At 42.8% G+C, this 144,179-nt stretch overlaps 1 protein-coding gene and 2 long non-coding RNA genes across 7 annotated transcripts; all 3 read right to left on the bottom strand.

Moving 5' to 3' along the window:
* Positions 1 to 29,383: 29,383 nt before the first annotated feature.
* On the bottom strand, positions 29,384 to 130,104 carry LOC131401712 (uncharacterized). Of its 2 annotated transcripts, none has more exons than XR_009217876.1 (4): positions 129,877 to 130,104; positions 128,962 to 129,031; positions 127,382 to 127,450; positions 29,384 to 29,404 (listed from the first exon to the last, which is right to left on the bottom strand). It is a non-coding gene; the product is annotated as an uncharacterized LOC131401712 (long non-coding RNA). The 2 variants fall into 2 exon arrangements; XR_009217875.1 differs by lacking the exon at positions 29,384 to 29,404 and adding an exon at positions 126,940 to 126,959.
* On the bottom strand, positions 36,850 to 45,386 carry LOC131401710 (uncharacterized). Of its 4 annotated transcripts, none has more exons than XR_009217870.1 (5): positions 45,334 to 45,385; positions 41,189 to 41,337; positions 41,051 to 41,117; positions 40,629 to 40,768; positions 36,850 to 36,985 (listed from the first exon to the last, which is right to left on the bottom strand). It is a non-coding gene; the product is annotated as an uncharacterized LOC131401710 (long non-coding RNA). The 4 variants fall into 4 exon arrangements; XR_009217871.1 differs by having other exon boundaries at positions 40,629 to 40,759; XR_009217873.1 differs by lacking the exon at positions 36,850 to 36,985 and adding an exon at positions 40,209 to 40,279.
* Positions 130,105 to 130,419: 315 nt separating the features above from the next.
* On the bottom strand, positions 130,420 to 131,634 carry LOC131401652 (ral guanine nucleotide dissociation stimulator-like). Its single transcript, XM_058536900.1, has 3 exons — positions 131,378 to 131,634; positions 130,833 to 131,234; positions 130,420 to 130,457 (listed from the first exon to the last, which is right to left on the bottom strand). The coding sequence occupies exons 1-3, from the start codon at positions 131,625 to 131,627 to the stop codon at positions 130,420 to 130,422; spliced, it is 690 nt and encodes a 229-aa protein (XP_058392883.1). The 5' UTR covers positions 131,628 to 131,634.
* Between the last annotated feature and the right edge of the window lie 12,545 nt (positions 131,635 to 144,179).

Below are 144,179 nucleotides of genomic sequence, written 5' to 3'. Positions count from 1 at the left end.
TTTTTCCTTTCCCAGGCAAACATTTCGTTTCTTTCAATTGACTGAGAGGTGTTGCATCCAGCAAAACACAGGATCAGAAAGAGCTGCTATTGCAATCAGCAAAAACAGCCCAGCATGATTCCTGTGATACCCAAGGAGGAGGTCATTGACCATGTCTTGGGTTACCCTCAAGGGTACTTTACAGCCTATATCGCCAACCTCACCCTTAGGTATATTTGACCATTGTCTGAAGAACTGGTCTCATGCCCAGTTCAGGGAATAGATATCCATTTTCCAGTTCATATCAGTTTGGCATGAGATAAAATCTAAAATCACATATATTTAAACCTAACCTATTCCTTAGACCTACGTCCTATGCCAGGACTCCAGCACTTAGTTAATACATGTTCCAGTATCTTCCACTTAAAGTCAGTCTCTCCTAAACCCAAAGTCTCTCTCAACAGCTCTTTTGCCATTTCTCTGCTAATCTTCAAGGCAAACATTTGCAAGGATTATTAGTATTCAAATATTCCTCTTCCTCAATTCCCATTCTTTTCAACCCACTTCTATCAGGTATGTCCAAGTTTGTCACTCAATCTGCTCTTGTCAAGGACATCAGCAGCTTCTATGAGGCCCAAAGCAGTGGTCATTTTTTACCCTTATTTTACTTCACCACACAGCATCATTTGACCCGGCTGACTGCTCTATCCTTAGGACAATACTTTCTAAGTGTTTTCATTTTTCTAAGTTCTCCATATTGTTCCTACCTCATGTGTAACTCTCTCCTGATCTCCTGTACTATAGCCTCTTTATTTTATTCACCTTTAAATGCTTGATATTTTTTTACATGGATCCTGTGTTCGCTCCATTTAAGAGTATTTTTATTCCCCCTCAAACAATGAATATATTTGCTATATTCTAAAGTTTTGTTGTTTTACCTTCTACTTTTAGATCTAAAATCCACTGTGAATTGATTTTTATGTACGTTGTGAAGTAGGAGTTAAGATTCATTTTTGAATAAAAACATCCAACTAGTGGAGCACTACTGATTAAAAAGACTGTCCTCTGTCTACTTCTCTGCAGTGGTGTCTTTCACATAAATCAGAGTTTCATATGTCAGCATGTCTGTTTATGGACTCTATGCTCAGTTCCATATTTTGTATCACAATGCCAGGCAGTGTTAATTACTGTAGCTTTATGGTAAGTCTTGATATCTGGCAGTGTATATCCTCCAAAATACTTTTTCCTTAAAGAACACCTTTGGAAATTCGTGATCCTCTTCATTTCCTTATAAATTTTATCATCAGATTATCAGTTTCTACCTATCATCCTGCCAAGATTTTGATTGAGATTATTTGGAATCTATAAATCAATCAGAGACAATGTCCTTAAATAAGTGATCCTAGCAATGCATGATGTTGGTATTTCTCTCCATTTATTTATATTTTCTTTAATTTCTCAGAAGCATTTTGTACTTTTATTTGGAGAGGCCTTGCACATCTCTCATTAGATTTAATTCTATTTCACAGTAGTAAATGTTGTTGATCCAGCCCTTGTCATTGTATGTCACACGTCTCTAATGTTCTTTATTCTGTAATTTCTATTTGCTTTTCTTTCTGCTTCAGTTTTGGGTATGTTTTATTTTCTGAAATTTTTAGCCTCTCATCTGCTATTAAATTAATAAATCAATATATATTGGCTCAGCGCTCCCCTCAAAGTCACTATGAATCAGAGTAGCATTTTATAAATGCTCCAAGTTTCTTTGAAAGCAACATGTATTCTCTTACGTTTGGTTATAGAGTACAGGCCCAGTAACTCAAGCTAATTTTGTTTTTGGATATAGTATTACATTCAGATTTTTCCCTCAAACTTATTTAGTGATAGAGGTGTATTGAAGTCTTCTACTACGGGTATAGATCAACAAATTCTTTTTTGTTATTCTGTCATTTTTTCTTTATATATTTGGATGTAATGTAAATAAGTACATACAGGGTTAGGTCTTTTCTTGTGAATTGTTCCTTTATATAATGCGGCCTTATTTTTTCATAGCAAAGTATTTCAGTACATTAATAAATGATCAAACATTTCTTCTGATAAACCAGGCATTCTTCCAAATGCCTTATGAATATTAACTTAGGGAGTACTAAATATAAACTTAAGAAGTGTGTACTAGTATCAGCCCCAATTTAGATATGAGAAAACTGGCATGTCACTTGCCTGAGCTCTCTGGCTAGCAAGTGGTAGAGCCCAGATTTGAGCCCAGTGTCTCTGAATGGCATAAGTGGTGGACCATCATGGAGACAGTGGTATATTTTCTTGATTCTTCTTTCAGTACTGTCACTCGTTCTTGTAGCTGCAGAAACTCTTCTAAGGGCTCATCCTGCCAACCTCACCGGGAATTTCCTTGGGCCAAAGGAAATTGCCACACCTAAGATTGTGACCACTCCCAATGGCAGCCCACTTCCAATGACTGATTCATGGGGGGAGGATACAAAGGCCCAATTCTTTTGCCTCATCTGAGAAACCCCTGAAGGGCCACCTCAGCTCCAGTGCTTCCATTGGGATAAACTGTGGTCTCCATTTTTAACTTATCACAGTTCAATCTCTTCTGCCTAATATCAGTTCTCTTCTTTAAAGATGGTTACCTCAAGTAAGTAACAAACTTTTTATGCCAAAGTTTATTCATCTGTATAATGAGAACAATGAGAGTGCCTACTTCACAGACTTGTATTAAATATTCAATCAGCTATGATATGTAAAGCATTTATGAGACTCCCAGTATATAGGAAACATTATATATTACATCTTTTATTGTGAATTAATTTAAATCCATTGTAGGATTATACTGAAAAAAATGAGCCACACATAAAAAAGAGTAAATATTGTATGATTCTATTTCTGTGAGTTCCAAGAACAGTCAAAAAATAATCTGTGGCAAGAAAAATAATCAGAGCAGTGGTTGCATCTAACCTCAGATTGTGGAGAAGGGGTGAGGCAGGAGCAAGGATTGACGGAAAAGGGACATGGAGGAACTTTAAGGGGTGAGGAGAACGTTCTATATCTTGAAAGGAGTATAGGTTACATAGGTGTATGCATTTGTCAAACTGCATTAAGTTCTACACCTAAGATCTATGTATTGTGCTATATTTAACATATACCTCAATTTAAATCAGATTCATTTCCCTAAGTGAAAGAAGCCAGAGACACAAAGCCATTTATTGTGTATTCCATAGTACGCCATTTGGGGAAAAGCAAAATTGTAGTGAAGGACAACAAATCAATGTTTCCTGGGGCAAAGAGTAAGAAAGGGGGATGACTGCAAAAGGGCAGCAGAAAGGAATTTGGGAGTGATGGAATTGTCCTATCAAGACTGTTCATGTGTATCATGTTCGATCATGACTATGTTGATGGATACACAACTCTATGCATTTGCCAAGACCCACAGAACTGTACACCTCAGAGTTGATATTACTGTAGGTTAAAAAAATTAATCCACCAGGTAGTGAAGGGAACATAAAATGGAAAACAAGCTATAACAAATGAATCTAAATGTTGTGGAAAAGGAATAACACAACCACAATGAAGGCTATGAAAAAGAAACCAAATTTACTTTGGAAAACTATGTTTTACCAGATCCTGTAAGCCTGGATCAAAAGAAGTGACCAGAAATCATGTACTATAGTTCATACATAATGTTTCTCAAAATGGTATGGGTTAGCAATTCTGAAATTAGTTTATGCATATACTAGATCTGAAAAACTAAGTAAATATATTGTAGATGATGAGAGCCAGTGTATCAAAGTCAAAGAAAGATGTTATAAACAAGGAAAGAGAGAAGGCTAGCTCTTATTACACTCCAACTGAGGCGTTTGGTTGGAATAAGAGCTACCGTTACCAATTTCTGCTTTTCACGGATAGATGGGTAAAGAGAGAGAGAGAGATAATGTGTGTATGTAGAGGATTGTATAGATTCACATCTTTCCAAGATCTGTCAGCTCAGAAGACCTAGAAGAACGACACTCCAGTAATAATGAGAATACCTATCAACCACCCAGAAATTGGTTTCTAAGATACTATTCTAAAGAAAAAGTAAGAAACCAGGGCTCTCTGGAGGAATAGTGGATTTCAGGGCTACGGTAGAGGAAATACAACCTGATCCTGAAATATCACTGAAGGATATTCTAGTGGAAAATAAAGATTCACAAAAAGAAGCCCCTAAAATATGCTTAAAAATCCCCCCTTAGCTCTTTGAATAGCACCTAACTTGTGCATGTGCAGGGAATGAATTTAGGAGACTTAGAAGAGAAAAACCACTGAAAACTGAATATTGTGCAGAAATTTTGGAGATCACACGTGCCAGGAGTTGAAGGTTGGCTTTTGGAGTCATCTGGAGTGGAATGACCTTGATAAAAAAAAAAAGTCCTGGCTTTCAATTATGACCCTAGAAATGTCACAGCCTGAGAGTCAGTGCCACACACTAAGAGTAAGCTCTACATCTCGGGAGTCAGTGCAAAACTGAAATAAATATGTCATTTTAGGTTCTCCTTCAGAGGCTCAGCGTGATCCATTCGTACGGGAAACCTAATCTTTAGAGGAAGGAAACATGATTAAGAGCTTCTACAAGGTATTGTTCACAAGATCCAGCACACAATAAAAGATTAATAGACATGCAGAGCAGCATGAAAATGTTCTCAATTATGAACATATAAATCAGTAGAAGCAGACCCAGAGACAATCCAGATACCGGAGTTAGCAGACAAGGATTTCAAAATAACTATGAATGAAAGAAAGATGGACAATAGTAGAAAATGAAAGGCAAACTAGAAATCTTTAAAACAACCAAAGGAAAAGGACACATTTCCTTCAAAAGAGCAATAAGAAGTCTGGTAACTTTTCAAAAGAAACTGTGGAAGCAAGAAGACATGAATGATATATGACAGCTAAACGGTTGAATGGGAGGGAAAAAAAAACCTGCCAATTTAACATTCTTTGACTTAAGAAAAATATTCTTCAAAAATGCAGACAATTTAAAGATATTTTCCAAAGGGGGTTTAAAAAAACTAGCTAAAACAGTTAAACAACAGCAGAACTGAAATTCGAGAAACTCTAAAGAGAGTTTCAGGCTGAAGGAAAACAATTACACCCAAAGACACATAATGCTAGGAATGATCATCGGCAGGAAACAAAATGTAAGTTTTTATAATGAATATTGACTTACTAAAACAATCATGTATACTTTTACAACTTTTACGTAAGTCTAAACATTTTCAAAATAAAATGCGTTTAAAAACACGTTGAACTGATACCTGAAAACTAACGATGATGGAATCCTCTCCAAGGGAATCTGCTCTCCACCCCCCAAGACTAAAGATTATGGAGTCCCAGCAAATCGTGCTCACAATCTGCATCCAACAGCAGATGTGACAGAAGCCCTAGCGAGACACCACCAGTTCCTTCCAAAACTAGAGGCAACCGGAACTCAGATAACATCTGTCATCCACAAACACAAATGCTGGTGTCTGAGCAAGCAAGACCTCCAGCCCCTCAAAACTAGAAATTATGAGACTCCAGCAAGAACCCCCTAGTAACTTCTAATTCTAGAAATGACAGCAGCCCCATAAGTCACACACTTACCTGCTCCTCAACACTAGAAAATGGGAAGCCACAGCCCAGTGACCCACCCAGTCTATGCCAACAATACCGACAAGGGCAGACCCAGAAAGAGAGACTTCTGATCTCCCCCAACACTAGAAGAAAGAAGTTCTATAAAGACCCCTCCAGAGCCCCCTGACTAAAGATAAGTCGAATCTCATGCAATTATCCCAATCCTCTCCCTGAATTATAGACAATGGCCCTCCATCCAGTGACCGCTCCATGTCACCCCAACACTTGAGAAGTGTGAGCCCCATACAAGCAGTTGTCCTCCAGCGTCCAAGCACCAGAGACAACAGGAACCGCACTCTCATACCTCCCAGTTATCCCCAACATCATGAGGACTCCATCAAATGATGGAAGCTTCAGCAAGTGATCTCCTATATTCCTGCAAGATTAGAGATGTGGGAAACCCCAAAAAGCAACTTACAACCCCCATACACCAAGAAGAAGGGAGCCCCAACAAATACCACACCATTTTAACCAACACAAACCCCAGCTTGCCTCTTTACTCCTTAGACTAGATATGAGTATACCCAGCGAAGAGTAACCCAGTGTCCCCGCCCAGAAAAGAAATGACCAGAGTCTCCCTAGGCAACACACCAGGCTCTCCAATGTAAGTGTCAAACAGATCCTCAGAAAACTCCCTCTCTTCCCATTATCACAAAATAAGAGTCTATAGAAGCATCAGCAAGCAGCAGTCAACACAAATGAGAGGAGCCCACAATGCAAGACCCTCAAGTCCCTATCAACAGGAGACGACCGCCCCTGTGGCGATTCCTCCCTTATCTCAAAAACAAGGATCATTCTGAGCCCCAGCTGCCAGCTCGTCAGCGTCCTCTTGCTATGTATATGTTTCTGTCCCCAACTGTAGTGGAGAGATGGGGCCCCATCTAATATCCCCTGCCCTGGGGAATGTTGAGGACCCAGTCTCAGAATAAGGAACACAGCAGTTGTCCTTACAAGCCACCAAACACCCCCAAGCTCCCTTTCTACAGAAGGTGACAGGAGCCCAGGAAGCAGACTTTCCCCCACCATTTCCTAATCCAGCAAACCCCTCTTATCTATTGCACATCCTGCTGACCATTAGAATATCCTTTACTGCTAAAAGAGTCACTAGGAGCCAAGGAAGGCTGGAGTTGGGGGAGAGGCTGAGAAGGATAGATATGGGAGAGTAGCAAGGGTAAAGGGAAAGATGAGACCTTCCACGTTGTCCGAAACACAGCAATGAACTCCAGAGGCCCCAAACAGCTCCAATCAAACGAGGTTCTCAGGGGTGAGCTGGAGCAGAAGAAAAGGAATTCTGGGCTGATGAGGATAAGTCGCCTGGAGGAAAGTTGGGTGTGTAGGCTAGCAGCCAAGATAGCCACCTATGCTACTTTGCACCTGTATTTAGGCCCTGTGCAGTCTCCTCTCACATCCGATTAGCCGTGAATTGTCATGAACCCAAATGATCAATACAGTGCTGCAGAAATGACAGTGTCTCACATCTGAGGCTACATCATAAAACACACTGAAGCTTCCTCCTTGGTCTCTTAGATTGCTCCCTCTCTAGGGGAAGCCATCCACCATGGCATGAGGATGCTCAAGTAGCCCTGTGGAGAGGTCCACGTGGAGAGGAACCAACCTGTCATCACCAATTGCTCACCATTCAGTGAGCCACCTGGGAAGCTCTTCCAGCCTCAGTCAAATTTTGAACTTTAATGACTATGTATGCTAGCATGTTTAGGAGTTAAGTACACTGCTGTCTGCAACCTACTTGAAAATGCATTAAACAGAGACGGATTCTTGGGTGACAAATGGATGGAGGTGGCAAAGTAAATATAGTAAATTGTAACTGATGGAATGTAGATGTGTACTGTCTTCATTAGGGCTGCCATAAGAAAGTACCACAGACCGGGTGGCTTAAACAGCAGAAACTTTCTTTCTCATAATTCTGAAGGCTGGAAGTCCAAGATCAAGGTGCCTGCAGGATTGGTTTCTCCTAAGTCCTCTCTCGTTGTCTTCCAGATGACCATCCTCTTGCTGCCTCTTCACGTGGTCATCCCTCTGTGCATGCATGCCCCTGGCGTCTCTTGGTCTATATGTCCTAATTTCCTCTTATAAGGACAGTGATCAGATTGGATTAGTGTCCACCGTAATGGCCCTATTTTATCTCAGTTACTTTCTTTTAAGTCACAGCATCCAAATAAATTCACAATAACAGGTACTAGGGATTAGCGGTTCAACACATGACTGTTGAGGGGACAGAGTTCTGTCCATAACTTGAGTGTTCAACTCTTTCAAATTATCTCCATGCCTGAACATTTTTCCTAATAAAGTGGGTGCAGGTGATGTTCTAAGTCAGGAAAGAAAAAATGAATTGTTAACAAAAAAATTATATTGGAACCCCCAGTTGTTCTGTGGAATAGGGATTATCATGGATTTAGTATAAATATTAAAGCTGTGAAAGTCCTAGAAAAAACCAAGGGATAAGTATTTTATATAGAATCTCAGAGAAAAGATGGTCTTTTAAAAGTATAACATACAACAAGAAACGAAGTTAACATGTTTGATTTCCTTTAAAAAATCTGCATGGCAGTCGTTGCATGGCAGCACCGACTAGAGGCAAAGACAAAAAAAAAGGAAAAGAGGAGAATGTTGGCAACTCATCACAAAAATCTAATTTATTAACATTAAGGAACACTTACCAACCAAAAACGAACAAGAATCCGTTGTAGAAATGGACCAATTACGAAGAACAGTTCATAGGAAACACAGAATGTTCTCAGTGTAAGAGATGATTCTCAACTTCACCCACCAAAGGAAAAATACAAAGTAAAACACCAAGATTCTTGTTTTTATTTATCAGATTAGGAACATTTACTGTTTGTTTAATATGTTGATCTATTAGGATGTAGAGAAAGTGGCACTCTCATACCACAGTGAAGAGAGGGTGAATTTGAACAACCTCCGCCCCCGGACACGAGGACCTTGACAGTCAGAGAGAACCCAGCTGAGCCCAGGACTTGGTGGGAAAGAGCCGAACTGTGGCAGTGAACTCAGAGAAAGCCAAAACCAGACGGAGAGAGAAGAACCCAAACCGCTGAGCCTAGGAGCAGCGGGGAGAGGCGGAGGGATCCGAGGCGGGCAGAAAGAGCCTAAGAGAAACGGAAAGAGCCGAAGATGTGAAGACACAGTGGAGACCAGGCGGAAGGGCCCTTAGCCTGGTTGGAGGAGCCAAGCCCAGCCGAAAAGCGGCGAGAGGTGGCGGAGAGAGCCGAGCCCAGGGGCTGATGGGAAGAGCTGAGAGGTCGTGGGCGGCGGAGAGAGGACAGGCTGGCGGCGCCGCAGAAGGAAGGGCAGGCGAGGACGGCGGAGAATGAAGGCGACCGCGCTGGATGGGAGCCCGGAGGCTCCCACGCGCCCGAGCTGCCCCGAGCGCCCCTCTGGAGGGTCGTCAACCCGGTCCCCGCTGCCCTCCTCCCCGTTCCTCCAGCCCCGCCGCTGCCCACGGCGCGGGGCAGTCTGGCCGGACAGCGGCGTGTCCTCCGCCCACGACGAGGACGTGCGTGTCCCCACGGCTGCATCCTCCGGACGTGATGGCTGCGTGGAGTCTGGCGCCAATGTCCGCTGTGGGGACTGACCCTGGGGGTGCAGAGTCTGACCCGCACTGAGCCCGCGGACCCAGCCCGTGGGGAAGGCCGCTGGGGGGGCAGTGACCACGCCGGCTGACCAGAGGTCTGGGAAGAGGCCCCCATCCTAGAACGAGGCTGGAATGCGAACTGTGGGCCCCTCCTGACCATCTCCCCACTTCCAACACCAGCACCAGGCTCTCATTCAGGGCTCTTGATTGTGTCCAGCAGAGGATTGTTAGAGTAATCGCTCACGGAGCCTCTGGGAGGACGGAGATGGGCTGGATCCCCGCTGAGGCTGCTTCTATTAGCTGTTGTACAAATCCATCGTCATCAGAGCGTTGCTCCCACCTCCTGGTTCAGAGTCTGTGTGGATGCTTCTGATCCACAGAACTGTTACCCTGGCTGCAGTGTGGAGGCTGCAAATGGACGTATCTGGCATTTTCTGCTTTTAAATCAGGAAGCTGGTGTTGTCTCCCCCCAGGATCACAAAGTGAGGGAAGCCAACAAACCTAGGATAGGGGTTCAGTGGCTGAGAAATCAAGAAGGATGACAGATGTCTACTAGGAGGCCCTGTACTTGAAGTTTTTTAAGAGGAATCACTGGAGACCACATATGTCAGCAACCTTGGGAATTTCCACTCTAATTGTTTATGTTAAAGTTGCTGCAGCTGGAAAGCGTGTTTTGGACGTGGCAGTCTTCACCGAGGTGGCCACTACTGGTCCAAACCTCTGCCTTTTAGGGCCCTTGCTAAAGGCTCCACCAGTGTTTACATTGAGGAGACCTGGTGCCTAAGCAGACCTGAGCTGACTGGATGGCAGTGAATACGAAGGGTGATGGGAGACATTGATTTTGGGCCACTGAAGGTGAGAGTGGGACCAGCAAAAGGTGGGCCAGAGCAACACAAATATCATCATCTGATGAATGTATAAACACAATGTGATCTGTATCTCTGTACATTGTATGTTCTTCAGCCATAAAGATATGAAGGACACGTGCTACACCATGGATGCACCTTGAAGACCATCTGCTAATTGAAAGCATCTAGTCAAAGAAGACCACTTATTATATGATTCCATTTACATGGAATGTCAAATATGGGCAAATCTGTACAGACAGGAAGTAAATTTGTGGTTGTTTGGGGGTGGGAGAAGGAAGTGCATGGGTAATACTCAATTATTTCTATTTGGTTCTTTTTACAATTTCTATTTATTGATATTCTCTGTGAATTGATACATCATTCTCTTTATTTTCATTGGTCCTTTGTCCCTACTTTCCATTAGCCCTTTGAGCGTGTATAAGAGAGTTGTTTTAAAGTCTTTGTCTCATGAGTCCAATGCCTGGGCGTCCTCAGGAAAAACTTATGTCAGTTTCCATTTTATTCATATGAACAGGCTATACTTTCCTCCAGCTTCATATCATTTGTAATTTTGTAGTGGTAACTGGACGTTTTGTGTATTAGAATGTGGTCGTTGTGAGAATCAGATTCTTCTCTCTCTCCAGGTTTTGCTGTTGTGGCTTTTTATGAGCTGCAATCATTCTTTTGTTTAGTGACTTTTCAAAGTATTTTTGCAAAGACTATGTTCTTTGATGTGTGTGGTCACTGAAATCTCTTTTCAGTTGTCTTAACAATCAGCAAGTGACCTGACAGAGATTTCTTTAAATGCAAGGATCCAAAAGAACACACTTTAACAAAAGAAAAACTTAAAATATCTCCAGTCTTTTTTTTTTTTTGTGAGGAAGATCAGCCCTGAGCTAATATCCATTGCCAATCCTCCTCTTTTTTTTTTTTATTTTTTTGCTGAGGAAGACTGACCCTGGGCTAACATCCATGCCCATCTTCCTCTACTTTATATGGGACGCCATCACAGCATGGCTTGACAAGCGATGCATTGGTGTGCACCCGAGATCCGAACCTGCGAATCCTGAGCAGCCAAAGCAGAGCACGTGCACTTAACTGCTTGCGCCACTGGACCGGCCCCAAAATATCTCCAGTCTTTGCAGCTGGACCCCCTGTAGCTCTTCCTTAGACTTTACCCCCTACCTGCATGGAAGCAACAGATCTGCCAGAGATGCAAGCTCAGGTCTTCTCAGTTCTTCTGTGAGCACCCGTCCATCCTGGGCATGCACATTGCACTCCGGCTTCCCTGGTAGATGCAGTGGCCTTTCTAAGCCTTGATTCCCCAATAAACTTCCTACTCAGATGCCTCCTTTCCAGATTTTTATGTATCGCTCCTGCCCCAGCCATCATCCCTCACCCAGACATCTACCAGTAGCATAGACCTTTAAATCTTTCATCAGACAATGACACCACCTGGAAAGTCCCTCCTGCCTGAGGGGGAGAAATACCTGTCACCTTCTGCGCTGGTCCCTCAGGGACCCAAAAGACAGATGACTACCACCCAGTCACACAATCACCCTATTTGAAGAAGCATGTTAGTATTTGTCATCTGTCATGAGGGAGCCATGCAAGGAATCTTGGCTCCCATCCTCTCACATCCTCCGCTGTACCAGGGTATGGCAGCGGGTAGGCATTAACCAAAAACACCACAGTGCTTTCTTACCCAAATTCAGCTACGTTTTCCTTCATTAATCACTCCTCTGGATGTTGTAAGTTTTTTATTATAATTCAGAGTTCTGAAACACTTGATTCTGTCAGTTTTGTCCAACTGAACGGTTGCTTCAGTGGAGAGAATGATTCTGTGAGCACGTTAATTTGTCTTTGTTGTTAACGGAACTGGGGAAATGTTTTGATATGTCACTTTGTCCTTATTCTCCTTCATGTTTATTTTGTTTGGTGGTTGGTTCTCAAAAATTCTTCTTTCATTTCGTAGACTTTCTCTTCCATATGAATTTAAGAATCACCAACACGATTTCAAAAAAAGTTATTTTTAAGTTTATTATGTTGAATCAAGTACTTTTGAGGAAAACAACTCCTCCAATATTGTTATTGAAAACAACTCCTCTGATATTGTTACCATTCATATCTGCCTGAGCCAGCTCCCAACCTCAACTTGAGGGTAGAGTATGTAGTCAGTTGAATAAAATCTCCCAAAGATTCAAGTTCACCCAGAACCTCAGAATATGACTTTATTTGCAAACAGGGTCTTTGCAGATGTGATTAAAGATCCGCAGATGAACTCATCCTGGATTTAGGGGGGCCCTCAATTCAATAACTGATGTCCTAATAAAAGGACAGGACACAGAGACATGGAGGGGAGAAGATCACGTGAAAAACATAGGTATAGTTTGGAGAGCTGCTGCCACAAGACAGGGAAGCAGGTACCACCAGGAGCTGGAAGAAGTGAGGGAGGATTCTCTGCTGTTGGTAAACTGAATCAATTGTAGGGCTCCCCTTTGTTCTCACTCAAACCATCAAATCCTAACAGTACCTTGTCTTAAAAATTCTGATTATCACGTGGCTTATCATATGGATGTCCTGAAGATCATAGACCATGCCCGATGTCATCATTTAATTTTCTCATGTCCGCAATTATCACATATGAACACCTTCGTTTTTCAATGTAACTCATTGAAATCATGGTCTACATCTAAGAATTCGTCAGGAATAAATTAAAGGTATGGGAAAGAAAACCCAACTAAAGTTAACTTAAAATAATTTAACAGAATATAAGAGGGAAGAAAACATGAAATGAGGGAAGAAATCAGCTCATGGTAACGAGACTTGAGAAGTGGATTGTGTCCAGGCACTGAGATGCAGCATACAAATGAGGAGACAGGTCTTTTCCTGACTATCCGCCAAGCCCACCCCTACTCTGCTGTCCTCCCAGGTGGCCTCAGACCCTGTCAGTGGCTCCTACACTGTGACCTCTCTCAGCTCCACTCCCCAGAATTCCAGGTCTGGCAGGTAAGAACCCCATGTATACCCAGCTCTACCTCCTGTTAGATAAAGGGTCCTGTGCCTGGATCCTATTGGACCAGAGAGGGCCATTTGACACCCCCTGTCCCAGGACATCAAAGGGTTTGTAATATGCAGATTAGCTCACACTGAGTAATTAGAACAGCCTAATCTTAGGGAAGAGTCAGCCCCACACCAAAGCTGTGGGCTCCAGGAGGGAGCCATCGTTGTGTCAAATCCAGAGGCCATTGTCAGGAGGCACAAGGCACAGCTGTCCACCTCCACTCACTCTCTGCACTTCTGTTTCTCAATCACTATGAACTTCTGAAATAGGCTTCCTTCCCCATGGCTGCTAAGACTGCTCTATCAAAGCTCTTCAAGAAAGTCCAGAAAATTCCAGATCCTTCCAAAACCACATCAGTCCTTTTCCATCCTGACCCAGTAAAAGAGTCCTACCATCTGACTTCTGTAACTTGACCCTTTTTACCACCAAATATTCTTCATCACATGTTTATTGAATAATTATGGTGTGACCTACTCTGTGAGCAGGTGGACAAGTATCGTTGACTCAGGACCTAGTGTCAAGGTGAAGGCAGCAAGCCTGCTGCCAAGATTCACTCACTGTAAAATGCTCGCAAACAATATTTTCTTTGTTAAGAATCTAAGGTGAACACTATTTTAAAAAACCACCAAGGTTATTTTAGGTAACAGATAAGGCTGTAACAGGTAGACTAAGGGCTAGTTAAATTATATGAAAATGGCTTGTGTTTGAGTTAGCATTTGGCAAAGATAAGGATACAACTTATGTTAGAATGAGATATAAAAGCAAGCTTAGTAAAGTAAGACTTTTATGGAATCAAATTAATTTAAAGTTAAACAACGTTAAAGCTCTTTACAATAGGTATCATCTTTTCCTGATTGCAAGTATTCTAAAAATATATAGCTAAAAATACCTAATGATACCTTAGGCCAAATTGCCTTTAATATACAAGTGAATATGAATCATGGTAAGCAGAAATTGCAGTATACAAGGACAAGTAAAGATCTTCCTTCCTGTCACATGAAACCCGATCTTTCACCCACACAACTGTCCACTCTTCACATTTATGTCTCTCAAAAGAGTTTAATAAAGTACAATTATAAAATGACAAAGTATCACGGTCCAGAGCAAGAAGAGGGGTTGAAATTAAATGAGGCGAGTGAAACTGGGGACTGTTCATGGGGAACCACTTCCCCAGGGCCACAATTCTTGGCTTCTTCAGCATGTCCTTCTCCTATTTTCCATCAGGTCCCAGAACATCGTTCCTGGCTCCTTGCTCTCTCTGCCTCCCTGTCAAACCTGTCTGCCCTCAGGGCCTCAGTCAGTCTTTCCTTTGCTTTTTTCACTTTCTGACTCTGTCTCCAGATGTCTACATAAGTTACGGGCTGTCTGTAGAGTGGTTGAGGGAGACTGAGACCCACTCCTGGGATCACCTCTGCCCAGTCTGAAGACTGTGTGGCACTGGGGTTGAGGCTGGGGTTTAGAGACCCAGCACCAACACAGCCCAGGGATTCACCTGGACCACTGGTGCAATTACATTTAAGGTATTTGTGATATAGAAAGTACTTAAAAGTTCTCCTTCACTGCTGCAGGCCCGGAGTCCCTGCAGTTTCCTGTATGCACAGGCTTACTGAGGGTTCTGCAAGGTCTCCTCCTGTTGACTGTACCTGACCTCATTGCCAGGGTGGAAAGTTATCCTTGTAACTGGTCTCTTGAAAATGCAGCTGGTGAGTCTTATAGTAAGTGCAGACCTTTCACGATGTCTCCACTTGTTCTTGGCTAAATGGACCCGTCTTTTCTTCTCTGAAGTCTGGGACATCATATTTCTTTTGAGCTTCCTCTTTCAAAACAAAATGAAATGTGAAATCTGAATAAAATGGGGGATGCAGACTGCCAGCCATGGAAGAGGTTCTCACCTCATTTGGATCTTCCATCCTCCTGTATCCTGGAGAAATATCTCTCAAACTGCCCTGTGCATCACAATCATCTGAAGTGTTGTTAAAACACAGATTGTTGGACCTCCACCCAAGGATCCCTGAGGAGGTCTAAGAATTTGCACTTCTCATTGTTCCTTGATGATGCTGATGCTGCTGGCAAAGGCACCACACACTGAGAACTAGGTTCTAGGACATCAAGATGATATGAGTCAAGGGCAGAGAGGACTATGAAAACTAGATGGTCGTGTGCCCAGAGCATAGTAATTTAGTGCCTCATCTCTAATGAAATCACGTTCCTCTCAGCAATTTAATGCTCACTTCACTTGCACACCTAAGTCCCATCTTCACTCAAATATTATCCTGTTCATAAGTAAATAACTCACACATACCATATTCCCATCACACAGTCCTATCCACTGTAAATAACCATTTTTCCTCCCCTGACTCTTCCTCTCTTCTCCTACTCCTCCCTGTTAATCTGGGCTACACCATCTGACTTAACACAATTGATGCTTCTTAGAAGTCAATCCTGCTCTCATATTGGTTCCACTTCCACACCCTCTTCTAGGCCATCCCATCCATTTCCCTGGTTTCAAATACCAGTAATGAACTAGAAATGCCCGTAGAGTCAGCACAGATCTGGCTTCAACCCTGAGACCCAAATACCCATCTGCCCACTCACAACATCAGTGATAACTCAATGACTCAGCTTGCAGTTAGCAGGTCCCAAGTTGAACAAACCAGTTCTCCAAATAATCACACATATCTCAGGGCCCCCTAATCTCACTTGTTGGTACTGATATCCTGTCTACACCTGAGTGTCATTCTGGACACCCTGCCACTCCACACTTGTACATCAATGAACCATCCGTCCTCCCTCCTGAATCCACCTAAAATTTCTCCACTTTTGAATAATTCTTGAGCAACTTTCAGATTTCCTACAAAATGCCATTTCCACAGAGTGGCATTTCCTGATCCAGCCGTCAAAGTTAATGTCACATTGTCTCTGTTAATTTTTAAAATTTTTAATTGTACGTGTATTATCATCTATTTCTCTCATAGTGTTTTTCTCACTAAATTGGATACTCCATGAAGTGAAGACTAATGTGGACTGTAATGTTTTACACTGCCGTATTCACTCATTGCTGTGCCCTTAGAAGGTACTCAATATATTTATTGAAAGAAATTATTCAAACTCCAATAAATACTTTCTAAAATTTTCAAAAAAATCAATCGACTGAAGTTATACAGGGATATAACCTGTTTTGTGGTATACTGCAATAAATTATAACTAATATTACAAATCCTTTCTGTCTGTAATTCATTTTAAGACTCTAGCCACAATAATCTATTTGAAATGTAAACCTAATCAGTGCACTTTTCCTTTACAATCTCTCATTTCTGTCTTCAGATACTCTTTTTTTCTGTATGTGTGAGGAAGATCGGCCCTGAGCAAACATCTGCCAATCCTCTCTTTTTTTTTTTGCTGAGGAAGACTGGCCCTAGGCTAACATCCATGCCCACCTTCCTCTACTTCATATGAGGTGCCGCCACAGCATGACTTGACAAGAGGTGCGTTGGTGCATCCCGGCATCCGAACCGGCGAACCCTGGGCTGCCTCAGCAGAGCGCACGCACTTTATCGCTTGCGCCATCAGGCCAGCCCCTCAGATACTTTTTAACAGTGAAGTCATAAATCTCGTTTCATCCCTGTTGTCCTGCCATAATGATTAATACCATCCCTTTCATTCTCCAACATGTCCCAGTTTGGAGGGAAAGTTATTTGATCCTCCCATTTATAGAGCACCTATTATAAGCCAAGTTATGTACTAAAACCCATGATCCAGAATTTATCTTAAAAAGTCACTGCCCCTGTTTACTTTAATCTTGGTGAAAGGTATGAGTTAATAAAGAGACTAATGAATGTGTCATATAGTGTTAGGTAAAATTAGATCCTGTAATAAACAGTAAGGGCTATGCAGAGATACAGAGACAGAGGGAGGGATGGAGGAAGAACAGTAAGGAGGGATAAAGGGAAAGAAATTACCTACAATTATTTCATTTTTTTATTTATTTTGTGAGGAAGATCAACCCTGAGCTAACATCCATGCCAATCCTCCTCTTTTTTTTGCTGAGGAAGACTTGCCCTGTGCTATCATCTGTGCCCATCTTCCTCAAATTTATATGGGATCCTGCCACAGCGTTGCCTGAGAAGTGGTGCCTTAGTGCTTGCCCAGGATCTGAACCCAGGCCGCCAGCAGAGGAGCATGCACACTTAACCGCTACGGCATGGGGCCACCCACCTACAATTATTGATGATGAAGAGATTAGGCAAGGACTAACTGATGAGGTGATATTTGAGCACAGAACTGAATATTTTTTTAAAAAGACCAATCACATTGTGGGTAAAAAATTTTCCAGAGATGGGAAAAATGTGAAAGGTGCAGGGCTGAATACTAATTCCACTTCCCAGTGATTTTGTTGGTTAAAAACAAAACAAAACAAATGTCTGACCTATTAACCCAAGAAAGCTCCCTCTACAGAAAAGTACGATACCTTGAACATTACCTAACAAACATTAACACCTAAGAAACAACTTTCAGTAAGGTTTGTTCTTGTTTTAAGAGCTATGGCCTGCTCACTTAAAGAGGTTTCACAGAAGGACAAAGTGTAGAAATGGACATTCTTGCCGTCCATATGGATTCCACGCTCACCAGAATAGGCTGGCTTGGACAACAGAACAATGCAGGTTCCTCCATGGCTGCAGAGTTGTCCTGCTGACCCCACTCTTGATGTGCAGACAGCCTGTGGATTTCTGAAAAATGCAGGGACTTCTGCCTCTGATTCCCCTTTAATGGAGGAAGGGAATGGATAATCCAAACTGTGGAGGATCCAGAGGAGACATCCTGTCTCTTATCAATGGGATTTGAGAGATTCCTAAAGCTTTATACCTAAACACATAAATGTTGGATTATTAACACTGTCAGATACTGTTGGTAGATGAAAAAATTTAATACGATTGTGTGGGGAGGTGGTATTTGCAGTTTCTATCAATATTTTAATGTTTCCTTTTTCTTCCACTATGGATACCTTCTGTAAAATTAGAAATGGAAGTGTATATGTACAAAATGTCCATAGAACTTATGTTTTAATAGGAAAAAATAGAGACTGTGTAAACGTTTATCAATAAAAGAATGTCCAAAATTTTTTATTAACAAGTCTCTAGAACGTAGCACACAGCCATTAAAAAGAAATTAGTATTTGGTGCATTAACATCTTAGGTAATTTCCAGTAAACTTGTAATTATTTCAACCGTCTTACTCTCTCCCTTCCCTTTGACCTGAATAATTAATGTTCCTTTACTCTCTTTACTTCACTGATGTTGATTTAACTCTTTTATTATTCCATTAATTCCTCTATAAACTTATTAGTTGAAATCATATAGAAATCTTTGTTTAATTGCTCTAATGGTTAAATCCTGAATAGTTAATAAAGTCTAATATGAATAATTACTTTTACCATCTCCCCCAAATGCTAATACCTTCAACACTTTCAATTCTATTTTTAACCTTCCTGACATTTGTATTACTGTTTTCATGCATTTTATTCTACATATATTTTAATCTCCATGAGTGATTTCTAGAATTACTTCACAAAATAAAATTCATTTATATTTATTTATAAATTTTCCTTTGTTTTCCTTTTCAGTCCTTACTGCATTCCTGGTTTTCAACCTGGGATCATATTCCTTCGGATGTGATAACTCACTGCAGTATTTTGTCTAATTCAAGGCTACTAACAATGAAAAGTTTCACTTTAAGTTTTTCTAGAACATTGTAATTTGGGGCACTATTACTGCTGGGTGTAGAATTCTGGTTTGACATGAGATTTCCTTTAGCATTTTAAAAATGCTGCTCTGTTGATGTCTATCTTATTTTCTTTATGGGTAGAAATCACCAATTGGTCTTTTTCTTGCTTATTTGGCCTCTCTAGTCCCTAAAATCCTTTACATTAAATTTGGATTTTAGACCATAGTTTATTTCATTAATATTTCCTGTATATGCACTCTGCTTAGGGAATCTTGAATTAATTGAACCTGTGGAGTGATGTCTTTCATCAACTGGGAACATGTTTGTGTATTTTCACTTCTGATATCAATTCCTCCCCATGTTCTCTCTACTCCCCTTTTAATCACACCCCATGTTTCTTCTAATTCTATCCTGAATTTTCCAATGTCATTGACCCTACGGTTTTCTTGAGAGATTTGCTCTTGAGCTGTCTTCCACTTTAGTAAACCAGCCTTTTGCTGGAATCAATTCCTTCTTAATTATTTAAATTCTTAATTTCAGTTCTAACATAAACACAATATATAACTTGAATTTTTTAAAAAAAGAGATAGCAGAGCAATTTGACAATAAGGAGAAAAGATTTACTTTTGATACAATAAAACTTAAATAGATAGGAGAAAATTATATATTGGATCATATTAAGATATATGAGGAGCCAGTATTCATTAAAATTCACCAGTAAGACAAAGTGGGTGGAAAACCTGAATATCTTGTTCTTTGTACTGCTGTGGACTACATTTTGAAATGATAATATTTAGATTTCTTTGGTTAAATAAAAATGTTATAAAATCCAGTTTCATCTGTTTGTATTTACTTCTTTATCATGTGTTCTGGAAAATTTAAATGACATAGGTCACGTTGTGATGTCTCTGTTGGTCTTGGTTGGATAGAGCCATGATGTGATGGTTAACTTTAGCTGTCAACTTGACTACACTCAGGGATGCCCAGATAGACTGTGAAGCATTATTTCTGGGTGTGCCTGTGAGGATGTTTCTGGAAGAGATTAGTATTTGATTCCATAGTCTACATAAACAAACCCACCCTCACTAGTGTGGGTGGGCATCATCTAATCTCTTGAGGGTTCGATAGAAAAAAAAGCAAAGAAAGGCTGAATCCACTATCTGCTCCTGACCTGGGATGTCCATCATTTCCTGCCGGTGGACATCAGATGTCCTGGTTCTAAGGCGTTCAGACTTTGACAGAATTATGTCACTGTTTTTGTTGGTTCTTCAGCTTGCAGATGGCAGATTGTGGAACTTCTCAACCTCCATAACCTTGTGAGCCAATTGCTACAATAAATCTCCACTTCTATGTGTTTATATATATTCTATGGTTCTATTTCTCTAGAGAATCCTGACTAACACACATGGATAACAAAGTGCATATTAAGTGCACCTGGAGGAAATTTCCCAAGGCATAGGTGGCTCCCCCCACCCCCAGGAGGAAGCTATTCATCCCATCTAGGCAACAGGCATGAGCACGTGCACACACACACACACACACACACACACACACACACAAAGACAAGTAATTTGAAAATGTGCTCAAGCTCAAACTCTCAGTCTCTGCATTATTGTTCATCACAGCAGTGATTTCTACATAGCATGTTATACATCCTTTGCCATTTATGATCTCTTTCCTCTCACTAAGACTAAATCAAACAGGGGCAGTCAATCTGTTTAGTTATTTTGTAGATCACAGGTTTTATACCAGAGCTTTGCATGTAGTAAGTGCTTTACAAATAGAATGACCAAATAGTTTTCCCTCCAAACTGGAACATATCAGGTAATGAAAAGGGTAGTATTAATATTTATGATAAGACAACAGGAGAAATATGTGCTGAAGATAGAAATGGAGGATTTAAAATTTAAGATGAACTGATCACTTTTGCATTTTAAACAGATCATTGTAACTAGAGTCCCGTGATTGGATTACCAGGAGAAAGGATTTGGAATCTTAAGCTACTCTTGCTAATTTATTGCAGTGTACCACTATAAAGGTGGTATATTTTCACAAGAGTAATTAAGTGGAGGCGCCGGCCCCATGGCTTAGCAGTTAAGTGCATGCTCTGCTGCTGGTGGCTGGGGTTCGGATCCTGGGTGCACACCAATGCACTACTTCTCTGGCCATGCTGAGGCCATGTCCCACATACAGCAACTAGAAGGATGTGCAACTATGACATACAACTCTCTGCTGGGGCTTTGGGGAAAAAAAGGAGGAGGACTGGCAATAGATGTCAGCTCAGAGCCAGTCTTCCTCAGCAAAAAGAGGAGGATTAGCATGGATGTTAGCTCAGGGCTGATCTTCCTTGGAAAAAAAAATAAGATTAGTTAAGTGGATGGATTTAAAATATTTCATGAAGCAAAGTTTTAGTGTTTGAATTTTATATGTATATAAATATGAAATATATATTGTGCACATAATATATGTGAGCCCTTTTTGTGTGCAAAGCCATATGTGGACACTATTGTGGGAAAATTTGGAAAATCCATATTAGTCTTGTCCTCATGGAATATCTAATTTAGTGAGAAAGAACCAAATCTTGAAAGAAATAGATAATAATGCACATATAACTAAAATAGAAAAAAAAATCAACAAAGAGGAAAAATGGGGTTTTGTAATTTAGGTTATTAGAGCAAGAGAGTTCACTGTGTGGAAATGCTAATTTGTAGGAGACCTGAAATGTGATTAGAAATAAATCAGAAGTGGATAACCTGTAGGTAGATTCAGAAGGGTGGATGGATGGTTCATTGATATGTGAGTGTGGGGTGGCAGGGTGTCCATAGTGACATGCAGGGGTAGACAGGTTATTACCACAAATAAGTGAGTTTGGGGACACTGAGAGAGAAGCAAATTATTTGGGGAAGTGATTTGTTCAACTTGGGACCTGGCCATTGTGAGCTAAGTCATCACTGATGTGGTGAGTGGGCAGGTAGATAAATGGGTCTGGGGATCAGAGTTAACTCTCTATTGATTCTTTGGACATGTTTGGCTCATTAGTGGTATTTGAAGCCAGAGAAATGGATGGGGTTGCCCCAGAAGGAGGGTGCAGATGGGGAACAGTTGTCAGAGCAGTGCTGACTTCTGGGAAGCATCAGTCGTTGTGGGGTGGTCATAAAGAGAAGCCAGGAAGTTGCTCAGGAAGTTTAGACAGGGAAGAGCAGGACAGTGTAGGGTGGTGAATCCCAAGGACAAATGGTCTTTTAAAAGGACATTGGAGTCCGCAATGTCACGTGCTACTGCAGAGCGTGTCAGATCAATCATGAAAAGTCCTTAGTGGATTAGTGAGAGACATGGCTTGTGAGGTTAACAAGAGAAGCATCCGCAGAATCTGAGTAGGATTGGGTGGGCACTGTGGAAACAGAGGCATTGGGATATATGTGAACTTTTCACAATGGATCCCTGGCAGGAGGAGAAGAGGAAGGTTGTGGAGAGTGAGGACTATTAAGAATGCTGGATGAAAGATTGGTTTGTAGATGGTAGAGATTTGTGCATATTTGAAACTAGAGGGATGATTACTGTAGGGAAGTTATGGAAAGCACAACAAATATTGAGGGCATAATGTCATTGAAATGGAAGGAAAAGATAAAAATCTGAGTGTTTTCAGCCAAGAAATCAATTTCTTTGCATATAACAACAGAAAAGGTGTGAGAAATAAATTTCTCATGAGGAATATTTGTAGATCTGATGACTAGAGAGTGAAATAGTTCTTGTCTTGGGGTTAACAATTTATCTGTGAAATATGGAGGAAGTCGGAATATAGAGATTTATGGAACTCAAGAAATGGAAAGAATTGAGTAGAGCATTCAGGAAGCATTAGAATAATGCATACAAGTCCATTGGTTGCTGTTGATTCTTTGTTGGGATACACAGACTTCTGGTGCATTCTCTGTTCAGTGCAAGTGTAAACATGGCATGGCAGGTATTTGAAATCATCTGAAGTGTGCAGGGTGGATATGATGGCAATAAGGAATCTGGGAGTATGGTCAGTGGATGATTGAAATGATGGACTGTGGAAACTGAGATTAATAGACAGGAGTATGAGAAGAAAAGAAAGAGAGGCTTGTGAAGATATTCCTGCTGGAGTAATCTAGTTTATTAAAGAATGATTATTTAGAGTGGAGTTCTTTGTGTAAAAACTGGAAATGTGGAAATTTGTGTTGGGAATACGGTGTTTCTGAATTACTGATTTGCGAGCAGGAGAATTTTGGGTGAAGATAGGATCGGGGTGTGGAAGTGAATGACTAGGGATGGAATAGTGAATAATGTCATTAGAGATGAGGCACTAAAAGGAGCTATGGAGTCCTTGGAACTCGTGTGTCCCAATAACAGTGGGCTGTGGGGCACCAGCATGTGTGTATTTGACCATGACAGAGAGAGGAGGAAAGGAAAGAACTGAAGCAAGATGGCGGATGGCAGCTGGTCTGGATTTGACACTGGATAATGAGCTTTCTGTCCTTGTCTCACATCAGCTTGATGGTGTCACTGAATCCTGTTCTCCAAGTGTGGTCCCTGTACCAGCAGCATCAACATCAGCTCTTAGAATTGAAAATTCTCCATTCCTTCCCCAGACCTACTAGGGTTGAGGTCCAGCAATCTGAGTTTTAAAAACCCTCCAATGATTGTGATGCACAGTGGGATTTGAGACACGTCTCCAGGGATAGAAGGAAGGTGGAATATCCACGTGAGCTGAGAACGTTCTCCGTGGATGGTAGTCTTCATCCTCCATTTTGTTCAAATTTCACATTTTATTTTGTTTTGAAAATGAAAGATCAAATGATATGCCCCGACTTCATAGTGGAAACGGTAAGACCAAGAAACTAAACACAATCAGAAAACTGAAGATTTATGCACCCTGAAGACTAAGGAGCTGCATATTCTAGAGGCCAGTTACTGAAATAACTTCTCATCCTGGCAGTGAGGTCAGGTGCAGTCAGTGGGAGCAGACCCTGGGGAAGCCCCAGCAAGTCTGTGGATACAGCAGACTGCTGGGACTCCAGACCTGCAGTAGTGAAGGAGAACTCTTATGTTCTTTGTAGTCGCAAATACCTTCAAAACAGTCACACAGGCTCGTCCATGTGAATCCCTGGACCATGCAGGGTCCGAGGGATCTGCACACCAGTCCTGATCCCACCCCGGCCCACTGTCCGTATTGGGCAGAGATGAGTCCAGGAATGGGACTGGATCGTTCACAGACCCTCTGCAGGCAACAGGCATCTTCTAGAGATATCAGTAGACAGACACAGAAAGTGAAGAAAAGCATGGGAGAGACTGTGGTCTCGAGGACAGACGAGATTGCCGGGTAGGCAGACAGAGCAAGGAGCCAAGAAAGGCATCCTGAAAACACAGTGAGGAGAGCAGCTTCAGTGTTGAAGAAAAGGTGAGTGGTGCCATTGAGAAATTCCCCATGAAACAGGCTTGACTCTCACAGCATCTCTTTGTAACGTGCATCATGATGTTGACCTTTCATGGTAAACCTCAATATTTATTTATTTGAGTATACTTGGTGAGTTTTCTCCTTTTTATATTAAAATTTATAGGATAGTTGAAGCTGAGGAATTAGTGTTTTGAACTTACATTTGTTTTTTCTAGAACTTACACTCAATGAAGAGATGATACCTACTTAAATGAGATTTGTCTTTTAATGTATATTAAATCCGATTCCATACATTTTTATTGTGATTTTGCTTTTTTTTTTTTTTTTTTTTGCTGAGAAATATTCACGGAGATAACATTTGTTGTCAGTCTTCCTCTACTTTCTATGCAGGTCACCGTCACGGCGTGGCTGCTAATGAGTATTGTATGTCCGTGCCTGGTAACTGGACCTGGGCCACCAAAGAACAACATGCCAAACTTAACCCCTTGGCCAGGAGCCAGCACTATGTTTTTGCATCTAATTACAACATCAAATACATCAATCTTTTTCTTCATTGTCACATGGTAATTCAGACATAGGTGATTTCTATATCATGAATTAAGTATCTCTTCTCTGTTACCTGGCAAATTTGTGTAGTTTTGATTTTGGAATCTAAACAATGAGCATACCCCCTGGGTACATTATTTTCCACTCAGAGAACCTTGCAGCAGGCTCATTGCCTTCCTTGCCGCATTAGATCCAGAGTCGTGGAAATGTGTTTGCCTTGCACACAGCACAGAATACATAGGAATTACTCAACAAACATGTGATAAGTGAACAATTGGTGGCATCATCAGGTCATTCACAGAAGCCAGACTGAGAGAGAACTTCCTTAGGTCAGCAAGGAGAAGTATTCCTTTATATTTGTGATGTTTTAATTTGTAACATTGCAATGTGAACACCAAGTATACTACTTTTATCAAAATTGTGTTCTGAAGGTTTTCAAAAATCTCGAAATCTCAGAGTAGAGATAAATCAATCTCTGTGAACCTGTTACTTGCTTCAAAGATTGGCAACTCGTATACCATCTGACTTTGTTTATCCTCACACCAAGACCCTAAGAATTAACCAGCTGATATGGCTGAGAGCACATCATTTCAGCTGTAATATTTCAGTTTCTATTACAGATGAGGGATTTTTTGAACACAAACACAATAACGTTATCACATACAAAAATAAAAATGTCATTCGGATAATGAACTATCTAGTCAGTATCCAAAGTCTCCCAGTTTTGTCAAGGTTATTTCTTGGTTTTACATTTTATTTGAGTCAGGATCTTAATGAAACCCTTCTTTTGCAATTGGTTGATCTGTTTCTGAAGTCACTTTTAATCTCTTAGTAGTTCATGCATCTTGGGATTTGGGTAGGATATGAGTGTGTGTTTGTGTGTCTACACCGATGTGTGAGTTCTTTCTTTCCCGAATGACAGGGCCCTGGAAAGAAAGGCCTGGGCTGTGGGAACCAGGATTTCTACTGTGCTTCTGGCTGAACTGAAAAGGCCTCCCTGGGTGACACTTGCAGCCTTCAGAAAGGAGGGGGAAGAAGTATCAAGGAAGTCAATACAATGGCCCTTGTCTTACAGGGTGTTTCCAGGGCATGATGTCCAAAATGCTGGGTGGTAACACTTTAGCTCCTGGTTGTGGGGTGGGTTCTTGGGGTGAGCTCTGAGCAGTGTCTGTTCACCACCCACACGGGGAGCATTTCAGTATTTTAATTGGTAAGGTTGTGTCTGTTGTGTCTGTGGTGTTTAAGATTGGTGATAGTCCCCTGCTGGACCCACTTCTATACATGCCCCTCTCCTGCCTCATCTTTCAAAACTCTCAACAGGAAAGTTTCACATCCCTATAACACAAATCCACATAACCAGAGCACAGACTGGAGAAAAGAACACAGATGTCCCAGGAGCTACGTGCTCTATGAGCTCAGGCCCAACTGCCCCTTTGGGACAAGTCAGCAACAACACGACTGAGTGTGTAAACTAGTGATTGTCTGAGACCACGGACCTCAGAAACACACGGGCCCAGATGTCACCCTGGGCAGCAAGGGACGGTGTGGGTCATTCAGTGGACAGGATTAAGGTCTATTGTCCTGACAAACCAGAGCTCACACTTGATCCATCAGGCACAGTCAGGGAGGAATGGCCACGATGTACCTGACAGAGAGGCTGGGGGCCTTCTAGAAAATTTCTGCACAAAGAGAATCATACAAGGAAGTGAGGGGATGCTATAAATCCTAGTTCACAGAGAGCAGTGAGGTTTATGGAACAAAGTCTGATTGTACCTTTAAAAGCTGCATCGTGAATCTTTCCCTCTGGATATGAAACACGCAGGAAAAGGACTTCCAAGTGCATGGGGCAGGATCCTAGGAGGATTCCAATCGAGGCAAAGGGTGAACAGGGAGCCCTAGAGGCGGCCTGAGGGGGATGTCCTGTCGGCCCTTAGTCCATCTGCACATGGTCTTCCTCTGGCCTTGTCCCTTCCACAGGCAAACTTTTCTCTTTCTACTTTTTTCCTCATTTAGTGTAGATGCAAATCCAGAGACTGATTAGAAAACGGCAAGTTCCAATATCTGATCAAAAGAAACCTCAACAAGAGAAGCAAAAAACATTCCTTCTTCATTGAAAGCTGTAGAAAGACAGCCACTATCCTAGGGAAGGACATGGTCCTGGTAAGTGCTATTTGAAAAACACCCACATTTCAGTGGTTGTTGCTCTGCCTGGGAAAGTTCCTCCAACCTCTACCTCCAGTGAGATCTAAGGGGCTGTCTCTGCTCCTGGCCCAGGTGAACCACACTGAAATACACCTGTCTTCTGAGGAAGGGGACTTGAGGGTTTCTTTCAGTAGCCAGAGAGGAGACTGGTCCTCCCCCCTCCCTTCTGCCACATACAATAAGCTGTAACTATACACAAGTTCTTAATTCAAGGAGGAAAGTAAGATTCTGTGTCTTGTTTACATGAGCATAAGCAGTGAAAGAAACACACCACAACACCCAGGCTGTGACAGAAGCAGGATATAACGTAAGAGTCAAATCTACAATTTACTATTAAAGAAATAATATCGCTCCTCCCCAATGGGTTAACAGTCGCTGGGGTGCAGATGTCAGGGAGTTGGAAGGGGTGGGGCCCTCCCTCTGGGGCTTTAGGGGAAACCAGGGAAAGTCTTAGGATGTCCTCCTTCACTCAGGTGGGAAGAGCTGGCCCGGTGCACCCCGAGGGCGCCAGTGTCCCCACTGCTCAGGAGGAGCTGAACTTGTGGTCTCCAGAGTGTTATGGCTCCTTGCCAAGGGCACGGTGGCTGAAGAGAAGAAACAGACTATTTTGGGGTGCCTCCTTGAGATTCACGGCACACCTCCATGCCCCCCTTCACTCTCATCCAAACCCTGTGCCGAATGCTCAGTCCATCAACAGCACCCCGTTTGTCCCTGATGCGGGAGGCATCATTTAGCATCACCCATTTCAGAGGAGGCAACCGAGTTCCAGGGAGGAGAGGGGAGCAGCCTTTCACAGGCCTGGTCAGCAGTGGAACTGGGATCCAGGCCCATTCTTAGCCCGAAGATATACTGAGCCCCTGGATTCAGTCACTGCTGGTCCCAACACTCACTAGGCCCTGAACTGGAGGATGGCCAGTTCTTTCTCTTGAAGAGCCACATTTTGCTCGCCTTCTGGTGTATGGGCTCCAGCCGGCAGGAGAGGCAGTAGCTACAGGACAGAGCGGCCTGTGAGCTACCAGGAGCCGCACCTCAGGTGTCCCTCCCAGAGCCTGCCAGCAGCTGAGTCCCGGTGCTCCATGGGTCACCATGCATTGAGTTCTGGGGCTGATCAGCGAGCCAGGCCACACGCTCTGAAGCCGGCCATCAGAGAGAGTCTGGCCTGCCCTCACCCAACTCTTGTGCCCTCACCTCTCATCGACACTGAGGGGCTCCATGGCCAGGAACCAGGCCCCAAATCGCTCTTCGGGCTCCAGGTCATACTTATTTGCAGACTGCTGGAGCAGCTGGATCCTCCTGACGACTTTGCATTTCTGGGAAGAAGGACAGGGTGCAGACAGGGCTTGGGTGGGGAACCCTGCCAGGGACTTGTGGGGAGTGAGGATCCGGCCTGGGGTCTGTGCTCACTCGGGAACCCTCCTGCTTTCCCACTCAATTCAGGACTTGCCTTTCCTCACAGTTGGCTTGAATTAGTTCCTCATCCAGGAAGGTGTCCTTGATACCAGCCCCTCCTGCACCTGCCAACGTGATGGGATTCCCAACTTTGTGGATCTAACTCATCCAATAAATGTAAGACCCGAGGGATGAGGACACAAAACATCTTGCCACGCGAGGTCTGTGATTTCCACTTCCCAACCCTCCCCACAGCTGCTCACCTCACGCCATTTCTGGGGTTCACCAGATTTCCCTGGAAAGGAGACAGCGAATGTCCATCAGAAGGAGCCCGCCAAGCCCATACCCAGCCCCTATCCCATCCCTTCTCAGGCTGCAGGACTGTCAGTGCCCAGAAGAGGACAGAACTTCCACAAACAGAACTTGACACTGGGCCAGGCTCTGGGCTCCAGAACAGGAGGGACAGGGGAGCTGAAGCCAGAGACCTTGTAGCCCACCCATTTCTGATGACAGACGGGAAGACTGAGGCCTCAGGCAAGAAGGGACAGCTGGACCACAGATGTGCTTCCTGACTTGCAGGGACTGATGGCACTCCCCCAGCGGCAGGGCCTGATGGGGAGGCTGAGTGCAGCTCAGACACAGCCTCCTGCAGCTCTGCAGGCAGGCAGCTCTGAGCTTCCCCAAGCCGGGGAGCCTCATGGGGGGCTTACATGGAGCTTCTGTTCCCGCATCGCTAAGATGAGCGTGACTCCCCAGCTCCCAGGGGTGGCCGTGGGTCTCTCATGAGAGGAGGTTTGCCAGGTACTGAGAGCTCAGGGGCCAGTGCAGGGCTTTCTCATCCCAAACATCAGGTTCCTGCTCCCTGGCCCAACTCCAGGTTCACTCACTTCCAGATCATCCTCCATCCCAATGTTTAGCAGCTTCAGGTGATAGAGGTACATGCCCAGGAAGGGGATGACACCCTGTGAAATCAGGGTGGGAGGGGCGATGAGTCCCACCTCTCAGGTGCCCCCATGGACCATCCCCCAAATCACTTCACCCCATCCTCCTTCCCACCACAGACTCCCACAGAGAACAGCCTAGGACCCTCAGCAGCCTCCCCCCAGTTGCCCCCTCCAGGACCACCCAACGTCCCCGTCAGCTAGCAGGGGCGGCTTTTGGCAAATCCCAGGTTGTGTGGTCCCTGCCACTCCCCCCCCAAATCCATCCTCGGCCCAGCCATTCCAGGCCTCCTCGTGATCACTTCCAGGGCAGACATTTCAAGCTCTGGGGCCCTAGGAGCTGGGCTGGAGGAGGAGGGACTCCTCTCTTGGGGAGGCCTCCAGCCATGAGGGAGGAGACCCCCTCCTCTGACACCTGGACCCTCCCCCTCAGGCCCCCTCACCTGCTGCTACCTCTCCTGGGCTCCCTGGGGGTCCATCTCCAGGGTAGCCCTCACAGAGGTCACATCCTGCAGGTTCAAGGACAGGCTCCGGAGGCCATGTTCCCTTCCCTGTGTCTCCCAGGCCCCTGATCTTGGACCATGGACATCTGGTGTCTATGGCTGCTCCTATTCTAGAGTGCTCTGATTCTAGTCAAGCCCAGCTCCAACACTCTCTCCTCTGTGACCTCAGGCCTGCCCAGGCCCCTAAGCCTCTCTCCTCATCAGGAAAGTGTGAGGAGGACTCCCTATGCCTCTCAGGGTTCCCTGAGGACTCAGTGTCATCTGACTGTCACCAGTACTCTCCCCTCGCCCCTCAAGGAGGAGGAGCACAAAGCTCCTGCACATTTCTCTCCCCCTTGTACCTCATCACCCCTGTGAGGCCTGCACCACAGATCATCTCCCTCCATTTCCCAGATGAGGAGACCGAGGCCCACAGATGGGCGGTGACTTGCTCAGGGGCCCACAGAAGAGAGACCGCTCCCCCTCCCAGCCAAAGGCCCTGTCCCCCGGCCTTCACTCCTCCTCCAGACACACCTCTGACCAAGGTCCTGTCCTCTGGACTCTCAGGGTGTGTCTAGGCGCTTAGTCAGGCTGAGGCATGGATGGGGAGGCAAAAGGTGTCTCAGGGGGCATATCCAAGTGGCTTCTGCCTGTCCGAGCCACTGGGATTTTCTGACTCCAGGTTGGACCTGAGGCCATGCCAAACGCCTCAGCTCCCTAGGATCCCCTCAGGATTGTCCCTGCACAGAACTCCTCCTTCATTCCCTCAGGAAGGGGACCCCTTTCAGCCACATCTGAGTGACAGTGTAGGGGGTGACCAGGGCGCTATGTAATGGTGACATTTGCATCCTTTTTTACTTGGAAACTTCTAATGTCCTGCCAGGAAGGTCCATTCAGAATCTGTAGTTTCCCCGATAATTCTCATTGCCATCTGGGGCGTATCCTTGTCAACAAGGCACCGGGGTAGACTCTCACTGGGTTGTCAGCAATGACCACTATCGGGATAGAGTGCAGAGTCCCAGAGAGCACACAGTTCTGTCCCAGATCCACCATACGTTCCAAGGCTGGGCAGCCCGTGTGTCTACCTGGCCTGTGTGACCACACAGTGCCCGTCCCTGGGGCAGGCAGGGTGCTCTTCCCTGCGAGGTGCAGTGAAGACCGAAGGAGCAGCAGGGACCTGGCTTCCTGAGGACAGACTGGGCTGCTTTAGGAAGAAAGAAACCCCACCCACTCCATCCACCCGCCAGCCTGGAGGAAGATGAGGGCCAGCTGATGGGTCCGCATGGAAGCCAGAGACCTGCTCATTCTGCCAGCTCCTCACCTCCGGGAACAGTCCAACCAACACGACTCTACACCATGACAAAGGCCTCCTACCCCAAACAGTCCCCACCTGCCCCTGCAGCTCACATCCCCTGCTTCCTGTCAAGCTTGACAAGACACACCGTTATTTCTCAGGGAACATTAAGTGAAAAACTTACCAAAGAACACCCTGCCTTTTCCCTCCTCCCCCTTCACCTTCCCTCCTTCCAGATCTCGAGCCTCCACTCACCTCCGTGAGCAGCTTCCTCCTCTCCCGCTGGTCCAATCTGCACAAGGTTTTAAATTTTTGCAGTTCCTCCTGAGGAGGGAAAAAAGGAATGAAACACTGTGGGGTGGTTTAAAGGTAAATCCCTTTTGTTTGAAAATGCAGAATTATCCAGACAGCCTGGATGAGCATTTTCAATGTGTCCTCTGAGCCCAGAGGTCTCTGGGACTGGGGAGGGGGCTCTCCTGTTGCCACCTGGGGCCTTCAATCTCTTATCTACTGAACAAACCTGTTTTAAAGAGTTTTGATTTCAGGTGGACAGAGAGTTCTGTTGCTGAAAAGCAAACACTTGAAAATCTTCAATTTGGTTCAAGCCAGGGTCTGGCACTTCGGGAAACTGATTCCTGAGGCAGAACCACTGGCCTAAGTTTCCAAAAAGACTCCATGCCTCCCAACCAGGTCAGACCCTGTCCCCAGGGTTCATTGTCTCCCAGGAAGTCCCAGCTTACTGAAGGGCAATGGCAGCCCTGTGTGGAGTGTCTGGTCCACCCAGGTGGTGCCTCTCATCGAGAGAGGTCTACCCACCTGAACACCCGTCTCCATGTCTTTTTTTTTTTTTTAAGATTTTATTTATTTATTTTTCCCCCAAAGCCCCTGTAGATAGTTGTCTGTCATAGCTGCACATCCTTCTAGTTGCTGCATGTGGGACGCGGCCTCAGCATGGCCGGAGGAGCGGTGCGTCGGTTCACACCCAGGATCCGAATCCGGGCCGCCGGCAGCCGAGCACACGCACTTAACCGTTAAGCCACGGGGCCGGCCCCTCCATGTCTTTTTTAAAGTCTGAATGGTGGGGCTCTGCATTGCCCAGAGGATGGCATGGAGTGAAGACAAGTTCCTCAGGCCTTGGCACTTCTGGGGAAGGGAAGAGAATGTGTTGTGAGGGGGAGGTGGAGCCTTGCTTCCTCTGGCTTCTGTCCTCTCGTGGACGTCTCCTGTCCTGGATGAGACAGAGGCTCAGGAAACCCGGGAAGAGCACAGCTGGACCCTGATGAGGAACACTCTCAGGGAGGAGGATTTTAGCTCAAGCCAAGGAAGGAGCCCAGGATGGGGTGAGCTTCCTACCACTGGGACCAGGAGTCAGGTCATCGAGTCCCTGGCAGGAGGGGCCTAAGGATTGTGCGAAGGCTCAGACCACAGACTTCAATCCTGAGAACTGAGTAAGGAGAAGGAACGGTTCCCACGACTCCAGAGAGGGGTTCCCAGGGCCTCCCACATGTTACCTTGGCCACCTGGATCCAGAGCTCCACCACCCTGGTCCTGTCCTGGGCCACCATATTCGGGTCCCCGAGGCAGGTGGTGATGACACATTTGACCACTCTGTTAAAGTGGGTCGTGGTGGCATGGATAGTGGGTGCAAGGTGCTCATTGGCCCTGTTGTCCCACTGGGACCAGCTGGAGTCCAGGAAGTCATGGGGCATCACTTTCTTGAAGAGCTCCTGGGGAGGACAGGGAGTGTCATGCAGCCCTGCCACAGCCCAGCTCAGCGTCCGCAGCCCCCAGTCCCAGGCCGGGTCAGTGATGAGAGCTGGAGATCAGGATGCTGAGAAAGCGGCCTGAGGCTTGTGGGAGTCCCTGGGTGTTGCCAGTGTCCCCTGAGGGTACCCAGCACAGGATGACCCAGGACCCAATACTGTGGCGCAGGGAAGTGGCATTTGCTCACCGCCCAGTCTCACTTCGTCCAAGCACCAGAACTCGGCTCCTGCTTGACCATCTCTAGGGGCATCTTCCACCCATTCTGATCATCCTGGGGTCTGACTCCTCTTTCAGATGCACATTCCCCCAAGGGAGCAACAACCACGGGCTTTGTTTGCCTGCCATGTAGTCATGTACACATGAGGTGCCTAATAAGTGCTGAGCCTGTTGAGGTCTCCTGGGCAAATGAGTGAACTACCCCAGGAGCAGACAGCACTTCAGTGTACTCCCCTCCCTCACCAAAGCACAGACTATGCCCAACTTCCTCTCTGCTCCACCTCATCCATCTGTACAGCCACTCTGCATGGCAGCTGCTCTCAGTGTCCATCTCTACTGTCCACATGAGAACAGCAAAGGCTTGGGAGATAAGAAAGCTGCTCAGGTTACATGAGGGTAAGCAAGGAAGCTGGACCGAGATCATGGGATTCTGGATCAGGAAATGGCAGGTGTGGGGCAGCTCATGGCACAGGGAAGGCCGGCCCCACCTGCCCTGAGAGCCCCACTGCTCAACACATCCATCAGTGTCAACTGCTCTGCCACCGGCTGGGGAGGGAACTCCAAGAAGTCAGGCTTCTCCTCCCTCAGAAGGTTGTTGCTGGTCAAGTTTCAGGGGCAGGTGGGTTCTGGGGCTGGATATGGCTCTGCTGTTATCTCTCCAGGTGGAGGGAGGATTCTCCCTAGAGCCAATGGTCCAGCTGGCTCCAGCTCAGGAGCTGGCACTGGGGCTGGAGCTGATGTTGGTGGTGGCTCTGGCCCTGGAGGGACTGATGGAGGTGACACTGGCTCCAGCTTTGGCACAGGTGGTGGAACTAGAGCTGGAGCTGGATCTAGCCGTGGAGCTGGCCCTTGCTCTGGCTCTGGAGCTAGGGGGAGATCTTGAGATGGTACTGCAGCAGGAGAAAGAAACAATGTCACTCAAGTAGCTGATTTCCCCTGTGCCTGTCAAAGACAGGAAAGACCCCACTGCCTTGAAGGGAACAAAGCCTCTGAACACTCAGCAAATTTTCTTCCCAGACTGCAGTCACCTCACTTTCCAGCTCTGCCTCAATGGGCCGTGGATGCTCCAGCTGGACCTGGAGAAGGTAGGCGTGTCCCTGCAGCCCCGAGCCAGGCAAGCTGACATGCAGAGAGACCAGCTTCGCTCTGAAGCAGAGATAGTGCAGGGGCTCCCAGAAATCCTGCCCTGGATCCAGGCAGGTTCATACCAGAGAAGAGATGGCACTGGGGGAGGCAAGTTGGCAACAGAGTCAGAAGCCTGGCCTTTCCCTCCACACTTCTCCCCCAAGGCACCTGGCTTGGGACTGGGCCCGTATGCCTGCCCCTTCCCATCCAAGGGAGAGCCCCACGGCAGCAGTGGTCCCTGTGAGGCTACCCTGGCAGTGGCAGGTCTGCTTATACAGCAGGTTGAACACAGATTCTGTCGTGACTCTCTTCTCACTGACACTCTTCTCCCAAAGGGCTGGGACACAGCCCAGCCCAGCCCTCCATGCACTTGTACAACTGGACTGAGCACTGAGGCAGATTTGTGAGCAGGTTGCTCACACATCTCCTATCTTGGGCCTGGAGGTTGATTTCAGAAGAGGTGGATGTGGGGAGGCAGATTTTGATGGGTCTGTGGTGGGAATGGGTCTCTTGGGGACAACTCAGCCAAGCCACCCTTCTGATTCCCAGGGGTCTTGACACCCATCCAAGCTCTTTGAATCCTGTTCTCTTGGATTGGAAGCCACCAGACCTCGGCCTTCCCATGGAAATCAAAAGATGCATGAGATGTGGGTTCTGAAATGCCCGCCCCAGCCACAGCCCCCATCTCTCCCTCCACACCTTCTTCTGTAGAGACAGGAAGCCCTTTTTTCGGGACCCAAAGACCACTCACGTTTTCAGATGGTCCTGTGCTCTGCCCTCCTGGCTGGAATAAGGAAAGATGCCTCTAGATGTAAAGGAGGCTATCAGGGCACCACTTAGGATGTACGATGGAGGACAGGACCTGCGAATGATGTCCAATGTGACTGTCTGACTCTCAGACAACAATTGAGGCCCAGTGATTGTATCGCCTTTATTCACTGAGTTGTGCTAAGTGTCTCCAAAAGTCCTGCATGTAGTAGGTGCTTAATCTACATGGTTGCATGATTGAAGTCCAACCAGAACCTTTGCAGACACTTGAGTGGGACTGGGGCCCCTCTGCTGCCACAGAGAGCCCTAATTGGCTACCACAAGGAAAACGACCAGGACCAGCTGGACAGAATCTCCACCTCCTTGACAGGGTGGTTTCCATGTGCTTTTCCAAACTCAGAAAGGCCACATCCCAGAAAAGGATGAGGCAGACTACTTTTCGTGACAAAGAGAGAAATAATAACCATGAACAACCACAGCATGTCTACAGCCCTCTCTGCAGATCCAGGCACCAGGTAAGCACCTGCCATTGCTGATCCCATTAGTCCCTACAAGACCACCATGAAATTTACCCCCCCCCACTTTTCAGAAGAGCAAACTGAGGCTCTGAGAGATGTGGGGATTTGCCCAAGGTACACAGCTGGCAGAGGGCAGAGTCACCACTGTGCTGAGGAGGGAGTGGCTACTCACCTAGTAAACAGCTGGTCCAGGACCCGGTGGGATGTGTCTGAGGCTGATTACTTGACCATGAAGGTGGTGAAGCTGGAGATGTTCCTACTCAGGAAAGCTGGTGCCATGGACTCTGTCAGCTTCTGCATCATGCCACCTGGAAGGCACGCATCCTGCAGGCCTCATTTAAATTCACAGTGGACTCATGCTCACACTGGGGGAGAGGAGGAGGGACATACAGTCAGTGACACAATGGTGAACCACCAGGAGGACTGAGGTGACTTTCTACCCTCCTGTGTAGCTTGTGGAGAGGAGTGGAGGTTCAGATTCCTTTGAGAGTGGCACTGTGGGGCACTCTAGTGAGAAAATTCTGGGGCAGTGGTTCCCAGTGGAGTCTCAGATTTGAGTCTGGATTTTAGCACTGCGTTGATCATCTCAGGGCCCTGGGTGTGAAGACCCCTCTGCACCCACACTCACATAAGAGCAGCCTTGGTCATTGATGGACTGGTGCACCTGTGTCCACTCCAGGGAGATGGCAAACTGGAAAGCATCCACCAGCTCCTCAACCATCTCCTGGGTGCAGCTCTGCAGTGACAGTGCGCAGCAGTCAGGCCAGGGGGGATCAGCGGGCCTGCCTGGAGTTTGCCACAGTGGGAAACCCCAACACAGATCAGGCACAGAGCGGCATCTGCACAGACTCCACCAGGAAAGGAATGAGAGTCACCTTGAGGTCCTGGCATTCACATGCGGATAGAGGAGCTTGGTCCCCAGCACTCACCTTCCTCTCCTGCAGCCAAGATCTTGAGTATCAACATGACACACTGCCCAACTCCCACCATCTAGCTTCATGCTCCTGCCCAGCCTGGATCCTCCACATCCCCAACTTCCCTAACTCCACCTCCCCCCCCCCACAAACACACAATGAGGGTCAAGGGGTGTGGGGCTGTCCTTTTGGGATCACAGTTCTGGCCTGACCTAGAGTGGCCTGCCCTGGCCTACACTGTTACCTCATGGTTCCTCCTTCCAAAAGGCCACACACATTCGAGGTGAGGGCTGAGCCAACGTCTAAAGTGACTTAACACACTCTCATTCTAGGTTTTCCGGGGGCCAGAGCCTCGGAAAGTCACGGGATTGGCCAACTTTCCTCATCATCCAAAAACCTGTTCACATGGTTCTCTTCGATGAGGCACAGCATCAAGATACTCGCCTCCTACCCTGGGCTGGGGCTTCCTGCAGGCTTACTAGGCTTCAAAATCAAGGTGTCATCTCTGTTGGGAGAATATTCTGGAAGTGAATAAAATGGAGAATGCATGTGAGTGTGTTTCACTCTTTTTAATATAACTTTTTAGACACACAGAAAAATAAAGGGAACAGTCTCATAAACATCCATCATCTAGATTTACCAATGTATATTCCATCCAATTAAAACAATATTTCATCAATGTATAAATTATTAACACTTGCCACACTTGATTCATCCCACGTATTCAAAGAAATATTAAAGTCAAGTAGACATCATGATGTTTCATCCCATTTTAGTTCCATCTCTAAAAAGTGAGCACACTTTGCTACAAAATCCAAGGCCATTATCACAGAACAAAAGTGTAATTAATTAAACCAAATTCATACCTCTGGGCACAGATGAGTGAATTTGAATGGACTGTCTTACAACGGCCGTGGGGAGAATGGGTCATCACAGTTGGCAAGCCTATGGGCTCTCTCTAAATTTGTAAAATCCAACTCAAAAGTGTTCTTCCGTGCCTAGAAACACATCATCCCCTTCTCCTTTATTTATTTGCTTAATATTCATTTTCTAGGATTAACCTACAATGTAATTTCCTGCAGGAAGTCTTTTCTGATTTCCGCCTGCAAGTATGAGTTTGTTCACATCAAATAATTGATAAGTTTCAATTCTCTATTCTTGTTATTGTCAGCTACAACATAAACTCCAGGAGGGTAGGACACACAGCACCCAGTGGACATGGGGGGAGGGGTGCAGGTCCCCCAACGTGGACCTCTATCCAGACAACCACTTAGAGGTGTGCTGTCTGATATGCAGCAGCAACAAGTCTCTTTTTGAATTAAAATTAACTTTAGTTAAATAAAATAAAAATTCTAGTACCTCAGTAACATTAAAAATCAGTAACAATAAAGACGAGTCACAATATCATCCTTCGAGCACTCAACAGTCTCATGTGGCTATGCACTGGACAGCACAGATATAGAACATTCCACCACTGCAGAAAGTTCTAGAACATTGGTGCTCATCTAGAGTGGGACGTGGCAAACTATAGCCTATGGATCAGGAAACACATCCACCCCCAATCCTGTAAGTCTGCTTCACACACAGCTGGAGGCCCTCACTGACCATCTGGCCCAGTGGATTTCAGTACAGAGATAAGGAAACAAATGTCCAGAGAATGGCGGTGACTAGTTTGAGGTCACAGAGCTGTCTAGGAGAAGGTGAGGGCCACCTATATTACACTGGTGTCCTTTTATCTCTCTCAATGGTGAGGAAAGACTGGGGGAATGTGCCACCACCTGCCAGCCTGAGAAAGTTCAATGCCCTCTCAGCCCCAGGCATCCAGAGTCCCCAGAAAGGCCTCACTTCCTTTCCCAATGACCAGGGAGCCTTACCATCACCAAGGACACTCTTCCTGTCCAGGGTCAAGTTCTGCAGCTGGGTACCATTCTGGGTCAGCCACAGGAATTCCTGATAGATGGCAACTCTGTCCAGTCTCTGTGCCAAGGTGGCAAGGTACACAGGGAGTCCACTCCAGTGTAGTTACTGTGGGGGACAGACCTGGAAGGGCACAAAGGATGAAGAAGGGTGTCTGGAATTCTACCCTGATTTTAGATACCTTGCTTCTGGGTCCTGTCCAAAAGAACTTTCTGCAGTAACGTAAACATTTGTCTGCACTCCCAAATACACTCATTATTAGCCCCATGTTGTTATCGAGCACTTAAAATGTGGCTAGTGTGTGTGAGTGAGGAACTGAATTTCTCATGTAATTTAATTTCAAGTACGTAATATATAAATAAATAACCACAGGGAGAACATTTTTGAAACTTTGGAGTAAGGACTTTTGAAAAAGCATAAAAACAATGAGAACACTGGTAAAAATGGTCAAAATCAACTTTTCAGAAGCCTAGAAATTAATCAAAGGCTTGTAAGAATCTGAGGAGGGTTTAGTGAAGACACACGGTGGAATCTTGATAAAGGTAGCAAATTTTGTGGCACTATAACTTTCACTATTCCCATCCTGCTCTCACAATATCCTCCATAACTTTGAAAACCATCAGTCTTAGAACCATGGCAGCTGAGACAACCAGCAGCCAAGCAGCCATAATAGGTTTAGAGCTCTGAAAATACCATCCCCATCGAACTGTCACTAGCTGACCTGCCTGGCAGCTCCCTGAAAAAGCCCCATGTTCAGGGCTTGTCCTTATTTGACTCAGAGCTTGCCCAGGGTGAAATGTAGGTCCCCAAGGCACTTGGTAAAAACAATCAGCACTAATTGTTTTCTATTGTAGTGGCATGAGGGAGTGATTCCAGCTGAGGCAGGTAAGAGGTGAGCCAAAAAGTTAGAAGAAAAATTGGGGGAATGAGATGTCCACAGGGGGCTTTGAAAGCTGCAGTGTACTTGTGGGCATCTAGAAGGCCACAAAGGCTCAGGGATGTTGCAGGCCCAGGACAGACTTGAGAACATCTTAATCTCTCACCTCTAGTTGAAGGCTTGGCTTAATATCTGAAAATTTGATTATGTAATACACCATATTAATAGAATAAGGGCCAATACCACGTATTTTCAACCATATATATAGAAAAGAATTTCACAAAATACAACGCCCTTCATGCCTAAAAAAGAAAACACTCAACAAATTAGGAATAGAAAAAAACTTTCTCAACTTATAAATAGCATCGATGAAAAACCCAAGGCTAACACCATATTCACTGTGAAAGACTGAAAATTTCTCCCTAAGACCAGGGACAAGACAATGATGTCTTCCCTCAACTCATATGTTAATAACAGGTACTAGAGGTTCTAATGAGGGCAATTAGGCAATAAAAAGGAATAAAAGAAACCCAGATTGGAAGGGAAGAGGTAAAACTATTAGTTTTGCAGAGGAGAAGACATTGTATATACAAAAACCTAAAATATACAACCAACCACACACACAATATGTGAATCGTATCCCAACGGTTTATAAAAAATTTAAATTGCCCCATGTGGTTAGCGGATTCACTATTGGAGAGCACAGTTAGACTGCTGATATTTGTTGAAACTCTCCAGAAGGGGAGGAGGAGGAGGATGCTGGAGGTTGGTGGCCCCAAATGTTAATGCTTTTCTCAACTCCCAAAAACCTATGGATGGAGATGGTAGGATTAGCTGACAGGGATGTGGTGGAGAATGGGCACCATGTAAGTGACTTCCAGATCAAGGATGTGTCACGGGAGCTCAGAGCCATCAGCCATCAGCTCAACCAATGCTTCCAATCTCCTCAACTTACATCAAGTCGGTGACCAGGCAGGAGTGGAATGTCTCACAGCTGGCTGCCTCTGTAGAGCTTTGTGACCTAGAACAAATGGGAGGGAGAGTGGGTGAGATGGATGTCTCCCGGGGACACAGGGGGCCACTGGAGCCAGTGAAAGATCACAGACCTTGGGGCAAGGGAGACCTGACTTCAAATCCTGGCTCTGCCCCTAACTCATTGTGTGACCTTAGGCAAAATACTCCACTTTCTGAGCTTCAGTTTACCCACGTGAGAAATGGGGAAGGCAGCTAGGACATCACCTCTGGAAAGTTAGAGAACCCAGACACGCAGGGAAAGTGAAGGATTGAAACAATAATGTAACAGATGTAAGTCAGGCAGAAGAATGAGGGTGCTCTCAGGGCAAGGAGAGACGGGAGAGGGGAGACCCCACCTGGTCCTGGGTGTCTCTCTGCAGGGCGGTGTACTCCGAGGATGTGGGCTCCGGGTTGCTGAGGTTCCAGTTGATGTTGCGGAAATGTAGCTGGTGCTCTCTCTGCATGCATAAACTCCAGGGTGCAGAGCCTGGAGCCACTGAGAGGAAGAGCAGACAGGTGCAGACTCTCAGCTCCCAGCACAGAGGCATGGTGGCCCACGGGGTCAGGGTGGTGGGTGCAGACAGCGTCCACACAGGTGGCTGCCCCATCCTTCTCAGGCCTGGGGAGAGAGGGACGTGGGGACTCTAGAGAGAGGTCCTGAAACCTGTGGGGTTTGGGCCAGAACAAGAAGGAGGAAATGGGAGGTGAGTGTGGAAACTGAGAGAGGAGTGGTCACAAAAGTGGTCATTAGGGGCAAGTGCTCAAGGGAGGGCCTTACCTGAGGGAGACCAGTCTGCCACTCAAGGAGAAGGGGCCCAGGCTGCTCTTCTTGAACAAGGATCCAGCTGGGGAGGAAGGAGGAGGATGAGCAGGAGGGACAGGGGTTGGGGGAGGGGCTGGGTGGGATTTAACCCACCAGGAGCTGCTGGGACCAGGGTCTCACCAAGCTCTGCAGGATCCTCTCAGTGGAGTTGAACGTGGCTGAGCTGTTGCTCCTGTCTGATGAATACCAGAAGGTGGAGATGGTGACAGTGACTGTGAGGGTCTTCAGGTTGTGCCCCAAAGCTGCAAGACGAGAGGGAGAGCGATGGCCATCACTGAGAGCTGGCCTGAGACCACACCAGAGTCCTGCACTCATTATCATCTGTCGTCTTCTCTCACAGTGGCACCACCCCCCACCCCTGTGGTCACCCAATTCAGAACCAGCATATCTGCTCAGCTCCTCCTCCCTCCCAGTAACACCCATTCACCTTGCACACTCGTCCTCACATACGCTCCATCCCTGTCCCAACTCAAGTCTTAACTTCCTTCACCCAGAACAACACCCCAGCAGGCACACTGGATGCTCTGTCTAAAGGATTTTCTACATGGACTACTAGAAGAATCTTTCTGAAATGAATACCTCACTAGGGCCACCACTGCTCTAGTACAACCCATGGCTCCCTATGGCCTTCAGTGTTTAGTTCAACCTTCTTGACCTGGCACTCAAGGCTTTACTCAATCTGGCTCCTGCTGACCTTTCAGTCTCATTTTATCCATCTACTGCGAGTTAAACTTCATGCTTCACGCAACCCAAATTCATTTCAATTCTCCCCATACGGCATGTTGTTTCTGGCTGGAGCCTTTGCTCATGGATTCCCCTCTGCCAGGAAAACTCTTCATCCTCTATTTGCCAGGGTCCATCCTAATCATTCTTAAAGACTCCATTCAGGTGAAACTTTCTCTAGCAAGCTCTTCCCCTCCAAATTATGCCAGACGCCACTCCCCAAAACCTCCCACATTGTGTTATAATGGTGTGTTAATTCACAAGACTAGGGGCTCTCTGAGGCCTGGCCTTAGACTGAATCGTTGGTATAATCTTTGTGATCAGCATGATTGTCTTAAAACCAGAATTTCACAACCTGGCTTCCCAGCTCCTGGATCACAACTGGCTGGTAGGGGCTGGAGAGCTTCTCTTGGAAAGGAATAGCCACCCCCAGATACCTGTGGTGGCTTCTGGTGGCACAGATGATGATCAAGTATGCAGGGATGTGGTGGCCGGCTAGGGAGCTGTGGAGAGGGCTGTCATCAGGGAGGGACAGTGTGGGAAGAGCTTCCAGGCTCACCCGGGCTCCAACAGTGGCTGTCCCAGGACCACCATTCACAGGTGAAGAATAAATGAGAGTGAGGGGACGGGTCACTGTGTGAGTAGAGGGATGAGCAAGCCTGTGGATGAGAGGAGCCCAAGAGAGTGAGATGGGTGAATAAGAGAGACTGAACACAGAGGAGAAAGAGATGGACGGGCAGAAAAGTGGACAGATGGATGGGATACCTGGAAAAGGAGGACCAAGGGCGGGGCTTCAGGAGAATAAAAGTGAAAACTATGTGGGGTCAGAATGTGGTGAAGAACATGTCTGTGTCTAAGGCTTTCTCACCCTGGGCTGGGACTCTCCACCAGAACCCAAGAGAGAGAAGGGATGAGTTAGGGCCCTTCCAGGTCCCTCCCTCACCAAGGACAGCGGGTGAAGGAGAACAAGTGCTCCCCAACCCCAAATGCGATGGGACCCATGACATCAGGGCCAGGAATACTCACTGGTGGTAATCGGGGTTGCAGCTCCATAGGTATAACCTGTGGAGAGAAGGCGAGAGAAGCTGAGTGAAGGTTGGGTGAACATAAATGATTAAGGGTGAGGGAGGATGTAGGGACGTTTGAGGGAAAAGCAGAAGGGAAGAGGGGAGGGGTGTTCAGGGAGGTGGCAACGAGGTGGAAGGTGGCTGAACCCAACGGTCACACTGTGATGAGAAGACTGAACTCCAACCAGGAGAGAGAGATGGATCAAAACTAACTTTAGAGCAACGGAGGCAACACAGAACTTTGGCAGAGAGAGTATGGCTGTAGCCCAGTCCCTCACCACTCACATAGAGGCTGTCCCCATCCAGGGTGAGGGAAACCAGGTGGGTGACGCCCAGGTACTCATGGTTCAGCTCCCAGTAGAGTCACTCTCTGTCCAGCCCGGGACCTGCGGGGCTCAGAGTGGAAGGTGCAGACGGTGTCCACCCCGCTGGCTGCCCCACCCTTATCAAGCCGGGTGGAGGAAGAACATGGGGCTGTGCAATACTGAGCAGGTGTCCTTCTGGGTGTGTAAAGTGGGAGAGTGGAAGGGAGGAGGCTGAGGGAGAGGCTGAAGGGGCTGCTCTGATGTCTGCAGGGGCTTTCCTCGGTGTCTCCCGTCTGAGACAACCCCCACACAAGTAAGGCCTGACTTCCTTTAGGATGCGGAAGGGGGCCTGTGAGTGGCCAAGTGGGGTGAACACACAGACCTGGGTGAGGGGGCGCCTGCAGGTCTACACGGACAGCAGCGAGGAGAAAAGTCAGTGCCCTGTGCCATCTGACACATGCAGGCAAGAAAGTACCGTTACATACTCTCGGTTCTACACTCCAAGTTCTTTTCTTTCTATTTCTTTCCTACTCCACAGCCATCACCCAGACCTAGGGAACAATCATCTCACTCGTAATCTTCTTCCCAACACCTCCTGCCTCCTAAGTATTCAATCTTAAACCTCAGGTCCATTTTAACCAAAGTGCTTAGACCAAACGCCAATCACATCAGCCATCTGTTCGCATCTCTCCAGAGTGTTCCCACTGGTCTTAGAACAGAGTCCCAAGTCACGCCTGACCTGATCCAGCCTGTCCCCCTCGCTGGTCTGGCTCACACCTCTCCCCCTGTGTTGACTCCGCTCATCCATCCCTCTTCTCAGTTCATGAACACAACAGGCTCTCTGCTTCAGGGGTGTCCTCATGCGGGTCCCACTGCCTGAAACGCTCTCTTGAACACACTCCCACACCCTCACTCCAGTCTACCCTTCAGACCAGCTAAATCCAGTCCCAACTCTAGCTCTCAAGCTAAATATCAGTCCTTCTCAAGAGGGCTTCCCTGCCCCCTCAGGTTGAGTCCCCTTGTGCCAAATTCCCACATCACTCTCATCATTAACTGTCTAAAATCCAAATTCCCAAATACAATATAAATTCCATGGAGGTGGGACAAGGTCTCTCTGGTTCTCCAGGAACCCATGCATGTGGCCCAGGGCCTGGCTTATGAGATGAGGAAACATCCCGGTTTGTCTGGGACTGCCCTGGTATGAACACTAAATATCCTGTATCCTGGGAATCCCATCTGTTCTGAATAAATGAGGATGGTGGGTCACCATAAATTATACACTCAAAGACTAGCTATTGCATGACAAGCACACATTCCCCTTAAGAACGTCACAGGAAAGCTAGAATGAAAAAGGCACACACACACACAAACACAATTAGTAGAGGCCAACAACTAAATACAAAATTATTTAACAAGATTCTCTGCAACATGAATCACTAGACTGTTCTTCCAGAAAAGATTCAAGAAACAAAGTTAATTCCCTTTAGAAGGCAAGGTAGAGAGGACAGTCTTTTTGGAGACTAGTGCCCTTCCCTTCAATCTACAGTGTTGCTAAGTATTCCTCCAAATGATTTGAAATGTCATAAAGAAAAAAATGCTCAAAATAAATCTGGCTACTGGCAAATTGAATTTTAAATTTGTTATTAATACAAAGTTCCAATCATCTTTTTCCCTAAATGCTCCTTTATTTCAAATTTTTGTGGAGGATTTATAGGACTTTAGAAGTCAAATTGAATGGGTCTAAGCAATGTTGCTGAGGATCCCTGCTAATATTTCCTGGGATGTCTTCTAATACTACATACACACGCAAAACATTTCTGTATTTATATTATATATAAATTCTGACTTTTGAGTATTATGCAAGTAAATCTATATTTTCTACTATAATACACATTTGCAGTTATTTACATTTGTTTCATGTGTTCTTATTTGCATGTAACTGTGCTTACTGAAATATTTACCACACAGAACCACACAGCTTACCATCTTTCCATCCATCAAACATCAATAATTTTTCTCAAGATACCCTCACTCTAAGTGACTCCATGTGGTGACAACCTGAGCACAGGAAAGCCCACTGGCAGGTCTTCGGCACAGCAGAGGCTGCCGGAAACTGTTGGTACCAGGTCCACAGGGTACTCACCTGGTCACACAGAAATCCATGGATCAGCGAGGACGGGTGGACCCAGAGCCTGGTTTCACCTCAAACTTGACCTCCACGGATGCTTTTCGTGTCTGAGGGGGGAAAAAAAAGGCACATACAAGATTTTGAGGCCTTTTATAGGGTGTTGGATGGAAAGGCCACCCCATTCACTTTTCTTTTTTTGTGTTTACTGATTTAATTGTAACTGTTGGCTGTGACTGGATTTTCCTGATTCCTATCTAGCCACCTGCTGCCCAAGATGGGAGAAAGCAGTTTCGTGCTGTGTGCACTTGAGTCGCTCAACTCACTTGGCTGGACAGAGACTTTTTGGAGACTCTGGACCCTTTAAACAAGCTTGTCATTTAGGGACCCTGTAAGTGACTCCCTGACTTGTCAACATTTTCCACACTTCATTCAGGGCTCGGGAGATTTTCAGGCCCTGGAGCAGATTTCCCAACCTTGGCACAACTGACATTTGGGTCCAGATAATTCTCTGTCGGGCCGTCCTGTGCCCTGGGGGACGCTGAGCAGCATTCCTGCCTCCCCCTCCAGACGCCAGGAGCACCCCCATTAGTAACAACACAAACACCGCCTCCAAAAGCAACTAAAGCCCCCTGGGGACAAAATCAAAAGGAGGACGGTGAGGGGGACTCTGAGGAGAAGACGGCGGCACCCGAAGCCAGGAGGAACAGCAGCCTCGGGCGCCCTGAGCAAACAGCCCGGGGGATACGGGGCTTCAGGAGGACGGAGGGACACCAGGCCCTGACAGGGCTGCCCGCGGACCATGACCCTCCCTGGACCCCTACGCAGCCGGGACCACCCGCCGCTCACCACGCCCCGCCCCTGAGGGTGAAGGTCCACGGGAATCTGATTCGAGCCCAGAAGACGGGACACACTGCGCAAACATGCCCCATCCATCCAAGGCGGCGCCAGCGCGTCCGCTTCCGGTCTCAGGTGGGTATTCGAGGAGGACGAAAGTTTGGGGGCTGCGAGTTGAGGCGGTGGGTGGGTCGGCCGAGAACCCCAGCCTCGGGGGAGGTGTCTAGTTTCTAGAGTGAGTGCGAAGCTGGAAAACGGGCTGGGTGAGCACCAGGGACAGGGACAAAATCTAGGGGCGGGGCTGTGTGCGGGAACCAGTTCTAAGGGTGGGCTGTGGGTGGGGAAAAGGGTGTGAGTGACACCAGGCCAGGGGGGGCGGTTCTGTGGGCGGGAACAAGGCTAAAGGCGAGACAATGAACCAGGACCAGGCTGTGGGCGTGGGCCAGGCTGTGGGCGGAGCCAGGCCCAAACGTTGTGGGCGGAGACCAGTTCCAGGGGCGGGAAGAGGCGGGGGTTGGGCTGGAATAAGTCAGGCAGACTTCACAGGGGGAGGAAATCAGCTCCACGGGTGGGGCTGGAGGCGGGGCTTTCCGTGGACCCCTAGACTGTACAGGTAGCTGGATGTTGAACAGCTGTTCATCAATCCTTTCCCCACGTTTATACAGCCTAATAGAATGATGTGCCCATATTTAGAATTCTAAATTTTTGTGCATGTTTGTTGTTCTTAATTTCGTTTAAAAATTGGATCATATATTCATATTTCTCTACAACTTGCAGTCCCAAGCCAGTAGATAAGGATATAATGCTATTTTAATTTTAAAAATCTGGGAGAAGGGAGGCCAAAACGTCGAAGATGCATGTATAGGAAAACTTCAAAGAGTGGTACAAAGTCAGTAAAATATTCTCCCTCTACCACTGACTCCCAGTCCTTTTTCACAGAGATAAACATCCTTTTCTCCTCTATTCTTCCAGAAATACTGTGTATATGTGGGCCTGTGTATATGTTGAAGCCCAAGAGGGATGTCCCCAAGCAAAACCTGAAGCCCATGAATTGTCTCATGCATCAGAAGTTACTGAGAAGAGATTTAAGTTTCTGGTGGAAGGAGATGAACCAGTGATGAATCCATAGGAAGACAACAAAGAAACAAGATAATTTTACCATTTAAATGGTCAAAGGAAAAAGTGAGAAAGAAAATGTATTCATAATATCTGATGTAGCACATCTTTGGATAGGATTCGTATGCTATAAAATGGTAAATACTTATGTCATAAAACAGTAGACATTGAATTTGATTTATCCTAATTCATTAAATAGTTATATTTGGCAAGGGGAATTACGTTTTTAACATATGTAAGAACACTTCATGCTGGATTTTTCAGAGAAGGAAGAAACTATAAATAGTCAAAAGCTGAAAAATGAAAAAGCTGTACGAGTAGCTAATTTAGAAATATAGATTTTCAACCAGAAAATTAAACAAGTTGTTTTTGGAACCAGAATCAAGAGCGGGGAAGGTAGCGTTTCGTTATAAGGCTTAAAGTATTATTTGAAAGATGTGCATATAGACACACATACACGCACACACAGGGGAGCCTGAATTTGTATTCCAAAGGGATCATTTAACTCTACAAAGATTTTGTAAAAAGGATTCACTTTACAACAGTAGAACATATTTTGAAAACTACAGACTTCATGCATAAAAAAAGCTGTCATCATCCCGGTGGAAAAATGAATAGGACATCACTTTCCCACCGACACGGTGCTAAGCATTTTACATACATTACTCTTGAGTATTTTCACAGCAACTCATAAGGAAGATGGTATTATCTATCTCCATTTTGCAGATGAGGAAATTGGTGACAGCATATTGCTAAAATTTTCATATAAGTTCTCAATAGATATTGTTTTATGTTAAAATTGTTTATTGAATTTTCTTTTAATTAATAAAATGATATTTGCCATTTTTACAAATAAGCAAAGGATGTTTAAAAACAATTTAGCAAAACGACAGTTTTCTTTTGATATAATTAACTATAGCAATCACTTTATTATTTTTCTGCTCTCTGCCTCACATCTAGGAAGATACTTCCTATCCTAAAGGCTTACTAGAAAACTCTACTAAAAATCAAGAATCAGGGAATACCCATATTAAGCAAAGTTCCTGAATACATGCGAAAAAGGCATTATAGCAAATTTTTGTACAAAAATCTTAGATCATTCATGAAGTGATAACACAAATCATGATTAGGCAAGGTATTTCTGTAGAATGACAAATATTTAAACTTTAGACATTTGGAAAGGTAGTTCATTACAGTAACTAATGTGTATAAGAAGAATTTTTTCAAACTCACTAAGTGCCAGGAAATCGTTTGACAAAATGCACTGCAATATTATTCACACTAGCCAAGAGATGGAAACTACCTAACTGTGAATCCGTGGGTGAAAGGATGAAGAAAATCTGGAGCATCCATACAATGGAATATTACTCAGCCTTAAAAAGGGAGGAAATCCTGTATTCAGAATTGCTTGACCGGATTATTTCAGTAGCCATGTGTTTTTTTGCTTAGTCCCCTCTGGTCCATTCGCCAACCAGGAACCAGGGTGATCCTTTTACTTTGTAAGCACCATGACCTCTAATGGATCCCTAAAAGAGATTTTGGAGGTAGACTGCCTGGGTACCAGCTGTGTGACCTTGGTCAATTATATAACCTCTAATAGTCCTCATCCATACAATAGGAGTTAATAGTATTGTCTCCATAACATCGTTGTGAGGATTAAATGAGGGAATACATGTCAGATGCTTAGAGTGCTTGGCACATGGTAAGGCAACATGAAAAATTTAACTGTAATTATAACCAAATTAAATATTGTGATGGCCTATTAATTAAGTTGAACCATATGAAATTTCTAATATTCAACCATTTTGACCCATTTTATTGTTGAATAAATGATAAAACTCAGTCTAGGTAGGTTGCGTAGAGTCAAAAAGGATTGGATAAGTGAAAATATTATTAGAAAAAATAAGCTGAAATAGATTGCTTTGCAATTTACAAAGCAGTTTCTCATACTTTGTTTCATTTAATTTCTATAGAATACTTTTCAGTGTATTATTACCACTGTCTCTGAAGGAGTTGCTGACTGGCCCCAAATCACACCACATTAAATAACACAATTAGAGTGGAAAGATCATTTCGAGTATAAATCCCATATGATATTTTGTTTCCCCTTCATAATATCATCCATCCTCTCAAGAAAGTGATGAAATAATATTGATTCATAGGAACTTAGTCTTAAAGAGACATACTCTCAGATGATAAACACTACGTCTTTGAAACAGGGGTGTTGCGAGAAGAAACTTGGGACCCATGCTTTCTGTGTTTTCAAGTAAATGCTTAAAGTTCTGGGAAACAGTCAAAGAAGGGAAAGGAAGAAAAACAGTCCAGAATGAAAAAAGGTTGACGTATATGTAACTTTATTGATCACCTCAAGATGCTCTTTTAGTTTATGGTCTGAGTCACCCTGCTAGAATACAAATGCTCTTAAGGTAGATCACTGCTATCTTGAAGCAAGGGTAGGCGCTGAGTAAATATTTATTAACGGAATGAAAGTGGCCTTGAATACATCTGTTCTTTACTCACCAGAAGACAGCCCCATACCAGGCACAAAGCATCATTAGCAAAATTTTAAAAATCATATGCTTATTAGCTCGTAATAATGGATTCAAGGCTCCCATTTGTTTCATACATGTAAGTACAGAAGAATTCTGCTGTATTAAGGAATGTTTCCACAGCCTCGCTGTAAAATAAAGCAAGACTTTTTGGCCCATTAATTTCTGGTTCCAGCAGGGCCCATCTCTATACTTACCTCTAACCAATTAACTATAGATTTGTTATCCCAATGAACAGTGATTTGGTATGGAACCTGTTTTATCGGTGTCATGCAAAAGTAGACATTTGGTATGTCTTTAAGTGGTGATATGGATAATAATGTTGATGCAGAGGAAGACAACTAACAATTCTCTCTGGTCTTTGTCAAGGGCATGTGGGTGAAGGGTATCTTGGAGTCACTGGATTTCAGAACTCAAAAAGACTCGTCCAACTCTTCATGTTACAGGTGAAGAAAATGAGGTCAAAAGAGGTTGAGAGATTTGACCAAGACTAATTCCTGGGACTAGAGAGAGATCCTCTGATTCTCAGCTGGCCTCATTGTAATAACATCTCCAGCTCCAAACAGCCAAGAGAAGCAAGTCTGTTGATTTCCAGCTAGCAATGATTCCCCTTCACGTTTTCACTTTCTCTCTCTTCGATGCTTGCTCTGCCCTGACAAGGAAATTATCTGATGTTTACACTACACTTAAGAAGAAGAAAATGCTCCTGGCAAACACTAGTATGATTCAGTGTGGCACTGGAGAGCACAGTCATGAAAAATGAGAATCAAAAGAATAAGAGGTAAATAATACTAAAGAAGAAGAGAAAATCTATTATTTTAGTCGAACATAACTTAAAAGTTTAGAACTGGTAAATAAGTGGAGTAATGTGAAAGGAAGCTAGATTCCTATATGAAACATCAAAAATACTGTTACATGAGCAAGAGTTCATTTAAACATGTAAATAATCATTCCATTCACAAGAGCAATGAATTCTTAATAAGTAGTTAAAATAATTGGAACTGCACATTAGTTATATGAAGAAGATTATAAAGAGATACAAAGCGTGTAAAAGCTCTAATTAAATGGAGAGATATGCTATACTTGTGACTGAAAGTGTTTCAAAGATATCAGTTTTTCAAACATTATTCAGATTCCATATGCTTCAAATCAACTTTTAAAATGATGCTGTATTTGTTTTATAGACTAAATGATATCCATTTGTAAAATAAAACACTGGACCATCAACTAACATTATTCACAAGTAAATCATTCCAAATGGATTATAGGGCTACAATTAAAAGTAAAAATCCCCCATGTATAACAGTGGTGGATGACAATATAGAAGAATATTCATAATCTTAAAATTAGTGAAGATGTTCTTAATATATATGCTTAAATATGTCTGGTTGAAAAGAGGAAGGAGAAAAAGTAAAATGGAACATGATATGGTCTCTGATTTTCTTTCAGAGACTTAATCTAGAGAAGGATATTCCAGTCTACGATATTGGTTAAAGAAATAGAAATCTGTGATAATTACACAAATAATGAGAGGACATATATAAATGGTAGCATAAGGTATCAGTTAGCTTCTGCTGTATAAATAACCATCTGAAAATTTGGTGGCTTCAAATAAGAATAGTTTATTTTTTCTCAAGACTCTGTGGGTTAACTGGGCAGTTATTTTTATTTGTACCTATTGGTGGCTGAGCTGGGATTGGCTGGTCTAGGACGGCCTTACTCACATATCTGATTGTTGACTTGAAGACACCTGGAGTAATGGAGATGTGCAGTCTATCTAGACTCATTCACATATTGATGGCCTCAGGCTTCCCAAGGGCAGCCAGAGAAGGACAAGTAGCAACAATGAGCAAATGGTTTTCATGCCTTTGCTTATGTCATTTGTTAATGTCCCATTGGCCAAAGCAAGTTACAAGGCCAAGTCTACCCAGAGTCAACGTGGGATGCTATGACCAAACAGATAGAGGGAGAGGACTAATATGTGGCCATTTTCGCAATCTCTCACACATAATTTTAGAGGAGAATTAGTATGAATATTTTTGTATTTGTTCATTTGAATGCCCGAGGAAAATTGTACAAAGCCAAAAGAAACGTAAAGCAAAGAGTTAACTGGAGATGTAAGGTAAGTTTAGTTGATACTTAAAGTGGGTCTGGAAAAATGTGGTAGATTTGTTGTCAAGTATATGCGAGTTCTTGTGACCTAGGAAAATAACTTACATTTCCATTATTTTCTCCCTGAATGTGTTTTATTCATTAATACTTTTGATGTGTTTCTCTCTGGCCTTAAGAATATAACGTAGCATTTGGTAGCAAAGATGCAGCCTAATAGCCCCACACTTGAGGCCAAGATGGAGAAGACCACCACGGCCACCATGCTCTTGGCGTTGGTGCTGTGGTAGACGGGGAGGAAGGTGACCCAGACACTGCAGAACACCAGCATGCTGAACTTCAGGAACTTGGCTTCATTAAAGGTGTCAGGCAGGTTCCAGGCCAGGAAAGCCACAGTGAAGCTGCCCAGGGCCAAGAAGCCCCATTGTCCCAGGACACAGTAGAAGGCAGTGACCGAGCCCTTGTTGCACACGATGAAGATGTGGCCGTGTTCAGAGTGTGCCTCTCTGTCAATGAAGGGAGGAGAGGTTCCCAGCCAGATTCCACAGAGACTCAGCTTGATAAAGGAGCAGATGGGAATGATGAAGTTAGGAGCCCTTGACACCAACCACTGCCTCATCCTTCTCCCTGGTGCAGTGACCTTGAAGGCCACAACCACAATCATATTTTTGGCCAAGACACTGGAAACAGCCACAGTAAAAACGACTGCAAATGTGATTTGTTGAAGAAGGCAGGTGGCTGTGTTGGGACGACTAATGAAGAGTAAGGAGCATAGGAATCAGAGGGTGAGGGAGATGAGCAGGATGTAGGTGAAAGTCTGATTATTGGCCTTGACTATGGGAGTGTCTTGGTGCTTCACAAATACCCCCAGGACCACAGCTGTGAAGACAGAGAAGCACAGAGCTGTGCAGGCCAGGGCCATCCCCAAGGGGTCCTCATAAGCCAGAAAGATCACAGCATTTTGGAGGCAGCGATCTTGCTCTCTTTTGGCCTACTGATGATCTGGATACTTCACACACTGATCCATGTCTGAGGAGAGATGCAAAGTGTCCTCAGCCCAGGTTCAGTCACTCTCTCTTATTCGCATGCCCCCAAAGAAGGCATCGGGTAAGTTTAGAAAATTGTATTCCTTTATTGCTTCATGCACCAAATAACAGAATACTCTGCAGAGAACCGTTCCCAGTTAATAGTGCCCATCTTCTTTATGGTAAAGTAAACAAAGCTATTATGATTCTCAGTATTTATCTTGCATAATCATGAAAGCACTTTTTTCTCAGCAGAAAACCAAAAGGGCTCCCTGTCTCTCTGAGCTATACCCCTGTAAGCTATGGCCTAGATTTACTCATTCAATGAGCAAGCAGTTATTGGAAAACCTCCATGAGCCAGATAATATGCTACGTTGTAGGGAAACAGAAATGACAAATTCATAGACCTCACTCCTAAGGAGTTTCAAAATGAGACCCTTTCTACCATCTAAAATGATCTCCAAAACATTTCATCTTGATTTCACTTCCACCACTTCTGTTAATATTTTAGTCACTTCTCTCCTATGTTATCATAAGATCTTTTTACTCTGGTTCTATGCCCTTGTCCTGCATCACAAGTGATACTTCTACATGTAAGTGGGATCATGTTTAGCCTCCATTAAAAAATCCGACAAACTCTTAGGAAGACCAAAAAGACTGTATAACCTTGGTCTTGCCTACCTCTACTACCTCTGCTCTGATTTTTAAGATTCCCAAATCTTCCTGTGGTTCTGAAAGTGTTCCGTGCCCACTCATCCCTGCAGGTATAAATACATGTTTTTACTTCTACAGGGGCATTGCTCCTTCCTCTTTACATCCCTTTAAATTTTCTCACTTTTCCTTTTTAGAACTACAATCCGCCTGATGATTTCTGTGGATGGTGTGAATTCGGGTTGGCGAGTCATTGTCTTCTCCATGAAGACAGCCAATTTACCCAACATGCTTTATTGAAAAGTCTTTCATTTGCCCACTCCTCCTCAGTGTTTCCTTGTAAATCAGACGTCTATACATGAGTCCCTATATGAGAAGCTTGTATCTGAACTTACCATTTGGTTCCGTTGATTTTCTTGTTTATCCTCTTGATGAACCTCCTCTATTGTGATGCTATAATACTTGATGTCAGGTAGAGTAAGTACTCCCACTCTATTCTTTTCTTCAAGATTTTCTTAGTTAAGTTTTTCCTTTATCATTTCCATAAGAATTGTATCAATTGTAATTTCCACAGAACGGGTCAGCATTTTAGCTGCAATTTTGTGGAAGCTGTAGATTAATTTAGACAGTTTTGATATCTGTTGACTTTTGAGTCTGTTCAGTCACGAACTTGGTTTATCCCTCCACTTCTTTCAGTCTTCCTCTATTTTTCTAAATGCTGTTCTGCAAATTTATGGACAGAAATCTTTTGAAAGTCTCATTAAAGTTATTTCTAGGTACTTCATACTTTAAGATGTTGTAAATGTAATTTTTTTTAAATTTAAATTTTGGATGCATTATGACGGGTAGATTGAAGCAAAATTTTCTATATTAACCTTGTATTCAGCCACCACTAAGCTCAATTAATACATTAATTTACATGGATTTTACATTTATACCATAATATCATCTGAAGATAACATCAATTTTACTTCTTCCTTTGAAGTAAATTATTCCTTTTATTTCTTTTCCTGCCAATATTGTATCAGGCAATACCTCCAGTGTAACGTCTAATAGAGGCAGTGATGTTGAACATTCTTCTCTTATCCTTGCTTTCAACACTGCACCTTAAATTTCCATTCTGTGACTACTGTGTATGGGAGTAAGAGAGTTTCCTTCTGTTCCTGATTTGGTAAGGGTTGTTCTGTTGTTGTTGTTTGTTTTAACATGTGAATAGGTGTTTAATTTTACCAGTTTTTCTTACAGTTATTGCGATTATTATTTCTCTTTTTTCAGAGATTAGTGTACTGAATTACATTGCATGAACCTAATTTGCTCATGATATGTCCTTCTTATAAAATATAGCTAGATTTGGAACATTGATTTCATTTGATTTTTTTTTTTTAGGATAAATGAATTTAATCCAAGAAAGAGAGTGGCCTGTAATTTCCTTTCCTGCAATGAAGTTGTTAGATTTTGGTACCAATGTTAAGCTAGTCTCTCACAGTGAGTCAAAAAGTTTTCAGTTTTTCCTATTCTCTGGAAGAGTTTGAGTAGATGTATATTATTTCTTTCTTGAATATTTGGGAAGATTCATCAGCTTTGTACCAAATAAATAGCTTACAATAAAATTTTGTAGAAATGTTTTAAAGTATGGTCTCAATTTCTCTAATAGGTATGGCAATATTCAGATTTTTCATTTTTTCATGAGACGGTTTGGTAACTTTTATTTGCCTGGAAATTTGTGAGTTTCCTCTAAATTTTCATTGTATCAAGATGATGTTATTTATGTTTTCTTCATGTTAAAAATTTTCCATATGATCTGCACAGATTACTCCTTTTCAGCCTTGGTATGTTTTTGTTGCAATTTTTCTCTTTTGTTGAACAATAGTACTAGGATTTTATTGAGTATATTTGTCATTTATTAGAATCTAATTTAGTTTTATTTATCCTTTTGATGTTTGTCTCTTATTTTGTTAACACTTCCTCTAATATTTATCATTTTGTGTTTTCTATTTTACTTGTGTTTAATTTTCTGTTCTTTATCTAGCTTGTGATGAATGCTTACAACTTAGAAATTCAACGTTTCTTTATTTAAATATACAAAATAATATATAAATATATATAATCTAGGATTATACATTTCTCTCTAAGGATAGTATTAACTCCACCACATAAGATTTGATGAATAGTATTTTTAATTGGAAATACATTCTAATTTCCATGATAGTTTACTCATTAATCATCGGTTGTTTACAAGTGTATTTATTAATCTCCAAGCATGTAGGAATTGAAGTTAGTGGACGTAGTGTTCTTTAGATGTGCATATGGAACATATACCAAAACTTACCACACGAAAAATATGCACGTGGAAGCTTTATCCAAATTGACAATATGCGAGACTATATCATCAATCTCAGTACATTTCAAAAAAATTGAAATTATACAAAAGATGTTGTGAAATTAGGCTTCATATCAATCACAATAATAAAATTAGATAATGCCACCATTGAGGGGATTCCAGCATTGCACCATTTAATATCATAAATCTGAGTAATTCCAAGATGTTAATTATGGTATGAGAAATCTTCAGTGTTGGTTTTCTTTCCCTCTTCTACTTCATCATCCAACTCCCAAACCCACATTTTCTGGGTTCTAGTCATGTTGAACCTTTTCTCAGCTCCCTAGAATATTAAATGCAAGGCTAATTTGCCAGTTTCTGCCATTTCTAAGAATTCCACCAAGAATTTAATCCGCCTTCATTAGTCTGACATAATACTAATGCTACTGCCTCTATGAAGAAGTCCATGAGAGTTGCCTCCCCACAAATATATATACTATCACTTATTGCATCTCATGGGTCTCTGCGTACCTATATTGCAGCCGTATGTCACCACCTTGAATTCACTTCACTGCATGTTGTCTCCCCTACTCACCTGCGAACTCTAGGACATCAGAGAAAAGATGTATGTACTCATTGAAGGAAGCTGGACCCTAAGCCCGTTGCATACCATGTAAATACTTACCCCTTAAATCAAACACAACCTTTCTGAGCTCCTGCTCTGTGCCAAGAACAACACCGGACTCTGTAAAAATAAGGATTTGTTCAATGTGATCTAAATGTAGATTTAAAGAAGATGAAAAGTAAGGACTTATGATACCATGTGTTAGATTCCATGAGAGAGATTTATGTTTGGTTCCTGTGGAGTGGTCAAAAAGGGTTTCCTTGAGATGATAATGCCTGCAATGATGCTAAAATGAGTCAAGCAAGCTAGTTCAAGGTAGAGAGAGAGTGTATCTTTTTGGGTGGAAATGATAAAAAAAGTTGGCTTTTTTGGCTATAAAAGTTAAATTACTAAATGGAGGAAGGAAACATTTGGACCCTGCAGTCCTCATCCAGAGCTTTTCCGTTTCTTTGGGAGAACGGTGCATACAAAAGAGCGGTGGAGAGCCAGCCCTGATGGCCTAGTGATGAAAGTTCAGTGCTCACCACTTTGGTGGCTCCGGTTGTTTTCTTGGTCATGGAACTACACCATCTCTCTGTGAATTGCCATGCTGTGGTGATGGCTCACATAGAAGAACTAGAATGATTTACAACTAGGATATACAACTATGTACTAGGGTTTTGGGGACAATAATAAAAGAGGAAGATTGGCAACAGATGTTAGCTTAGGACAAATGTTTCCCTTCAAAAAAAAATAAAATAGAAGTGGAGAATGTCGCTGCAAGGCATATCCTCACCTATCTCATTGGAAATCTCATTCTCTGGGCAAGGAATGCAATCAAAATAACAGGCAGCCTTGCTCTCCTGAGGGATCTTCCTGAATCCCGGACTGCAACTCTCACTGCATACAGAGTGTGGAGTCTGGAGAAAAATCAGATAACACTTGGTAACAGCTGTGACTTTTACCTAATTTTCAAGTAACTAGAGTGTTTTAAAGTATTGGGCCTTAACAAACTGAAGCTTGAACTGTCTAAATCCAATTCATTGGTTGGATGCCATGCTTATTGTATGATATAAAAGACTGGTACACCTCAGACGTATTGTGGGTTTGTTTCCAGAGCACCGCAACAAATCAAATATTGCAATAAAGTGAGTCACACGAATTTTTTGATTTCCTAGTACATAAAGAAGTTATGTTTACACTATACTGTAGTGTACTAAGTGTGCAAAAACATTATCTCTAAAAAACATGTACATAACTTATTTTTTTTAATTATTCCTAAAAATTACTAACCACGTTCTGAACATTCAGCAACTTGCGATCTTTTTGCCTGTGAAGGTCTTGCTTCGATCTTGGATTATTGGTAAAAGAAAAAATTACTTCAGTTGGAAGTGAATTGTTAAATTCCCATATGTGGCCTTTTATGAAGCTCTGAGGGGGTACAAAACCCCAACAAGATTTTGGTTATTCATGTGTGGTGTAAGTAATTGTGATTGGAATCAACCCATCTCAATAATTAATTGGCACACTCAATCACCTCCTCAGATAAAGACACTTCTTAACCACGTGGAGCATGTTGGGAATATTCTCCTACTTTCACCATAAGTCTAAGATCTTTTGAAAATTCCAAAAGTTGAGAATGGTGTACTCTTAATCTGATTTTCCTCCTTCAGCCAAATTATCTGAGTCACCAGCAGGATTGTTAAATTCTATGTTCCTCAGAAAGGGGTGCAGCTAGAAGTGACACATCATCCTGCGGTGAAGTAGGCCCAGGTCTTAAAGAGAAAAACTCTGAATTGGGGACAGCCTTTCATTGTCTGTAATCCTTGCTTCATAATGTAACTTTATTACAAGTATCCAATGAAGTAAAGCAAATGAAATCATATGGAGAACTACAATATCATAATATTTCTAAAATATCAGGTAGTTTCAAGAGAAAATGCCTAAAGAGAAGAATATCAAGATGACCAGTGGTGATAGGATTCAGACAAATGTCAAGTACAAAGTCCAATCTAGCCACCCTCATGCACTCTCTGAATTTTCCCAGACCATCAATCTGCAAAATGATTTTAGCAATACCTAAAGTGGTTGCAGAATTAAATGACATCATTTATGTAAAGTATTCACCATGATGTTCAGCACCAGATAGTCACGTAAAGGACAAGTTCTCTTCTTCTTGTCATTGAGGAGGTGCATGGGAGAAAGCTGGATAATCCCTATTGAAACATTAGGCAAGCAGGATTTTGGGATCCTTTGTAACACAAAACATTGATTTTGACTCATAGCTCACTTCCTCGTTGCCACTAGAACCTTCTTGTTGATGACTTACTACCCAGGAAGATTTACCTCCTAGAGAGTGAAACAAGTACAGAAACTCCTCTGCTTTTCATGGAGAAAGAATCCTAACTTCTTGGTTTGAACACCTGTGGAAACCCATAAGAAAGTCACTTTTACAAGGATACATGCTGTTAAGTGGAAGAGACTTTACCTGCCAGGGAGAAAACACCAGATCTTCCCCACTTCCCATTGGCTGAATTTCTGCACGTTGAAGAAGCATCTCATGAAGGCTCCAGGCCACAGCATACACAGTATTGTAACTCCATTCAGTCATGGTCGTGTCAAAAATCTGCCAAGGCAACCACCCCAAGGAGGCATTAGGTGAACAATTCTCCAGTGTTTTACAGTCAGGCTCAGAAACGGTGCAAGGAATAAAGGGGTACCACAACCTAGTGAGGTAAATGTCTTCTGGATATTTGGTTGGGTTAACTGTCTGGATAAAATTTTCAAAGCCAGAGACATCACTATGGTGGTGTCAAAAAATGAGAGTCCCATGGAATGAGTCAAGGATGAAATCTCTCTCACTGTGGATAAAATCTCACTGTGATGTCGTGACCCAGACTTTCCATATCACTAAATACTCCCAAGTAGAAAAGCTCAAGCTTACGAGAGAGTCGGCATCACCATAAATGATACCCACACTCCCTTCTGTTTCCTCTACTTGTAAATCATATGGCCAGGTCATTGAGGAATATGACCTTTCAGTGACAGGGATCATTTCCACAAAGGCTGCACAGGTTCCATTCTTGTCCATCTCTCCTCTCAAGTCTGAGAGAAACTCAACATCTTTCTTGTCTTCTGAGATGACCAGCCCCACCCAGGTCCAACTGAAATGAAGCAACAAAGAGACCATGCCAATGGCTAGAGATGTGTCCCTGGGGGCCATCTGATAGATAGATGGAAACTACTCTTCATCATTGAGGATAAGATCACAAGGACCATATGTAAGCTAAAAGGAAAAGACAATTGGAAGCAATATGAGGATGAGGATTGGCAAAAACCACACTCTCAGTCCTGAAGGCTGTTCAACAACACTTGGAGGTGGTAAAAGGGGACAATAGCTCATTTCATTTTCTAATCATTTTCCACTCCCTGAAAGCTTTCTAGAAAATAAGATCAGTAGACTTCCAGGAAACTGCTTTATCTCCTTCCCCCTCAGCCTTCTCTCTACTCCAAAGAATGGAAATGTCATACCCCACCAAGGTCCTGTACACGTGCCCTTTGAGATTATATCCTTTGAGAGATGCACAAACCCAGTCTTCTCCTCTCCTCCTATTTAGGCACCTGAGAATGGCACCAAAGGAGACATGGTTTCATCTCTCCCCATCCCACCCAGTCTTACCTGTGGAAATTCGTACAGATCCAGCAGTGTTCCAATCTGGGCAGAAATTTCCCACATGGTTCCTGTAAGGACCGCTAGAGACTTGCTCTCTCTCTTGCAGTTGTAATTAGGGATGTCCTTGCCCAACCCCGAGAGTCAAATCAGGGAACTCTCCAAAGAACTCTGTTCACTGGACAGGGCATTATAGAGATCAAATCCCAGAGACATGTTGGGCAAAATACGAGGGTTCCCGTTGATTTCCTCAATGGCAAAAACCAAGGCCAGAACATAGTGGTAGATCTTGTACTGAAACCTGCATAGAAGGATAGGGATCCTTAGGGAAAATACTCAAAATGATTTCCTTCAAATGCAATACAATAACTTCATTCAAATGAATTTGCTATTGACTCGAACGTCTGTGGCAACAGATGGCTCTACTGAAGCCTTATAATTTATAACTAAAGAAAATAACATGACTCCAGCTGTGGAAGGTCCTTAGTGAATTCCACACTCATAAAGGTAACTGGTTAAGTACACAAAAGAAAGTACAATGAATGGAAAAACAGATCACATTCAGATTAGAATTGTAAATGGCTGTTTGGTTCAGGAGGCAAAATGCTTGTTTATATGAGCACACCATTAATTCCTTCCTAGAAGAACAACAATATTAGCATGAGATTGGGGATAGCCCTGGGGAGGAAGAATAATCGCAACTGACATGTGCGTGACAAAAATAGACGCATGACATGTGCAGGTTGAGAATGGTGCAACAGAAAGCTGTCAGTCAAATTGCCTAAGCCTCTGCCCCCTCAAACATGTGCATCTGCCACCATCAAAAACCAGGAAACTAAGGTGAACTTCAGAGATCCAATGAACGAGGAATCATCAACAGGCAGGAACAATTGAAAGAATCAAGAAGAACTGAAAGGACTAGAAACACTTTGGAATCTAAGAGAGACAGCATTGTAAAGTTTAAAAAGCTTCTCATCCATTTCATTTTTTATATTATTGATGTTTTAATGGATTGTAACATTGTGAAATTTTGGGTTGTACATTTTTGTTTGTCCATCACCATATATATGACTCCCTTCACCCCTTGTGCCGACCCCCCACCCCCCTCCCCCCACCCCCACTGCCCCTGGTAACCACAGTCCTGTTTTCTCTGTCCATGTGTTGGTTTATATTCCACATATGAGTGAGATCATACAGTGTTTGTCTTTCTCTTTCTGGCTTATTTCACTTAACATAATACGCTCCAGGCCCATCAGTGTTGTTGCAAATGGGACAATTTTGTCTTTTGTTATGGCTGAGTAGTATTCCATTGTATATATATACCACATTTTCTTAATCCAATCGTCAGTCGAGGGACACTTAGGTTGCTTCCACTTCTTGGTTATGGTGAATAATGCTGCACTGAACATAGGGGTGCATAAGCCTCTTTGGATTGTTGATTTCAGGTGTGTTGGATAGATTCCCAGTAGTGGAATGGCTGGATCATAGGACATCTTTAATTCTTTGAGGAATCTCCATACTGTTTTCCATAGAGGCTGCACCAATTTGCATTCCCACCAGCTGTGTATGCGGATTCCTGTTTCTCCACATCCTCTCCAACATTTGTTGTTTTTTGTCTTGGTGATTATAGCCATTCTAACGGGCGTAAGGTGGTATCTTAGTGTTGTTTTGATTTGCATTTCCCTGATGATTAGTGATGTTGAGCATCTTTTCATGTGCCTATTGACCATCTGTATATCTTCCTTGGAGAAGTGTCTCTTCATTACCTCTGCCCATTTTTTGATCAGGTTGTTTGTTTTTTTGTTGTTCAGTTGTGTGAGTTCTTTATATATTATGGAGATCAACCCCTTGTCAGATGTATGTTTTGCAAATATTCTCTCCCAGTTGGTTGGTTGTCTGTTCATCTTGATTCTGGTTTCATTTGTCTTATAAAAGATCTTTAATCTGATAAAGTCCCACTTGTTTATTTTTTCTTTAGTTTCCCTAGTCTGGGTAGGCATGTCATTCGAAAAGATTCCTTTAAAACCAATGTCAAATAGTGTGTTGCCTATATTTTCTTCTATGAGATTTATAGTTTCATGTCTCACCTTCAGGTCTTTGATCCATTTTGAGTTAATTTTTGTGAATGGCGATAGCAGGTGGTCCACTTTCATTCTTTTGCATGTGGCTGTCCAGTTTTCACAACACCATTTATTGAAGAGACTTTCCTTTCTCCATTGCATGTTCTTAGCACCTTTGTCGAAAATTAGCTGTCCGTATATGTGTGGTTTTATTTCTGCGCTTTCAATTCTGTTCCATTGATCTGTGTGTCTGTTTTTGTACCAGTACCATGCTGTTTTGATTACTATTGCTTTGTAATATGTTTTGACGTCAGGGATTGTGATGCCTCCTGCTTTGTTCTTTTTTTTGAGGATTTCTTTAGCTATTTGGGGTCTTTTGTTGCCCCATATAAATTTTAGTATTCTTTTTTCTATTTCTGTGAAGAATGTCATTGGGATTCTGATTGGGATTGAATTGAATCTGTAGATTGCTTTAGGTAATATAGACATTTTAACTTTGTTTATTCTTCCAATCCACGTGCATGGGATATCTTTCCATTTCTTTATGTCATCATGGTTTTCTTTCAATAATGTCTTGTAGTTCTCATTGTATAGGTCCTTCACCTTCTTGGTAAGATTTATTCCTAGGTATTTTATTCTTTTTGATGCAATTGTATATGGTATTATCTTTTTGAGCTCTCTTTCTGTTAGTTCATTATTAGCATATAGAAATGCAACTGATTTTTGTCGATTGATTTTGTACCCTGCAACTTTGCTGTAGTTGTTGATTGTTTCTAATAGTTTTCCAACAGATTCTTTAGGGTTTTCTATATATACAATCATGTCATCTGCAAATAGTGAGAGTTTCACTTCTTCGTTACCTATTTGGATTCCTTTTATTCCTTTTTCTTTCCTAATTGCTCTGGCCAAAACCTCCAGTACTATGTTGAACAGGAGTGGTGAGAGTGGGCAGCCCTGCCTCGTTCCTGATCTCAGAGGAAGGACTTTCAGTCTTTCCCCATTGAGTATGATGTTGGCTGTGGGTTTGTCATATATGGCTTTTATTATGTTGAGGTACTTTCCTTCTATTCCCATTTTATTGAGAGTTTTTATCATAAATGGATGTTGTATCTTGTCAAATGCCTTCTCTGCGTCTATTGAGATGATCATGTGGTTTTTATTCTTTGTTTTGTTGATGTGATGTATCACGTTGATTGATTTGCGGATGTTGAACCATCCATGCGTCTCTGGTATAAATCCCACTTGATCATGGTGTATGAAATTTTTAATGTATTGTTGTATTCAGTTTGCCAATATTTTGTTGAGGATTTTTGCATCAATGTTTATCAGCGATATTGGCCTGTAATTTTCTTTTTTTGTACTGTCTTTGTCTGGTTTTGGTACCATTTCTTATTTTAAAAAATATTAAATTAAAATTAATCCTTAACATCTTTAACAGTACCTATTCCTGATAGCCCATATTATATTCATCTTTTCTACAGACTTTCTACACAAATAACTCCTAAGCCAAAGAAAATTCTTTGCATTTCTATTGCCTGGGATCTGTAAGACCATCAAGAATAAAATAGAGCAGTCACTTGTACTTATTTCAAGTGTTCTATTATTTGAGGATTGATTAGTACCCTAGTTCATGCTCACTGCTTGTTAATGCTCCCCGTGGGCTTGTGAAGAATAGGTGTTCTTTACTTGTTGGGTATAGGGTTCGATGTGTATCCACTAAATCAAACTTGCTAATTTGTTTTTCAAATACTCTATTATTAGATATATGTTATTCTTTGTCTCAGAGGAAAGTTGAAATTCTTCACTATGAAGATATATTATTTCTACTTCTCCCCTTCCTCTGCCTCCTTCTCCTACACTTACCCCTCCTCCTCCTTCTTTTTCTTCTTGTCTTCTCCTCCTTCTCATTCTCCTCCTCTTCCTTCTCCTCCTTCCTTTCTTAGTTGAGGCTATATTATCTTCTCATGACATCGTGTGTAGTATAACAACGACTATATCTTCATGATCAGTTGAACTTATATACCAGTGAGAATTAAACACTTACTTCCTAATGATGCTTTTTTCCTCATCTGTTTTATCTCATTTTATTATAGCGACCCTGTGTTGATTTTTGATTGGTATTTTCCTAGCATATCTTTATATCTTCTATTGTATTTTGAATTTCTACTTTTCCATGTTTTTTAGTTTTCACAAGTCTTGTAAACAAGATATAGTTACGTTTGTCATTGTCCCATCAAATTTAACAATCTGTATTTAACTAGAGAATTTATTCCATTTACATTTGTTGTGGCCATTGACATCCTTGTTTTGCCCCCATTATCTATGTTTTCCTTCTATTTTTTCCACAAGATTTATTATGTTATTTCCCTTTAAAATTTATTGATTTATACTTGTTTTCCATATTCTATTGTATCTCCTCTGTTTCGGTCAGAGTTGTATTCTCTACTTCTATTTTACCACCAGCCTACATTGCCTGAAGTGGATATAATTTCTCATCTCCTGAGAAATTTATAGACCCTTTAACATTCAGTTATGCCCTCATTACTCACTTGTTTTTGTTGTACAGTATTATGTTTCTCCTTTTTCTTTACTCTCTCTCATCATCTCCATATCTACCTTATCTTTCATGTTTTCTACTTCATTGTCTTTCTCTGCTGCGTTCTGTTTCCTTCAAAATTCAAATTTAGTTTTGTATTCTCTCTTCTGCTGTAGAACCTATCTGTGGAGTTTTGAAACTCAACAGTTAAGTCTTTTTCAACTCTTAAATTTCTATAAGGCCCTTTGGCAAATATGTCAGATCATTTCTAGAGTCTCCTGTTTGATTTTGTTATTCCCATTTTTCTGGTTCCATTTTTTATAAACAGTTTATACACAGTTATTTTATATCTTGAAGTTGGTAAATCTCATATTTGAGGTTTTACTGTTTAAATCTATTGTTTTATTTTTAATTTTCTTATGTGTTGATGACACTTATCGACAATGACATGTATTCCTTATTTGTTTGGTGAACATTGATTATGAGCTCATTTTTGTATGATTTTAATGTGTACAGAATGTAAGGCTTTAGTTTAGATCCTTTCCTTCAGAGAAGAATGTCACTGGTTTCGGCTCACAGTCATGTGCGTTGACACCAAGCTAAGTGACATCTTTGTGTGACTCACAACTAATCTGTGACTCCCGGATTCATTCCCTCAAGTCACTTGTGACACAAAGACAAATCGTTTCATTAGAAGATCGTACTGACCTTTGACCACTGGGTGAATCCAAATTTGTCTAGTGCTTACAGTTTCCTTCTTCTGTCCTTTGAGATTTGGCTTACTTCATGTGAACTCAAGAATGCAATAAAATTATATTTTATGGAAGATATTGTTATGTGGAGGGAAACTCCTTCAAGGTATCTAGTCCTCTATACTCATAGTATTTCATTCTTTAGGATACTCCTTTGGATTTCTTTCTTTTAATAGAAATTCGTTCTTTAAGTTGAAAAGAAAATAAATGTTACAATCAAATGTGTGAGCTTGGGGGCATAGAAATAATTTACATGCTATTCAACAAAATAAGTTTATGATATAGAAAATTTTACAGACCAGTAATGTATGCATGGATTAGGTACATTTAACTGAAAACCTCTATTTAGAACATATTTAATCAAATTTTAGGAGAAGAATCATTGAGAGACACATTCCAGGAACATTCTGTTTCTGTGAGATGCACACATACTATACATATACCTGATGTTCATGTGACAAGCCATGATATGGCCAAATTTAGTTCAACCTAGTTCAGATGTGATATAATCAATTAAACTTGAAGAAGGGAGAATGTCCAGAATGTCCAGAAGCCCCATGTGTTTCCAATATTAGAGCGTTAAATGCTGAGAACAAGGAAGAATGGTGCAGGTGTTGTAAAAATACATTGCAATCTCTAAAGAGCAGAATCCATATTAAACTTATTGCAGACTGTGTCACATTTCTGAAAATAAAGCACCCCTTTCTGAGGAAAAATGAAGAACTTTTGTGTGTCAGTTGAGGCCTCCAATTGCTGAGGTGGAGTTAGGCGTACAAGAAGTAAATTGTCGCATAACACCTGTGAAGAATCAAAGGATTGGGGAGGGACAGCCCTACACTGAGACACGGATTTTACTGCCTGTGAAATGAAAAAAAATAAGGAATATTAGGCAGGGGAGCTTCCAATCACAATATGGAGATGTCAGTCCTTCAGCCCCACCCGAAACCTACTGAATCAGAATATGTGGGGTGGGGTCCAGCACTCCTTCTGTGTTTTAACAAGCCCTGCAGATCATTCAGATCCTTAATCAAGCTTGAGGATGACGGGTTTCAAAAAAAAGCACCACACTAAAGAAGTGAACACTGAAAAATTAAAACAATTGTCTAAGTACTTTGTGTTAATGTGATTTATAAAAAATGCAAAATACAAACAACTTTAAAGAATTTGCATAAAATTTAAAACCATCTTGAACCAAGTGTTTAATCTATACCTAGAGACATTGGATTTGGAGAAAAAGAAAAGAAGTAAAATACTAATTAATTTTTCATCTAACATTGAGGAGTCAGTGAGGCAGGACTTCTGATTCTGGGTTCTTCTTATTTCTCAAATTGCAAATATTGTAAAATAGGGGCCATCCTGGTGATATAGTGGTTAAGTTTGCACACTCTGCTTTGGTGGCCTAAGGTTCATGAGTTCAGATCCCTAGTGCAGACCTATGCACTGCTCATCAAGCCATGCTGTGGCGGTGTCCCATATAAAGTAAAGGAAGATGGGCATGGATGTTAGACCAGGGTCAATTTTCCTCAGCAAAAAAAAAAAATAAATAAAAATAAAAAATAAACAAATTTAAAATAGAATGTGAGAATGATCTATATATCCAACAAAGTGGAGAAATTTTAATAAGGAAATTACTTTAAACGGAGCAAAACTAGGAAAAAAGAAAAAAAGGAAAGTACAAAAAAATAGAACCACAGAAATAATGCTACGTATATCAGTTATACTACACTGAAGTTACTTAAATCACTTTTTCAATATTGAATGTTACTCTACATTCCATGAAGACATAGGAAACTAACACTGAACATAGATGCTGAAAGAAAGGGGATTGTCAGTAATAGTCCATACACGTGCTCACAAAAGTAAAGCCACAACTAATATGAAACTTTTATATATGAATGTATATAATGGTACACATATCTGAAGGCAAAATATTTAGGGACTAAAAGGTGGTTAGCAGTCACAAAGTATATGTTCAATCATATATTAAAAAAAGGATTTTAAAAATTTGAAGTAAAGTGAACCTAACTACAACCAAAGTAAGAGTATTCAACTAACTTCTCAGTCTTTGTCCAAAACAAAGTCAATATAGGAATCGTATATATTGTTAATCTTGATTTATCATTAATTATTTTTGGAGCATACACACACACATATGCCTGCATATAAATCTCAAACTTCCTACTCCGAAGCAAAGAAATAATATTATTATAAAATTAGATCCTATCCTTGTCCAGCAAGCAATTTCTACATAGTAATCATTTCCTGAAGCCACCAGAAGAGAGATACATGGCCAACCACAGAAACTCTGACTCAGTAGCTCATCAGAGGAACAGGCAGATTTGAAATCCAGTTCCTTAACCAACTTGCACGCAAAAATGCTCATTAACTGCCAACATATCTTAAACAAATCAGACAATTTATAAGCCACTAATCACTCTCATGAATAAGTCTTTGGTGAAACAGAAAATCAAACCATTGATTAGCAAGGAGCCCTGGAGAGAGAGGAGAGAGAAAGGAAGAAGAGAAGAAAACTGTCTGTTCTGAAAGAAAATATCTGAGCATTAAATATCTTGAATAGTAAATAAAAATGAAAGCGAGTGAATTAAACTCTCAACTCAAAACAAGGAGAACGGAGAAAGAAAACATAAAAAAATAATTTAGAAAGAGAGATAGAAGCAGAAATAAGAGTATAAAACAAGTATAAAATAAGTCCAGAGGAAAAGTAATCAGTCACTCTGATTCTTTGGGAAGCTCAATAAAATAGGCATCATACAGACAAGTCTGATAAAGAAAAACTATTTGGGGAAGACAAACATCAACAGCATTAGGTGAGAAAATTGGACCAGGAGCGAAGTCAGAGAGAATGTTGTGCATCTGTACATGGAGATGCCTTTTGGGATCTCAGTGATAAAGCTGCTTTTTAAATGAAACTGTAATTACTCAAACTGGCTCAAATAGAAAATAGAAAATTTTACAAATGTTCTTTATGGTTTCAAGAGAGATTTTAAGAAAGAAAATTCCAAATATATGGTGGATTAGATGTATTTACAGATGAATTGTTTCTAAAACATAAGAATAGATATTTACTCTACCAGGAAACTCTTCCAGAATATAGAATAAGAAGGTATATCTCTATTAATTATCAAATTAACATGACCCTGTTACCAGGACCAAAAAGAAAATGTGAACAAGGAATCATCTTAAACAGACTATTAGAAAATTAGATAATCTTTTAATATCCTCACATTTAATGTCCTCACCGTTCTGCCAGGAAAAAAAAACACAATATGCTCATGAAGTGTATAAAGCATTTGATAAAATTCAGGATCCACTTCTCTAAAACACATTCTTTTTGGAGGGCACTTCCTTAACATGCTTTTGTTAAAATAACTAAGAAACACCACAAAAAAGCGCTCTCGAGCCCTTGCTTAAAACAAAGACAATAAGTCACAACTAAAGACGTGTGAGGGGCAGGCACACAGGATCACCCCCACCCAAGGGCTCCTCTGTACAGGCTGGGATTCTCCCCCCAAAAGAGCAGAAGGTAGAACACTATGCAGCGGCAGCTGAGGCATGAGGAAGGGCAGAGGTCGTAGAGTATGTTGGTGGAGAGTGCTGTCTCACTAAGCTTCTAGCCCTGAAAATTGGACACTAAAAGGAAGAAAATTGGAAAATATTAAAACACTGTTCTCTCCTTTGAAGAAAGCAACAAGTCAGCGGGAAGAGATAGAGATAATAATGGACAATTCTGGGAAGGTGAGGATGCCGGTGAAAGACAGGACAGATGATGCACAGCGCCTTGGTCTATCCATCCACAGATCCCATAGGCATCATTCATCATAATAATCAAGCAGAATATAAATAAAGAGGCACTTACCACTGCAAAGTGACATCCTTGCCAGGCTTCTTGATCCCTCTGTGTAAGAAATACGTATACAAGGGGAAAAACGCACCAATAACCACATCTCCATCATTTTATGCACTGGGTTCAATTCACAAAAAGCAGTCAGGATAAGCCAAAGGAAACACAAAGAGAGGAAACTGCAGGAACAGGAAGAAGAAAATCAAAAGGAACATCTTAGAAGCCTCTGCAAAGCCCTGCTTCTGTGTGAGGTGTGAGGCAGCAGAAGCAGAGGTGGAACATGCAGCCTAAAAAGATATCGACACATGTCACATATAGTAACACACACACACACACACACATGTGTGTATATGTGGTTTTTGTGGACTGGAAAAGCAATTCTAATGCTCTCTGACTCCTTTCAGCAGTCTCTTCCTCTCCCCTGGTGAGATCCAGACTCCACTCTGTCCAGGGGCTCTGCATCTGAGGTCCTGTGTCCAGGTGAAAAACACCAGTTGGAAAACATGTTTGAGGAACATCCTCTCCAGCCTTAGCACTATGATTTCATCCAGGTCCATGGATAGTAAGGCTCCAGGGACCACCTCCTCTTGGGCAGATGGGGTCCCAAACCTTTGTCAACAAGCCATCCACATGAATGCCATTTGTGATGCTGCAAAATAACTGCATCAGAGGATGTGATATCAAGTGTAAGGTGAAAGATTCAGAAAGTATCCATGTCAGTCAAGCCTTAGCCAAGAACGTTCCACCATCTCTCCCTCCAAAGTCCAAGATAGGGAGGGACAGCTTCATACACCCAGGGCCCAGGGCAGCCACTGAACATTCCACGTGTGACACTTGCAGGACTGCACACCAATCATGAGTGCAGAAACACCACAAGAACATGAGTCCCTGCCTGGGAAAGCAATAGTCAGGCTGTATCCAGAAAATTCCAAATCCATAGCCCAAGATCAATGCAGAAATAAAGCTACATTTTTGATTCTTAAAAATCTTCCTCCTTTCCTCTTCCTCAGTTCTTTTAACCTTGTTAATCCCAGGAATCAATATGGTGTGATGATCCACTTCCACACTTTCAGGATTAGTTTCCTCCACTATTTATGCTGTTGTGAGAACATGGGATTATGTGGGAAATTCTTTTATTTTTTCATCCTAAAGTGGAGGATACATGCTGGAAAACACCTATGTTCCCATCACCCCAAACATCAATGACAAGGGCCACATCTATACATCTATCTGGCCCTGGAGCACAGTGCACTTTTATGGCAGGAAAATGATTATTCTGTAGGATACTGTAACGGTGGGCACAGGATACATTTCCCAAAACCCACAGAATGTACAAGACAAAGAGTGAACCCTAACGTAAACTAAAGTTCTTGGTTAATAATAATGTATCAATCTTGGTTCCTGAATTATAGCTAATATACCACGCTAATGCAAGATGTTAATAATAATGGAAACCTTGCGTGTGTGCAGGGAGGAAGAGTATACGGGGAATCTATACTCTCATCTCATTTTTTCCATAAATCTAAAACAGCTCCAAAAACATAATATTTATTAATTATTTGTTAGCCAATCTGGTAGCCACTGGCCATATGTCATTATTGAGCATTTAAAATATGGTTAGTCTAAATTCAGATATGTTATGAGTATAAAATATGCATGGATTTAAAAAAAATTTGTATGACAAAAATGAATATAGAACATCTCAATAATAATGTTTACACTGATTATACATTGAGACCATAATACTTCTTGACATACTGGGTCATGTAAAATATATTCTTAAGATAAAAATATTAAAGTATACATGACTACTGAGTTGGGAATTGCAAAATGCATCCAATACACACAGACATGAGACTCTGGCAGAGGCAAGGGCTTCTAGGTTTTGCAACCACCACATCAAATTATGACTTACCACACTGAAACCCACCTCTGCTGACTTGAGACAAGGCTACTGTTATGGGTTGATTTGGTCCCCCCAGGCCTCAAAAATCCCCTCCACTCAGCCCTTACATCAAACCCACCACTCCAGTTTCCTGCCAACTGCTGGCACACACACATTCTACATTAAGATGCTACCACTTGCCACACAATTCATCCTGGTGGGAGCCATGTTCCACTTCCCACTTGCAAGCCTGTGCTCACCTTCTGTTGCTGATTTCGGTCCACTTCCGGTGCACGTCTTGGTTCACTTCTGGTGCAGCCACAAGTGCTCCACTGACGGCCTGACTCTGAACCACCAGGAAGTCCAGCATCTAGTCCATCGAAAAGATGCTAGGACAACTGCTAACTTTTTGAGATCCATTGTCTCCATACCTATCCCCCTAGTCTGAAGACTAGCACACTCGTACCCTTAACCTCATGATGACAAGTCAAGGGACGTTGTGAAGCCCCTCCAGGTTGGGCAACAGCTGGGCTTGGGACTTCTGGGTCGCTGGAATGACCCAAAGCTGGATCCCTTGTAGGGTGGAGGAAGTGAGAATTTGGGGTCAGTGTTTCAATGTCTTTGAACAAGTCTAGCCTAATGCTATGTATCCCGATCGAATACATAGTGGGTTTTTTTCTTCTTTGTATGTGTAGATGTATTAGTTCTAGATGTATCATGTTGTCATGTCCTTCGTTGGCGCAGCCACGTTAAGTTTCCATCTAGATATTTACTTACAAAGACATATTGCAACTATGTACCCTCTCTTTGCATTCTTGCAGACAAAATTCCCCTATGAACTATCTATTTACAAACCATAGTTAAGTGTTTCCATACATCCATTTCCTCAGACAAAAATAATATTGGGGCCTGGCCAAGTTGCGTAGTGGTCAAGTTCCCGTGTTCTGATTTCGTGGCCCGGGGTTCACTAGTTCTGATTCCGGGCACAGGCCTATGCACCACCAGACACTTAATGCACCACTCCTCAAGCTATTCTTGAGGAGTGGTGCATCCCACAGAGAAAAATTAGAGAAGAATTGGCTCAGATGTTAGCTCAGGGGCATTCTTCTTCCCTAAGTGATAATGTTGATGGAGAAGTAGATAACTGAAAATTCACTCTGTTCTTTGTCAGGTGCATCTGGGTAAAGGATACCTTGGAATCATAGGACATTAAAACTCAAAAACACTTTTCAAGCTCTTCATAATAAAGATGAAGAAAGTCTAAAGAGTTTAAACTATTTGACCAAGATTAATTCCTGGAACTAGAGTGAGATCCTCTAATTTTCAGTGGGTACATTGTCATAACATATCTAGCATTAAATAACCAAGAGAGGGAAGTCTGTTTACTTCCAGGTAGAAATGGTTCCCCTTCACGTTTTTCTTTTCTCTCTCTTAGATGACTTCTTTGCCCTGACAAAGACTTTATCTGGTGTTTATGCTACACTTCAGAAGAGGAAAATGCTCCTGGCAAACATTATTGTGATTCAGTGTGGCACCAGAGAGCCCAGTCATTTACAAATGAGAATAGAAAGAATAAGGTAAATAATATTAAAGAAGAAGAGAAAAATCTATTATTTTAGTGGGAAATAACTTATAAAATTTAGAATTTTAAATAAGTTGACTAATGTGAAAAGATACTAGATAACCATATAAAAAATGTCTTTATATTAGCAAGAACTATTTTAAACCTATAAGTAATTATTCTGTCTTAGGAGAAATAAAATATTTCAAATAATTGGATTTATGCAACATGATGCCATATGTAGTTATATAAGTTATGTAAGATAAATGAAGAAGATTATAAAGATATACCACAGGACATAAAAGCTCTGAAGACATGCAGAGATATACTACAATTATGAATGAAAATAGTATCCATTTTCCAAGCATCATTCAGATTCACTGTATTTAAAATCAACTTTTAAAATGATACAGTAATTGTTTTATAGACAATAATATATCCCTTTGCAAAATAAAACACTGGACCATCGACTAATATTATTCACAAGTAAATCACTCCAAATGGATTATAGGGCTAAAATTAAAAGTAGAAATACTCAGTGCATAACAGTGGTGGATGACAATACAGGAGAATATCCATGATCTTAAAATTAGTAAAATTATTCTTAATATATATTCTTTTTTTAAATTTTTTTGTTTATTGCAGTAACATTGGTTTATGACGTTGTAAAAATTTCAGGTGTACATCATTGTACTTCTATTTCTGCATAGATTACATCATGTTCACCACCAAAATACTAAGTACAACACATCACCACGCAAATGTACCGAATTATCCCTTTCACCCTCCTCCCACCTCCCTCCCCCCTTCCCCTCTGGTAACCACCAATCCACTATCCGTCCCTATGTGTTTGTTTATTGTTGTTATTATGTACTACATAATGAAGGAAATCATACAGTATTTAACCTTCTCCCTCTGACTTATTTCACTTTGCATTGTACCCTCAATGTCCATCCATGTTGTCACAAATGGCTGGATTTCATCGTTTCTTATGGCTGAGTAGTATTCCATTGTGTATATATACCACATCTTCTTTATCCATTCATCCCTTGATGGGCACTTAGGTTGCTTCCAAGTCTTGGCTATTGTGAATAACGCTGCAATGAACACAGGGGTGCATGTACCTTTACAAATTGGTGTTTTCGAGTTCTTTGGATAAATACCCAACAGTGGAATAGCTGGATCATATGGTAGTTCTATCCTTGATTTTTTGAGGAATCTCCATACTGTTTTCCATAGTGGCTGCACCAGTTTGCACTCCCACCAGCAGTGTATGAGAGGTCCCTTCTCTCCGCATCCTCTCCAACATATGTTGTTTCCTGTCTTGTTAAATACAGCCATTCTGACGGGCGTGAGGTGATATCTCATTGTAGTTTTGATTTGCATTTCTCTGATAGTTAGTGATTTTGAAGATCTTTTCATGTGTCTGTTGGCTATCTGTATATCTTCTTTGGAGAAATGTCTGTTCAGGTCTTTTGCCCATTTTTTAATTGGGTTGGTAGATTTTTGTTGTTGAGATGCATGAGTTCTTTATATATTTTGGAGATTAAGCTCTTATCAGAATATGGTTTGCAAACATCTTCTCTCAATTGTTAGGTTGTCTTTTTGTTTTGTTTATGGTTTCCTTTGCTGTGCAGAACCTTTTTAGTTTGATGTAGTCCCATTTGTTTATTTTTTCTATTGTTTCTCTTGCCCGGTCAGACGTGGTGTTTGAAAAGATGTTGCTAAGACCGATGTCGAAGAGCGTACTGCCTATGATTTCTTCTAGAAGTTTCACAGTTTCCGGTCTTACATTCAAGTCTTTAATCCATTTGGAGTTAATTTTTGTGTATGGTGAAAGGTAAGGGTCTACTTTCATTTTTTTGCATATGGCTATCCAGTTTTACCAACACCATTTGTTGAAGAGACTTTCTTTTCCCCATTGTATGTTCTTGGCTCCTTTGTCAAAGATTAGCTGTCCATAGATGTGTGGGTTTATTTCTGGGATTTCGAGTCTATTCCATTGATCTGTGTGTCTGTTTTTGTGCCAGTACCATGCTGTTTTGGTTACTACAGCTTTGTAGTATATTTTGAAATCAGAGAGTGTGATACCTCCAGCTTTGTTCTTTTTTCTCAGGATTCCTTTAGCTATTCGGGGTCTTTTGTTGTTCCATATAAATTTTAGGATTCTTTGCTCTATTTCTGTCAAAAATGTTGTTGGAACTTTGATAGGGATTTCATTGACTCTATAGATGGCTTTAGGAAGTATGGACATCTTAACTATGTTAATTCTTCCAATCCAAGAGCACGGAATATCTTTCCATTTCTTTGTGTCTTCTTCAATTTCTTTCAGAAATGTTTTATAGATTTCGGTGTACAGATCTTTCACCTCTTTGGTTAAGTTTATTCCTAGGTATTTTATTCTTTTTGTTGCAATTGTAAATGGGATGGTATTCTTAATTTCTCTTTCTGCTACTTCGTTGTTAGTGTACAGAAATGCAACTGATTTTTGTATGTTGATTTTGTATCCTGCAACTTTACCATATTCGTTTATTACTTCTAAAAGTTTTCTGGTGGATTCTTTAGGGTTTTCTATATATAAAATCATGTCATCTGCAAATAGTGACAGTTTCACTTCATCCTTTCCAATTTGGATCCCTTTTATTTCTTTCTCTTGCCTGATTGCTCTGGCTAGGACTTCCAGTACTATGTTAAATAGGAGTGGTGACAGTGGGCATCCTTGTCTGGTTCCTGTTCTTAGAGGGATGGCTTTCTGTTTTTCACCATTGAGGATGATATTAACTGTGGGTTTCTCATATATGGTCTTTATTATGTTGAGATACTTTCCTTCTATACCCATTTTATTCAGGGTTTTTATCATAAATGGATGCTGTATCTTGTCAAATGCTTTCTCTGCATCTGTTGAGATGATCATGTGATTTTTATTCTTCATTTTATTAATGTGGTGTATTACGTTGATTGATTTGCGAATGTTAAACCATCCCTGCATCCCTGGAATAAATCGCACTTGATCATGGTGTATAATCTTTTTAACATATTGTTGTATGCGATTTGCTAGTATTTTGTTGAGGATTTTTTCATTGATGTTCATCAGTGATATTGGCCTGTAATTTTCTTTTTTTTGTGTTGTCCTTATCTGGTTTTGGTATCAGGGTAATGTCAGCTTTGTAGAATGTGTTAGGGAGCTTCCCCTCCTCCTCAATTTTTTGGAAGAGTTTGACAATGGTAAGTATTAAGTCTTCCTTCAATGTTTGGTAGAATTTCCCAAGGAAGCCGTCTGGTCTTGGACTTTTATTTTTGGGGAGGTTTTTGATTACTGTTTCGATCTCCTTACTGGTGATAGGTCCATTCAAATTCTCTACTTCTTCTTGATCCAGTTGTGGAAGGTTTTATGATTCTAAGAATTTATCCATTTATCCAGATTGTCGAACTTGTTGGCATATAGCTTTTCATAGTATTCTCTTATAATCTTTTGTATTTCCGAGGTTTCTGTTGTAACCTCTCCTCTTTCATTTCTGATTTTACTTATTTGTGCCTTCTCTCCTTTTTTCTTGGTGAGTCTAGCTAAAGATTTGTCAATTGTGTTTATCTTTTCAAAGAACCAGCTCTTGGTTTTATTAATTTTTTCTATTTTTTTTTGGTCTCTATTTCATTCATTTCTCCTCTGATTTTTATGATTTCCCTTCTTCTACTGATTTTGGGCTTGGTTTGTTCTTCCTTTTCCAGTTCTTTAGCTGCATTGTTAGATTGTTTATTTGAGATTTTTCTTGTTTGTTGAGATAGGCCTGTATCGCTATAAACTTCCCACTTAGAACCACTTTTGCTGTATCCCATAAATTCTGGCATGTCGTATTTTCATTTTCATTTGTCTCCAGATTTTTTTGATTTCTTCTTTGATTTCTTAGTTAACCCAGTCGTTGTTCAGTAGCATTTTGTTTAATCTCCATGTATTAGTGGCTTTTCTGATTTTCTTCCTATAGTTGATTTCTAGTTTCATACCATTGTGGTCAGAAAAGATGCTTGGTATTATTTCAATCTTCTTAAATTTATGGAGACTTGTTTTGTGGCCTAATATGTGATCAATCCTGAAGAATGTTCCATGTGCATTTGAAAAGAACGTGTATTCCTCGGTTTTTGGATGGAATGCTCTGTATATATCTACTAGGTCCATCTGTTCTAGTGTGTCGTTTAAGGCCAATGTTTCCTTATTGATCTTCTGTTTGGATGATCTATCCGTTGGTGTAAGTGGAGTGTTAAAGTCCCCTACTATTATTGTGTTACTGTCTATTTCTGTTTTTATGTCTGTTAATAATTGCTTTATATATTTAGGTGCACCTACATTGGGTGTGTAGATATTTACAAGTGTTACATCCTCTTGTTGGATTGTTCCCTTGATCATTATGTAATGCCCTTCTTTGTCTCTTTTTACAGTTTTAGTTTTAAAGTCTATTTCGTCTGATATGAGTACTGTTACCCCAGCTTTCTTTTCATTGCCGTTTTCGTGGAGTATCTTTTTCCATCCCTTCACTTTCAGTTTGTGAGTGTCTTTAGGTCTGAAGTGTGTCTCTTGCATGCAGCATATATTTGGGTCTTGTTTTTTTATCCAGTCAGCCACCCTATGACTTTTAATTGGAGCATTTAGTCCATTGACGTTTAAAGTAACTATTGATAAGTATGTACTTACTGCCATTTTTTAACTTTTCTTTTTCTCAGTGTTTTAGTAGTCCTTCTCTGTTCCTTTCTTCTTCTATACAGAATTGATGGTCATTTTAGTTTGACCTCTGTCTGAAAGCTGTACTCTTAACTCCCCTCCTCCCTCCTTTTATGTTTCTGATATCAGATCTAACCTCTTTCTTGTGTATTTGTATCCATTATGTTCTAATCATGAAAATAGATAATTTTTCCTGTTTGTGGTCTTCTCTTTTTCACTTAAATCTGTCCCTTTAACATTTCTTGTAACACTGGTTTCTTGGTGACAAATTCCTTTAATTTTTGCTTATCTGGGAAAATTTTGATCTCTCCTTCCATTTTGAATAATAACCTTGCTGGGTAGAGTATTCTTGGCTGTAAGTTTTTTCCTTTTAGCACTTTAAATATATGGTGCCATTCTCTTCTAGCCTGTAAGGTTTCTGCTGAGAAGTCAGCTAATAGCCTTATGGGGTTTCCTTTGTATGTAACTTGACATTCTCTTGCGGCTTTTAGGATTCTCTCTTTATCTTTAATTCTGGACATTTTGATTATGATGTGTCTCGGTGTGAGCCTCTTTGGGTTTATTTTGTTTGGGGCTCTCTGTGATTCCTGTACCTGGATGTCTGTTTCCTTCCTTAGGTTAGGGAAGTTTTCATCTCTTATTTCTTGAAATAGATATTCTGCCCCCTTGTCTCGCTCTTCTCCTTCCGTGACACATATAACATGGATGTTAGTGCGCTTGATGTTGTCCCAGAGGTCCCTTAGACTGTCCTCACTCTTTTTAATTCTTTACTCTTTTACCTGTTCAGCTTGGGTAATTTCTTCGAGTCTTTCGTCCAGCTCACAGATCCGTTCTTCTGTATCCTCTACTCTGCTTTTGAGTCCCTCTAATGAATTTTTCATTTCCACTATTGCATTCTTCATTTCTGATTGGTTCTTTTTTATATCTTCCCTTTCTTTGTTGACATTCTCACTGAGATCTTCTATTCTTCTCCCCAGATCAGTGAGCATCCTTAACACTCTTAGTTTGAACTCTCTGTCGGGTAGGTTGCTCATTTCTGTTTCACTTAGTTCCTTTTCTGGGGTTTTGTCCTGTTCCCGTACTTGGAATGTATTCTTTTGCCTCCTCATTTTGCCTCTTTCCCTGTGCTTGTGTCCACGTATTAGGTAGGTCAGCTACGTCTCCTGCTCTTGGATAGGTGACCTTATGTAAGTGATGTCTTAGAAGTCTTCCAGTGTGCTTCCCTCAGTTCTCAATGTTCCAGGGGTGACACCTATGTGGGCTACGTATGTCCTTCTGTTGTGGCCTGTTTGCTCTCCCTGTAGGCGCCCAGGGTGGCCGAGTTATGCTCCTGGCCAGCTGTTGTAATGCCCAGCTGCTTGTAGTTGTTGTGGGCCCTTCAGTTTCTTTATCAGGTGTGGGGAGCCCCAGCACAGTTGGCTGCAAGTTCTAATACCACATTTGTGTTGCAGTATTTCTTTTAAGTGAGTAGGCCTCCAGCATGGCAGGTTGTTAGGCTCAGGGCCTTACAATTGCTGTAAGCCTCTAGCCTATTAGGTCTCTTGTCAGCTCTCTGAGGTTGCAGCTGGGTGGGTCTGACCTCAGTCACAGGAGCACCCAATCGTTTCCAGCTTTCGAATGTGGGGCAAACCTCCTATGTGGGTCTTTGAGAAACACAAGTCTTCTGCAGCTGACAAGCCCTGCCGACCACAGGTCCACACACACAGTCAACACAGTCCTGCCCCGTGTGAACACCCCGACCTCCCCAAACAGACCCAGTTTCTCCACGGCGGGAGCCCCACACACTCTGCCACCGCCCCACACTCTCCACCCGCTCCTTGTGCACACCCTGCCCCACTCAAGTCGGCTCAGTTGCCAGGCTGCAGAGAATCCAGTCACCAATCTATGCAGGCCCACAAGTTGCCTGAGGGTTTGTTGTTGGGTGGGGCCAGTCTCTAGGGTGGGCTGCCTGCCCTGGCTGAGCTGGATTAAATCGGTGCTCTAGTGGGTGGGGCAGACCTGGGCTAGCAGGCTTCAGGGAGAACTTCAATGGCGTCTGTGTCAGCACGCCCACACGGGGCCACAACAATGGCCGCCACCAATGTCCCAGTCCCTGGAGAGGTCTCACCCCTCACCGAGTTGCACTCAGGGATTATTAGGTGAGTCTCTTTTCACCACAGCACTGTGCACCTTTCTTTCTGGTGATTTTAGGATGCTTTCTGAAACGGGTGAGTTTGCATGTGGGCCCTTTAAGAGCCAGTTTTAGTTTCTTTGTGAACCGGGTTTTGTGGGGGTACTCCCCAGTGTTTTAGTAGCAGACAAAGTCAGATATTATGCCACTCATCTCGATTGTGCTGAGTCCACAAAATGCCCACAGTGGGGGCACCCCCCGGCTCAGGGCCCCGCGTCTCCAGGGAGGCTGTGTACCTGTGAGCTACTACCAGCAGCCGTGAAGCTGGCGGCTTGTGAAGGCAGCGTTTTTCCTCTCCAGAAGGGAGTCTCTGCCTCTTCTACCTCAGTTAGGATTGTCCGTTGTTGTAGGAGTTCCTCTTATGCAGTTTTCAGTTCTGTCTCAGGGGTAATTTTTCCACGAGTAGTTGTAAATTGGCTCTGTCCACCCGAGGAGGTGAGTTCCGAGTCTGCTTATGCCACCATCTTGACTCTTCCTCTCCTTAATATATATTCTTAAAGATGTGTTGTTGTCATTTACTAGTGTCCAATTGACCAAAGCCAATTAAAAGGCCAGGTACACACAGAGTCAAAGTGGGAGGTTTCTACCAAAACACACAGATGGAGGGAGTGAACTGATGTGTGGGCATTTATGCAATCTACCACAGATAATTTTAGAGGAAAATTAATCTGAGTTAATATTCATATTTGTGTATTTGTGCATTTGAATGCCGAGGATCATTGTACAAAGCCAAAAGAAAATAAAGCAATAAATTAATTGGAGATGTAACGTAAATTTATTTTGTACTATTTTTGTGTGTGTGTGTGTGTGAGGAAGATCAAGCCTGAGCTAACATCCATGCTAATCCTCCTCTGTTTGCTGAGGAAGACCAGCTCTGAGCCAGCATCTATTGCCAATCCTCCTCCTTTTTTTTTCCCCAAAGCCCCAGTAGATAGCTGTATGTCATACTTGCACATGCTTCTGGTTGCTGTATGTGGGACGCAACGACAGCATGGCCTGACAAGTGGTGCGTCGGTGCACGCCCGGGATTCGAACCCGGGCCGCCAGTAGCGGAGCGCGCACACTTAACCGCTAAGCCACGGGGCTGGCCTTTTACTTGGCACTTAAAGTCTGCTTGCAAAAATTTGGTAGTTTATTTTTCAGGTGTATGCAAATAACAGTGAAAAAATATATATATTGATTATTTTCACCTGAACCAGTTGTATTCCTTAACCCTATTGATGAGTTTCTCTCTGGCCTTAGGAAGATAATGTAGCACTTGGGGGAAAAGATGCAGCCTAATAGCCCCACACTTGAGGCCAAGATGGAGAGGCTCTCCACGGCCACCGTGACCTTGCCCTTGGTGCAGTGGCAGGCAGGGAGGAAAGTGTCCCAGACACTGCAGAACATCAGCATGCTGAACGTCAGGAACTTGGCTTCATTAATGTTGTCAGGCAGGTTCCAGGCCAGGAAAGCCACAGTGAAGCTGCCCAGGGCCAAGGATCACAGGTATTCCAGGACACAGTACAAGGCAGTGACTGAGCCCTTGTTGCACACGATGAGGATGTGGCCGTGTTCAGAGTGTGCATCTGTGTCAATGAAGAAGGAGAGGTTCCAGCCAGATCGTACAGAGACTCAGCTGGATAAAGGAGCAGATGGGAATGATGAAGTTAGGTGCCCCTGACACCAACCACTGCCACATCCTTCTCCCTGGTGCAGTGACCTTGAAGGCCACCACAACAGAAATAGTTGTGGCCAAGACAGTAGAAACAGCCACAGTAAAAACAACTCTAAATGTGATTTGTTGAATAATGTAGGTGGTTGTGTTGGGTCAGCCAATGAAGAGTAAGGAGCAGAGAAAGCAGAGAGTGAGGGAGATGAGCAGGATGTAGCTGAGAGTCCAACTCTTGGCCTTGATTACAGGAGTGTCTCGGTGCTTCACAAAGACCCCAAGGAGCACTGCTGTGACAACAGAGAAACAAGGAGCTGTGCAAGCCAGAGTCTTCCCTAAGGAATCTTCAAATGCCAGAAATGTCACAAGTTTCAGCAGGCTGCAATTTCTCTCATTGTTTGCATACTGGCTTCCTGGACGCCCTATATATTGATCTCTATTTGAAAAGGAAAGGAAAGTCTTGGTGTTTCAGTCAGCCACTATTCCACATTCCCAAGACAAAAAACAAAAGTCTCGTTGACATTATAGGGCCCATTGCCCACACCTTATTTGGTTGTGAGACACAAAGTTGCAGAGACTTATGTTAAAAATATTCACATTAAACAGTTCCGTTCTATGCCAGAATGCTTTTAGCTTCAAGTAGGTGATAATCCACCTCCAGAAGTTCCAAGTTGGGATCTTGTGTTAGTTGGATGTTTCCATAAACTTAAGGGTTTAAGGGCGAATATTTTAGGTGGTGGGGATTTTGCAACACACCAGTGAGGTACTGGGAAAGTGAGGCAGGGAAAGGAAGGCAGGGCATAAGGGACATCATGTACTTTACCACTGTGCTCACCTGGAGCTCAATCTCTCTGGGGAGCACTGTGAGGGAAGAAGAACACATGGGAACAAGTCATCTCAGCTGAGGATGAGGCAGCTGCAACACATATGCAGGCATGTCCATCAGCCATCATTCAAGGGCTACGCCCTGGCCTATGAATTTGTATTTGCCAAACTTTTACTGTAAAGTGACAGAGAACAAATATTTTAGGCTTTGTGGGCCATAGGGTCTCTGCCACAACTACTCATCTCTGACCTCAGGGCATGAAACAGCGATTCTTATTGTTGAAAGTGGGCATTCTTTTCTCGTCCTTATTTCTACAAATAATATTAGAACAATGCAATTACCTTAATTACAGCTTTTCTTTTTGAATCACTTTTCTATATAAATCATGTTTCTCGATTTTTCTAACTCGATTTCTGTTTGATAAAAAACGTAGTAAAATTCTTAACTTTCAATGTAAATTCCTTTGATAAAGTGGTTTGAATTGCGTTAAAGCTAAAAATTATTTAGAGAAGGATACAGACTTTTGTAATATTCAGACATTCCATTTGGGAAATTTAATGGCGCTAAATGTATTCATTTTCTTTTGCATTTCCCAAACAAATTTTTAGCAAAAATTAAAACTATGCTTCACATAACATACAGCAACTACCTACAAGTACACTTCCTCCATTATACCTAGCTATTAGAACCCCAATTTTGAGTGACCTAAGCCAATTGTGGCAGATCTAAGCTAATTTTTGCCAGAGTGTGCTCCACCTCACTTGTCAGCTATGCACCATGTGCCTAAATCAATGACAATCTGATTGTATGGTCTCTTTCTTGCACTAAATAAAACCTGCATCTAATAGGATGCTATAGCTCACTCTTCCTCTTTCTTTCCCCTGTGGATGATGAGCAGTGGCAGACACTTGTAAAAATAAAATCCAACACACTAAGCATATTGAAGCAAAAGTTATATGGAGCCTGAGTCTTTGTTATCAAAAGGTTGATAGAAAAAAAAAAAAACCTTTGCATCTGTCTATTTCTGAAATTCTTGTAACATAAATAACAAATGTCATGATTTAAGGCCACTATGAGGTTCTCTGTCACTTTGAGCTGAACACATTCTAACTAATGTATTTTGTGCATTACGTTTTTGTGCTTTTGAGAGTGAGAAATGAGACTTTAATACTGCATTATCAAACACTTAACTATTGATATGTGGGAAAATCATTACTATTGATACATTAACTTCATCTTTTATTTATTTAGTTAATTATTTATTCATTTATTTATTTATCTTTTGGTTGAGGAAGATTAGCCTTGAGCTAACATCTGTGCCAGTCTTCCTCTATTTTGTTTGTGAGTGGCCACCGCAGCATGGCTGATATGCGGTGTAGGTCTATGCCTGTCATTTGAACCCATGAACCCGGGCCACCAAAGTGGTGCATGCTGAATTTTAACCACTACACCACAGGGCCGGCCTGATACATTATTTTGGATCCCACTAATTGATTAGATATTTTTGCATTCTAATTTAAAATATTTTTTGCATTATGTAAGTAAACGTTGAAGCAGATTCCACTGGTTGCCTATTCATGACCCATCTATCCCCTTTCTACCAGCAGCTCAGTTGTGCTTTGACATTCAACTTCTTCCATGAGGGCGTGTGATTGAGGGGAGGCTGACAGCTCTAAAACAATTATAATTGGCCCCACTTGGAGGATGTGTTTTAGAGTTACTCTTACAAAGTCAGGGGGAGTAGATACCCACTCTTTTTCATCTTTCTGTTCGCTTACTATGGTATAATACTTTAAACAGCTCAGCCTTTGATACCACAAGGAGCCCAGCCTGAAGAGAAAGCTGGGAACCCAAGATGATAGAACAAAATATGAGAATATCATCTGTGCTTGATTACAGTTTTGAGCTGCTGAATGCTCTAATCCTGGAGTCATTCTATTTCTGGCCATTTTTTTTAATTGTTTCACATTTTTGTATTTTTATTTTTTTTTAATTTTTTTGTTTATTGCAGTAACATTGGTTTATAACATTGTAAAAATTTCAGGTGTACATCACTGTATTTCCATTTCTGCGTAGATTACATCATGTTCACCACCAAAATACTAATTACAACCCATCACCACACATATGCACCGAATTATCCCTTTCACCCTCCTCCTTCCTCCCTCCCCCCTTCCCCTCTGGTAACCACCAATCCAATCTCTGTCCCTCTGTGTTTGTTTATTGTTGTTATTATCTACTACTTAATGAAGGAAATCATACGGTATTTGACCTTCTTCCTCTGACTTATTTCTCTTTGCATTATACCCTCAATGTCCGTCCACTTTGTCACAAATGGCTGGATTTCATCGTTTCTTATGGCTGAGTAGTATTCCATTGTGTATATATACCACATCTTCATTATCCATTCATCCCTTGATGGGCACTTAGGTTGCTTCCAAGTCTTGGCTATTGTGAATAACGCTGCAATGAACACATGGGTGCATGTACCTTTACAAATTGGTGTTTTCAAGTTCTTTGGATAAATACCCAACAGTGGAATAGCTGGATCATATGGTAGTTCTATCCTTGCTTTTTTGAGGAATCTCCATACTGTTTTCCATAGTGGCTGCACCAGTTCGCACTCCCACCAGCAGTGTATGAGAGGTCCCTTCTCTCCACATCTTCTCCAACACATGTTGTTTCCTGTCTTGTTAATTATAGCCATTCTGACAGGCGTGAGGTGATATCTCATTGTAGTTTTGATTTGCATTTCCCTTATAGTTAGTGATTTTGAACATCTTTTCATGCGTCTGTTGGCCATCTGTATATCTTCTTTGGAGAAATGTCTGTTCAGGTCTTTTGCCCATTTTTTAATTGGGTTGTTAGTTTTGTTGTTGTTGAGATGCATGATTTCTTTATATATTTTGGAGATTAAGCCCTTATCAGAAGTATGGTTTGCAAATATCTTCTCCCAATTGTTACGTTGTCTTTTCGTTAATTCTCTAATCCTGGAGTCATTCTATCTCTGGCCATTTTTTTTAATTTTTCACATTTTTTTATTTTTGAAAAGTGATATTTATGACAATATTCATTAAGTAAATAACAAATGGAATGAAACATATTTCCCTCTCCATCTTTATAATGCAACACTGTGATTTTATTTTTTCTGGCACAAAGAATCATCGTAGTAAATTACTCTGGTCTTTTTTATGGGACATAATAAATATTTTTTAAAAGACACATTTAGTTTGTTTTCTTTTTAATTTATAGCCAGATGCATTCTAACAACAAACATAATTTGTAAACATGCTCTCTCCTCCAGCCCTTATTTATTTCTGTAATATGTTATTGCATGCATTATTTTACTGGACAGAACATTTAACAATGTCAAGAGATAAATTTCGTAATTAGTACGTATGAATTCCTTGCTGTTTTGTTTGTTAAGACTGGAATATTTTATTTTAAATATGATGGTTTTTTTTTTTATTATTTACCTATTCCATCATCATCCACGATCAGTCTTTTATCATCTCATTCCAGCCATACTAGTCTTATTCCATATGTATGAATATACCACGTAAAAACATTTTAAAAACACTTTATTGAGGTATGGCTGACATACAAAAAGCTGTACATACTTAATGTGTACAACTTAATGTGTTTGGAGATAATATACACCCGTGAATCCATCATTACAATCAAGTCCTTAAACCTATTCATCACCTCCAAATGCTTCCTCCTGTCCTCTTTATTTTTTTATTTTAACCTCCTTTTTGAAAATACTTTTTTTCTTTTGAGGTAGGAACACTTAACATAAATCTACCCTCCTAATAAATTTTTAAGTCTACAATACAATATTGTTAACTGTAGGCCCATGTTGGACCGTAGCTTGCCAGAAATTATTCATCCTGTATAACTTTTGTTGTCCAAACTTCTATTGCCAAGAATCCCTCTTCATCTTGAACTGACAAATACACACATGTTTTTAAAAACTCAAACATCAGCTTTCCATGAAGAATTATCTGATTCATCCAAGTAAGACTATCTACTCTTGTTGACTCTGCTAACTTCTAACTACCTTTATTATGGCACTTTTCAAATTGCCCTGCTATTCTTTTTTCACGTGTACCTCACTATGATTTCTTGGAAAGCAGGGCCTTTATCTTATCAAGTTTGCATGCTCGGTTCATTGTTTATATCTTCTACCAGAGCAATAATAATACAATATATTCATTCATTTATTGAATCTTTAGTTCCGGCTTTTGCACACCTACTATTTGTAAGACACAGTGCTCGTCACATTGGGTGTAAAGATATGAATAGGAAGCATGTCCTAAAGACAGCCACACTTACTTCCATCTTAATACCATGTGTGTTACTCTGTGATCAAGATGAGTATATGGTGCTACGGAATCTCTAATTGTTTGCTTAACACAACATGTAGTTTAAGAGCTGTATTCCCTTGAGAAGAGCTGCTTCAGCAGAACCTAACAATGTGAGTATCAAGAAGCCAGATCAAGGTAACTCCCAACATGGAAATGATGTATTGATTACCTAAATGAATGTATTGAATGAGTGAATGAAATAATTGAAAATAAAGAAGAAATGGGATGCTATTGGTTAATCCCAGACCCTTTACATTTTATTTGGAGACAAAGAAGACGTGAGAGAAAGTGATTGTGTAATTTTGCCAGTTCATACCTGTCTGATTACATTTTTCTCTCTCTCGTCACAATACACAGTCAAAGCAGCAGGTAGCTCTCTTCCTGAGGGATTTTCCTGAATCCTGGCTGACAGAACATCCTACACCCATAGGGGGGAGTTTGAAAGAAGAGAATCATTGACAATACTGAACAATACTATATAATTGGATAATATTTTATTATTTTAAAATATTGAATAATTGATAATATTATTTAAATTATCTCAAAAACTCTCTTAAAGAACACCTCTAACATGTGACATGATTGATGCACCCAAGGAAAGCAAAATAACATCAAGGTCAATCTGCAGAAAACAATTCCCAACATGAAGATACATAATGATTTAAAACATTTTCCATCTCAATGACTAGGACGCTTGTTTGTTTTAAGCAAATGGGGCATCTGATCATGAATCATATTTGTTATTGTCAAATGTGATTCTGAATATGGTATTTCTGGATTACGTTTTTGAAGTATAAGCAGATTTTACCTTAATAATAACTAATATTTAAATTCATACAATACATTGACATGAGAATTGTTTGATTAGTACAAATTGCAATTATTGAATTTATTTAGTAATATATTTAATGTCAGGTAGATTATACACCAAAGACACAGGGACGGGCTTGAATGATATAATATAGAATCTTGAGGGATGACTTACAGGACTGAGTTTTAAAGGGAAATCTGATGAAGAGGAAGAATGTAGTTCCTGGAAGAGCAAAAGGAATCTTTTTTTCTGATGCTGAATTTTTCTACAAGAATGTATAAAGGTGGGATGAAGAGATGGAAATATAAGGAATATTAATAAAATATTTAAATATAAAAAAAAACACTCAATGTCAATTCTTTTGATTCTAGTTAAAGAGAATAAAATCTGTTTTCTGGAAGAAAACCAAATGGCCAAAGACAATTTGAATTGTATCTACAAGTCATCAAAAGTCTAGATCATCAGCATCTGTTATGTCTTCAAGGCACAACGCATGGACAGCAATGAATTTGCAAGCAATGAGATTGACACTTTTTGAGCTTAAATGGGAATTTAAATCATCAATTTTTTATCAGCTCCTCCTACTAAACTGGTAGCCTCACTCTCCTGCTGTAGCATAGAAAGCATTTCAAAATTTGGGAATTTCTCCTTAATTAAATGTGTACTTTCAAGATCTCTTGGACAGTAAGAAAAATTATATCAATAAATGAGAATTTTGTTATGAGTTAAATAATTTCACCATTATTTTCCTATACGGTCTCCATCTTGTGATGTACGTGAAGAATTAATCCAAGATTGTGTTTTCTGCAAACTTTTTGAATCCAACGGCCCAGTCTATCAGCTCCTCATGTATGATGAAATCTTGACCACGTGGATCCTGGGGAACAAACTCCCTTACTTTCACTCGAAGTCCAAGACCTTTAGGAAAATGACATAGTTCAGAATTTCATGCTATGACACAGAGTTTCTTTTCTCATCCAGTGTCACATGAGCTCCAGTGCTGTTTTTAAATTGGGTGATTTTAGGAATGGGTGGAGCTGAAAGGGGGACATAGTTGTGAAATGAAATGAGCATGGAAAGTGAGGAAAGAAAACTCAGATACGAACTGGTGGGGATATTCAGTTGCCCAGCAATTAGATTTATTCCCCTCTATACTATTCATCTTCTGAATAAGTACAATTTTGGGAGTGTTTACTATTCTGCATGCTTAAGGAAGGAGGCATTCTTGTCTGCCCTCAGAGAGCACATGGCGATTTGTTTAAAACATTCCTGAAGATTCCATGTCCAGGGAGTGCTGTAGAGCTAAACCTGAGCACCTTGAGCAATGAGGTTTGCTTTAGGGGTGCTAGGGAGTTTCCTTGAACTCAAGAAGAGACAAAGAAAGAAAGCTTGCTCCTTACTAACGTTGAACAAAATAATTTATTAAATGAGAGAGAAGATATAAAAGCTACTAGTAAAGAATATTCATACATTAATTGATATAATTTATATATAAATGTATAACTAATATTTATATACTACATAAATATATATATATAAAGTTCTATATTCATAAATAAATGTATATTCACAATAAAATGTGTGTATTTAGATCTGACATCACATTCACTTCCATGTACGTAAGAGCAAGTATTTCAAGACACATTATGCATAGGTTTTGGATTTATAAAAGTCTAGGTTCATCTAAGTAGAATTGAAAAGGTCTTGGGGAAATTAAAATATATTTCAACGTATTGGGGTTCTCATCTGTAAAAAGGGGATCAATCTCCTTGCTTCCAAAAGTCATTTTAAATTTCAATGAGGAAATACTTATTTAGCTATCAGTAGCCTTTCTAGAAAAATGCAGGAAGTTCAAATAAATTGTCCTATCCCCAGTGGCATTTAAGATATCATGGCATAGGGCCAGAAGTAGATTTTGCAAATCCCTGAATTTTTAAATTCCCTGGGATGAATTGTCATCAAGTTTTATCTTACAAACTTACCTCTCACAGAGAAAGTTTTTAATTGATTATTTCTAGTTAAAAGAGTTGACACTGTTGCTAATTAGCCCCTACAATTATTAGAGATTTACTTGCAACCTGTAAAGAAAGAACAGAAATTCATTATGCTCAAGTCACTGCTGATCTGTCACAATGTCACAATCACAAGTCTATATCCAAATAAAATAACTCTCGGCTCCTAAAAAAACAATAATGGGATCACATTTAAGGGAGAAATTTTACCTGCTAAGGGAGAAACATGAGCTGGCCTGCATCCATTATGGACACCACTTCTGCTTTTATCAAAAGCATTTCATGGAGGGCTCAGGCCGCCACATCCACAGCATGATAGTTGTAGTAGCTGGATCCAGACATGGTCGTGTCTATTTTGTACTTTGGCAGAGAATCCAGGGAGACATTGAGTGGACACTCCAAAATTTTCCACATTCAGGTTCTGCAAATGAGGAGTTAAAAATTTCAAGCCATAATTTAGTAAAGAAAAAGTCTTGGTATTTAGAGGGGCTAACTGTCCATAGAGAGTGTTTAAATCCAGATATCTCAAAGTTCTGGTGTGCAAAGGAAAGACTCCCATGGTAAGTATCTAAAAATGTGGTGAAGTGGAATAAAAGTAGAATCCCATTGTGCATGTAGTGATCCACACCTTCTGAGTCATTAAATAATAGTTTCTTGCAATGCTCACACTTATTAATATACTTGTGTCAGCATACATGGTAAACGTATTGGCTGATGAGCCTATGATTCTGGCAATGAAGGTCCAATCTTTTGAAGTGTACGTCCTCTTGGTCACAGGTATCTTAGTAACAGGCAGGCACCGTTCATAGTCACCTCTCTTCTAAGTACCCAGATGAACTGCTCACTTTTTATAGCAACTGACACTAAATTTCCCACCCAGGTCCAGCCAAAATGTATCAACAGCGAGACCGTTCTGAAGACTAAAGATATGTCCTTGGAAGCCTTCTGATAGAGAGGAAATCTAGTCCTTACCTTTCAGTACAGGATCAATATCTCCATAGGTTATCTGAATCAAAAGAGTAAAAAGGTTCTGTATTGAGTTCTCTGGAAACAACATAAGCAGAATTTCAGAAAATTCATATGATCAGGTAGCTAAACTTATATTCTTGGCCATAACACTGTGAATGTGAAGCAATATTATCTGAGGGTAGAAGTGATTGAGTGTAAGCTTGGCTTTGAAGCCAGACTGCCTGGATTCAAATCCTGACTGTAATATAACTAGCTTCACGATCTTGAGAAGGTTACATAACCTCTATCCATCTTAGTTTCTATATCTCTGAAAATTCCCATAATAATGGTACTTTTTCATTGCCTTTTATTAGGATTAAATTTGTGACTATTCGTAAAGCATTTGAAGAGTGTAAATTTTTTTATTTATTCTTTCATTTTTTTAAAAAAAATTGTTTATTGCAGTAACATTGGTTTATAACATGGCGTAAATTTCAGGTGTACATCATTATATTGCTATTTCTGCATAGATTACATCATATTCACCACCCAAATACTAATTACAACCCATCACCACACACTTGTGCCGAATTATCCCTTTCGCCCGCCTCCCTTCCACCTTCCCCTCTGGTAACCACCAATCCAATCTCTGTCTCTATGTGTTTTTTTGGTGTTGTTATTATCTACTACTTAATGAGTGAGATCATACGGTGTTTGACCTTCTCCTTCTGACTTATTTCACTTTGCATAATACCCTCAATGTCCATCCATGTTGTCAAAAATGACTGGATTTCATCATTTCTTATGGCTGAGTGGTACTCCACTGTGTATATATACCATATCTTCTTTATCCATTCATCCCTTGATGGGCACTTAGGTTGCTTCCAAGTCTTGGCTATTGTGAATAAAGCTGCAATGAACACAGGGGTGCATGTATCTTTACGCATTTGCATTTTCAAGTTCTTTGGATAAATACCCAGCAGTGGAATAGCTGGATCATGTTGTAGTTCTATCCTTAATTTTTTGAGGAATCTCCATACTGTTTTCCATAGTGGCTGCACCAGTTTGCACTCCCACCAGCAGTGTATGACAGTTCCCTTCTCTCCACATCTTCTCCAACACTTGTTGTTTCCTGTCTTGTTAATTATAGTCATTTTGACGGGCATGAGGTGATATCTCATTGTAGTTTTGATTTGCCTTTCCCTGGTAGTTAATGATTTTGAACATCTTTTCATGTGTCTGTTGGCCACCTGTATATCTTCTTTGGAGAAATGTCTGTTCAGGACTTTTGCCCAACTAAAATGATTTTAAGTACATGTTTAATATAAAATTTTACTAACGAGAAGATAAATAACTAAGGTGTGGTTATTTCAGAATATTCAGCTTCCACTCCTTTGAGGGAATTTGGGCAACTACATTTCCAGAAGCTACTGTGGTCTGCTTTAGCCAATGATGCTAGCCTCAGGCTACTTCATCCCTTCTCAGCTTCACACACCAAGATAATGAATCCACCATATGAAGAACTATCTGTGGTAGGTATTTTCCTATTAGGGTGAGATGCAAACGCACTTTCTTCTTTTCCACTTGAGTGGCCACAAAATTTCACCAAGGAGGAAAACTTCAGTCCCTCCAGATCCATCCCCCCAACATGCTCATACCTGTGGTATTTGTAGAGTTCCAGCAGTGTCCCAATCTTGGCACATAATGCTGGTGTCGTTCCTGCAGTGACAGCCACATCCTTGTTCTGTGCCTGGCAGGTGTACTTAGGGATCTTCTGGCCCCAACCCAATGACTACCTCATGGTGCTTTCCAAGGTGCTGACATCACTGTGAAAGGAATTGTAGACATGGAAACCCAGAGACAGGTTGGAGAGCAGCTGGGGGCTCCTGTTGATCTCTTTGAAGGCAAAAACAAAGACCAAGACATAACGACAATTTTTGTAGTTCAGCCTGTACCAAAGCCATAGTATTAGAAATAATGATCAAGTCATGCACTTTAGGAGTAACTCCTGTGGGAAAAAAAGGAGGAAAAGTATGGCATTTTGACTCAAGCAACTTGTCCATTCCAGAGCAATTACTGTCTCTTCATGACTTTGGAATCCAAAGCACGTGCACATGGTGTTCCCAAAACCTTGGAAGATCCAGCACTACCACTCTCACTCAAAAGACATAGACCAATGTCCTAAAATGAGTTAGTTGGAAGGGTGCTTAATGGGAATGGACCAATTTTCATATTTGTTTACAAGTCAAGCTCTACTTCATGTAGGCCAGCAACATGAGGTTGGTCATGGTCAAGTGCCGGTATAATGAGATGAAGCAAAAGTTCATGATCCATAAAAAGAAACTAGCTAGGTCAGGGCAGTGCATAAGAAAAGCTTGGAGGAAGGGCAAGTCGAATATAGAATGGTATCTTCAAAACTCTTTCAATATATCTTTCTAAAACTGCCTGCCTCACAGACTTAGGAAACACATACTAGCAGAAGCAGGGAAATGCACCATCATAAATAAGGAGATAGTCTTAGGGAGAAAATAAAGAGGAAGAAGCAATTTATGACTCTATTTTTTTCTAAAAGAGTAAAAACAATTCAGAGTCCAAGGAGCAAGGCAAACTTGCAGCTTTTCATCTATTTCTTTACATATTAGAAAACCATCATAGGCAGTGATATTTAGAGCTTATGTTTGGGTTGATTCCTCTCTTCAACGTCTAAGTTCAGTCCAACTTTAATTTTCAAACAATTTAATTGACAAGGTACAGCATGCAATTCCAGAAGATTGCAAAGTAGAACATAGGCTTTTGTCACTCTAATATTAAAATATTATTTTCATTGGTGAATACAGCTTTAAAAACCAAAATGTTGGGATGCTGTAATTCTGAGTCACACAGAAACACCCAGATTGGATTACAAATAGGACTTTTATTAATTTCCTATTGCTACTCTGAGAAACTACCACCCATTTAGAGGCCTAAATCAAAACAAATTTATTATATTATACTTTGGGAGGTCAGAAATCTAAAATGAGTCTCACTGGTGAAAATCAAGGTGTCAGCAGGACTGCATTCCTTCTGGATGCTCTAGACAAGAGTCCATTTCTTTGCATTTTCTAGCTTCTAGAGGCTGCTCCCATTCCTAGGTAACAGCCTCATATCACTTCAATCTCTGTTTCCGTTGTCATAACTCCTTCTCTGACTCTGACTTTCTTGACTTATTCTTTCACTTGTAAAGACCCTTGTGATTATATTGGACCCATCCAGATAATTCAGGATTATCTCCACATCTGAAGATCCTTGACTTCATCACACTTGCAAAGTCTCCTTTCTATGTGAGGTAACATATTCACAGATTCGAAGGATTAGGACTTGGTCACATTTGGGGGCACATTCCACCTACCACTGGATCCAACTACATACTTTCCAATACTTGAAGCAAAACACAGAAGTGATTAAAGTAGATAGAAATGATATCCTATTTAAATATGAACAAAAAGAAAGTATGGGTATCCTCGTTAATATCTGATAAAATCCGAGTTCAAAGCAAAAAGCATGTGAAATATCAAAGGTGGTGACCATATGTCATATGTGACATATGTGGTGACCATATGTGGTGAAAGGAAGAGAAGATCGAGTGCTAACAGTCAATATACATATCCCCAAAGTGAAAAAGAGCTATTATTTATAGATCAATGTGCATAAGTACATATATGAACAACCAGATTTGGAGATTTAACACAACCTCTGGTCAAATTAAAGATGAAGAAAATATGCAAAGTTATGGAAGAGGTAAGCTTAACAGATATTTACATAAAAATGTCAATAACTGTGGTATTCTATGAACACCAAAGAATATACATACATTTAACCATGCACTGGGCCATCAAGTAAGCCTTTGAACATTGAAATTATACACTGTGCATTCTCTGACCACAGTATCATTAGCCTAGCAATTAATAAAAAGACATCTAGAAAATTTCATCGTATATATATATGTTAAACACTTGATCTTTGATAAGTACTAGGGAAATAATGTACACCATGACTATAGTTAACACTGCTGTATAGTACAAATAAAGTTGTTAAGAGATAAAACCTGAGTTCTCATCACAAGGAAAAAAATATCTTTTCTTTTTTTGGCTTTTTCTTTTTATTATATTTATATGAGATGACAGATGCTAGCTAAACTTATTGTGGTCATCATTTTACGAAATATCTAGGTCAAACCATTATGCTGTACACCTTAAATTTATACAGTGATGAACTTCAATTATATCTCATTAAACTGGAAAAGAACACATCTTTTTCAGGGAATACTCCAAATTATTTTAGACCATAAAGGATACTGAGTAAATGCATTTTGAAGAAAAATGAATATCATCTCAATAAAAAGTTCGTTTTTGAATAATCTCTATACTTTGATGAGACTTGCTCTTAGCACTAACTTCTAGCTAAGATATGGTGTGCGCAAGGATTCTCTCCCCTCCCACTTCATGGGTCAGGAGCAGGATGGCATGAGGATCACCGCAGTGGGATCTTGGTTTTTTTTGCCTGCAACTTGCATCCTTTAGGCTTTCAGAAAATAATCACTAATGGAGATTATTCCAAGGTAGGAGAAAATAAAAGATGCTAATTTCTGTCTTCTGTTTAGAAGGAAAATATTCCAGAAGGGAAAAAAAAAGGAAGCCACAAATAATTATTAAAGGAAAAAAAGGAGCTGATGATTCACAGTTTATGGGAGATTCTCAACACACCTTTTATATTCAACTTTCATAACTGTCAGAAGGATTCACACACACATGAACTTACAGGTAAAATGTGACATCTTTGCTTGGACGAATCATAAAGAAATTTCTGTTACATTTCTGAATCCTGGGTCAAGGTATAGAAGGGGGAAAACCCACTGACCACCAAGTCCCCTTCCTTGTAGACACTGGGCCTTATGTAATGAAAGCCATCATAATAAATCATCATGCACATGGAATGTTGAAATTTCCCAAGGATGGGCAGAAGAAGCAGAAAGAACATCTCAGCTGACTCACCAGCTTGAGGCAAGGCCTCTAGTCAGTTGTGACTGGGGGAGCAGAGCTGGAAAGAGACCTACAGTGTAGCCCTCTGCAGGGAAATTTTACTCCTGTGCAGGGTACACATGTCTAAAAGTGCTCTGCCATTCAAGACCATGGAAAGAAGATCTGTTATTGATCAGAACTAGGGAATTTTCAGAAGCGATATATACTGGCTCAGATCTTCCCTCAATGTCACTGTGGATCAGAGTTGCTTCTGGTCTCCTCTTGCTGTCACTCCCCCAGTCCAGACCTAACTGGTCACTGCTCTCAGTAAGGACCTCTGGGGTACTCCCTGCCCTGGGGCTCCGCTCCTGGGACCCTGTGCCCTGGTAAAGACAAAGGTGAAAAATATGTTTGGGCAACATCTTCCACTGCAGGTGCCAGAGATGTCATCAGGGCTGGGGGTCAGCAAGGCTCTGGGAACAACCCCATACGGAGGTTGGATTTTTTCTTTCCCAGGCAAACATTCTGTTTCTTGCAATTGACTGAGAGGTGTTGCATCCAACAAAACACAGTATTACAAAGAGCTGGTATTACAATCAGCATAAACAGCCCAGCATGATTCCTGTGATACTCAAGGAGGAGGTCATTGACCATGCCTTGGGTAACCCTCAAGGGTACTTTACAGCCTATATCGCCAACCTGACCCTTAGGTCTTTTTGACCATTATCTGAAGAACTGGTCTCATGCACAGTTCAGGGAATAGATATCCATTATCCAGTTCGTACTAGTTTGGCATGGGATAAAGTCTAAGTTCACATATATTTACACTTAACCTATTCCTTAGACCTATGTCCTGTGCCAGGACTCCAGCACTTACTTACTACATGTTCCAGTATCTTCCATTTAAAGTCTGTCTCTCCTAAACCCAAAGTCTCTCTCAACAGCTCTTTTGCCGTTTCTCTGCTAATCTTCAAGGCAAACATTTGCAAGGGTTGTTAGTGTTCAAATAATCCTCTTCCTCAATTCCCATTCTTTTCAATTCACTTCAATCAGATTTGTCCAAGTATGTCACTCAATCTGCTCTTGTCAAGGACATCAGCAGCTTCTATGAGGCCCAAATCAGTGGTCATTTTTTACTCTCATTTTACTTCACCACGCAGCATCATTTGACCCAGCTGACTGCTCTATCTTTAGGACACAACTTTCTAAGTGTTTTACTTTTTCTAAGTTCTCCATATTCTCCTACCTCGTTTGTATCTCTCTCCTGATCTCCTGTACTGTAACCTCTTTGTTTTATTCACTGTTAAATGCTTGATAATTGATAATAATGAGAAAACTGGCATGTCACTTGCCTGAGCTCTCTCGTTAGAAAATGGTGGAGCCCAGATTTGAGCCCAGACAGTCGATACCCTTAACCACCAGCCTATTTGTTGAGTATATTCTATATGCCAAGCACAGCTGGAGACACTGGTGTCTGCAACAATGAATAAAACTCCACTTCTGCTATTGGAGCACTTAAGTTCTAATAGGGGAAAGACAGATTATAGAAAAATCAAGAAAATATGTTACTATAAGTGTTATGTAGAAAATGAAAGTATTTTAAGACAGTTAATAGGGATTGGGATCTTGCTATTTTACATGGAATAAGAAGGGAAAAAGTCTTACTTAAGGGGCACTTGAACAGAGACCTTCACGAATTGGGACAGTGAGTCATATGAATTTGTGTGGCTAAAGCAGATTATTTATGCAAAGGTCCACAACACGGAGGCCAGTGTGACTGGAGTACATCATGGTGGGGACAGGGAAGGAGTGGTAGAAGATGATGTGGTCAGAGACTTGATGGGTCCTGATCTTGTTGGGCTTTATGGTGCACTATTAGGTCTTTTCCTTATGCTATCAACGAGTTGGCATATCAGTAGGAATTTCAGCAGGAAACAGAGAACACACTGAGACTAGGATGATTCAAGTAGAGTTTTCATACAATGGCTTCTCAGAGTTGTGGACAGGATGTAAGAAAACCACAAAAGGTGGTTGGTACCCAGTAAGCTGGTAAGTGTAGGGCTCTATTAACACCCATGAGCCTGAAGGGGTAAGGAGAGTGAGCAATTATCCAATTCTAGAAACAAGACAGGAGGGAATTGCATTCCAGGAGCTGAAAGGAGGTCAGAAGTAGCATCCAGGCCCAGGTTCTCCTGCAAGAAATATCCAGGACCAGATGTCACTCTCTTTCATCCTTCTGATTTCATGTCTAGGCTCTCCATTGACTAAACCCAGCCAGAAGCCTTAAGGCAAGAAAGCCCGCTGACGTAGTTCATCTTCACTAACCTTCCTGGGTGCATCAAGATAGAGAAGGCGGATCTACTGGGGCAATGGAAGATATTCTGAACTGTGCAGCCCTTTTTTGCCTGAGAATCTACTCTTGTCAATCACCTGGGTGAAAAGTTCATAGCCCTGCCCAGGAATCCCATCAGCTACTGCACTGTCCTAGGTGCAATCCAAGCATGGATACTCCCAGGTGTAGTATAAAATAGTTGCCATTGCAGGTGTTCTTCACGTATGATGGGTTATGGGGTTCTTGGGAGGAATTGCAAACAATAATTAACCAACAGGTCCTAGTTCCCAGAGGTGGATACTTCTACCAGGAAACAAAGTCAGAGTCCCATTGAACTTTACTACTGCTTATGAGACCAACAGAAGGAAAGAAGTCACTATGGCCTCTGGCACAAGAAATTCATCTAGAGGACATGGGGCTTCTGTTATAGAGTGAGGGCAAAGAAGACGTTTGGCCTTCAGGTAATCCACTGGGATGTCTTTTGATATTCTTTCCCCAATAATTAAGTGTAGCAGCTGTATCCTGTGAAGGGAGTGGTGATCAGGTGTTCAGATGACTCAGGGATGAGGAACTGGATCCTCCCTCCTGATAAGGCACCCAGACCACCAGAGGTGCTTGTCAAGGGTGAAGGGACTCTAAATGGGACAGTAGGAGTAGTGGGATGGTAAGTATCAATTGGAGCACGAAGAAAAGGTGCAGTCAAGAGCTGTCTGTAATTTGTCCCACTGATCTTCCTCTTCTAAGTTTCCCCAGTCAACATGGCCGACCAGAATCCTAGTGCACTGACTGTAAGAAGCAAATGCATCTGAGTGGCATAAGTGATGGACCACAATGGAGACAGTGATATGTTTTCTAGATTCTTCTTTAAAGACTAAGTCTCTCGCTCTTGTAACTGCAGAAAGTCTTCTAAGGGCTCATCCGGCCAACCTTTCCTTGGGCCAAAGGAAAGTGCCACACCTAAGATTGTGACCACGCCCAATGGCAGCCCACTTCCAATGACTGGTTCACGGGGGAAGGATACAAAGGCCCAATTCCTTTGCCTCATTTGAGATACCCCTGAAGGGCCACCTCAGCTCCAGTGCTCCCATTGGGATCAACTGTGGTCTCCATTTTTAACTTATCACAGTTCAATCTCTTCTGCCTAATCTCAGTTCTCTTCTTTAGAGATGGTTACCTCAAGCAAGTAACAAACTTTTTATGCCAAAGTTTCTTCATCTTTATAATGAGAACAATGAGAATGCCTACTTCACAGACTTGTATTAAATGTTCAATCAGCTACGATATGTAAAGCATTTATGAGACTCCCAGAATATAGGAAACGTTATATATTACATCTTTTATTGTGAATTAATTAAAATTCATTGCAGGATTATACTGAGCAAATCAGCCACATACAAAAAAGAGTAAATATTGTATGATTCTATTTGTATGAGTTCCAAGAACAGTCAAAAAATAATCTGTGATAGGAAAAATAATCAGAACAGTGGTTGCATCTAACCTCAGATTGTGGAGAAGGGGTGAGGCAGGAGTAAGGATTGACCAAGAACGGACATGGAGGAACTTTATGGGGTCAGGCGATCGTGTTATATCTTCAAAGGAGTATAGGTTACATAGGTGTATACATTTGTCAAAATGCATTGAGTTATACACCTAAGATCTATGCATTGTGCTACGTGTAATATATGCCTCAATTTAAATCAGATTCATTTTCCTAAGTGAAAGAAGCCAGAGACAAAAAGCCATTTATTGTAGATTCCATTGTATGCCATTTGGGGAAAGGCAAAACTGTACGGAAGGACAACAAATCAACGGTTTCCAGGGGCAAAGAGTAAGAGAGGGGATGACTACAAAGGGACTTCACAAAGGAATTTGGGAGTGATGGAATTGTCCTATCAAGACAGTTCATGTGTGTGTCATGTTCGATCATGACTGTGTTGATGGATACACAACTCCATGCATTAGCCAAGGCCCATAGAACTGTACACCCCAGAGTGGATATTACTGTAGGTTCAAAAAATTAATCCACCCGGTAGTGAATGGAACATAAAATGGAAAACAAGCTATAACAAATGAATCTAAATGTATTGCAAATAAATAACATTGTCACAATGAAGGCTATGAAAATGAAAGCAAATTTACTTTGGAAAAATATGTTTTACCAGATCCTGTAAGCCTGGATCAAAAGAACTGATCAGAAATCCTGTACTCTAGTTCATGAAAAATGTTTCTCGGAAGGGTATGGGTTAGCAATTCTGAAACTAGTTTATGCCTATACCAGATTTGAACAACTAAGTAAATATATTGTAGATGATGAGAGCCAGTGTATCACAGTCAAAGAAAGATGTTATAAACAAGGAAAGAGAGAAGGCTAGTTCTTATTCCACTCCAACTGAGGCGTTTGATTGGAATAAGAGCTACCATTATCAATTCACGCTTTTCACAGATGGATGGGTAGATAGATAGATACATAGATACATAGATAGATAGATAATGTGTGTATGTAGAGGATAGTATAGCTTCATATCTTTCCAAAGCCTGTGAGGTCAGAAGGCCTAGAAGAACGACACTCCAGTAATAATGAGAATACTTATCAACCGCCCAGAAATTGGTTTCTAAGATACTATTCTAAAGAAAAAGGAAGGAACCAGGGCTCTCTGGAAGAATACTGGATTCCAGGGCTATGGTAGAGGAAATACAACCTGACCCTGAAATATCTCTGAAGGATATTTTAGTGGAAAAGAAAGATTCACAAACAGAAGCCCCCAAAATCTGCCTAGAAATCCCCCCTCAGGTCCTTGAATAACACCTCACTTGTGCATGTGCAGGGAATGAATCTAGGAGATTTAGAAGAGAAAAGCCACTGAAAACTGAATATTGTGCAGAAATGTCAGAAATCACACATGCCAGGAGTGGGAGGTTGGCTTTTGGACTCTTCTGAAGTGGAATGACCTTGATAAAATAAAAAAGCCCTGGCTTTCAATTATGACCCTAGAAATGTCACAGCCTGAGAGTCAGTGCCACACACTAAGAGTAAGGATTACATCTTGGGAGTCAGTGCAAAACTGAAATATATATGTCCTTTTAGGGTCTAAAACCTAGCCTTCAGAGGCTCAGGGTGATCCATTCGTACTAGAAACCTAATCGTTAGAGGAAGGCAACATGATTAAGACCTTCTACGAGGTATTGTTCACAAGATCCAGCACACAATAAAGATTAATAGACATGCAGAGCAGCAGGAAAATGCTCTGAATTATGAATATATAAATCAGTAGAAGCAGACCCAGAGACAATCCAGATACCGGAGTTAGCAAACAAAGACTTCAAAATAACTATGAATCAAAGCAAAGAAACATGGACAATTGTAGAAAATGAAAGACACACTAGAAATCTTTAAAGCAAGCAAAGGAAGAGGACATGTTTCTTTCATAAGAGCAATAGTAAGTCTCGAAACTTTTCAAAAGAAACTTTGGAAGCAGAAGACATGAATGACATCTGACAGTTAAGGGTTGAATGGGAGGGGGAAAAAAAACCTGCCCATTTAAAGTTCTCTGACTTAAGAAAAATATTCTTCAAAAATGCAGACAAATTCAAGATATTTTCCAAAGGGCGTTTAAAAAAACCTAGCTAGAACAATTAAACAACAGCAGAACTGAACTTCAAGAAACTCAAGAGAATTTTCAGGCTGAAGGAAAATAATTACACACAAAGACACATAATGCTGGAATGATCATCAGCAGGAAACAAAATGTACGTAAATATAATGAATATTGACTGAATAAAACAATCCTGTATACTTTTACAACTTTTATGTAAGTCTAAATATTTTCAAAGTAAAATGCTTTTAAAAACACGTTGAACTGGAACCCGAAAACTAGAGATGATGGAAGCCCCTCCAAGGGAATCTTACTCCACCCCCCAAGACTAGAGATTATGGAGCCCCAGCAAATGGTGCTCACAATCTGCATCCAACAGCAGATGTGACAGAAGCCCTAGCGACACACCACCAGTTCCTTCCCAAACTAGAGGCAACCAGACCCCAGATAACAACTGTCATCCACAAACACAAATGCTGGGGTCTGAGCATCAAGACCTCCATTCCCCCAAAACTAGAAATTATGGGACTCCAGCAAGCACTCCCTAGTCACTTCCAATTCTGGAAATGACAGCAGCCCCATAAGTCACACCCTTAGCTGCTCCTCAACACTAGAGAATGGGAAGCCCCAGCCCAGTGACCCACCTTGTCTATGCCAACAATACAGACAAAGGCAGACCCAGAATGTGAGACTTCTACTCTCCCGCAGCACCAGAAAAAAGGAGATCTATAAAGACTCCTCCAGAGCCCCCTGACTAAAGATAAGTGGAATCCCATGCAATTATCCCAATCCTCTCCCTGAATTAGAGACAATGGCCCTCCATCCAGTGACCCCTCCCTGTCACGCCAACACTTGAAAAGTGGGAGCCCCATACAAGCAGTGGTCCTCCAGCCTCCAAGCACCAGAGACAACAGGAACCTCAGTCTCATGCCTCCCAGTTATCCCCAACATCATGAGGGCTCCATAAAATGATGGAAGCTTCAGCAACTGATCCCCCATATTCCTGCCAGATTAGAGATGTTGGAAACCCCAAAAAGCAACTTACAACACACTATACACCAAGAAGAAATGAGCGCCAACAAATACCACACCATTTTCACCAACACAAACCCCAGCTTGTCTCTTGACTCCTCAGACGAGATATGAGTATCCCCAGCAAAGAGTAACCCAGTCTCCACACCTCCAGAAAAGCAGTCACCAGAGTCTCACTAGGCAACACGCCAGGTTCTCCAACGTAAGTGTCAAACAGATCCTCAGAAAACTACCTCTCTGGTTCCTGGAATGTTTGGTAGAATTTGATGGTAAACCTGTCTGGCCTGGTGCTTCTATAGGAAGGTTTTTAAATTGTTGTTTCTTTAATGGTGATGTGTTTTTTTCATTCATTGTTCTGGATATTTGTGGTCTTTTAGACCTGGAAATGTGTAGTCTTGGCTTGTGGAATGTTTGCTAGATTATTTGATCATTTCTTCCCACCATTGCCATTGTTTTCGTTTGTCTTGAAACACCTAATTAGATATTTGACCTCCAGGTTGATATTCTAATTTTCTTTGCTCAACTGCTTCTCATTTATCTTTTTGGGTGATTCCTCAGCTTTCTTCCAGCTCTACTCTTTGCCTTTATGTTTTTTGGTGTCCCTGAGGTCAAGTTTAACCTCAGGAGTAACCTTTCACTCTGGTATTCTTTCAAGGTGTCAGTGGGTTGTGACCTGGGCTCCTGGAGTGAGGCAGATCACTGGGCTCAAATGCGTCTTTTAAAGACTCACAGCTGTTTTGCGTTTTCAGTCTCTCCCGGTTCAGAAGATCAGGGACCTCATTTCTGAGCTCATGAGAGTTCTGCAATAGGAATCAGCTTGTTTCTTGCTGGCTTTCTCCACTCTAGAACTTGGGCTTCAGCTTTCTATGTTCTGCCATATTAATTGCCACGTCTCTATCCACATTCTGGTTTGTAAAATGGTTGATCTCTCCTATGCTGCTGTCTCTAATTCTCTGTCTTCATGATCTCTCTTTATTCCTTTAGTGGCCAGTGGAGGTGGGGGAGTTGATCTTGTTATGTCTACAGCAATATAAGAGGAAAATCGATATTCTGGAATTAGGGAAAGAAATTCCTCAACTCAACTATACAACATATGGTATTGGGAAAGGTATTTCATCTGTGATTTTGCTGTGAGATTTCAGCATGTGGATCATGGGGCCAGGTGGATTTGTTAATTTTTCTTCCCACACTCAGATCTGACCACATCAGGAGGTAATACTAGGTGTGTTTGGGCAGTGACACGTTGACACAGCAGGGTTGGTTGTAATAAATAGTGAAGTTCATACTCTTAGCAACCAACCAATCTTTACTAGTGCAAGGGCTATATGCAAGGTGCCATGCCAGTCTGTGAGGGAGGTTCAGACACACACGTGGCTTACATGGACACGCAGCATTCAAGAAAGGACTTGCCCAATTGCCGGGCGTGTGATTAGCTGACGGTGTCCTGCTGTCATCTTTTCAGACTCTGCTTTGGCTTTCAAGCCCAGGTCACTCTTTCGTTGGGTTTTTCTCTTCTTGAGGTTGCCCACACGCAATGACTGAGCAAGGTGGCGGTACAAGGGTCTAGAATTTCTGCCCAACATGGACTCCTCTAAAGGGCAGTTTTTGCTTTGCAGGGCCCCATAAGACTGGGGGAGACTTTGGTAGGTGTGTATAACGTTCTGCTGTTCCCCTGGCCCAATCCTGCGGCTCGTTACTTTCACAGGAGTTAGGAGTGCAAAAGGATTCTTTTTTTGTTTTTTTTTTATTTTTTTGTTTATTGCAGTAATTTTAGTTTATAACATTGTATAAATTTCAGGTGTACATCATTATACTTCTATTTCTGCATAGATTATATCATGTTCACCACCCAAATACTAATTACAACTCATCACCACACACATGTGCTGAATCATCCCTTTCACCCTCTTCCCTCCCCCGCCCCCTCTGGTAATCACCAATCCAATCAATGTCTCTATGTGTTTGTTTGTTGTTGTTATTATCTACTACATAATGAGTGAGATCATACAGTATTTGACCTTCTCCTTCTGACTTATTTCACTTTGCATAACATCATCAATGTCCATCAATGTTGTCACAAATGGCTGGATTTCATTGTTTCTTATGGCTGAGTAGTATTCCATTCTGTATATATACCACATCTTCTTTATCTACTCTCCCCTTGATGGGCCCTTAGGTTGCCAAAAGTTTTCTTAAACCTTTTGCAATCCTAACTCCATCTCAGCATTTGCTTCCTGAAGAACACAATCTGCAACAACGGGAAACATATACTTCTACAAAGTCAGCTGGAAAGAGAAGGAATTCAGAAAAAAGAATGAAAAGGTGTATATCATATAACAAGAATGATGTGAATTGTCAACTGGGAGACTGTAAAAGTTATTACTGAGCTCTTTAAGTCACAGGTATTATTAGAGAAGGCTTGTCAGTTTGCTTTACATAGAGTTCATATAATAAATTCTATTTTTTAAAATAAAAGAAATGGCTAGATCCTTATTAAATTATTAGGGTACAGAAAAAGAAAACTCCTTCTCTTCCCATTATCAAAAGATAAGAGTCTATAGAAGCATCAGCAAGCAGTACTCAACACAAATGAGAGGATCCCACAATGCAAGTCCCTCAAGTCCCTCCCAACAGGAGACGACGGCCCCTGTGGTGAGTCCTCCCTAATCCCAAACACAAGGAACATTCTGAGCCCCAGCTGGCAGCTCCTCAGTTTCCTCTGGCTGTGTAGGTGTCTCTGTCCCCAACTGTAGTGGATAGATGGAGCCCCATCTAATATCCCCTGCCCTGGGGAATGTGAAGGACCCAGTCTCAGAATAAGGAACACAGAAGTTGTCCTGACAAGCCACCAACAACTCCCAAGCTCCCCTTCTACAGAAGGTGACAGGAGCCCAGGAAGCAAACTTTCCCCCAACATTTCCTTCTCCAGCAAACCCCTCTTATCTGTTGCACATCCTGCTGACCTTCAGAATATCCTCTACTGCTAAAAGAATCACTAGGAGCCAAGGAAGGCTGGAGCTGGGGGAGAGGCTGAGAAGGATAGAGAGGGGAGAGGAGCAAGAGTAAAGGGAAAGATGAGAACTTCCACGTTGTCCGAAACACAGCAATGAACTCCAGAGGCCCCAAACAGCTCCAATCAAACCAGGTTCTCAAGGGTGAGCTGGAGCAGAAGAAAAGGCATTCTGGGCTGATGAGGAGAGTTGGCCTGGAGGAAAGGTGGGTGTGTAGGCTAGCAGCCAAGATAGCCACCAATGGTGCGTTCCACCTGTGTTTATGCCCTGTGCAGTCTCCTCCCACATTCAATTAGCTGTGAATTGTCATGAACCCAAGTGATCAATACAGTGCTGCAGAAATGACAGGGTCTCACATCTGAGGCTACATCTTAAAACACACTGAAGCTTCCTCCTTGGTCTCTTAGATTGCGCCCTCTCTAGGGGAAGCCATACACCATGCCATGAGGACGCTCAAGTAGGCCTGTGGAGAGGTCCATGTGGAGAGGAACCAGCTTGTCAGCACCAAGTGCTCACCATTCAGTGAGCCACTTGGGAAGATCCTCCAGCCTCAGTCAAATTTTGAACTTTAATGACTATGTATGCTAACATGTTTAGGAGTGAAGTCTACTGCTATCTGCAACCTATTTCAAAATGCATTAAACAGAGATGGATTCTTGGGTGATAAATGGATGGAGGTGGCAAAGTAAACATAGTAAATCGTAACTGATGGAATATAAGTGTGGACTGTCTTCATTAGGGCTGCCCTAGTAAAGTACCACAGATGGGGTGGCTTAAACAGCAGAAATTTACTTTCTCATAATTCTGGAGGCTGGTAGTCCAAGATCAAGGTGCCTGCAGGATTGGTTTCTCCTGAGTCCTCTCTCCTTGACTACCAGATGACTATGCTCTTGCTGCTGCTTCACGTGGTCATCCTTCTGTGCATGCGTGCCCCTGGCGTCTCTTGGTGTGAGTGTCCTAATCTCATCTTATAAGGACACTGATCACATTGGATTAGGGTCCATCCTAATTGCCCTATTTTATCTCAGTTACTTTCTTTTAAGTCAGAACCTCCAAATAAAGTTACAATAAGAGGTACTAGGGATTAGGGGTTCAACACATGACTGTTGAGGGGTACAACTCTTTCAAATTATCTCCATGCCTGAACATTTTTCCCAATAAAGTGGGTGCGGGTGGTGTGCTAAGGCAAGAAAGAAAAAACGAATGGTTAACAAAAAAATCATGTTGGAACCCTCAGTTGTTCTGTGGAATAGAGATTATCATAGATTTAAATGTAAATATTAAAACTGTGAAAGTCCTAGAGAAAACCAAAGGATAAGTATTTTATATATAATCTCAGAGAAATGATGTTCTTTTAAAAGTATAACATAAAACAAGAAACGAAATCAACACGTTTGATTTCCTTTCAAAATATCTGCATGGCAGCAACAACTAGAGGCATAGACAAAAAAAGGAAAAGAGGAGAATGTTGGCAACTCATCACAAAAAGCTAATTTATTAATATTAAGGAACTCTTACCAACCAAAAAAGACCAAGAATCCGTTGGAGAAATGGACAAATGGCGAAGAACAGTTCACAGAAAATACAGAATGCTCTCAGTATAAGAGATGATTCTCAACTTCGCCCACCAAAGGAAAAATAAGTAAAACACCACGATTCTTGTTTTTATTTATCAGATTAGGAACATTTACTCTTTGCTTAATATGTTGATGTATTAGGATGTAGAGAAAGTGACACTTCCATACCACAGTGAAGAGGGAGGAATTTGAACCACCTCCACCCACGTACAAGAGGACCTTGGCAGACAGAGAGAGCCCAGCGGAGCCCGGGACTTGGTGGGAAAGAGCCGAACTGTGACAGTGAAATTGTAGAAAGCCGAAACCAGATGGAGAGAGACGAACTCGAACCGCTGAGCCAAGGAATCGTGGGGAGAGGCGGCGGGAGCCAAAACCAGGCGGAGAGAGACGAAGATAAACGGAAAGAGCCGAAGATGTGAAGACACAGTGGAGGCCAGGCGGAAGGGCCCGAAGCCTGGTTGGAGGAGCCTAGCCCAGACGAAAAGCGGCGAGAGGCGGCGGAGAGAGCGGAGCCGAGGGGCCGCTGGGAAAAGCTGAGAGGTCGCGGGCGGCCCAGAGAAGAGAGATTGTTGGCCGCGCCGCAGAAGGAAGCGAAGTCGCGGATGGCGGAGAATGAAGGCGACCACGCTAGATGGGGCAGTGGACGCGGAACCCTGAGCCTTCCACGCGTCCGAGCTGCCCTGAGCGACCCCCCGGAGGGTCGTGGACCCGGTCCCCGCTGCCATCCTCCCCGTTCCTCCGGCCCCACCGCTACCCACGGCGCAGGGCAGGCTGGCCGGACAGCGGCATGTCCTCCGCCCATGACGAGGACGCGCATGTCCCCACGGCTGCATCCTCTGGACGTGATGGCTCCGTGGAGTCTGGCGTCGATGTCCGCTGCGGGGACTGACCCTGGGGGTGTAGCCTCTGACCCCCGCTGAGCCCGCGGACCCAGCCCGTGGGGAGGGTCACTGGGGGCCAGTGACCACGCTGGCTGACCGGGGGTCTGGGAAGAGGGCCCCAGCCTAGACCAAGGCTGGAATGAGAACAGTGGACCCCTCCTGACGTCTCCCCACTTCCAACACCAGCGCCAGGCTCTCTTTCAGGGCTCTTGATTGTATGCAACAGAAGGATTGATAAGGTGATGGATCACGGAGCCTCTGGGAGGACGGGGACGGACTGGAGCCCCGCTGCGGCTGCTTCTATTAACTGTTGTCCAAATCCATCCTCATCAGAGCGTAGGTCCCACCTCCTGGGTCAGTCTTCATGGGTGCATCTGATCCACAGAACTGTGCCCTGGTTGCAGCGGGGAGGATGCAAATGGACGTGTCTGGCATTTTCTGCTTTTAAATCTGGAAGCTGGTGTTGTCTCCCCACAGGATCATAAAGTGAGGGAAGCCCTCAAACATAGGATAGGGGTTCAGGGGCTGAGAAACCAAGAAGGATGACAGATGTCTACTAGGAGGCCCTGTACTTTAAGTGTTTTAAGAGTAACCACTGGAGACCACTTGTGTCAGCAACCTTGGGAATTTCCACTCTAATTTTTTTATGTTAAAGTTGCAGCTCTAGACAGCATGTGTTGGACTTGGCAATCTTCAGCGTTGTGGCCACTACCCGTCCCAACCTCTGCATTTTAGGGCCCTTGCTAAGGGATCCAACAGTGTTTACATTGAGAAGACCTAGTGCCTAAGCAGACCTGAGCAGACTGGATGGCAATGAATACTGAAGAGTGATGCGAGACATTGATGTTGGGCTCTGAAGGTGAGAGTTGGACAAGCAAAAGGTGGACCAGAGTAGCCCCAATATCCATCATCTAATGAATGTATAAACACAAGGTGATCCGTATTTCTGTACATTGTATGTTCTTCAGCCATAAAGATATGAAGGACACGTGCAACACCATGGATGCACCTTGAAGACCTGTTAAGTGAAAGCAAGTAGTCAAAGAAGACCACTTATTACATGATTCCATTTACATGGAATGTCAAATATGGGCAAATCTGTACAGACAGGAAGTAAAAGGTTGGAGATGGGCGAAGTGCAGGGGTAATACTCAATTATTTCTCTTCGGTTCTTTTTACAGTTTCTATCTGTTTATTGATATTCTCTGTGAATTGAGACATCATTCTCTTTATTTTCCTGGGTCCTTTGTCCCTACTTTCCATTAGCCCTTTGAGCATATATAAGAGAGTTGTTTTAAAGTCTTATTCTCATGAGTCCAATGCCTGGGCTTCCTCAGGAAAAACTTCTGTCAATTTTCATTCTATTCCATATGAACTGGCTATACTTTCCTGTACCTTCATATCATTTGTAATTTTGTAGTGGTAACTGGACATTTTGCGTATTACAATGTGGTCGTTGTGAGAATCAGATTCTCCTGCTCTCTAGGTTTTGCTGTTGTGGCTTTTTATGAGCTGCAATCATCCTTTTGTTTACCGACTTTTCAAACGATTTTTGCAAAGACTATTTTCTTTGATGTGTGTGGTCACTGAAATCACTTTTCAGTTATCTTAACAATGAGCAAGCGACCTGACAGGGATTCCTTTAAATGCAAGAATCCAAAACAATACATTTTAAAAAAAGAAAAAATTAAAATCTCTCCAGTCTTTGCATCTGGTCCCCTGTAGCTCTTCCTTAGACTTCACCCCCTACCTGCATGGGACCCACAAATCTGCCAGAGGTGCAAGCCCAGGTCTTCTCAGGTCTTGTCTGAACACCCATCCAATCCTGGGCGTGCACATTGCACTCCAGCTTCCCTGGTAGATGCAGTGGCCATTCTAAGCTTTCATTCCCCAAAAAACTTCCTCCTCAGATGCCTCCTTTCCAGATTTTTATGTCTCTCTCCTGCCCCAGCCAATTGCCCAGGCATCTACCAGTAGCATAGGTCTTTAAATGTTTCATCAGACAATGACACCACTTGGAAAGTCCCTCCACTCTGAGGGGGAGAAATACCTGTCAACTTCTGTGCTGGTCCTTCAGGGACCCAAAAGTCAGATCACTACCCCCCAGTCACATAATCACCCTATTTTAAGAAGCAGGTTAGTATTTGTCTCCTGGCTCGAGGGAGCCATGCAAGGATTCTTGGCTCCCATCTTCACATCCTCCGCTGTACCAGAGAATGGCAGCGGGTAGGCATTAAGCAAAAACAACACAGTGCTTTCTTACCCAAATTCAGCCACGTTTTCCCTCATTAATCACTCCTCTGGATGCTGTAAGTTTTTTATTATATTTCCCAGTTCTGAAACACTTAATTCTGTCAGTTTTGTCCAACTGAACGGTTGCTTCAGTGGATAGACTGGTTCTGTGAGTACCTTAATTTGCCGATTTGTTAACAGAACTAGGGAGATGTTTTGATACGTCCCTTTGCCCTTTTTCTCTTTCATGTTTATTTTGTTTGGTGGTTGGTTCTCAAAAATTCTTCTTTCATTTTGTAAAATTTCTCTTCCATATGATTTAAGAATCACTATCACGATTTCAAATAATTATGATTTTTAAGTTTATTACATTGAATCACGTACTTTTGAGGAAAACAACTCCAATATTGTTGGTGGAAACAACTCCTCCGATATCGTTAACATTCTGGTCTGCCTGAGCCAGCTCCCAACCTCAACTAGAGGGTAGAGGATGTAGTCGGTTGAATAACGTCTCCCAAAGATTCAAGTTCACCCAGAACCTTAGAATGTGATCTTATTTGGAAACAGGGTCTTTGCAGATGTGATTAAAGATCCGTAGATGAACTCATTCTGGATTTAGGGTGGGCCCTAAATTCAATGACTGGTATCCTTATAAGAAGAAGAGACGACACAGAGACATGGAGGGAAGAAGATCACATGAAAGACGTAGGCAGAGATTGGAGATCTGCTGCCACAAGACAGGGAAGCAGGTACCACCAGGAGCTGGAAGAGGTGAGGGAGGATTCTCTGCTGTTGATAAACTGTGAATCAATTGTAGGGCTCCCCTTTGTTCTCACTCAAACCATCAAATCCTAATAGTACCTTGTCTTAAAAATTCTGATTATCACGTGGCTTATATGGATGTCCTGAGGATCACGGACCACGCCCGATGCCATCATTTAAATTTCTCAGGTCTGCAATTATCACATGTGAACACTTTCATTTTTCAATGTAACTCACTGAAATCATGGTCTACATCTACAAATTCGTCAGGAATAATTTAGAGGTATGGGAGCAAAAACCCAACTGACGTTAACCTAAAACAGTTTAACAGAATATACGAGGGAAGAAAAGATGCAATGAGGGAAGAAATCAGCTCATGTTAATGAGACTTGAGGAGTAGATTGTGACCAAGCACACAGATGCAGCATACAAATGAGGGTGCAGGTCTTGGCCTGACCATCCCTCATGGCGACCCTTACTCTTCTCTCCTCCCAGATGGCCTCAGACCCCGTCAGCGGCTCCTACACTGTGACCTCACTCAGCTCCACTCCCCATAACTTCAGGTCTGGCAGGTAATAACCCCGTGTATACCCAGATCCTCTTCCTGTTCCATTAAGGGGCCTGTGCCTGGATCCTGTAGGGTCAGAGAGGGCCATTTGACACCCCCTGTCCTAGGACATCTGGGGGTTGGAATATGCAGATTAGCTCACAATGAGGAATTAGAACACCCTAGTCCTAGGGAGCAGTCAGCTCCACACCAAAGCTGTGGGCTCTGGGAGGGAGCCATCACTGTGTTAAATCCAGAGGCCATTGTCAGGAGGCACAAGGCACAGCTGTCCACCTCCACTCACTCTCTGCCCTTATGTTTCTCAGTCACTCTTTGATCCTCTGAAAGGGGCTTCCTTCCTCATGACTGCTAAGACTTCTCTATCAAAGGTCTTCAAGAAAGTCCAGAAAATTCCTTGTATTTGAGCTAGCATTTGGCAAAAAAATGATGCAACATATGTTAGAATGAGATATAAAGGCAAGCTTAGTGAAATAAAACTTTTATGAAATCAAATTAATTTAAGGTTAAAAAAAAGCTCTTTACAATTGGTATCATCTTTTCCTGAGTGCAAGTATTCTAAAAAAATATAACTAAAAATACTAAATGATCCCTGAGGCCAAATTACCTTTAATATAAAAGTGAAGAAAAATCATGATAAGCAGAAATTGCAGTATACCGGGACACGTAAAGATCTTCTTTCCTGTCACATGAAATGCGATCTCTCACCCACACAACAGTCTACTCTTCACATTTATGTCTCTCAAAAGAGTTTAATAAAGTGCAATTATAAAATGACAAAGCATCACAGTCCAGAGCAAGTAGAGAGAGTAATATTAAATGAGGTGAGTGAAACTGGGGGCTGTTCATGGGGAACCACTTCTCTGGGGCCACACTTCTTGGCTTCTTCAGCATGACCTTCTCCTATTTTCCATCGGGTCTCAGAACATCCTTCTTGGCTCCTTTCTCTCTGCCTCCTTGGAAAACCTCTCTGCCCTCAGGACCTCAGCCAGTCTCCCTTGCTTTTTTCACTTTCTGACTCTGTCTGAGGATCTCTCCATAAGTTACAGGCTGTCTGTAGAGTGGGTGGGGGAGACTGAGACCCACTCCTGAGATTATCTCTGCCCAGTCTGCAGACCGTGGGGCAGTGGGCTTGAGTCTGGGGTTTAGAGACCAGGCACCAACACAGCCTAGGGATTCACCTGGACCACCAGGTGCAATTATATTTAAGGTAGTTGTGCTATCAAAAGTACTTAAAAGTTCTCCTTCACTGCTGCAGGACTGGAGTCCCTGCAGTCTCCTGTGTGCACAGACTTGCTGGGGCTTCTGCAAGGTCTCCTCCCGTTGACTCTACCTGACTTCATTGCCAGGGTGGGAAGTTATCCTTGTAACTGTCCTCTTGAAAATACAGCCAGGAAACTGACCTCCTAAAATGCACTTATAGGAAGTGCAGACCTTTCACGATGTCTCTGCTTGGTCTTGGCTAAATGGACCTGTCTTTTCTTCTCTGACGTCTGGGGCATCATATTTCTTTTGAGCTTTCCCTTTGAAAACAAAATGAAATATGAAATTTGAATAAAATGTGGAATGCAGACTGCCAGCCATGGAGAATTTTCTCACCTCATTTGGATCTTCCACCCTCCTGTATCCTGGAGAAGTATCTCTCAAACTGCCCTGTGCCTCACAATCATTTGGAGGATTGTTAAAACACTGATTGCTGGACATCAACCCAAGTAGACCTGGGGAGGGCCAAGAATTTGCACTTCTAAGTGTTCCCAGATGCTGCTGATGCTGCTGGCACAGGCACCACACATTGAGAACTAGGTCCTGGGACATCAAGCAGATATGAGTCAAGGACAGAAAGGACTATGAAGACTAGATGGTTGTGTGCCCAGAGCATAGCAATTTAGTGCCTCATCTCTAATGAAATCACGTTCCTCTCAGCAATTTGATGCTCATTTCACTTGCACACCCAAGTGCCACCTTCACTCAAATAATCTCCTGTTCATAAATAAATAACTCACACATGCCATATTCCCATCACATAGTTCTAGCCACTGTAAATAACCATTTTTCCTCTCCTGACTCTTCCTCTCTCCTCCTACTCCTCCCTGTTAACCTGGGCTCCACCATCTGACTTAACACAATAGACGCTTCTTAGAAGTCAATCCTGCTCTCACATTGGTTCCACATCCACACCCTCTTCTAGGCCATCCCATCCATTTCCCTGGCTTCAAATACCAGTAATGAACTCGAAATGCTCATAGAATCAACATAGACCTGGCTTCAACCCTGAGATCCCAATACCCATCTGCCCACTCACCACATCGGTGATAACTCGATGACTCAGCTCACAGTTAGCAGGTCCCAAGTTGAACCAACCAGTTCTCCAAATAATCACCCATATCTCAGGGTCCCCTAATCTCACTTGTTTGTACTGATATCCTGTCTACACCTGAGTGTCATTCTGGACATCCTGCCACCTCACACTCATATATCAGTGAACCATCCATCTACCCTCCTGAATCCACCTAAAGATTCTCCAATTTTGAATAATTCTTGAGCACCTTTCAGATTTCCTACAAAATACCATTTCCACAGAGTGACCTTTCCTTATCCCGCCATCAAAATTAATGTCATTTTCTCTGTTAATTTTTAAAGTTTTTAATTGTATGTGTATTATCATTTATTTCTCTCATACTGTTTTTCTCACTAAATTGGATACTCCAAGAAGTGAAGACTGATGTGGACTGTAATGTTTTCCACTGCCGTATTCACTCACTGCTTTGCCCTTAGAAGGTGCCCAACATATTTATTGAAAGAAATTATTCAAACTCCAAAAAGTACTTTCTAAAGCTTTCAAACAATTTCACTCAACTACAGTTATACAAGGATAGAATCTCTTTGGTGGTATACGGCAATAAATTATCACTAAGATTGCAAATCCTTTCTGTCTGTAATTCATTCTAAGACTCTAGCCACAGTAATCTATTTAAAATGTAAAACTAATCAGTGCACCTTTCCTTTACAACCTCTCATTTCTGTTTTCAGATCTTTTTTAAAAGTGAAGTCATACATCTGACTTCATCCCTGTTGTCCTGCCATAATCATTTATACCATCCCTTTCACTCTCCAACTTGTCCCAGTTTGGAGGGAAAATTATTTGATCCTCCCATTTATAGAGCACCTATTATAAGCCAAGTTATGTACTAAAATCCATGATCCAGAATTTAACATAAAAATTCACTTCCCCTGTTTATTTTAATCTTGGTGAGAGGAATGAGTTAATAAAGAGACGGATGAATGTCTAATATAGTTTTAGGTATAATTAGATCCTGTAATAAACAGTAAGGGCTACGCAGAGATACAGAGAGAGAGGGAGGGATGGAGGAAGAACCGTAAGGAGGGATAAAGGGAAAGAAATTACCTACAATTATTTCATTTATTTATTTATTTTGTGAGGAAGATCAGCCCTGAGCTAACATCCATACCAATCCTCCTCTTTTTTGTGCTGAGGAAGACTTACCCTGTGTTATCATCTGTGCCCATCTTCCTCAACTTCATATGAGACGCAGACACAGCATGACCTGACAAGTGGTGCGTTGGTGCTTTCCCAGGACCTGAACCTGGGCCACCGGCAGCAGAGCGTGAGCACTTAACCGCTACGTCAGGGGGGCCGGCCCACCTACAATTAGATGATGCAGAGATTAGGGAAGGACTAACTGATGAGGTGATATTTGAGCACAGAACTGAATGTTTTTTTAAAAAGACCAATCACATTGTAGGTAAAAGATTTTCCAGAGACAAGAACAATGTCAACAGTGCAGAGATGAATACTACTTCCACTTCCCAGTGATGTTTTTGGTTAAAAACAAAACAAAACAAATGTCTGGCCTATTATCCCAAGGAAGGTCCATATACAGAAAAGTACAACACCTTGATTATTACTTAACAAACATTAACACCTAGGAAACAACTTTCAATAAGGTATCTTCTTGTTTTAAGAGCTACTGCCAGCTCACTTAAAGAGGTTTCACAGAAGGACAAAGTTTACAAATGGACATTCTTGCTGTCCATATGGATTCCACGCTCACCAGAATAGACTGGCTTGGAAAACAGGCTGATGCAGGTTTCTCCATGGCTTCAGAGTTGTCCTGCTCACACCACTCCTGATGTGCAGACAGCCCGTGGAATGCTGGAAAATGCAAGGACTTCTGCCTCTGATTCCCCTTTTATTGAGGAAAGGAGTGGATAATCCAATCTGTGGATAATCCAGGGGAGACATCCTGTCTCTTATCAATGGGATTTGAGAGATTCCTAAAGATTTATACCTAAAAAAAAAAATGTTGGGTTATTGACACTGTCAGCTACTGTTGGTATGAAAACATTTAATAAAATTGTGTGGGGAGGTGGTATTTGCAGTTTCTATCAACACTTTAATGTTTCCTTTTTCTTCCACTAATGATACTTTCTCTAAAAATGGGAATGGAAGTTTATATGTACAAAAATGTCCAAACCACTTATGTTTTAATAGGAAAAAATAGAGACTGTGTAAACGTTTATCAATGAAAGAATGTCCAAAATATTTATTAACAATTCTCTAGAATATATCACACAGCCATTAACAAGAAATTAGTATTTTGTGCATTTACATCTCATGTAATTACCAGTAAACTTGTAATTATTTCAACCGTCTTACTCTTTCCCTTCCCTTTGACCTGAATAATTAATGTTCCTTTACTTTACTTCACTGATGTTGATTTAACTCTTTTGTTATTCTGTTATTTCCTCTATAAACTTATTACTTGGAATCATATAGAAATCTTTAATTGCACTAATGGTTAAATTCTGAATCCTTAATACAGTCTAATATGAATAATTACTTTTACCATCTCCCCCAAATGCTAATACCTTCAACACTTTCAATTCTATTTTTAACCTTCCTGACATTTGTATTACTGTTTTCATGCATTTCATGCTACATATATTTTAATCTCCATGAGAGATTTCTAGAATTACTTCCCGAAATAAAGTTCATTTATATTTATTTATAAATTATCCTTTCCTTTCCTCTTCAGTCCTTCCTGCATTCCTGGTTTTCAAGCTGGGTTAATTTTCCTTTGGATGTGACAACTCACTGCAGTATTTTGTCTAATTCAAGGCTGCTAACAATGAAAAGTTTCACTTTAAGATTTTCTGGGACATCTTTATTTGGGACACTATTGTTGCTCGATGTAGAATTCTGGTTTGACATGAGATTTCTTTTAGCATTTTAAAAATGCTGCTCTGTGGATGTCTATCTTATTTTCTTTATAGTTAGAAATGACCAATTAGCCTTTTTCTTGCTTATTTGGCCTCTCTTGTCCCTAAAATACTTTACATTAACTTTGGTTTTTAGACCATAGTTTAGTTCATTAATATTTACTGTGTAGTCACTCTGCTTAGGGAATGTTGAATTAATTCAATCTGTGGATTGATGTCTTTCATCAACTTGAAACATGCTTGTGTATTTTCACTTCTGATATCAATTCCTCCCCACATTCTCTCTACTCTCCTTTTAATCACACCCCATGTGTCTTTTAATTCTACCCTGAAATTTCCAATGCCATTGGCCCTATGGTTTTCTTGGGAGATTTGCTCATGAACTGTCTTCCATTTTAGTAAACCAGCCTTTGCTGGAATCAATTCCTTCTTAATTACTTAAATTCTTAATTTCAGTTCTAACATAAACACAATATATCGTTTTAATTTATAAAAAAAGAGATAGCAGAGCAGTTTGACAATGAGAAAATGATTTGCTTTTGATGCAATAAAGCTCAAATAGATGGGAGAATATTATATATTGGATCATATTAAGATTTATGAGGAGCCAGTATTCATTAAAATTCACAAGCAAGACAGAGGGGGCGGGAAACCTGAGTTTCTTGTTCTTTGCACTGATGTGGACTGCATTTTGAAATGATAATATTTATATTTCTTGAGTTAAAGAAAATGTTATAAAATCCGCCGGTTTCATCTGTTTGTATTTACTTACTTTAACATATGTTCTGGAAAATTTAAATGACATAGGTCACATTGTGATATCTCTGTTGATCTTGTTTGGATAGAGCCATGATGTGATGGTTAATTTTAGCTGTCAACTTGACTAGACACAGGGGTGCCCAGATAGACTTTGAAGCATTATTGTTGGGTGTGTCTGTGAGAATGTTTCTGGAAGACATTATCATTTGATTCCATGGTCTACATAAACAAACTCACCCTCACTAGAATGGGTGGGTATCATCAAATCTGTTGAGGGCTCAGTAGAAAAAAAACAAAGAAAGATTGAATTCATTGTCTCTTCCTGAGCTGGAATGTCCATCTTTTCCTGCACTTGGACATCAGAGGTCCTGGTTCTCAGACCTTCAGAATTTGACTGAATTATATCACTGGTTTTTCTGGTTCTCCAGCTTGCAGATGGCATATTGTGGGACTTCTCAACCTCCATAACCTTGTGAGCCAATTCTTACAATAAATTTCCACTTCTATATGTTTATATATATTCTATGGTTGTATTTCTCTAGAGAATCCTGACTAATACACATGGATAATAAATTGCATATTAAGTGCACATGGAGGAACTTTCCCGAGGCATAGGAGGCTCCCCTAATCCCCAGGAGGACGCAACTAATCCCATCCAGGCAGCAGGCATGAGCACGTGCAAACACACACACACACACACACACACAAGTAATTTGAAAATGCGCTCAAGCTCCAACTCTCACTCTCTGCCTTATTGTTCATCACAGCAGTAATTTCTACATGGCATGTTATACATCCTTTGCCATTTATGATCTCTTTCCTCCCACTAAGACTAAATCAAACAGGGGCAGTGAGTCTATTTAGTTATTTTGTAGATCACAGGTTTTACACCAGAGCTTTGCATGTAGTAGGTGCTCTAAAAATAGAATGACCAAATAGTTTTCCCTCCAAACTGGAACATATCAGGGAATGAAAAGGGTAATATTAATAATTATGATAAGACAACAGGAGAAATATGTGCTGAAGACAGAAATGGAGGATTTAAAAGTTAAGATAAACTGATCAGTTTTGCATTTTAAACAGATCATTGTGACCAGAATCCCATGATTGGATTATGAGGAGAAAGGATTTGGAATCTTAAGCTACTCCTGCTAATTTATTGCAGTGTAGCACCTAAAGGTGGTATCTTTGCATAAGAGTAGTTAAGTGGAGTGGCCGGTCCCGTGGCTTAGTGGTTAAGTGTGTGTGCTCCGCTGCTGGCGACTGTGGTACGGAACCCCATGTGGGCTTCTCCAGCCATGCTGAGGCCGAGTCTCACATAACGCAACTAGAAGGATGTGCAACTATGACATAAAATTATCTGCTGGGGCTTTGGGGAAAAAATGGAGTTGGTCTGGCAATAGATGTTAGCTCAGAGCCGGTCTTCCTCAGCAAAAACAGGAGGATTAGCATGGATGTTAGCTCAGGGCTGACCTTCCTCGGGGAAAAAAAAAAGAATAGTTAAGTGGATGGATTTAAAATATTACATGAAACAAAGTTTTAGTGTTTGAATTTTATATGTATATGAATATAAATTATATATTGTACACATAATATATGTGAGCTCTCTTTGTGTGCAAAGCCATATGTGAACACTATTGTGGGAAAATTTGGAAAATCCACGTTACTCTCGTCTTCATGGAATATCTAATTTAGTGAGAAAAAACTCAATCTTGAAAGAAATAGATAATAATGCACATATAACTAAATAGAATAAAAATCAACAAAGAGGAAAAATGGAGTTTTGTAATTTAGGTTACTGGAGCAGGAGTGTTCACTGTCTGGAAGTGATATTTTGTATGAGGTCTGAAAGGTGATTAGAAATAAATCAGACGTGGATAACCTGTAGGTAGATTCAGAAGGGTGAATGGATGGTTCATTGATATGTGAGTGTGGGGTGGCAGGGTGTCCAGGGTGACATCCAGGGCTAGACAGGTTATTACCAAAAATAAGGGAGTTTGGGGACACTGAGAGAGAAGCAAATTATTTGGGGAAGTGGCTTGTTCAACTTGGGACCTGGTCACTGTGAGTTATCACTGATGTGGTGAATGTGAAGGTAGATAAATGGGTCTGGGGTTCAGAGTTAGGTCTCTGCTTATTCTTTGGACATGTTTGGCTCATTAGTGGTATTTGAAGCCAGGGAAATGGATGGGGTTGCCCCAGAAGGAGGGTGAAGATGGGGAACAGGTGTCAGAGCAATGCTGACTTTTGGGAAGCATCAGTCATTGTGGGATGTTAATAAAGAGAAGCCAGGAAGTTGCTCAGGAAGTTTAGACAGGCAAAAACGGGACAGTGTAGGGTGGTGGATCCCAAGGACAAATGGTCTTTTAAAAGGACATTGGAGTCCGAAATGTCATGTGCTACTGCAGAGCATGTCAGAAAAATCATGAAAAGTCCCCAGTGGATTAGTAAGAGTCACGGCTTGTGAGGTTAGCAAGAGAAGCATCCACAGAATGGGGATAGGATTGGGTGGGCACTGTGGAAACAGAGGCATTGGGATGTATGTGAACTTTTCACAATGGATCCCTGGCAGGAGGAGGAGAGGAGGGGCGTGGAGGGTGAGGACTATTAGGAACGCTGGCTGAGAGATTAGTTTGTAGATGGTAGAGATTTGTGCATATTTGAAACTTGAGGGATGATTCCAGTAGGGAAGTTATGGAAAGCACAACAAATATTGAGGGCATAATGTCATTGAAATGGAAGGGTAAGATAAAAATCAGAGTGGTTTCAGCCAAAAAATCAATTTCTTTGGATATAACAACATAAAAGGTGTGATAAATGAATTCCTTATGAGGAATATTTGTAGATCTGATGACTAGAGAATGAAATAGTTCTTTTCTGGTGGTTAACAATTTATCTGTGAAATATGGAGGAGGTCGGAATATAGAGATTTATAGAACTCAAGAAATGGAAAAAATGAGCAGAGCATTCAGGAAGCATTAGAGAAATGCATATAGGTCCATTGGTTGCTGTTGATACTCTGTTGGGATCCACAGGCTCCTGGTGCATTCTCTGTTCAGTGCAAGTGTCAACATGACATGGCAGGTATTTGAAATTATCTGAAGTGTGCAGGGTGGATATGATGGCAATAAAGTATCTGGTAGTATGGTCAGTGGATGATTGAAATGATGGACTGTGAATCTGAGATTACTAGAAAGGATTAGGAGAAGAAAAGTAAGAGGCTTGTGAAGATATTCCTACGGGAGTAATCTAGTTTATTGAAGAACGGTTATTTAAAGTAGATTTCGTTGTGTAAAAACTGGAAATGTGGAAATTTGTGGTGGGAATATGGTGTTTGTGAATTACTGACTGGTGAGCAGGAGAATTTTGGGGGAAGATAGGATCAGGGTGTGGAAGTGAATGACTAAGGATGGAGTAGTGAATAATTTCATTAGAGATGAGGCAGTGAAAGGAGATCTGGAGTCCTTGGAACTCTGTGTCCCAATAACAGTGTGCTGTGGGACACCAGCATGTGTGTATTTGACCATGACAGAGAGCGGAGGAGAGGAACGTCCTGAAGCAAGATGGCTGAGGGAAGTTGGTCTGGATTTGACACTGGATAATGACCTTGAGCTTTCTGTCATTGTCTCACATCAGCTTGATGATGTTACTGAATCCTATTCTCCATGTGTGGTCCCTGTACCAGCAGCTGATCATCACCTCTTAGAAATGAAAATTCTCTATTCCTTCCCCAGACCTACTTGGTTTGAGATCCAGCAATCTGAGTCTTAAAAACTCTCCAATGATTGTGATGCACAGTGTGATTTGAGACACATGTGTCCAGGTAGAGAAGGAGGGTGGAATATCCACGTGAGCTGAGAACATTCTCCATGGATGGTAGTCTTCATCCTCCATTTTGTTCAAATTTCCCATTTTATTTTGTTTTGAAAGAGAAAGCTCCAAAAATATTCCCCAACTTCATAGTGGAAACGGTGAGACCATGAAACTATTTCCAATCAGAAAACTGAAGATCTATGCACCCTGAAACCTAAGCAGCTGCATATTCCAGAGGTCAGTTGCTGGAATAACTTCCCATCCTGGCGGTGAGGTCAGGTGCAGTCAGTGGGAGCAGACCCTGGGGAAGCCGCAGCATGTCTGTGGATACAGCAGACTGCAGGGAGTCCAAGCCTGCAGCAGTGAAGGAGAACTCTTAAGTTCTTTGGAGTCGCAAATACCTTGAAAACAGTCACACAGTTTGGTCCATGTGAATTCCTGGACCATGCAGGGGCCGAGGGATCTGCACACCAGCCCTGATCCCACACTGGCTCGCTGTACATATTGGGCAGAGATGAGTCCAGGAATGGGTTTGGGTCGCTCACAGACCCTCTGCAGGCAACAGGCATCTTCTAGAGAAATCAGGAGACAGACACAGAATGTGAAGAAAAGCATGGGAGAGACTGACTGTGGTCTCGAGAACAGACGAGATTGCCGGGGAGGCAGACAGAGCAAGGAGCCAAGAAAGGCATCCTGAAAACAGTGAGGAAAGCAACATTGGTGCTGAAGAAAAGGTGAGTGGTGCCGTTGAGAAATTCCCCATTAGACAGGCTTGACTCTCACAGCATCTCTTTGTAACGTCCATCATGATCTTGACCTTTCATGGTAAACCTCAATTTTTCTTTACCATGAGTTTTCTCCTTTTTATATTAAAATTGATAGGATAAATGAAGCTGAGGAATTAGTGTTTTGTACTTACATTTGTTTTTTCTAGAACTTACACTCAATGAAGTGATGATATCTACTAGAATGAGATTTGTCTTTGAATGCATATTAAATCCGATTCCATAAATTTTTATTATGATTTTGCATCTAATTTTTTTTTTTTTTTCTGAGAAAGATTTACCCTGAGCTAACATTTGTTGCCAATCTTCCTCTACTTTTTGTGTGGGTCACCATCACGGCATGGCTACTAATGAGTATTGTAGGTCCATGCCTAGTAACTGAACGTGGGCCACCAAAGCAGAACATGCCAAACTTAACCACTTGGCCAGCAGTACGATTATTTTGCATCTAATTATAACGTAAAATCCATCAGTCTTTCTCTTCATGGTCACATGGTAATTCAGACATAGGTGATTTCTATATCATGAATTAAGTATCTCTTATCTGTTACCTGGCAAACTTGTGTAGCTTTGATTTTGGAATCTCAAGAATGAGCATAACCCCTGGGGGCATTATTTTCCACTTAGAGAACCCTGCAACAGGCTCATTGCCTTCCTTCCCAGACTAGATCCAGAGTCATGGAAATGTGTTCGCCTTGCACACAGCACAGAGCACATAGGAATTACTCAACAAACATGTGATAAGTGAATATTTGGTGGCATCATCAGGTCATTCACAGAAGCCAGACTGAGAGATAACTTCCTTAGGTCAGCAAGGAGAAGTATTCCTTTATATTTGTGATGTTTTAATTTGTAACAGTGTAATGTGGACACCAAGTATACTGTTTTAATCAAAATTGTGTTCTGAAGGTTTTCAAAAATCTCTAAAACTCAGAGTACAGAAAAATAATTCTCTGTGACCCTGTTACTTGCTTCGAACATTGTCAAATCTTATACCATCTGACTTTGTTTATCCTCACACCAAGACCCCAAGAATTAACCAGAGGAGATGGCTGAGAGCACATCATTTCAGCTGTAAATATTTCAGTTTCTCTTACAGGTGAGGGATTTTTTTAACACAAACACAATAACGTTATCACATACAAAAATAAAAATGTCATTCGGATAATCAACTATCTAGTCAGTATCTAATGTCTCTCAGTTTTGTGAAGGTTATTTCCTGGTTTTACATTTTATTTGAGTCAGGATCTTAATGAAACTCTTCTTTTGCAATTGGTTGATCTGTTTCTGAAGTCACTTTTAATCTCTTAGTAGTTCATGCATCTTGGGATTTGGGTGGGATATGAGTGTGTCTGTTTGTGTGGTCTACATGGATGTGTGAATTCTTTCTTTCCTGGATGGCAGTGCCTTGAAAGGAAGGGCCTGGGCTGTGGGAACTAGGATTTCTACTCTGCTTCTGGCTGAACTGAAAAGGTCTCCCTGGGTGACACTTGCAGCCTTCAGAAAGGAGGGGGAAGAGATACCAAGGAATTCAAGACAATGACCCTTGTCTTACAGGGTGTTTCCAGGGCATGATGTTCAAAATGCCGGGTGGTAACCCTTTAGCTCCAGGTCGTCGGGTGGGTTCTTGGCATGAGCTCTGAGCAGTGTCTTTTAACCACCCACCTGGGGAGCATTTCACTATTTTAATTGGTAAGGTTGTGTCTGTGGTGTCTAAGATTGGTGGCATTCCCCTGCTGGACCCACTTCTATACCTGCCCGTCTCCTGCCTCATCTTTCAAAACTCCCAACAGGAAAGTTTCACATCCCTGTAACACAAATCCATATAACCAGAGCAGAGACTGGGGAAAAGAACACAGCTCTCCCAGGGGCTACGTGCTCTATTCCCTCAGGCCCAGCTGCCGCTTTGGGACAAGTCAGTAACAACACGATTGAGTGTGTAAACTAGTGATTGTCTGAGACCAGGGACCTCAGAATCACATGGGCCCAGATGTCACCCAGGGCAGCAAGGGACGGTGTGGGTCATTCAGTGGACAGGATTAAGGTCTCTTGTCTTGGCAAACCAGAGCTTACCCCTGATCCATCAGGCCCAGCTGGGGAGGAATGGCTACGGTGTACCTGACAGAAAGGCTAGGGGCCTTCTAGGGAATTTTTGCCCAAATAGAATCATAGAAAGCTGTGCAGGGATGCTGGAAATCCTAGTTCACAGGGAGCAGTGAGGTTTATGGGACAAAGTCCTGTTGTAGGTTTAAAAGGTGCATCATGAATCTTTCCCTCTGGATATGAAACAAGCGGGAAAAGGACTTCCAAGAGCATGGGCCAGGATCACAGGACGATTCCAATCTAGGCAAAGGGTGAATAGGGAGCCCTAGAGGCGGCCTGATGGGGATGTCCTGTGGGCCCTTAGTCCATCTGCACATGGTCTTCCTCTGTCGTTGTCTGTTACACATGCAAACATCTATCTTTTTTCATTTATTTCTCATTTAGTGTTGATGCAAATCCAGAGACTGGTTAGAAAATGGCAAGTTCCAATATCTGATCAAAGAAACCTCAGCAAGAGAAGCAAAAAACATTCATTCTTCCTGGAAAGCTGTAGAAAGACAGCCACTGTCCTGGGGAAGGACATGGTCCTGGTAGGTGCTATTTGAAAGACACCCACATTTCAGTGGTTATTGCTCTGACTGGGAAAGTCCCTCCAACCTCTATATCCAGGGAGATCAGTGGGGCTGTCTCTGCTCCTGGCCCAGGTGACCCACATAGAAATGCACCTATCCTCTGAGGAAGGGGGACGTGAGGGTTTCATTCAGTAGCCAGGGAGGAGGCTGGCCCTCCTCCCTTCTGCCACATACAATAAGCTGTGAGCATACACAAGTTCTTAATTCAAGGAGGAAAGCGAGATTCTGTGTCTCATTTACATGAGCATAAGAAGTGAAAGAACCACACCACAACACCCAGGCTGTGACAGAAACAGGATATAATGTAAGAGTCAAATCTACCATTTACTACTAAAGAAATAATATCACTCCTCCCCAATGGGTTAACAGTCGCTGGGGTGCAGATTTCAGGGAGTTGGAGGGGGTGGTTCCCTCCCTCTGGGGCTTTAGGGGCAACCAGGGAAAGTCTTAGGATGTCCTCCTTCACTCAGGGTGGGAAGAGCTGGCCCGGTGCACCCCGAGGGCGCCAGTGTCCCTGCTGGTCAGGAGGAGCTGCACTTGTGGTCTCCAGAGTGTGACAGCTCATCGCCAAGGGCATGGTGGCGGAAGAGAAGAAACAGACTATTTTGGGGTCCCTCCTTGAGATTCATGGCACGCCTCCCTGCCCCCCTGCACTCTGATCCAAACCCTATGCAGAGTGCTCAGTCCATCAACAGCATCTCATTTGTCCCTGATGCAGGAGGCATCATTTAGCATCACCCATTTCAGAGGAGGCAACTGAATCCCAGAGAGGAGAGGGGAGCAGCCTGTCCCAGGCCTGGTCAGCAGTGGAGCTGGGATCCAGGCCCATGCTTAGCCAGAAGCTGTACTGAGCTCCTGGATTGAGTTGCTGCTGGTCCCAACACTCACTCGGCCCTAAACTGGATGATGTCCGGTTCCTCTTTCTCTTGAAGAGCCGCATTTTGCTCACCTTCTGGTGTGCAGACTCCAGCTAGCAGGAGACCCAGTAGCTACAGGACAGAGTGGACCTGTGAGCTACCAGGAGCCACACCTCAGGTGCCCCTCCCAGAGCGTGCCAGCAGCTGAGTCCCAGTGCCCCATGGGTCACCACGCTATGAGTCCTGAGGCTGATTAGCGAGCCAGGCCACAGGCTCTGGAGCTGGCCATCAGAGAGAGTCTGCCCTGCCCTCACCCAACTCCTGTCCCCCTCACCTCTCATGGACACTGATGGGCTCCATGGCCTGGAACCAGGCCCCATTTCGCTCTTTGGGCTCCAGGTCATACGCACTTGCAGCCTGCTGGAGCAGCTGGATCCTCCTGATGACTTTTAATTTCTGGGAGGAAGGACAGGATGCAGACAGAACTTAGGTGGGGAACCCTGTCAGGGACTTGTGTGGATTGAGGATCTGGTCTGGGGTCTGTGCTCACTCGGGAACCCTCCTTCCTTCCCACTCCATTCAGGACTTGCCTGTCCTCACAGTTGGCTGGAATTTGTTCCTTATCCAGGAAGGTGTCCTTGATGTCATCCCCTCCCACACACACCAACGTGATGGGATTCCCAGCTTTGTGGATCTGACTCTCCCAATGAACATAAGACCCAAGGCATGAGGCCAGAGAAAGTCTTGCCAGCAGAGGTCTGTGATTTCCACTTCCCCACCCTCCCACAGCTGCTCACCTCACACCATTTCTGGAAGTTGACCCGATTTCCCTGGAAAGGAGACAGCTAATGTCCATCTGAAACAGCCCCCTAAGCCCATAACCAACTCCCATCCCACCCCTTCTCAGGCTGCAAGAATATCAGGGCCCAGCAGAGGGCAGAGCTTCCACCAAGAGAACTTGACACTGGGTCTGGCTCTGGGCCCCAGAGCAGGAGGGACAGGGGAGCTGAGGCCAGAGACCTTATGTAGCACACCATCTCTGATGACAGATGGGGAGACTGAGGCCTCAAGGAGGAAGGGACAGCTGGACCACAGAAGTTCTTCCTCACTTGCAGGGGCTGATGGCACTCCCCCAGGTGCAGGGCCTGAGGGGGAGGCTGAGTGCAGCTTAGACACAGCCTCCTGCAGCTCTGCAGGCAGGCAGCTCTGAGCTTCACCAGCCCAGGGAGCCTGGTGGGCGGCTTATGCGGAGCGTCTATTCATGTATTGCTAAGATGGGCCTGACTCCCCAGCTCCCAGGGGTGGCCATGGGGCTCTCATGAGAGGAGGTTTGCCAGGTACTGAGAGCTCAGGGCCCAGTGCAGGGCTCTTACCTCCCAAACCTCAAGATCCTGCTCCTTGGTCCCACCTTCAGGCTCACTCACTTCCAGATAATCCTCCATCCCAATGTTCAGCAGCTTCAGGAGATAGAGGTACATACCCAGGAAGGGGACGACACCCTGTGAAATCAGGGTGGGAGGGGTGATGAGTCCCACCTCTCAGGTGCCCCATGGACCCTCCCCCAAATACCTTTACCCCAGCCTCCTGCCCACCACAGACTCCCACAGAGAGCAGCCTAGGACCCTCAGCGGCCTGCCCCCAGTTGCCCCCTCCAGGACCACCCAACTTCCCCAGTCACCTCCCAGGGGTGGCTTTTGGCAAATCACAGAGCATGTGCTCCCTGCCCCTCCCCTCCCTAATCCATCCTGCGCCCAACCCTTCCAGGCCTCCTCCTGGTCACTTCCTGGGCAGGCATTTCAGGCTCTGGGGCTCCAAGTGTTGGGCTGGAGGAGGAGGGTCCCCTCTCTTAAGGAGACCTCAAGCCGAGAGGAGAGAGACCCCCTCCTCTAACACCTGGACCCTCCCCCTCAGGCCCCATCACCTGCTGCTGCTGCCTCTCCTGGGCTCCTTGGGGATCCATCTCTAAGGTGGCCCACACAGAGGTCACCTCCTGCAGGGTCAATGAGAGGCGCAGGGAGGCCATGCTCCCTTCCCCGTGTCTCCCAGGCACCTGATCCTGGACCCTGGACATCTGGTGTCTATGACTGATCCCATTCCAGAGTGCTCTGATTCCAGATCATTCCCAGCTCCAACACTCCCTCCTCTGTGCCCTCAGGCCTGCCAAGGCCCCTAAGCTTCTCTCCTCATCAGGAAAGTGTGAGGAGGACTCCCATGCCTCCAAGGGTCCCCTGAGGACTCAGTGTCATCTGACTGTCAGTACTCTCCCCTCCCCCCTCGAGGAGGAGGAGCACAAAGCTCCTGCACATTCCTCTCCCCCTTGTACCTCATCACACCTATGAGGCTTGCACCACAGATCATCTCCTTCCATTTCCCAGATGAGGAGACTGAGGCCCACAGAGGGGCAGTGACTTGCTCAGGGGCGCACAGAGGAGACCGTCTCCCCTCCCAGCCAAAGGGCCTGGCCCCCGGCCTTCACTCCTCCTCCAGACACACCTCTGACCAAGGTCCTGTCCTCTGGACTCTCGGGGTGTGTTGAGGCCCTCAGTCAGCCTGAGCCATGGATTGGGAGGCGCAAGGTGTTTCAGGGTCCTATCCAAGTGGATTCTGTGTTTTCCAGCCCCCTGGGATTCTCTGATACCAGGCTGGACCTGAGGCCATGCCAAAGGCCTCAGCTCTCTAGGATCCCCTCATGATGGACCCTGCACAGAACTCCTCTTTTATTCACTCAGGAAGGATCCCCCTTGTGCCACATCTGAGTGACAGTGTAGGGGGTTACCACAGCACTGTGTAATGGTGACATGTGCATCCTTTTTTACTTGGAAACTTCTAATGTCCTGTCAGGAAGGTCCATTAAGAATCTGTAGGTTCCCCGATAATTCTCATTGCCATCTGGGGCATATCCTTGTCAACAAGGCACCGGGCGAGACTCACTGGTTTGTCAGCAGTGACCACTATCTGGCTAGAGTGCACAGTCACAGAGAGCACACAGTTCTGTCCCAGATCCACCATTTGGCCCAAGGCTGGGCAGCCCCTGAGTCCACAAGAGCTGTGTGACCTCACAGTGCCCATCCCTGGGACAGGCAGAGTACCCACCCCTGTGAGGTGCAGTGAAGACAGAAGGAGCAGCAGGGGCCTGGCTTCCTGAGGACAGGCTGGGCTGCTGTAGGAAGAAAGGAACCCCCACCCACTCCATCCACCTGCCAGCCTGGAGGAAGAGGGCCAGCTGATGGGTCCGCATGGAAGCCAGAGACCTGCTCATTCTGCCAGCTCCTCACCTCCTGGAACAGTCCAGCCGACATCACTGTATCCCGTGACCAAGGCCTCCTTCCCCAAAAAGTCCCCACCTGCCCCTGAAGCTCACACCCCCCGCTTCCTGTCAAGCTGGACAAGACAGACCGTTATTTCTCAGGGAACCTTAAGTGAAAAACTTCCCAAAGCACATCCTGCCTTGTCCCTCCCCACCTCACCTCCCCTCCTTCCAGATCTCCAGCCTCCACTCACCTCCTTGAGCAGCTTCCTGCTCTCCCGCTGGCTTGTTTTCATCAATTTTTTAAGTTTTGTACAGTTCTTCCTGAGGAGGGAAAAAAGGAAAGAGACACTGTGGAGTGGTTTGAGGGTAAATCCCTTTTGTTTGAAAACCCAGAAGATCCAGACAGCCTGGATGAGCGTTTTCACTGTGTCCTCTGAGCCCTAAGGTGTCTGGGACTGGGGAGGGGGCTCTCCTATTGTCACCTGGGGCCTCCATTCTCTTATCTTCTCAGCAGATGTGTTTTAAACAGTCTTAATTACATGTAGACAGAGAGTTCTGTTGTTGAAAACACTTGAAAATCTTCAATTTGGCTCAAGCCAGGATCTGTCACTTAGGGAAACTGATTCCTGAAGCAGAACAACTGGCTTAAGTTTTCAGAAAGACTCCAAGCCTCCCAACCATGTCAGACCCTATCGCCAGGGTTTGCTGTCTCCCAGGAGGTCCCAACTGACAGAAGGGCAATGCTAGCCCTGTGGGGGGTGTCTGGTCCACCAAGGTGGTGCTCAGGCCCTGGTATTTCTGGGGAAGGGAAGAGAATGAGCTGTGAGGGGGAGCTGGAGCCCTGCTTCCTCTGGCTTCTGTCGCCTCATTGACGTCTCCTTTCCTGGATGACACAGCAGCTCAGGGAACCCGGGAAAGGCACAGCTGGAAGCTGATGAAGAATACTTCCAGGGAGGAGGATTTTAGCTCAAGGCAAGGAAGGAGCCCAGGAAGGGGTGAGATTCCCACCACTGGGACCAGGAGTCAGGTCATTGAGGCACTGGCAAGAGGGACCTAATAATTGTGCAAAGACTCAGACCACAGACTTCAAACATGAGAGCTGAGAACGGAGAAGGGGCAGTTCCCCTGACTCCAGAGAGGGGCTCTCTGGGCCTCCCACATCTTACCTTGGCCACCTGGATCCAGAGCTCCACCACCCTGGCCCTGTCCTAGGCCGTCATGCTCGGGTCCCCAATGCAGGTGGTGACGACACATTCGACCACTCTGTTAAAGTGGGTCGTGGTGGCATGGATGGTGGGTGTCAGGTGTTCATTGCCCCTTTTGTCACACTGGGACCAGATGGAGTCCAGGAAGTCGTGGGGCATCACTTTCTTGAAGAGCTCCTGGGGAGGACAGGGCATCTCACCCAGCCCTGGCACAGCCCAGCTCAGTGTCCGCAGCCCCCAGTCCCAGGCCGGGTCAGTGGTGAGAGCTAGAACTCAGGAAGCTGAGAATGTGGCCTGAGGCTTGTGGGAGTCCCTGGGTGTTGCCTGTGTCCCCTGAGGGTACCCAGCACAGGATGACCCAGGACCCGATACTGTGGCGCCGGGAAGTGACATTTGTTCGCCGCCCAGTCTCACTTCCTCCAAGCACCAGAACTCGGCTCCTGCTTGACCGTCTCTAGGGGCATCTCCCACCCAATCTGACCATCCTGGGGTCTGACTCCTCTTTCAGATGCACATTTTCCCAAGGCAGCAAAAACCACAGTCTTTGTTTGTGTGCCTTGCAGTCATGTACACATGAGGTGCTTATTAGTGCTGAGGCTGTTGAGGCCTCCTGGTCAAATGAGTGAACTACCCAAGGACGAGACAGCACTTCAGTGTGCTCCCCTCCCCCACCAAAGCGCAGACTCTGCCCAACTTCCTCTCTGCTCCACCTCGTCCATCTGCACAGCCAGTCTGCATGGCAGCTGCTCTCAGTGTCCATCTCTACTGTCCACATGAGGACAGCAAAGGCTTGGGAGTTAAGAAAGCTGCTCAGGTCACATGAGGGTAAGCAGGGAAGCTGGACCAAGATCATGGGATTCTGGATCAGGAAATGACAGGTGTGGGGCAGCTCATGGCACAGGGAAGGCCGACCCCACCTGCCGTGAGTTCCCGGCTGTTCACCACGTAAATCAGTGTCAACTGCTCTGCCAACAGCCTGGGAAGAAACTCCAAGAAGTCAGGCTTCTCCTCCTTCAGCAGGTTCTTGCTGGTCACATCCCAGCGGCAGGTGGGCTCTGGGGCTGGATCTGGCTCTGCTGTTATCTCTCCAGTTGGAGTGAGGATTCTCCCTGGAGCCAATGGTCCAGCTGGCTCCAGCTCAGGAGCTGGCACTGGGGCTGGAGCTGATGTTGGTGGTGGCTCTGGCCCTGGAGGGACTGATGGAGGTGACACTGGCTCCAGCTCTAGCACAGGTGGTGGAACAAGAGCTGGAGCTGGATCTAGCCGTGGAGCTGGCCCTTGCTCTGGCTCTGGAGCTGGAGGGAGCTCTGGACATGATACTGCAGCAGGAGAAAGAAACAGTTTCACTCAAGTAGCTGACTTCCCCGGTCCCTGTCAAAGCCAGGAAAGACTCCACTGCCTTTAAGGGAACTTAGCCTTTGAAGACCCTGCAAATCATCTTCCCATACTGCAGTTTCATCACTTTCCAGTTCTTCCTCAATGGGCCTTGGATGCTCCAGCTGGACCTGGAGAAAGTAGGCGTGGTCCCCAGCTCCGAGCCAGGCAAGCTGAGATGCAGAGAGGTCAGCTTCATCCTGAAACAGGGAAAGTGCAGGGGTTTCCAGAAATCCTGCCCTGGGTCCAGGCAGGTTCCCACCAGAGAAGAGATGGCACTGGGGGAGGCAATTTGGCAACAGAGTCAGAGGCCTGGCCTTTCCCTCCACACTTCTCATTCAAGGCACCGATGTCTGCCCCTTCCCATCCTGGGGATAAGCCCCTGCTCATACAGCACGTTGAACACAGAGCCTGACATGACTCTCTTCCTGCTGACACTCTTCTCCTGAAGGGCCGGGACACAGCCCAGCCCAGCCCTCCATGTACTTGTGCAACGGGATTGAGAAGAGGCCGGTTTTTGAGCGGGTTGTTCACAGATCTCCTGTCTTGGGCCTGGAGGTGGTGGTCAGAAGAGGTGGATAGGGAGAAGAGGAGGTAGATTAAGATGAGTGTGTGATGGGAATGGGTCTCTTGGAGACAACTCAGCCTAGACACCCCTCTGCTTCCCAGGGGTCCTGGCACCCATCCAGAGCTCTTTGACTCCTGTCCTCCTGGAGTGGAAGCCACCAGACCTCAGCCTTCCCTTGGGAATCAAAAGATGTGTGAGACGCAAGTTTCTGACAGGCCCACCCCAGCCAAAGCCCCCATCTCTCCCTCCATATCTTGTTCTGTAGAGACAGGAGGCCCTTCTTCTGGACCCAAAGACCACGCACTTTTTTACATGGGCCTGTGCTCTGCCCTCCTGGTTGGAATAAAGGAAGATGCCTCCAGCTATAAAGGAGGCTATCAGGGCATCACTTGGGATGTACCATGGAAGACAGGAACTGCGAAAGATGTCTAATGTCACTGTCTGACTCTCAGACGACAATTGAGCCACAGCCATTGTGTCTCCTTCATTCACTGACTTTACTAAGTGTCTCCAAATGTCCTGCATGTAGTAGGTGCTTAATCTACACACTTGAATGAATGAAGTCCAGCCAGACCATCCCAGACACTTGAGTGGGCCTAGGGCCTCTCTGCTGCCCCAGAGATCCTTAATTGGCTACCCCAAAGAAAAGGATCAGGACCAGCTGGATGGAATCTCAACTCCTTGACAGGGTGCTTTCCATGTGCTTTACCACACTCAGAAAAAACACATCCTAGAGATCAGTGAGGCAGACTATTTTTCACGGGGAAGAGAAAAATAAACACCATGGACAACCACAGCACGTCCACAGCCCTCTCTGCAGATCTAGGCACCAGGTAAGCACCTGCCATTGCTGATCCCATTAGTCCCTACAAGATCACCATGAAATTTATCCTCCCCCCCAACTTTTCAGAAGAGCAAACTGAGGCTCAGAGAGATGTGAGGATTTGCCCAAGGTACACAGCTGGCAGTGGGCAGAGTCACCACTGTGCTGAGGAGGGAGTGGCTACTCAGCTAGTAAACAGCTGGTCCAGGACCCGGTGGGATATGTCTAAGGTCGAGTAGTTGATCATGAAGGTGGTGAAGCTGGAGATGTTCCTACTCAGGAAAGCTGGTGCCATGGACCCTGTCAGCTTCTCCATCATGCTGCCTGGAGGGCACGCATCCTGCAGGCCTCATTTAAATTCACAGTGAACTCATCCTCACACTGGGGGAGAGGAGGAGGGACATACAGTCAGTGATATCACAGTGAACCACCAGGAAGAATGAGGTGACTTTCTACCCTCCTGTGTAGCTGGTGGGGAGGAGTGAAGGTCCAGATTCCTTTGGGAGTGGGACTGTGGGGTACTCTAGTGAGAAAATTATGGGGGTGGGGAGCCCAGGGGGTTCTCAGATTTAAGTCTGCATTCTAGCACTGCCTTGGTCATCTCAGACTCCTGGGTGTGAAGACACGTCTGCACCCACACTCACCTCAGAGCAGCCCTGGTCATTGATGGACTGGTGCACTTGTGTTCTCTCCAGGGAGAGGGTGAGCTGGAAGCCATCCACCAGCTCCTCGACCATCTCTTGGGTGCAGCTCTGCAGTGACAGTGCCCAGCATTCAGGCCAGGAGGGATCAGGGGTCTGCCTGGACTTTTCCACAGGGGGAAACCCCGCCAAAGATCAGGCACAGAGGGGAATCTGCATAGACTCCACCAGGGAAGGAATGCGAGGACACCTTGAGGGCCCGGGATTCACATGCAGACAGAGGAACTTGGTCCCCAGCACTCACCTGACTCTCCTGCAGCCAAGATATTGAGTATGAACATGACACATTGCCCGACTCCCACCATCTAGCTTACTGCTCCTGCCCAGGCTGGGTCCTCCTCATCCCCAGCTTCCCTAACTCCACCTCACACACACACACAAACACACACACAATGAGTGTTAATGGGTGTGGGGCTGTCCTTTTGGGATCACAGTTCTGGCCTGACCTAGAGTGGCCTGCCATGGCCCACACTGTTACCTGATGGTTCCTCCTGCCAAAAGGCCACAGACATTCGAGGTGAGGGCTGAGCCAATGTCTAAAGCAACTTAACATGCTCTCATTCTGGGCTTTCCTGGGGCCAGAGCTTCGGAAAGTCACGGAACAACATGAGAACATCCTGCTGTGTCGAGTGTCTCCACTCAAATGAACTGGAAAGGAGGCTGTGATTACAATGTGGGTGCCTGGAAACCAGAGTTCTAAGTTTTGTTGGGGGCTGTCACCAAGGAAGTGACGTCACTTATTGAAGGTTCTATTATTTGGCCCCTTCATTCAATCAGACCAACCCAAAAGCCCCTCTAGGCTGTTGGCTGCTCTCCCTGCTTGCCCATGTCATCTCCATCACTGTACACAAATACCCATCACCACCCTCTCCACAGCTCCTTGGGAGTGGATCCAGGGGGCCAGCTTTGAGGAGACAGAGCTGAAGTCAGACCTCTTTTTTCCTACTAGTTCAGTGTCCTGGAAAAGCTGCTGTGCCTCTCAAGATCTGTCCAGTCTCCCAAGCTGCACAATGAGGATTGGGCTAAAAACAGCTTCCTAGGGACCTTGTCAGGGTACATGTGATAATACGTACAACACCTGTGGGCTGGTGTCACATGTGTCTAATGTACACACTTAGAGATGGAGGAAGTACAAGAAGGAGTAGGACATCACATAGAGTACCAGTCAGAACTTCTCTGGGTTCCAGATGTGTGATCTTGTGAAAGTCACTGCCCCTCTGGGCCTCATTTTCAGGTCTGCATCCTGAAGGGGTTGAAATTAAAGGAAATTCAGACATTGTGATCCACTGTCATTAACCCTTCCACGGTCCCCTGTTTTACTCAGAATCAGTCCCAGGTGCCTCACGTTGGCCTATGTGGTGGGCAACCTCCACAATGGACCCAATGCTCCCTGCCTCCTGAAGTGCACATCCTTTTGTCATCACTAAGTGGTCAGTATCTGGCTTCTGAACAACAGAACACAGCCAAGGTGATGGGATGTCACTTCCAAGTTTTAATTACAAAACATCTGTCAATTCCTGCTTACTGACTTACTTGGGTTCCCTACTTACCTCCCTCCTTCTGTTTCCATCTCTCTCTCTCTCTCTCTTTCTCGCTCTTACTATCACTCTCTATCAAATCACCAGAACTGGGAATGCAAGTGCTGATGTTTTCAGTTGCACTATGTGGAGGCTCCTTAGGAGAGAACTGAGGGAGTGTCCAGCCAACAGGCAGACAGGAGCTCAGACTCTGAGTCCAAATGGATCCTGACAAAACCCATGGGAGTGATCTTGGGTGGGAATCCTCCCCCATTTGAGCCCTGTTGAGACCACAACCCTGCTTCACAGAGACTTTGAGGCAGAGGCACCCAGCTAAGCCATGCCAGATGCTTGGCTCACAGAAATTATGAGATGTTGTATATTTGTACTGTATAGGTGGTAGGTTTTGGAGTAATGTTGTCACAGAGGAACAGAAAGTAACAGTCTACCATGTCCCGGATCCAGCCTGATCACCCTCCTCTCTCCCCTCAATCTCTCTTCTCAGACTCCCTCCAGCCACACTGGCCACATTTCTGACCTTCCCTGGTCAAACTCGCTTCTTCCTGTGAGTCTCTGCATCAGGGAGCCTTCTCCTTGACACACTAAGTGTTCCCAGACATACACAGGGGTGCTTACACTTGTCATTCTGGTCACAGCAAAGGTCTGAAATGCCTCAGAGAGGCCTTTCAGAACCTCCTAGCACAGTCTCTACCATCACAGATCTTACATCCAGAAGAGCAATACATGATTTCCTCCTCCTTCCTCCCATTGAGATAAAATGAGTGCACGGGGAAGGGCTGTCTGCTTTGGCTGATGCAGAGGCAACTCCTTCTGGTTATACCAGGAACACGACTGTCTCTTCCAGGCCGAATTTTTCCCAACCATAAATCCATTGTTTAAGGAAACCATCATTCCCTCTATTTCATGGGTCTGGTTTCCCCAAGAACACAGTGAACCATCCCCACTCCCTGTGCTGCATCACCATAAACCCACAGCCAGAAGATAAGCACCGGGTTAAAACACCACCATATCCTGAATTCAGTCACTGCTGAAACCCTCCCATTAATGTTGTCATTCAATGGTGACTCCTGAGGACACCTTTCCCCTGAGACCCATTCCCAGCCTGTCCTCAGCTTCTTACAGTAACACTGAGATTTCCTCAGAGTCCTCCCTACCTGGGCAAGAAACATTCTGAAATGTTCTCTGTATTAATTTTCAGGGACTGGGGACATTGGTAGATGTAATTTGAGTGTGTATGTGCAGTAGTTTCTACACAGGTATTCTATTTTTCAGACACAGATAAAATAGTGTGGCTACTCAACGCATCAAGAAAATGAATAACTTATCAAATTTTTTCATGATGTGAAGTCTTTAGAGAGTAAATATCGTGGTTAAGAGCACAGAGTATGGAGCTAACTCCTCATGTCCAAATTCCAGCTCAATCCCTTACTAGATATTTGTATTGACTGAGTTATTTACCTGATTGGTGCCTCAGTTTCTTCATCTGTCAGTTGGCAATAATGATCAGCATACATATTTTGTAGGTTTATGGAGAGTCTTAAAGGAGTTAATGTTTGGAAAATGCTTGGAACACCTAGTGTATTACCAGTGCTGTACTTATATATTAGAAATACAATTTAGAAATTCTTCTGACACTGCCTGTGAGCCCCAGAGGGTGAGCCTGTTGTCTGGATGTACACAGAAAGCACTCCATGACATACGATGAATAAATGAATGAACAACATTGGCGAATGCATTACCAATGTCACCTATGTCATCCTAGAGACATTCCCAAGCCAAACCACAAGCAGACATTCCTGCTCTGTCCTGCATCACATTCCCTGGAGGAATCACTGGGGCTTCTTGGACCCTGGTAACCGTGCCCACTAAAGTTTCTTTTCTGTCAGCAAACCCCAGTCTTTATCCAATTGCTGCAGCTCACAGGGTCTGCGTTCTGATCATTGTTTTCACTCGAGAGAGAAGTGCCATCCCCAGAGCTGGGCACACGCAGAGCTTGAGCCTTGGAGAAAATGATTCCCTGGCCCTTGGTCAGGTAGAAGAGCGCAGGGACAGAGTGGGATTTGGGGAAAATCCTCCAGTTGTTGTCAGAAAGGATGGAGGCAGGGAATGTGTCAGCAAGGACTAGTCTGGTTGGTGGGCCTTGGTTGTTAAATAGTAGGGGGGCTGGCAAGTTTCGTAGGTTCTAGCATAATACAATCAATATGACGGTCATGAAATCAGAATCATCCTAATTAAGGCCAAATTAACCCAATGTCAGCTGTTCCCTGACTCTCTAATCCGGTAGTGACTTATAATAAGGGTATTCGTGTTCTATCATCTCCTTTTCATTGATTAGCTAGAGTAATTATTCTTTACATAGCCTGTCTATTTTTACATAGTAAAAAAATGTGTTTTTTAAAACAACCCTCCTTGGAAAAGTCTCCCTAACATATTGAATTAATAACAGAAGCCACGACAGGAAATTCACCACATATCTTGAGCTTTAGTCTCTGGTTTTAGATCTTCCTAACTGGTAAATTACCTTGACTTCTGCCTTCTTTCTTGAGATTAGTCCACTTAGGACTAAGTAGGAGTGCAACCTCATGCCATGTGAGAATTGGTGACTCTAGGAAAAGGTTTTTTTCATTCTGTCAGTGTCTGTGTGTTTGTGTGTGTGTGTGTGTGTGTGTGTATGACAGTTTTTTGCTGCATCTTGCAGTGTGGGCCAGTGTAGACTCCTTTTCTAGGGAAAAAATTTCCCTAACAACTTTCTCTAGAATTTATTTTCACTGATGGCTTCATCGGCACTGTCCAATAGTAACATTAAGCACTCTATATTATAGAATTTAATTTTTTTTCTTAGTAGCCACATTTTAAAAAATTAAAGCAAACAGGTGAAACTAATTTTAATAGTATATTTTAACCCACTATAACCAAGATATCATCAATGTGGGTGCAGTCTATACAAAACTTAATAATGAGAGAGTTTACATTGTTTTCCTGGGTTTCATAAATCCAGTGTGTACTTTCCACTTACAGCACAATCTCCATTTGGAAGTTGAGTTTTTTCAGACATACATTCTCTGTACTGAGATTTAATGTTCACAGTTGTCAAATAAGAGTCACTAGGAGTGGGGTGGATGATAATTTCACTACTGATTTAAACTCTAATGGAGCTATGAACACCAAGTGGTCAATAGGTTAATGAAATGAATAGTCATATAGTACAGAAGAATGGTATGATTTGGGATTTAGAAAAAGACTGGGGACCGTGTGTCCTGACAGGGAGCACCAGAGCTTTTCTTGTTGAGAGTGACAAGGACAAAAAGAGAATAAAGTCATACTCATAAGTGTCTAACAACATGGGGGAGAAGAAATGACCTGCCGTAGTCCTGAGTTTTGACCTAGAGCTTTCTGTTCTTGACCCAAATCTCTCTGATGATGTCCCAGGACACAGGTCAGATTAATCCCCACAGAGAGAGAGGGAGGGTAGAAGTACAAGGCAACTGACATAATTGTCCTGGGAAGGCAGGCTTCATTTATCACTCTGATCCACATTCATAATTTATTTTTATAGGATAAGAGGAAAAGAAGTATGATGGTCAAATCATCACAGAGGAAGCGACATGATTGTGAAAACCAATACAACACAAAGCCTGGTTTGAGCATCTCCATCCCTTTGAGGATGTCCAGTTACATATTCAAGAGGCCAGTTACTAGAATCACATCCTATCCTGGCAACGAGGTCAGATGCCGTCAATGGGAGGAAACGTTGGAGCAGCCCCAACAACTCTGCTGGCAGAAGAAACTGCACGGTCTCCAGGCCTGCAGAGTGCAGAAGAACCATTAAGTCCTTTGGACTTTGCCAAAGCCCTGCTGAATCTTTCACCTAGTTGCACAGGTGCATCCCTGCCAGGTGTGCTTGCAGGTAGCCTGAACTCCAGTCCCATGCCCACCCCTGCCTGGTCTTCAGATTCAGCAGATACGATCCCAGGAGCTGGTCTGTACATCCCACAGCTCCTTTGCAAACAACTTCTGGTGACTCAGGATGATATCAGGAAACAGGAAGAGAAAGTGAAGATGGCAAGAGAGAGACTGGCGGTAGCACTGATGCAGACAGACTCGCTAGTGAGGCAGGGAGAGTGAGGGGCAAAGAAGGACGTCCGGACAAATACGGTGATAAAAGACAAGACGGGGCAGATGACATGGAGTTCACACTACATTAATGTCTCTGCAGGGGTCATTAGGTTTTCTTGCTTTGAGCTCTTGAAACTTTAATATATACCAATATTTTTCTTTTCTTTGATTCCTTTGCATGACAGAGAAGATACAGACAGTGATGCTTCTGAGGTAGGAGATTGAGTTTCAGGTGAGGAGAGAAATGTGATCTTTCCTTCCTTTCCTTTCCTGAGTGTTATGTATTTGTATTTTAAGATCAACAGAGAGTTATCACAGTCAGGGAATTCCTTAGAGTTTTGCCCTCACAGTCACAGAGAAAACATACCTAGTCCAAATGGATTGTCCTTTTTATGTAATATTGCAATAGATTCCAACATAACATTTCACTAAAGAGCTGTTATATCTGTCTTCTCTAAAAAGACACCTAATTCTGTGTCTCTATTTTTCTGGTATTTGTTGCATGTTGAATCACTAGTTGCATACAATGAAATACTGGATTTTCCCTTTTTTTAGATTTATATGCGTTGGAAATTTGATTCATGAAAATTGATATGCCACTGCGGTATCATGCTGTCAGGAGAACGACTGTTTTCAGCATCACAAGTCTCACAATAAGCCAGTGTGTTGGGATTTGTCTATTTTTCTAATCGAGTATGTTGCACTCTTCAAATCCTCTTTATCATTACTTACTTTTGTCCCACAGATTTACCAGTTTCTGAAAGCAATGTGTTAATAGTAGAGTATCTTACTATGTATATCTTCCCTAAAAAATGAGTTATTTTTTAACTAAATCTTCTCTCCTCTATTCTTCCATGTGGTAATCATCTGGATTTTTGGTTAGAATGTGTTTTTAATGTCTTGTTTTAAAACTAATACTAAATTAGACAGACGGTTTTTTTCCTTTCCTTGTGACTCCTGTTATGTTTTCCTGGGTTCACATTTCTTCTTCCTGATGTACATTCTTTACCGGTTCTTTCACTGCAGGCCTGTGGGAGGTCAACTTTGAGTCTATTTGTAAGTCAGATAACATCTTTCTTTCTTTGAGACATAGTGCAAATAGGTGTTTAATTTAGCTTTGTAGTATTTTTTTTCCTTCTTTTTCAAGTTATTTAATATTTCTGATGCTCCACATCTTTACCTTAAAATGGAAATAAAACCCTAAATATTGTGACTGTAACTGAGATAGTACATTCAGATCTTGCCAGTCATGTTGCTTAGGAGAAATTAAATAGTCAATTATGATAAAGATTATTAACCATTATAATGATATCATAATAATGTAATATATAATAATGATATATTAATGTATAATAATAATTATACATTAATTTATAATTATAATGTACAGTGTATAATGTATGCAATGTATAATAATAATATATTAATATTATTAATCATTATAATCCTCAGAGTGTGCATTCTCAGAGAATCACTGCTTAAGATTGAGAATGTGAAGCTCACACAAAAAAGTCTGAGAGAGTGGCATGATTGTGACTTTAATTCTCAGCCCTTGGGTATCTTCAGCTGTGGTCGTCTGCACAGTGTGTACAGATAATGTAATCTGTACCCACAGAACCACGGCAGAACAGCGCAGCCTGCCTCATGTCTGGGTTGCTCTGAGCTGCCTGTTGGGGAGCCTCTGCTGTGAGGCTAGTTGGACTCTGTAGAGAGAAAGATGAAAAAAGACTCTTTCTTTTCCCTCAGATTTCTCCCCACGTGTTTTATTCACTTTTACATCCAGAGCAGATACTCTCTTCCCAGAGCCTTGGTGTTACTCTGGGATTCAGGCTTCCCAGACACCTAGTCATTTCAGCTCCCAAGGCCCAAGGTGACTGCAGAGTCATGTCTGACCCACTCATCCCATCTTGGCCTGTTTCCCATCATGGAGGACCCATGAGTGGGGAGAGGAGCCATTGAGGGAGATTGATCTGGAAGGCCTGGTGATTCTGAGCTTCAGAAAATGAAGCAGAAAAGGGGAACCTGAGACTGCCAGGCCTTCAGTGGGGGAGGAATATGGAGGAACCGAGAGGGGTGTGATGGCTGCACAGAGTCAAGGGTAGGGATATTCCAAAGTTTCCCAAGAAGAGAAACCTTGCACTGAAGTGGGGATACGATTTTACATGATGGAAATGTCTGTGCTGGTTTCACTAATTCTGGTGTCCCTGAGGGATGAACTGGTGTGACACCACAGGACAGAAGTTGCAGTCACTTTCAGGACTTAAGGAAGGTGAAACCTTTCAGCTTAGTCCCTTGTGAGCCAGTCAGGGGTCAAGTCTAGAAAGGCTCGGAGCCTGAGTCCGTCCAATGTGGTTTCGTTCTGTTCCAGCCAAGCTCCTCTGGACCCCAGCTGGGAAAGGGGGACCTCAGATATAGTCAGATCTAGTCATGGCAGCTTCTGTAGGTCGCCATGAGGCAGGTAATAGCCCAGGCATCGTCACTGGAGGTCATAGTCGCCCTCCTTCTTCCACCAGCAGACAGTGACTTGTGAGGTGAGGAGAGCACATCAGAATGGTCCAGTCAGCTGCCTAGTGTGGGAGACTCCAGGAGAAGGAGATGCCAAAGCCACAGAGACCCGATGCCTCCTGTGTCTCTCTCTTCCTTTTGTCCACTTAATTTTAACCCTCAGTCCTTCTTTTCCTTTCCTTTTTCCTCTCTTGGCTCTCTCTCCCTCTCTTTCCCCTACATGTTCTAACTTAATTGAGGTATTAACGACATACAGTAAACTGCATACATTTAAAGTGAACAATTTGATACATTTTGATTATAACATATTGAGCTATCACCTCAATCAAGAAAAGGAACGCCCATCCTCCCCAAATTTCCTCATGCTCATTTTAATTCCTCTTTCCCTGCCGTTTGCAAACACATTCTCATTATCAGGTAACCAGTATATGTCTGGTATATGTCCCTATAGATTTTCCTGTATTTTCCAAGGATTTTTATAAATGGGATCATATACTATGTACTCATTTTTTACTGGCTTCTTTCACTCAGCATGATTATTTTGAGATTTATGTTTGTCATTGCATGTAATATTAATTCATTCTTATCCCCAACCCTTCCCTGGCAACACTGTGCACACACCCGAGTGCTTCCCAGGTTGGAGTGAGAGCCAATAGTACTGCTGCATCCCCAAAATTAGGAATGCGCCTTGGTGCAACTCTGGGAGGTGTTGGCGGCAGCCCTAGACCCGCAAATGAATATTTTCCTGGATGATTGGAAAGCCCACCATGCCACTGCAGTCCCAATGATTGGCCAGTGCTCAGAACCCGTGAAGAATTCCCACCCACCAAGCACAGAGGCAGGCATGAGCATGAGAAAAGGCAGCAGCAGATATATGCGCACATGCAAATGCTTTCCCAGATGGCACAAATACCCATAGTAGTGCTGCGGTCTCACAACTGGGTAGGTGCCTCCGTGTGGCTGCAGCTCTGAGCCCAGTGTGAATGCTTTCCCAGCGGATGGGAACACCCACTGTACCAACGCAACTTCCAGCATATGGGGTGGGATCAAAAACACAGCTCATGCTTCCCCCACAGCGGTAGCAGTTGGAATCTGTGACCTGATACTACCACAAATATGCAGGCAAAAGATTAGTTCATCAAAGACCATAAGAAACTACACTAACAATTCAGAGCAGAAGGAAATGACAAGCCCCTAGAAACGAACCTTGAAGTCACAGAAATTTACAATCTAAATCACAGAGAATTCAAAATAACTGTCATTAAAGAAACTCACCAAGTTACAAGAATGTTCAGACAGTTTGATGAACTCAGGAATAAAATTAATGAGGAAAAGGAATACTTCATCGAAGAAACTGAAACTATTAAAAAAAAGAAAAGCAGAAATTCTGGATATGAAAAACATAATTAATGAGATCAAAAATAATCTAGAATCATTAAAAAACAGCTGATATTATGGATGAAAGAATTAGTGATTTAGAGGATAGAAATACAGAAATGTTTTCAGTGGATGAGGAGAGGACTCAGATTTTTAAAAAATGAAGGAATTCTTGGAGAAATATATGACTCAATTATAAAAGCAACCTAAGAATTATACGTATCACAGAAGGAGAAAAGAGGGAGAAAGGAGCAGAAAGCTTGTTAAAAGAAATAATGGCTGAGAACTTTCCAAACCCGGGGAAGAACCGGACTTACAAGTGCATGAAACCAACAGAAGGCCTAATAACATCAATGCTAAAAGACCTTCTCCAAGTCATATAATAGTAAAATTGACAAAAGCCAATGACAAAGAAAAAATATTAAGGGAAGCAAGACAGAAGAAAGTAACCTACAAAGGAACCTCTATCAGGCTTTCAGCTTATTTCTTGGCAGAAACTTTACAGGCAAGGAAAGAATGGAATGATATAATAAAAATATTGAAAGACAAAAACTTTCAGCCAAGAATACTCTATCCAGTGAAATGATCCTTATGATACAATGGAGAAATAAAAGTTTTCCCAGAAAAACAAAGGCTGAGGGAGTTCATTGTCACTAGATATCCCATACAAGCAATGATCAAGAACGCCATCATACCTGAAACAAAAAGAAGACAAATGTCGACAAAGCTTTGAGCAAAGAGATAAATAGACAGACAAAATCAGAAAGCTACAGCTCTGTTTCACAACAAGGTAGCAAATACTTAATTATAACTTAAAAGAAGAATGGAAGGAAAGCATAAAAAGTAACTATAAACACTTCAGCATAGTCACAAACGCACAACACAAAAATGAATAACTTGTGACAACAATAACTCAAAAGGAGAAGAGGAAAGTGATCGAACCTGCTTAGACTAATGGAGATAAGAGGCTCTCAGAAGATGGACTATGTCATCTATGAGATCTTCATACAAACCTCACAGTAACCAGCAAACAAAGAATCAGAGCAGAGCCATAGATAATAAAAAAAGAGAAAATTTCCACAGAAAACCCCCAAAATGAAATAGCAGTCCGAAACAGAAAGGAAGAGAAACAATGGAAATATAGATTAGGTGGGATTAAGCCCTCAGGTATCAATAATCACTCTAAATGTAAATCGATTGAATTCTCCAATCAACAGACACAGAGTGGTGGGGTGGATTAGAAAACAAGACCCAACAATACA

Source organism: Diceros bicornis (genome assembly GCF_020826845.1).
Source record: "Diceros bicornis minor isolate mBicDic1 chromosome 13 unlocalized genomic scaffold, mDicBic1.mat.cur SUPER_13_unloc_1, whole genome shotgun sequence".
NCBI classification, from domain to species: domain Eukaryota; kingdom Metazoa; phylum Chordata; class Mammalia; order Perissodactyla; family Rhinocerotidae; genus Diceros; species Diceros bicornis.
This window is presented reverse-complemented; position numbering and strand designations above follow the sequence as displayed.

Bases quoted from the DNA above. Each gene is read 5' to 3' on its own strand.
- LOC131401652 (XM_058536900.1), bottom strand. From the start codon at position 131,627: ATGAGAAGTGTGGAGGGAAAGGCCAGGCCTCTGACTCTGTTGCCAAAT. The intron at 131,235-131,377 runs GTGATGAAACTG...CTCCTGCTGCAG, and splicing joins CATTGAGGAAGAACTGGAAA to TATCATGTCCAGAGCTCCCT. The intron at 130,458-130,832 runs GTGGGGTCGGCC...ACACAAACAAAG, and splicing joins CAGCCGGGAACTCACGGCAG to ACTGTGGTTTTTGCTGCCTT.